The sequence below is a fragment of the Pelobates fuscus genome, chromosome 5, assembly GCF_036172605.1.
Source record: "Pelobates fuscus isolate aPelFus1 chromosome 5, aPelFus1.pri, whole genome shotgun sequence".
Taxonomy (NCBI): domain Eukaryota; kingdom Metazoa; phylum Chordata; class Amphibia; order Anura; family Pelobatidae; genus Pelobates; species Pelobates fuscus.
Genome location: NC_086321.1, coordinates 28,094,873 through 28,239,051, shown reverse-complemented (window position 1 = coordinate 28,239,051; position 144,179 = coordinate 28,094,873). Strand labels below are relative to the sequence as shown.

The following is a 144,179-nucleotide window of genomic DNA, read 5'->3' as shown; positions in this document are numbered from 1 at the left end:
GAGGGGAATACTACATCCTGTATTCTTGCACATGCTCCGTACACTACTGATCGTATCTTGCCTCGTGCAACCAACTGATCGATACGTCAGCATATGCACGTACACATGCCACGTGGTAATCTCGGCCTACTAAATTTATTTTTACAGAGATTCCACCACAGTTCCCTTATGGAGCCGCACGCTTCCCTGGGGTGCCACACTGACACTTGATTTTTGCGCCCCCCCCCCGCCTCAGCCTGCGCCCCTGGCAGGCGCCGGTTTTGCCAACCCCACGGTACGCCCCTGGTGCTGGAGCAAAAAAAATCTGATCCATGGAGGCCCCACCTCCCAAATTGTAGGACTTAAAAGATCTGCTGGTAATATATACCACAGGACACGTTCAGAGGTCTTGTGGAGTCCATGCCTTGACGCATCAGAGCTGTTTTGGCAGCACAAGGGTGACCTACATGTTATTAGGCAGGTAGTTTCAATGTTGTGGCTGATCATTATATAAACTGAAGTTCCACTTATGTAGGTTGATATGCAGGAGTAAAAGCAATGCATTATCCAATGGTAGTGGACCACAGTGAGTCGAAAAAAGCCTGAATATCTTTGGCCATTGCTCCTTCCAGGACTGGCTGGCTTGGAGGCTTGGAGGCTGAGCTGTAAAGCAAGTCCAAAGATCATGAATAAAAGCTGGAATGATAAAGAAAGTAAAAGATCTGGATTATACAGGTATAATTGCACCCATGATGAAAACACGATACCAAACAACCAATACAGAGTGGGCCCTGGCTCCAGATATTTATGGCTCCTTCTAGGGCAAGCATGGCCAAAACTTAGATCCTTAACTAGAGCTCCCACAATTCTTTTTTAACTAGGGATCTACCATTTGCACCATTCACCCAGGGTATCACAATCGATCAGCCAGTATTGAGGTATACAGGCTGTTTTGAGGTAATTACTACATGCTGCTTGCATTGGGTGAGGACTGGTGACTGATTTTTACAATCGGCTTTAAATTTCTTGTGCCTACCTCTGTTGTTTAATGGGCAAGCAGCAAGTGTTACAATGTTGCTGCTTACAAACACAGCACTGGGGATCCTCACAGGCAGTAGGGAAGTTCATGGCACAGTCGCCAGAGTTGATGTTCACAATGCCAGGGGTCAATTTTTATTTACCAATTGCAAATTGTGAACCCCTGGTTTTATCATGCATGTAGAGCAGGGGTTCCCAACCTAGTCCTCAAATACCCCCTACAGTCCAGGATTTAGGGATTACCCTGTTGAGTCTAATTTTTATTTTATTTTATTTTTTTAAACACCACTGATATAGAGTAATATTGAGTAAATCCTCTTTCTAAATCAGTGGCAAGGTCTCATTTTCAATATTCAGTGCAGTAGCACATCAGCCGCTGTCAGCTCCCTAGTGGTGCAGGATGCGCATGCGGACAAGAGCCGGGCGCGCATTTAAACAGTCCATAGGAAAGCATTTCTCAATGCTTTCCTATGGACGTTCTGCCCGCTGGATGCTAAATTCGCAGAAGCGCCTCTAGCAGCTGTCAGTGAGACAGCCACTAGAGGCTGGATTAACCCTGCAATGTAAACATAGCAGTTTCTCTGAAACTATGTTTACATCTGCAGGGTTAAAACTAGGGCGACCTGGCACCCAGACCACTTCATTGAGCTGAAGTGGTCTAGGTGACTATAGTGGTCCTTTAATGTCTAACCACATCCACTCGCCAGGCAAATTGTAGTGTGCCAGCCTCTGTATTGTGAATTGACAATGTGGAGAGGGAATGTGGAGAGGGTTAACAAAGGGAACTGGTAAGTAGCTTTACATAGGGATCCCTTAACAGAAAGAGGACTACGGTCATTGGCAGGGGGGTGGCGGAGGGCTGACCCACGCTAGAGTCCTGAGTAGATCCCTGAAAAGCCAAAATTTAACATTTTGAAATTTATTACGGTTAGCCCTGTGTCAGCTGTTCAGGCCCAGGGGAGATAGCGCAGCTAAGCGGACAAGGGCACATGTATGAGTGTGGGGATAGATGCATGGGATTGGTTGGGAAAGAATGTGTGGGTGGGATCATGTTCTGGGTTAGTTAGTGTGGGGGAGGTCTTACCTCGGTGCCACTTGGAATTCAGGCCAGCAAACAGCATCCTGTCCTCCTGCTCCTGTTTGCCTGGGCCTGCAGGTTTACCGGCTTGAGGGATGGCGGTTGAGGCTTTCTAAGTTCCCTCAGGACTGCTGCAGCGTGGATGGTGGCCGGCGTCTCCGTGACCAGGTGCTCACCTAACCCCAGGTGTGGTCGGCAGGCCTGTGTCCCTCTGTGGCCCCGGGCCCCCGGGCTGCCGGCCTGTGTCCCTCTGTGGCCTTCCCTGTGGCCCCTGCTCCTGGGGGCCGGCCTGGCTGGCATTCAGGGCCAGAGGACCATGTTGGGGGTACCCTGCCGCTAAAGGGGGGTACCTGGCCACTATTGGGGGGTACCCTGTCACTCCTCCTCAGGCCCGGTTGAAGTGTGGGAGCCCAGGCCCGAGGCAATGTCAGGACCGCGTTTCTGGGAGCCCCAAACATGCGGCCTGCATCTTTTCATTAGGATGCGTGGCCTTCATGTACCGCGCGGGAAGCGCAGCCTACTCGGCCTGCATCCATGACAGCGGGCGGTGGATGGCGGGCCGCACGTTCCCGATGGCGTGCAACCGCTCGCGGCTGACTGGACAGCAACTCTGTGGCAAGGGCCCCCAACTGTGAATAGGCCCGGCAGAGCCTCCGGTACCGCCGTCCAGGACCGGGGGAGGACCTCTGGTGGGCCGGGAGCCCGTGAGGTAGGCTCCCATGGGTCTCTCTACCCTGTTCCGCCCCCAACCCCAGTCGCTCCTTTTACCTGGCCCCCCCCCTCCTCCTTCCGTTTTCTTCCCCCACCCCCTTGTGCTCGGCTCTTTCCCAACCCCCAACCCCTTTTTATGTCCCTGTTCTGTCTGTGTGTATGTCCCTGTTCTGTCTGTGTGTCCCCCCTGCTGCCTCCTGGTGTGGAGTGTGGGTCACCTTCTCACCATTGCTCTTCTCACAGATCCTGGCTGCAGTTCATAGACATGCCCAGCAGGTGGCGCCTGGAATACCTTGGAAGCACACAGTTGGAGCTGAATTCAGTGTCTTCTGTCTGGACATTCTCCGCTTGTTATGCCGCGGGTGGTACCCCGGGCATTGGCTGGTGAGTATGTTGTTCCTTCTTTTATCCAGTCGGGTCCCTGGGCGCGAGTCTTATCACTATAGAAAAAAAAAATAATAATCATAATAATAATAATAATATAAAGAAATAAAGGAAAAATTAATAAATAAAATGACAAAAATAAAAAAAGAGAGAAACAGTACATAGACACCGCTTACCAGGGAGTCCACTCTGGCTATCCCCCCCCCATTCTCAATATTTATCGTATGCTTTAGTGCAGTTTCCTGCAGCGTCCTGCGCAGCTAATAGTGCTGGCAATGCCTCCCAGGAGGCGGGCGTTTCATGTGGCTCTGGGCGCTGCTGATGTGCGCTAACATGGCTCGCTTGGCTTGCGCTTCTCGTGAAATATTAGGGAGCAGATTATTAGAGATAGGTTCCCTCCTGCCACTGGGGGTCCCTTGATTGAGAGGGTTAAAAAAATAAAAATAAAGGGAAATACCGTACTCGGATACGCCCCATGACACGCGGGAATTGTGTCTGGAAATCGTAGGTTATGGATAGCATTGTCGGGGAGAGGGCTCCCCGAGAATGCTCGCGTTGTTTTGCTGTCAGGACACCCTCTGGGATGCGTGTCGTCCCTAGGGTGAGCTAGGTTGGTGAAGGTACGTCTTGCACTTTCGTCCACGGTTGGCATGCAACCCTTCTTGGCCAGAGACCGGATGGGCCTCTGGTTCTCCTTTATGGCTCACAGACGGTCACGGTAAGTGGGGTCCTTGTGCCGTCTCCCACGGTTTCATGAGGTCAATTTGTCGGGATAGGGGACATGGGTGCTCTCCGTGCAGGACCTTCGGTCCATATGAGACTTCCATCGGGAGGTCAGGGAGCGGCTTAACAAGAAGCTTGATAAGCTTACCTATCGACCGTTTTTAGTGTGCCCCCAAAGTCCCTTGGGATATGGTGCCCATAGAGGAGCGGGGGTCGATTTCACCTTATTCCTTATTTACTCATTTGTCGTTCCCTCCAAGGGGTTGGGTATGGGGTGGTGTGGCAAGACACAGCAGTCCAAGTGGTTAGGGCTGCGGGGCCCTGAGGCCTTGCTGACGACGGCAACCGTAGAATCGGCTTTCCGGTTGCTGCCGGTGCGCCCGGCGGGTTATTGTTTTCCAGGCTGTATTTCTGACGGTCAAGGTTAATGTTCCTCCACAAGGGTTGCTACCAATGTCGCTCCTGTGTGGGGCCTTCAGTGTCGCACATCTGCGCTCTTTATTGGGGTAGTGGTTCAGCGTTTTGGAGTTCCGTGGCCCAGGACATAACCGTGGGTCGGGATACGGGCTGTAGTTTCCTGGATAGTGGGATTGGATCCAGGGCGGGAGAACCTCGGTTGCCCCTGACTGCGGTTTACGACATCAGGCAGGAGGTGTCAGTGGTTTTGGGGGCGTTGTGGGTTTCAGCTGCGCTACCCGTGGGCTCTCCTGGGTAAGCTGGGCTTCGCCTGTCGGTGTTGCTCTTGGGGCGGTATGGGGTTCCTTCTTGGCCTTCCGTAACGGTAGCTTGTGCGGGCAGGCCCCTTCCACTGACTTCCGCCTGTTTACTGCAGGTTTGGGGCCATTTGTGGGCTCTCAATTGTGTGCTGACTCTTGCCCAGTGAGCTGTCGAGCATCGGTGCTCTTGCAGCCCCTGGCTGTCTTGGAGCTCTTCTCCATTCTGGTGGCATGGTAGGCGAGGGGTACCCAACTCACGAACAGGTGGGTAGTTCTTCCATTGCAGCAATCTTAGGGTGGTGCAAGCTGTTTATCATGTGACAGTGTCCTCCGCCCGGTGGTACTCTGGTCGCGGCGCCGTTGAGTCTGGAAGTGTCTGGTCGGGCGGGGTTTTCCCGGGTGTTCACAATGTAATGGCCGATGCTCTATCTTGTTCACTGTGGTACGTACTTCGGGCAGGGGCTCCGCGGGGCCAAATTATAGGGCAGTGGTGATGTGGTCGCTTGGTCGAGTGAACTGATGTAGCATGGGCGTCCGCAGGAATTTTTCCAGGGGCATAATTGTAATGACATCCATGCTTGGTCCCTTTTTGACTGTGTCATGAAGGGGAGGAGCATAGTCATTATCACATAAAGCCAGGGTGAATAGTGTTTTCACAACTATGGTGTCAGGAATACATGTTTGTATTCCTGACACTATAGTGTTCCTTTAAGCAAATTAAAGGAACTTTCTGGTCACTATAACAACCTCATCTAAATGAAAATGCTATGATGCCGGGAAGCCCTGGGTGCTCCCTTTCCTTTAAGGGGTTAAACCGCTCTCAAATGGTTTAACCCCAAAGGCTTCCTCCAGCTCCAGATTTCCAGGTCGCTCAGTGGTATTCGGCTTCTGAAACAGAGTGTCAGGAAGTGCAGATTGACATCAGGCATGGGTGCTACAGATTGGCTAGTGGTGTCACTAGTTCCCGGTTCATAAAAATGTTTTACTTTTTTATGAATGGGGAGCTACTGATTGGCTTAGAGTGCCAGCTGACCGCTCTAGCCAATCAGCGACACCCCTCCCCAGCGGCCCTTTGTGCTTCCTGACACTCAGTAAATAAAAGTGAACACATTAACACTGATGAGAAGGTCCAAAGTTTCCCTGCCAGGCCCAGGTACTAAAGCCTTATGATGTGGTGTCCAGAATAAAGTGGAGGGTTCACTTCACTTGTCCTTCCTGCTCCAATCTCCTTTTCTTCTCCTTCATTCGACAGTCTTCTTTTTCTTCTGACACTGTCGTCTCTCCTCCTTGGCTCCTTCTGCTCCTTTACCTTTCTGCTACTTTCTGCTTTTTGTACTCCCCCTTCTGTTCCTTTCTCTTTCTGATTCCTTTCTGCTCCTTGCAGACCATTTCTGCTCTTTCTCCAACTTTACCTTTGTGCTGTCCCTTTCTGCTCCTTGCTACCCTTTTCTGCTCCTTCTCCTACTTTACCTTTGTGCTCCTTCTGATTCTTTCTGCTCCTTTACCTTTGTGCTCCTTCTGTCCCTTTCTGCTCTTTGCAGACCCTTCCTGCTCCTTGCAGACCCTTCCTGCTCATTTCTGTTCCTTCTCCTACTTCACCTTTGTGCTCCTTCTGATTCTTTCTGCTCCTTTACCTTTGTGCTCCTTCTGTCCCTTTCTGCTCTTTGCAGACCCTTCCTTCTCCTTGCAGACCCTTCCTTCTCATTGCAGACCCTTCCTGCTCCTTGCAGACCCTTCCTGCTCCTTGCAGACCCTTCCTGCTCATTTCTGTTCCTTCTCCTACTTCATATTTGTGCTCCTTCTGTCCCTTCCTGCTCCTTGCTGCCATTTTCAGCTCCTTGTTGACCCTTCCTGCTTCTAGTCCATCTCCTTTCTGCTCCTTCCTTCTCCTTTCTGCTCCTTCTCTTACTTTACCTTCCTGGTCCTTGCTGACTCTTCCTGTAGGCTGTCTCCCTCATCCCTTACTTACCTGATCTATAGGCTGTCTCCCCCCCATCCCTCACTTACCTGATTTGTAGGCTCTCTCTGCCCCCCATATGCCTCACTTACCTGATCTGTAGACTATCTCTGCCCCCCATGCCTCACTTACCTGATCTGTAGACTATCTCTGCCCCCCATGCCTCACTTACCTGATCTGTAGACTATCTCTGCCCCCCATGCCTCACTTACCTGATCTGTAGTCTCTCTCTGCCCCCCGTGCCTCACTTACCTGATCTGTAGTCTCTCTCTGCCCCCCGTGCCTCACTTACCTGATCTGTAGTCTCTCTCTGCCCCCCGTGCCTCACTTACCTGATCTGTAGTCTCTCTCTGCCCCCCGTGCCTCACTTACCTGATCTGTAGTCTCTCTCTACCCCCCATATGCATCACTTACCTGATCTGTAGGCTCTCTCTGCCCCTCCCATCCCTCACTTACCTGATCTGTAGGCTCTCTCTGCCCCTCCCATCCCTCACTTACCTGATCTGTAGGCTCTCTCTGCCCCTCCCATCCCTCACTTACCTGATCTGTAGGCTCTCTCTGCCCCTCCCATCCCTCACTTACCTGATCTGTAGGCTCTCTCTGCCCCTCCCATCCCTCACTTACCTGATCTGTAGGCTCTCTCTGCCCCTCCCATCCCTCACTTACCTGATCTGTAGGCTCTCTCTGCCCCTCCCATCCCTCACTTACCTGATCTGTAGGCTCTCTCTGCCCCTCCCATCCCTCACTTACCTGATCTGTAGGCTCTCTCTGCCCCTCCCATCCCTCACTTACCTGATCTGTAGGCTCACTCTGCCCCTCCCATCCCTCACTTACCTGATCTGTAGGCTCACTCTGCCCCTCCCATCCCTCACTTACCTGATCTGTAGGCTCTCTCTGCCCCTCCCATCCCTCACTTCCCTGATCTGTAGGCTCACTCTGCCCCTCCCATCCGCCTCACTTCCCTGATCTGTAGGCTCACTCTGCCCCTCCCATCCGCCTCACTTCCCTGATCTGTAGGCTCACTCTGCCCCTCCCATCCGCCTCACTTCCCTGATCTGTAGGCTCACTCTGCCCCTCCCATCCGCCTCACTTCCCTGATCTGTAGGCTCACTCTGCCCCTCCCATCCGCCTCACTTCCCTGATCTGTAGGCTCACTCTGCCCCTCCCATCCGCCTCACTTCCCTGATCTGTAGGCTCACTCTGCCCCTCCCATCCGCCTCACTTCCCTGATCTGTAGGCTCACTCTGCCCCTCCCATCCGCCTCACTTCCCTGATCTGTAGGCTATCTCTGCCCCCCCCATATGCCTCACTTCCCTGATCTGTAGGCTATCTCTGCCCCCCATGCCTCACTTCCCTGATCTGTAGGCTATCTCTGCCCCCCATGCCTCACTTCCCTGATCTGTAGGCTATCTCTGCCCCCCATGCCTCACTTCCCTGATCTGTAGGCTATCTCTGTCCCCCCACCATATGCCTCACTTACCTGATCTGTAGGCTGTCTCTGCTGCCTGCATGTGTTGCTCCCCTGCGGATTCAGTCAGAGAGAAGCAGGGATAAGATGCAGCTTCCTATCCCTGTCTCACAGCGGCGCCGGTATTGCACTGTATTTTCAATCTCACACGAAAATTAGCAGAACAAGGTGAAAAATCCAGGAGGGAGCAAGTGCCCCCCCTTGCCCTCCCCCCGTGGACACCCATGTCCGTGGGTCGATATCTGAGGCGGCGTGGGGCCCGCTACGGTATGGTGTGAGTGATTGGCCGGATAGGAGCATTTCCTTGGGGGGGCTCCAGGATTAGACTGCTCATCTACATGTTTTGTTCCGTCCCTTAAAGGGACACTCCAGGCACCCAGACCACTTCTGCCCATTGGAGTGGTCTGGGTGCCAACTCCCACTACTCTTAACCCTGCAAGTGTAATTATTGCAGTTTTTTATAAACTGCAATAATTACCTTGCAGGGTTAACTCCACCTCTAGTGGCTGTCTACTAGACAGCCACTACAGGGCACTTCCTGGTTGTGTGAGGACCTCCAACGTCGCTCATTTCCCCATAGGAAAGCATTCAATGCTTTCCTATGGGGAGCGCTCGGCCGGTGGGCGGGATCAGTCTCGCCCACCGGCCGACAGAGTCAGAAGGAGGAGCGGCGCGGAGGAGGAAGCAGTGACGAGGGACATCGTCGCTGCCTCAGGTAAGTTACTGAAGGGGTTTTCACCCCTTCAGCGATTGGGGATTGGGGGGTGGGAGGGAGAGGGAACCTGCAGTGCCAGGAAAACGGATTGTTTTCCTGGCACTGGAGTTTCCCTTTAAGGGCGTTGGGGGCTGGGGGGTAGTCCTCCTTGGTGAGTTCTTCGATTTGCAGGGCTCGGCTTCCCGATCATGTTACGGTCGTCTGCAGGTGGGAGGGTGTTTTGGAGGGTTGAGTGAGCATCGGAATGGACTTCTGTCACATTTACATAGATTGATATGGAGCGCAACTGCAGATTTCTTAGGACTTAAATTGATGATTAGGAAAATTAGAGAATAATATAGGAATTGTATTTTTTAATAAAGGAAAATACAGGTACTGTATCTTTAATTACTTCGCTGTTGGTTTAATTGGAGTAAGCAGCTTCCTATATACATGCAATCTAGCACATTGGCAAGTTTTATGGAAATGTAGAAAGCTATAATTGAAGTTGTAACAAGAGAGATTCGTTTTGGGGTTAGAGATAGCAGGCCAGGAAGCAGCTGGTGCCTGAATGCTAACGGACTTGAGAGCAGACTATGGAAGGAATGCTCAGCAGGCTTGAGAGAGGGAAAGCTCTTATCACAGATGAAACAATTGACTTAGCTTCCAGAGGGTTGAAATCAGGTTCCCGGAGTTCTCCTCCGGGGAGGTTCTTTCTGAGACAGGATGAGAGAAGTCCAGATACTAGCCGTGGTCGAGGAGAGGAGAAGGAGGTTAGTTCGAGTTCCAGTCCGGTTCGGTACACAGGTATGTTTGCAGAGAAACTTTTAGCCGGTTTGATATCACGGTAACGCTGTTCAATAATCCAGCGTCTTTTATCTGGTGCGGTCGCATCATGTATGGTGGCAAGACCGCGTCAGAGAGGGGGTGTGGCTAAACTCTGTCAACCCGGAAGAGACAAGGAATTACCAGTAGTTGGGGCATGACAACTTCCTTCAGGTTTCGCCGCTCGACGGCTGTTGACTTTGGGAAGGGTAAGTTGATAGCGGTTGACTGATTCATCAATAGAATCTGTTCATTTCTTGGACGTTGAGGGGTTGACATAACCTGGCCCTTCCGCATTCTCCTTTGGTAGATGGAATGCACAGGGTAGTAGTTGGGCTCCTAACACGATGTACTGGGTTCCCAGGATTGTTTGGATTATACCGTTCCGATCGGGGGCGGTGCCGGGTTCCATCATTTGTCCTGTTTTCCTTAGGTGAAAACCCCTGGATTATTCGGCCTCCTCTCTCCTTGTTTGGTTCTCGAAGACGGGTTTTCTCTCCTGCGTCCATTTTGTTGGGGTGTTCCACTGGGGGCTCGAATTCCTGGGTAAGGATGGGGGGGAGTTCAGGGGGCATTCATTCCAGTTAGGGGCTGCTACAGAAGCCACCAGGCTTGGCGTGCCTGCGCCAATGGTTCAAAGAGCTCGAATGGTGGGAGTCAGGGTGGTAGGTTCCTTAGGTTCACCCTGCGGGTCTCCGGAGTTACGGTTTCCCCCCCGGAATAGGGATGGTGCGTTGCTCGTATGTCATTTGGGCCAGGAGGCGGGGGGCGAATGGTGGATCTTAAGCCTTCTTGAGCGGAGGTTCGGTGGTCTGGCACCAGATACATGAAGGGGGTATGGCTCCTCCTCATCCTGGGTCAGCTGTCCCGTCTCCTGGGGGTACCGGCGTTTTTTTGTCATCCATCTGGGTGGAATTACCTGGGTTCGGTGATTGTTTGGGATTTGGTTTGATCTGGACATGTTACTCATTCTGTTTTCTTCCCGGAGGTTCTCAGGGGCTGGGCTGAGGCTATCGCCCATTCCTGTTGGCAGTGCGCTCAGCAATGTGAGTGCCCTGAAGCGCTGCCGTCGGAAATCGGATGAGTTGGGTTTCTATGTTTGTCTTGGGGGCTTGGGGGATTCCAGTTCGCCTTAGGGTTTTGAGCGGGACGTGGCCTAGTTGTCTCGAGGGGATGGGTGCGCTTGCTGGAGGTCGGACTCTGCCTATGTTAATCTAACGCTGCAAGAAATGGTGGAACAGGCCATGGCTGGTTGTGGTGGGGTACCCCGCTGATTTTAGGCGTAAAACAGCAGGGTTGTGGCGGGGGTATGTCCTTGCCAATTGAGTTTGAGGGGTTACGTTTAAGGATATGAAATGAGATGAACAAGTTTTTAAGGTCTCAACCTCCCCTGCTTCAAAGGGTTAACCTTAGGTTACCTGGGGTGTCGTGCCCATCGAGCCTGGATAAGGTCAGCTGATGGCAGGCATTGGAAGGAAATGATTTTTATGATGAGGGGGGAGGTGAGAGGAAGTCGCACATAGGCGCATGGTCAGTTTATTGGCAAGGACGGTTGGGTTCACTGTATGACACTATGTGTTAAGTTATATGCATAGACGGTCGCATGGCCGCAGTCCTCCGGGCCAGACAGCTAATAAATCGTGGAATAAGGGCTCTCACACCCAGCTTACACTCGCCAAGAGAACGCCTAAGACCTGCAAGAACCAGATGGGTCGAAAAAATAAAAAGGCAAAACCCGACAGCCCTCGCCAGAACAGGGATATCGGGGAACTGTGGCGGCAAGCACACAAGGCGGCGGAGGCCAAGATGGCGTACTTACATGGCGGCTGCTCCGACTTCACGGAGGGCTCCTCAGACGACGAAGGGAGTACCCCCGCGGCGGCCAAGCTTGCCCCAGTGATCGCACAGGCGCATATCCACAAGAAAACCCCTACTCCAGTAACCATGGAGGCGATCAGGGACCTAATGGCGACCCATCACGAGAAACTCGCGGCCGAGGTGGCCCTCATAAGAGGTGACATTCAGGGCATAACGACGAGGCTGAAAGCGGTGGAAGCCTCCTCTACTGATCACACCACCCAGCTAGCGGATCTCCAAACGGCAGTCCGGGCACTACAACAAAAATCCTGGCAGCAGGAGCAACAAATCTCTGCACAGGAAGACAAGAACCGCAGAAAGAACTTAAAACTCCGGGGTGTCACCGACTCAATACCAGACGCAGAACTCCCGCACTTTGTCAGACGGCTCATCGCTGAGCTACTGACCCCTAAAACGGCGAAAGCAATCACCCTGGAGGGCTTCTTCCGCACACCAAAACCACTGAAGGCCCCGCCGACTGCCCCGAGGGACCTAATAGTCCAATTTCAGTCCGCCAACGATAAGAGAGCGGTGCAGGACGCCATTAGAAACCAAGCCACCTACCACTTCGAGGGGATGACCCTCTCCTTCTTTGCGGACCTCTCTGGCGGGACATTAGCGTGGAGAAGATCGATGAACGCATTCACGGCCCTACTTCGGCTCCATCAAATCAGGTATCGCTGGGGACCCAGCCGCACCATACACATTGACAAAGGTGATGCCAAACACAGTATCAGGGACATGCAAGAAGCGGTGGCGATATTGGGCCTGCTCAACTTACCCACAGACTCGCTCACAACCACACCGTGCCCACCGGGCCGCACAGCCACACTAGGAAGAGATGCCTTGAATGCCCCGGAGTTTATCCCCAGGGAGAGGCCTTCAGACCCGTACGCCAAGGCTACCACTTGAAGCTGGACTCCAACCCAAGTGCACACTTCTAAAAGCACGCCAGACTGTAATGTGGCAACAGGACCGGTTTGACTACTACTGGCAATATAGCCACACATATGACACTTCTTATCACCGCATTTTTTAATTTTCCTTTCGTTTTTATTTTTCTCTTGCAAGCTATGTTAATTCGTTATTTTATGTTTTTTCCTTCCCAAAGTAACCTCACGATTGTAGATGGTTAATCTGCTTTCACTGTAAGCCCTAGTATTTGCCTGAAAAATGGAAGGCCAACCGAGCTTAAACACCACCTATGTAGTGGCACGGGCCTCGGGCCCCAGTTATTTGTTTCAGATTTTATGATGTGTAATCCGTAGCCTTAAATGCATGGTAGTCTACATCCTGTGATGACTATGCCCCAACTCTGCACACCCCATGTATCCCTGGAGTATATAACTTATAGCCGTGATGCCCATAACGAGCTTGGCAGTAAATGCACACTCATTAGGTACAGCGACACTATACATCGCACAGCGACACATATGAGGCCGTGAGCCTCACCACCCATAACAATGCTACTACGAGCTCCTGATACTAACATAGCTCATGAATATTAGCTACACAACTAGCAGACTCACCGCCGAGCCGAACGAATACCTAAGCCAACTTGTACAACGCACAACCCTCACATTACGCAAGTAACTACACCGAATACCATACGAAATCGCACTACATATAGGAACGAAGGGCCACAAGCACTTAACCTAATTTACTAAGGGGGTCGGACAGATTAAGTATACTCATTTACAACGGTGCTGTATGTACTGTCACACCACACTGGCAGCATGTCATGAAAAATGCGTTTAGCAGCGTAGTCATGTCTGCCTGTTGCTCTCTCGAGCATAATAATAGGTTGCAATACTGTTCCCCAATTGTTAAACATTTATCTCTAGTTTATGTAAATGTCACCAGGCCTATAGGCATATACAGACCGACAGCCATGACGTACACTCACATATTCCAGCAACGCTTAGCATATATGTTTTATACTGAAAAAAAAAAAATGTGCTGAACCAGCGAAACGAAGCAAGTGTTTCATTATGATAGTTAAAATTGTATGTACTCTGCTTCATAGTGTTGTATGCATGTCCTTGCACTCATTATTGGGACGGTGCAGGACGACTTGTTCACTTTTGCACAATAAAAATAAAGAATTTAAAAAAGTTATATGCATATATATATTAATTTATGGTTATGTATGTTTAACGTTTTGGTTACAGAAATAAAGAGAAATGTATTAAATAAATTATGGATGTGTCATACAGTATTTGTCATATGTTATAATAAATGCTGTGGCCTGTTTAATCCATACTGCGTTGTCTGTCATTATTTTGGAAGGGGGATGATTTGGGTTGGTTTATGTATTATGCTGCATCACGATTCCCCACTACGTACATACATGTACCTGGGTAGTATAGACACAGAACAGCAGAAAAAAACACTCTGGTCAATTAAATTGCCTGAGCTGAAATCTTTAGAAATCAATAATTATACAAACCAAACAGGTAGGATATATTATATTTTGCACAATCCACTATTCTATTCTGATAAACTTTTTTTTTTTTCTTATCTCAATTGTCAAAAGTGATGTGAAACAACTTCCCCTGAAGTGTGTTATTTCCCCAACAACACTTAAAATGTTTTACACTTTTAAAAAGTTGCTGCTAGACAGAATCTGTCACAGAACCTAATGCATAGAAGGTTAGTAGAACAGAGTGCTTCATGTCGGCATTACTTGCTGTTATGGAAAAGGCTATAATGTTTAGGCACATCTGCAAATCAGACTAGTGATACTGAAGTTGCCTTACGGCTATTTGTGACGCTGGAGATATGTGGATGGGTCAGAGAATTAGAGGGACGTACATTAACTATTAGCATTCACAGCTGATCTCTCCAACCTTTACCCATTGTTTTCTCTTTGTCAGACCATGTAACTGTGTATTTAGGATGCAAATCCCACGTTCATATCTATTTAATATAAAATCTTTGAATCCAGGGGCTGTTGCGTGTGGGGACTGATATCAGCTGTACTGTTTGTGCAGGGGAATAGTAGCGGCTGTAGTGTGTGGGAAACAGGGGTTGTATTATTTTGGGGGGGTAACATGGGCTAAGGTGTTTATGGGGGGGGGAGTAGTATGGGCTGCAGTGTGCGGTGAATAATTATATAATAATAATGGTGAATAGTAAAACAAACACATACATTAAAGTGTATTCCTCCTTCTATCTTGCTTATTGTAAACAATATATTCGAGAGGTTCCATCACATATGTAACATTGCATCAGTTGTTTTTTGGCACGTCCAACATGTATTATTAGATCTATGTTTATTCATCTGTTTATTGCCTTCCACATTGTTTCTAGGTGGGTAGAAGAGTTCGTCAGGCCCTTCTGTGTAGTAAATGCAATTTCGCAATGTGTGCCAGTCCCATGCTGTCATGTAGCCAGACCACTGAACTCTCGCTTTTTATATGAGCAGACTGTAGTAGACAAACTTTTTTCCCAAAAAATTTAACGTAAGGCCTGATTGTTCATTATTAAGTCCATCATTATCAATAGCCGCTCCAACTGTAAAAATTAGTATATTAATTTTGGGTTAACTTTAAGAATAAATTGTAGCCTAGAGAATTTCAAAAGAACCCCTGATTCATAGAGCAATACGCGTAATGCCGGTTTTGAAGATTTATAAAAAAAACTAATATAGTCTAAATTGTATTTGGTATTTAGGGAATAAACTCCAATGTATACAAATGCCTGGTAAGTAAAATTAGTGAGCTGATGAATGCTTTTAACAAGTCCAGCCCTTCTTATCAGTAGGGAGTTCCAAATACTTGGAAGGCTGCTTAACACGTTGTTTTTTTGTCATTGCAAATTGTTGCCTACACTCCGGACATACTATTTACAGACACATCACACAACTACAGCAGGAACTACTTACAGACTTATCCAAGGTAAGTTCAATAGTGCATAAAGGAAAACTTGTAGGCTAGTCAAAACTAAAGTGTGAATTTTTGGGAAGTCAAAGTTAATTTCAAATTTTTTTGCCAAAATTTCGTACTCAGCGTACTTATCAGAACAAAACCACGTGTATTGTATTCTATGGAGTGATAACTGTATTGTATACATTTACATTGATTACAAGTTAATACAATGTACCGATAATTAGACTGTTAGCGACGTGCAATATTGCTAAAATTTCTGTATATATGAGATGTTGTTTACCTTAGCCCAGGGGTAGGCAACCTTCGGCTCTACAGATGTTGTGGACTACATCTCCCTTGATGCTTTGCCAGCAATATGGCTGTAAAAGCATTATGGGAGATGTAGTCCAAAACATCTGTAGAGCCGAAGGTTGCCTACCCCTGCCTTAGCCCATAGCTCCATCTTATTGTTTCTGTAATGACAGGTGTTACAGTCTCTAGAATAATATTATTCACTAATTCAAATGTCAATATCACATGTGCTTTCACAAAAAAAAAAAAAAAAATCGAAATTCTTCAAAAACTCACAATGGTGCTATAGGAAACAAATATCTGAATATATTTGTGTGGTTTATTTGTGAACATGCAGATTAGTGTTGTTAGGACAGGATCTGCCAAGAATGGGGTACATTGGCGTTGTGGCAGGCTTATGCAAAGTATGATCTTACACTGTAACTATTTTTCTTTTGTCAGGTGTTTTTAAAAACTATGAAAGTGTTCGAGCTTCTTAGAAGCTGGTGTCTGAGTGAATTGATTCTGGATGTTTATATATACATATTATAATTTTTATTCTGTACGTTTTTTCACAAGGGTTCTTCTCAAATCTTATCTGTCCAAGTAAATTACGCGCTGTTACAATTCACAAGCAGACTTTAAAAAAAACAAAAAAAAACATGTATCTAATTATATTTTCAATCTTCCTTATATATATCCGACACACAGGATATGGGTCAGGGGCACGCCAACTCCAAACCTGAAGAGGTGGATGAGTCCATGGTGTTAGTTGGAAGTGAGGAAGACTTCAAAAAATCAAAGAGAATCAGAGCTACAGTAAATGATAGAGAGGTTGTGATATTTTATCACGAAGGGAAATACCACGCATTGGACTTGCGCTGTTACCGTAAGCAGACTAATCAAAAATCTATATGACATGTGCACAACATAAAATTGTCATTTTTAAATGTATTATTATTTTTTTTTAAATAGATTCGGGGGGACCCTTACACCTTGGAGAAATTGAGGTTGGTGTTTTAATTATTACGATACTTGTGTCTATTTATCCTGCTCTGTGATTATGAGCCCCACTCTAAAAGGCTCTATAACGGCGACCAACATTTTTATGTCCATATTTCAAAGTAAACATATTTAAATTGAATTAATATTAATGCGCTTTGATCATTTGTGGACCAAATAAATGAATAACAGATTGCACAACATTTGCTAATCAAAACGTCAATAATTACAGATTTTGGTTAAAAGGGAAATAATTCTCTGTGATGTCCATAGGTTTTAGCATCAGTTAACAATATGTTTGTCAGTGGCAATGGGAGAAGACTGCATGATTTGTCGAGAAGGAAAAGCTACAAATTGTTATCTCCCGGCACAGTCTGAGCACAGGACGTGTTATCTAAAGTGACAAACAACTCATGGAGGCTAATAAGTTCTGCCAATTAAATGTCCTTACGTAATGTCACAATTTGGGCTGACGACATAACATTTTAAAAACCCACGTCATCAGTTTACCATTTGAGAGCCAGACAGGGATATTTACTTAAAGGTGAATTGTCAGGAATTCATATTTAATTGAAAGCGAATTTCAAAGTTTAGACCAAACCTATAAACATAGCTGACGTGGGGAATTTTGCCAATTTAGTTATTGTTGCCAAAAATCGTAACTACAAGCACCATAACTACTACAGAGCACTAACGCGTACCAACAACAATGGCCAGGTACTCTTGTGTATAAGATACATAGTGAATCTAGAGCAAACCCTAAACGATATTTAAAACTACTTGCAAATCGTGCTTAAAAGGTATCTGAGCCCCTATCATCCCCCCACCCCAAAATAATAAAATTGAATAAAATAGAATATTTATACATACATATTCTTAATTACGTTTGTCTGAACAGCAATCTATACCCCAAATTGCTGCTTTTATCATACGTGTATATGTTTGTTGAGCATAGCATGTTTCAAATAAATCCTAACAGTTTTTAAAGCAGGGACTTGTAGTTAAGCGATTTCAAGACAAAAGGAGGTGAATGTTTGCAGGATATTTGAGCAAATAAAACACTGTCCGGATTATTAATAAATGTGAAAGTTTTAAAGTTAATTTAAAATTTAAGGCCAAAATAGTCAAACTGGAATATTTTTCTAAGTCAGCCATGCTTTACTTTTGGCTTTTCTGAGAGGGTAGTGGATGCATGGAATAGCCTTCCAGCTGAAGTGGTAGAGGTTAACACAGTGAAGGAGTTTAAGCATGCGTGGGTTAGGCATAAGGCTATCCTAACTATAAGATAAGGCCAGGGACTAATGAAAGTACCGTATTTATCGGCGTATAACACACACTTTTTCTCCCTGAAAATAGGGGGAAAATGATGGGTGCGTGTTATACGCCGATATACCATATTTACTTACCTGTCTTGAAGCGTGGGCCGGTGTTCAGCGCGCACCGCGGTACTGGAACTTCAATTTCAGGTTCCGGTTTCCGGCGGGACTGAAAGGAAGTGTGCACACTTCCTTTCAGTCCCGCCAGAAACCAGAACCTGAAATTGAAGTTCCTGTACCGCGGTGCGCGCTGTGAAGCTGGCCCACGCTTCAAGACAGGTAAGTAATTATGGGACAAGGGAAAGTGCACTATGGGACAAGGGGAGGGGGGACACTATGGGAGGGGGTGGAGAATACTATGGGAGGGGGTGGAGAATACTATAGGAGGGGGTGGAGAATACTATGGGAGGGGGTGGAGAATACTATGGGGGGGGAGAATACTATGGGAGGGGAGGAGAATACTATGGGAGGGGAGGAGAATACTATGGGGGGAATACTATGGGAGGGGGGGAGAATACTATGGGAGGGGGGGAGAATACTATGGAAAGGGGGGGAGAAAACTATGGAAAGGGGGGGACACTATGGGATGAGGGGGGGAACACTATGGGAGGGGGGGAAATTTCCTGGAATTTCCTTCTTAAAATGAGGTGCGTGTTATACGCCGATAAATACGGTATTTAGAAAATTGGGCAGACTAGATGGGCCGAATGGCTCTTACCTGCCGTCACATTCTATGTTTCTGGCCTTGTCATGTTAATTATGTTGATCTAATTTACTATTAATTAGACCCAGATGTTCTCAGAAATTTAGGCTTGTGCCTCCCCCTCTATGGATACATGTCCATTTTCTTGATATACATTACTGTATATTTATTCCATGCATAGTGCCTGTTTCTCTTTTAGTATAATTACAATTAAAGTATTCTTTATTTTACCTTATTACCTTGTGGCACTTTCTGGAATGTATACAATACAATATATGATATATATCAATGGACTAGTCCCTTTATGAGAGTTCAGTGCTGTTTGTCTAGTCATTATTATTATATGTAAAATATTTCCTATATATTGTGTTTAAAACCAGGCTTGAGCCTCTTTTTTGAGACTCTATCATTTTTCTTCATTTTCAATATTTTATATTTGGGTACAAGCCCTTCATTGGTGGATCTGGAACCACCACTCTGACCTTTGTGTGTCCCACCCTCACAGTATATTCTACACATATATTTATGTAATATTTTAGGTATTAGGTCTCCTAATTAATTACAATTAGCGGGACCTGCCTGACAACCCATGCCGAAAGTATAGGGAATTTAATTTGCTAGCACTATAGTTAACCCTATAACTTTCCAAGACACCATAAAACCTGTACATAGGGGGTACTGTTTTACTTGGGAGACTTCGCTGAACACAAATATTAGTGTTTCAAAACAGTAAAATATATTACAACGATGAGATCGCCAGTAAAAGTGACGTTTTTTGCATTTTTCACGCACAAACAGCACTTACACGGACGATATTATTGCTTTTTACTATTTTGAAACACAAATATTTGTGTTCAACGAGGTCTCCCGAGTACAACAGTACCTCTCATGTACAGGTTTTATGGTGTTTTCAAAAGTTACAGCGTCAAATATAAGGCTTGTGTTTCATTTTTTTCACATTAAAATTCGCCAGATTGCTTACGTTGCCTTTGTGACCCTATGGTAGCCCAAGAATGAAAATTACCCCTATGATGGCATACCATTTGCAATAGTAGACAACCCAAGGTATTGCAAATGGGGTATGTCCAGTCTTTTTTAGTAGCCACTTTGTCACAAACACTGGCCAAAATTGGCGTTTTTTGCATTTTTCATACACAAACAAATACTAACGCTAACTTTGGCCAGTGTTTGTGACCAAATGGCTACTAAAAAAGACTGGACATACCCCATTTGCAATACCTTGGGTTGTCTACTATTGCAAATGGTATTCCATTATGGGTGTAAATTTATTTCCTGGGCTACTATACAGTCTCAAAGGCAACGTAACCAATCTGGCGAATTTCAATTTCAAATGTAACACGCTATATTTGACCCTGTAACTTCCCAAAACACCATAAAACCTGTACATAGGGGGTACTGTTTTACACGTGAGACTTTGCTGAATACAAATATGTGTATTTTATTGCAGTAAAAGCAAACAGTATTATGACATTGACAGTTAAAATGCCATGTAGAACTTAAAAAATAACAAAATGTCTTATTTTCTCCCATTCTTTTTCATATTAAATTATGTTTCATAGCTAAATATTTGATATTAAATGAAAGCCCTGTTTCCCCTGAATAAAATTATATATAATAAGGGGGGGTGCATTTAATATGAAAGAGGTGAATTACGGTTGGACAGACATATAGCGCAAATGCCAGGTTTTGTTTAAGTTTTGTTCTGTTCACAACGTGTACATTTGGCTCAGTCCTTAAGGGGTTAAAAAACTACCCTTTTGTAAGTTATTTTATACTCTAGTGGTATATAATAATAGTTCAATATCCCATTCCAAAATCCCTAATAGGGGGACTGCAAAATGCACATTAAGAAAACCATATGACAGTCTATAAATGTTTGACATTACTTAAAGCTCAGTCTGCTTTAACACGCGCTCTCAAATTCCTCTCTTTAATGTTGGTCTACCAACTTTGTTACCCCTGTAGTAGTGATGAAAAAATAAGAAATCAAGACTTTTTGGAAACCAGAAGTATTGGCATAGTTAAGTCTTCCATATTCACCCATTGTTCCATTTGAATTTTTTTTAAAAAAAAATTTCCCCTATGACGCGTAGTCTATTGCCGCTTTATTTAATCTAAAACATAAGACATTTAAGCCATCTTTGTGACAATGCGGGTGCAAAACTTTATTCATGATTGGTGGTTTATGCCTTCATGTGAATCTTTTAAGTAATGTTTGTACAGTAATTTGGATGTATACACATAGAAACATAGAATGTGATGGCAGATAAGAACCATTCGGCCCATCTAGTCTGGCCAATAAACCAGTGGAGATGCCGGGTTTTGAACCCGGGGCCCTCATGCGCTCTATCACTGAGCTACGCGCCCTACACAGCACGCAAAACCAGGATTCTAAAAAAAAAAAAAAAAAAAGACCAGAGCGAATTACTGGTTCATGGAGGTGGTCAGGTTTAACGCAGATTCCCAAGAATAACCAAAACACACTTGCAAGCAGGTGGAACAAAGTCTGGACAAGTCAATACCATAGGAGCAACAATATAGCCAAGAATGCAAAGTTTTTGTTTGTTTTTTTCATTCTTTATTTTTGCGTGCTGCAAACCCACAATAGGTTTTCCATATGCATAATAGCAGGTATGAACAGATTTCAACAATAATTATACAATGCATGTGTCAGAGCTTAGCACACATTTTTTCTTTTAGTTATAACAAGCAGATAATCCTAGGTGGTGAGTAAGGTCTAGAGTATGTGTAGCTAACGTATGAGATTGTGGTTTTGTTACCTAGGTCATGGGTCGGTTGCGGAGGTCTGGCCCAGTGTGAGTGTTATCAGCGGGCTGATCGTGGTTCTGGTTCCTCGCTTGGGTCAGTATGGGTTTGGTAGAGGTTGCAATGCTGGTTGTTGAGTCCTGTGAGTAAGTCTTTAGTATGCTCTACCTCTCAGTAGAGGTGTAGTTGGCTTGAGCTCAGTAGAGACTACTGATGAGGGGTGGTAGCCCTAACCTAGGGGCTGTCGGGGGGGTGTGTTCCGTCTTGCGCCATGATACGTGTTCTGTGGACGCGGTATTGTGTGTCAGCGCCTTCTCTAGCAGGCTCTTATAATAAGCATTAAACTAGTGTCGTAACTTGTGTAACATTAACAAGTATGCGTGTACAGTAAATGGTATATAGGCATTTTATAACATGAACATTTTGTATCGCCTTTGAACAGGCAGGGGTAGGAGACTTCTCCCCCCCCTACCTGTCAGGTGGCCTGTGTGTCCAGTCTCTGCCTTCTTGGAATGAATATTTCCGCGGTTGCTGGGTTCCAGGCTTGGGCGGTGTTTTGGTCGGGTTTGTTCGGTAGGCCCAGCTTCGTTAGAAGTGCGGGTGCTTCAGTCCCCGAGGAGAGTTTGTGTGTGGTCCCTTTGTGGGTGACTAGTAAGGAGCGTGGGTTACCCCAGTGGTTTGGTATCCCTGCTGAACGCAGCTGACTGGTGAGTTCACTGAGTGATTTTCTCCATTGGAGAGTGGTTTTGGTTAAGTCCTGATAGAAGGTTAGTTGGAACTCTTCGAAATCCAGTGGAGTCTTGCCTTTGATCGCATTCATGATGTGCACCTTGTCTTGGGGTAGGACACAGCGGACGATGACATCTCCAGCAAGCGTGGTGGCGGCTCTGGGAGGTGTTGGTAAGCGGTATATCCCCGCGAATGTGAGCTTCCTTGCCGTTGCGGGTGGTAGTAGTGATTGCATGAGTCTCCTAATATAGTGTGGTAGGTCCTCTTTTTTTACTGAGGCGGGTATGCCTCTGATTTTAATGTGATTGCGTCGGTTTTTATCCTCTTGTGCTGCCACTTGTACTGTGAGGAGTTGGTGGCTGTGTTGCAGCTGGAGGAAGGACTCCTTCAGCGTGGAGATTTCTCCCTGGATCATTCTAACTTCACTCTCTGTATTGACAACTTTCTCTGTGATCTGTTGCATGCTCGTTTTGAGGGCAGGTAAGTCTGCTGCCAGCAAGAGTTGTATGTCCTGCAGCATGGTTTGCAGTTGCTGCAGGTCCTGATTGGTAGCCAGATCTGTGGTTCCCTGCTGGGGTGTGGGTTTGGGCAGCGTGGTTTGTTTAGGTTGCATGGCCCCTTGTGTGACTCCCTGGGAGGTTTGATCTGTGGGGGTAGCCGCGTGTGGGAGGTCTGGGCCTTGTTCGGCCGTCATTTTGGCGGGTGCCTGTCGTTGGAATAGGGTGCCTATGTAAGGCTGTGCTGTGGCAGTACCTTGTTGGGATCTTTGTGATCTGCGTCCCATCTCCTTGCTTTCGTACTCTGAGTCCTGTTGCAGCTCTCCCCCGGCGTTCCAGGCATCCTCTCCGCTCAGCAGGTACTCCAGGCCATGGCTGCTCGGTGTGTAGTAGGCCCGGACTTTGCTTTTTGGCTTGGCCTGCCTTGGGGTATACCGGAAGGGTGATGCGGGATGGTCTCCCCTGTTCAGTGCTGTGGGTTTTGTGCCTGGATGGTATTTAGTTTTTGCGATATCGAGCGGATTGTGTTTATATTTTCAGGAGCTGCCAGATATAGCATCTGGCCTGTTTCCCTGCTAGGCTCCGCCCCCCCAAGAATGCAAAGTTATGGAATATGGATTTTGGGGTTTTTAGAACCATGCCATAGGTTAAAATCCAGAAAACCAGTAAAAGACCCCATGACAGGGCATGGTAGAGAATTTGAAGGACATTTATATAGTGTGAGCAAAAATCCTATAGGCCAGCATCATTCTGGTGTCATCAGAACGTGCGTGAAGAGTGGAGATGGTCTTCTTAGGATGTCAAATGATTCCAGAATCATAAGAGGATATAACATGGCAGTGTCTGCCAACATAAATAAAGAGCGGCCAGGCACCTCGAGGGTCAGGGATGTTTAATGTGTACAGGTACCATGACAAATATGAAATAAATGAATACGTAAAACCATATTACAGTATATTCAGGTTGGACGTTAAAGGTAATATTGCAAAAAACAAACCAGGAACTGCACTCTTCCAAATCTATAGCCTTAGATGCAACTGAACCAGAGGCCAGCACCAAACCTCTAAATGTAGTTAGTAGTCACAAAAGAAGGGTCCAGGCACTCTAAGGTGTAAATAGGCAAATGTATTGGACTCAAGTGTTCAGCAACATTTCGAACAGAAGAGGTCTTTAAGATGATATCGTTAAGACCTCTTCCGGATCGAAACGTTGCTGGACACTTGAGTTAAATAAATTTGCCTATGTATATCTTGGAGTGCCTGGACCTTTTTTTTTTTGTTTGTTTTTTTACTACTATTTAAAGTTAACTCTGTCTTATATTTCTTATATAAGTTACCATTTTTGTCATGTTTGCATTTGTAGCGTCATACTTATGGTGACAAGTCCAACAACAAATAAAAAAATTGGGGAAAAATGTAATTGGTATGTTTAAAATGCTCTCTAAACTTGCTTTTATTTGAGTCTCAAATTGCTTAAAGTGAGTAATTGTGTTTTTATTTGTTTTGTTTGTTTTTTAGCATGCATCATGTAAACTATCTTTGTTCTCATAATATTGCTTAATATGTTTCCTATTTGAGGTATTGTGTTGGAACGGCACCAACCCTATGTAACAGCCCTCCTCATCCTATTGACCTGTCCTTTAAGAAGTCCCTTAAAAACTTAAAAAAAAATTCTCAGACAATCCTTTCATCTTTGAGTAATTCCTTAAACTGGTCTGCCCCTGTGTCTCCTTACATCTCTTCCCTTTTCACTCTACAGTCTTCCTACATACGTCTGGTTTAATTCATTCAGCTAGAAACAGGTTTCGCAACTAATGATCTCATTCCCCCTTTTTGAAAGATTGTTCTACCTCTTGTGTTCCTAAGAATTACCTCCCACAGAATGTAAGCTTACACGGAAAGGACCCTCATTTGTCTGTTCATGTTAACATTTGTTTTTCTTATATATGATGCTTGTACTGTAAATGTAGGAAAAATAAAAAAGACCAATATAATGTGAAATGTTTACCTTTTTTCTTCCAAATTTCACATATATTGAAGAAAAATTTTAAAATTGAAAAAAAATTTGGCAATACGAGTCACCCAGTTTATCTTCATTATAATAATTATTTCTCATTTTATCGTGCTTCCGATGACAACAGATGAACTCAATCGAGAGTTCCAGTTACGGGAACAATTTGATATCAATTTTGGTTAATGTAGGGCAATGTTCTTGTACATTATGATCCACATTTTTCATTTTACTCACTAATTCAAAACTTTCTGAACATTTTATCTCTACTTTCTGAGTGGTAAAGCACTCGAAAACTGAGCAATAAAGTTCAGATAAAAAGTAGGTAATTTTAGGTAGTGAAGAAAGGCATATAATAAGACCAATTTCAGTGCTTAAATGGATTTGATGCCTTATAATGTGATATCTCATAATTTCACCTGCGCTTAAATTACTAAATCGGCTTATTTAATCTTATGAACACCAATTTTTCCCATTGTATCCAATGCTGTTTACTTTATTTAATTGCCAGTAATTATATAAAAGAGTGATCACAAAATCCCAGGCCACATTGGTATATGTGTTTCCTTTATGTGCATGTCAGATAAGGTAACCAGAATTTGCACTGAACCATTATAGAGTGTAAGTAACAGTTTAAACATTTTACTGCTGCTTTTTAAAAGCCTCCTTTTAGTTCATTTTATTTTTGTATTTTTTTTTTTTTTTCGCAGGACTGCAATGGACAGACTTGCATCATTTGCCCATGGCACAAATTTACAATTGCCTTAGGCACTGGAGAGGGACTGTATCAAGGTAAAGACCCTGAGAACCCTACAGCCAAAAAGTGGTACTCCAAGGGAGTGAAGCAAAGAGTTCATAAGGTCACCATCAGGAATGGCGCAGTTTACGTGGCGCTATCGGATACAAGCATCAGATATGATTCTGATTATTACGCATCTGAGAAATTTGATGAAAAAACGTGCATTAAAAAATAGAATTTCTTCAAAACATAATAGGATGGTGTTATCTTAACAATGGTCTGTATATATATATATATATATATGGAGCTCCTTTGTTCTGTTTGGATTTTGCGTGTATATGAAAAAAAAAAATCATGAGTTTATTTAATTGCATTACAGAAAAACTGCTATCTAAAGGTTAGGTGTAATTCTATAATACACAGGAAATTGTGGCATATGGATCACAGGTCATATGATACATATGTAAAACCAGCTGCGTCCGCTGTATCAAGAATACAAGTAAAAATATTTATCAAATAATCGAGTATTCTTTTAAACTTGAGATTTGTATCAAATTTACTACTATGTTATTTTAAACACTGTCATCTGGCTGATACTCAGATTCAAACGTTTCTTCGTGTTTTTTTGCTGGTTCAAAAGCACTTTCCTGTAAAAATGCTTAATAATATCAGTAGTACCTTTACTCCAGCTCTATAGCTTTGTACCCTCCGGTTCACTTCCAGCACTTTACCAATGCTTCTACCAAAAAGGGGATTCCAGTATCTATGCAACTTGATATTCCACAATATCGGCCACCGGCTGTTAATCCCAGGAAAGGTCTGTCTTAAACCTTTTGATCTCACATCAAACCAAACATGTAATAACTGCTAATATTTCACTATTTTTGTGTTTTTTTCCTCTTAAATATGCACCACTGAGACTGTACTGTATTGTTTTCGAAATCACAGAATATACTTGAATATGAGATAAGTCTTGATGTATTTCTCTTGATAACATTTTTCCTAATAATAAATATACATACCTGCATCTAACGCTGTGTGAATATGTGACTTTGTTAATTCTTTCGCAGCTTCTGTTGGGCTAACGCTGAAAACAATGAATGGGTTGTATTCACATGATTATTTGTTACAAATAATCTGTGTGTAGGTGGGTATGGTTGTCACCCAGCCTAATAATTGTGCATTGATTCCTCTTTTTAAAATGACATCACCTCATAATAAAAACAAATGTGCGTAATGGTTTTGTAACTGTTATGGAAACAAATGCCAATACTGTACTGTACCTTTACACGATACTTAGAGAAGGCAAAATATGCCAAGGATGCGCAGGAATGAACTGAGGTCTATAGATATGAATGATCGGTGCAACGTATGCAAAAAGTCAAAGCCAGGGGTACAAAAACTGTAGAACAAAACACAACAGTTGTGATTTCCTTTTGTTAGCGAATTCTTGGTCAGAGAGGGGAAGGATGTTTTTTAATAAATACATAGCTGTCTGCAATGGAGGGGAGTGGGATGGAGCACACAGAGGGTGGGAGGAAAGGCGAAGCAATCTTCCCCTTGCAGTCGCTCTGTCGCCAGTCGCTTTGTGACAGATAGAAAAAAATATACACAAGAACGGAACAGAGTTCTGGGCTGCCAAGGTCACTTGTTTTGAGGATGCCACTAGCCCCCAGCATGCAATTAAAAATATCTCAGTATGTGAAGTGTTTCAAGCTACAGTACAAGCTTCAAGCTCCTACCACCACCATGACCACTTTAAATCACTTTACGTTGGTGATAAAACATAGGAAATGGTTTTCCAATTCCCAACTAGCAGCTCACGGCGTGATTTACCAACTTCACCTCGCTTGCTGAAATGCTTTAAGAGTGAAGAATGTGTATTTTTTTTTTTTATTGCACAAGAAAGTGCAGATTTCCACAGGTATTGTTACTTTTGTAAATTAACCTTGTATGCACCCCCTGGCTGTCAGTCATAGAGCAGGTCCTGTTTTTTCCTGGTTAGGTTAGCGGTGGAGCTAAACACAAAAAGAGATTACCCCAAAAAACACCAACACCCCGGTTCACTCTAAAAAACAAACAAACCAAAAAAAACAGGAATTACACAGAAATATTAAAATTGTATACTATTATTATGTCTTTTATATTGTTTGTAAGCTCAAAAGGCAGCAGTTGACTAGAGCACCTGCTTTGTAAAGACTTCTCATTGAGCTGCATTGGGAAGTCTGTGATTGGACAGTTACAGAAGGTCTGGGCTGGGGAAGAAGGGGAGGGCTTGCAAAGGCTGCATACAAGATATCTGCATCTATTGCAAGCGGTTTTTAGATATATCTCAATTAAAACAAATAGTATTTAAAGTGCTGAAGTGCTTTATACCTATGGATTATTCTATTTTAAACCCAGTTTATAAAAAAAAACCAAGCCAATTTCTTTGAGAAATCTGCACTTTTATCACTGTGCACTGTGTGGGCGGCAGGGGTTAGGGGGGTGGAGGGGCAGTGACAGGGGTTAGGGGGTGGAGGGGCAGTGACAGGGGTTAGGGGGGTGGAGGGGCAGTGGCAGGGGGTGAGGGGAGTGGAGGGGCAGTGACAGGGGTTGTGCGGGTAGAGGGGCAGTGACAGGGGGTAGCGGGGTAGACGGTTAGTGACAGGGGTTAGGGGGGTAAAGGGGTAGTGGCAGGGGTTGGGGGTAGATGGGCAGTGGCAGGGGGTGAGGGGAGTGGAGGGGCAGTGACAGGGGTTGTGCGGGTAGAGGGGTAGTGACAGGGGTTGTGGGGGTAGAGGTGGTAGTGACAGGGGTTAGGGGGGTAGAGGGGTAGTGACAGGGGTTAGGGGGGTAGAGAGGCAGTAACAGGGGATGTGGGGGAGCGAAGGGGCAGTGACAGGAGGTAGGGGGGTAGTGACAGGGGTTAGAGAGGCAGTGGCAGAAGGTAGGGTGGGTAGAGGGGCAGTAACAGGGATGTAGGGGTAGTGACAGGGGTCGGGGGTAGAGGGGTAGTGACAGGGGATAGGGGTGTGGAGGGGCAGCGACAGGGAGTAGGGGGATGGAGGGGCAGCGACAGGGGTTAGGGGGCTGGAGGGGCAGTGACAGGGGGTAGACGGTTAGGGACAGGGGTTAGGAGGGTAGAGGAGCAGTGACAAGGGTTGGGGGGTAGAGGGGTTGTGACAGAGGTTAGGGGGGTAGATGGGCAGTGACAGGGGGTGAGGGGAGTGGAGGGGCAGTGACAGGGGTTGTGGGGGTAGAGGGGTAGTGACAGGGGTTGTGGGGGTAGAGGGTAGTGACAGGGGTTGGGGGTAGAGAGGCAGTAACAGGGGATGTGGGGGAGTGGAGGGGCAGTGACAGGGGGTAGAGGGGTAGTGACAGGGGGTGAGGGGAATGGAGGGTCAGTGACAGGGGTTAGGGGGTAGAGGGGCAGTAGCAGAGGGTAGGGGGGGTAGAGGGGCAGGGGGCAGTAGCAGGGGGTTGGGTGGGGGGCAGTGAGTGACAGGGGGTAGTGGGGGTTGGGGGCAGTGAGTGACAGGGAGTAGAAGGGGGTGGGGGCAGTAAGTGACATGGGGTAGAAAGGGGGTTTAAATACCTTCCCTGGTGGTCTCTTCAGTCTGCAGCTCCGCCGGGAGTGAGCTGCAGACCACATGGTGAGTCTCGCGATCTCCAGGCAGAGCGTTGCCGCGGCAACGCTCTGACAGTCAGGAGATCGCGAGACACCTCAGTCTGCAGCTCACTCCCGGCGGAGCTGCAGACTGAGGCTGGATCTCCGTCAGGGCAGACAGACAGGAGGGGCCTCTCACCCGGCGGCATTGTGGGCAAGCCGCCGGCCCCCTCCTGTGTCGGGTCCTCGGACCGACATGTTAGTCTGCCCTAAGGCAGTGCAGCACGGAGGTGTGATTAGGGTGTGCCCAGGCACACCCGGCACACCCCGTGCGCACGCCTATGAGTCTCATGCTATGAAACGGCTAGGTAAATGCTGAAGTGAAATGTACTCTGGTTTACCATAAGTGGTTTTCTGGCGCGGTGGTAGTGCATTATTGGCCGCCACTTATTAACGTAGAGCATCACCTTGTTATTATTCTCAGAGTAGTTTACCCCTGAGTACGTGAGTTAGTGGTGTACCTTGGTTTGTCTCAGTCTCGGTGGACCAAGTGGGCAAGTTGTTGGGTAGTCCCCCATATAGGGATTAACTTGGTATGGGATGGGGAAGGGGGGAGTTGAGTCATCAGTAGGGCAAGAGGGGGGGGGGGGAGGTAGAGTATGTAATTTTTACTTATGGGGTTTGCCAGTATCTAAACCTGGGTCTTTGGTACATTCGTAATGGGGGTGGTTTCTCATACCTGTCCTTTTGTCATCGGTACATTAGTTAGTCGGTCTGATCTGTTATCTCGTCCGCCTCTCCCTCCCAGTCCTCCCAGCTCATATAAAATTTGAGTTTCTTTTGTGGAGATAGGATCGTCATTCTTTCGTATATTTTGTACTGGATGAGTTTGGTTTGGAGTTGAGCTAGGGAAGGGCAGTTCTGAGATTTCCATTGCAGAGCTATCAAGTTTCTCGCAGCTAATATGGTAAGGGCTGCTATTTGCTTTTGCCCGCAAGTCAGGCAGTCTGGGAGTAGAACAAGAGGCATGAGGTTTTCGTTAGTGGGAACGTGGGTATTCCCAATTGCTCCAGCGTTTCGGTTACCGCTGTCCAAAGGGGTTGGATGTTGTCGCATGACCACCACAGGTGTTCCAACGTGCCCGTAGATGTGTTACACCTCCAGAAAGTTTGGGGCGTATTGGGATATATGCGGTGGGGGTCTCTGTGGGGTCATGTACCAGCGGTATAGGAGCTTTTTGTGGGCTTCGATGTGTGTGTAACATTTCGTCCATTTGGACAGGCCGTTGAGAGCCCGTAGCCAGTCGTCGTCCATTAGTGTCACTCCGCAGTCTGTCTCCCACTGAGCTTTATATGTGTGTGTCTTAGATGCTGAGAGTTCTTGCCATGCCTTATAGCATGATGTAAGTGATTTGGGTTTGTTGGGTGATGCCCAACATCTATCTAAAATTAAGTATGAGGTGGTTTTAGCTGGGTCTCTAGATTTTTGTGGTGGAGATACGTGTGCCTGTAGAGCACTTTTTATTTGTAAGTAGGAGAAAATTGCTCGGTTTGGGACTTGCCATTGCGATTGCAAGACTGGGAATGGGATTATACCTTTGGTGTCTAGTAATTGTGATATTGTTGTTATCCCTGCCTCAGTCCAATCTTTGAGGGGAATTTCTGGTACAATTGCTTTAAGGACTGTGATTGGCGATTTGGCATGTACTGTGTTTTTGTGGCCTATTGCATCCATGAAGGTGTCCCATAGAGATATTGTGAAGTGTGTGGTTGGTAATAGGTCAGCGCGTCTGGTTCTGAATTTCTTGGGTGTCCATAGGTAATCAATTAAGGACATGTCTTTGAATTGCGCTCTTTCCATGTCAACCCATTGGAGCGCACCGGGTTGGGCATGGAGGAGTATGCCAGTTGAGAGTATCGCTGCTCTGTGATATTGTTTAATGTTTGGAAGTCCCACACACCCCATTCTTGGTGCGGTTTGGAGGAGTGCCAGGACACCCTGGGTCTCTTACCGCCCCAGACAAAGGTAGCACATAGTTTTTGTAGCGCCTTGTAGTAGTGAGGTTTCATCCCATGGGGTATCATTCTAAAAATGTAATGGATACGGGGGAGAATCATCATTTTGTACGTATTGACCTTCCCCAACCAGGATATTTTTGTGTGTTTCCACTTGTTCATCTCGGACTTGCATAGTGTGATGAGGGGGTTATAGTTTAACTGTGAGGTGGCCGAGATCAAGGGTGCTATCTTCACCCCTAAGTATGTAATTGAGTTTGATTTCCAGTCAAACGGGTATGAGGTATGCAGCGTTTCTAGCAGGGGTTTTGTCAGGCTTACCTTGCTGGGAGTCCAATATGCAGAGATATGCTCACCCTTGCAATTAGACACAGGCCAAGGTGGTCAAGGTAGAACTCACCTGGCCTGTGAATCTGTGCACGGGGGCTGTGCAGGTGAATGCTTGAAGTCGCAGTACAGAAAAGGAAATCCAGGAGAATAGTCGTAGGTAAGCCAATGGTCAGAGGATGCCAGAAATCAGGAGATACGAGTAGCAAGCCGAGGTCAAGGGATGCCAGAGGTCAGGGTACAAACGAGTAGCAATCCAAGGTCAGGACAATACTGGAACGTGGAATAGCAATACTCTAACCAGAGTCATTGAACTGACACTGCCCTTAGGGAGGGGCAGTGTCTTATACCTTGTTGATTAGGTATTAGATTCAGCTGGAGAGTAACTGACAGGTCTGAGCCAGGTGAAGTCCAGCCCCCTAGTGCTGCAGGCAATTCAAGATTAAACAGTTATCCAAAGTCCTGAAATGGCTCAGAGGTAAGAAAGCAGGTTCAGAACTGCAGAGTACACAGGTTCAAATCCCTCTTCGGGCAATAAAGGGGCGACCCTGCCTTGCAGTCTGGAGGTCACGGTGTGAATCCTGACAGGTTTTGGCAGGTTTAGAGGTAGGGCTTGTGTTTTATCCTGGTTCAGGCGATAGTAGGAAATGTTACCAAATTGGTGTAGCAAATCAAGTAGGGGAGCCAGGGAGCGTCTAGGGTCTGATAGTGCTATAAAGATGTCGTCCGCAAATAAAGCTAGGCTATACATCTTGTCGTGGATATTGACACCTACTATCTCGGGATGCGATCTGATCTTTTGAGCTAGGGGTTCCAGGGCGAGTATGTATAGAAGGGGTGACAGGGGACATCCCTGGTGGGTTCCATTCGAGATGGAAAATGGTGTAGACAGGAACCCTCCGTGTGTGACTTTTGCGGCCAGGTGGTGGCATAATGCCATGATGCTCGTTATGGTAGAAGTGGGGAAGTTGAATTGCGATAAGACCCTGGTCATATAAGCCCAATTTAAGCGATCGAAGGCCTTCTCCGCATCCAAGGCGAGGAGAAGGCCCGCCGATCTTTTGGATTCTATTGTGGATATCATGTTTAGGATTTTCCTGGTGTTATCCGAGCCCTGGCGGCTTCGTATAAATCAGATTGGTCATGGCGGTTACTGATCAGTTTTGCGTATAGTTTAGCATCTCCATTTAATAGGGAGATGGGGCGAAAGTTTTTGCACAGTGTAGGAGTTTTGCCCGGCTTGGGGAGGGTGGAGATGTGAGCCAAGAGCATTTCTTTTGGCATTACACCTTTTACGGCACATTTGTTTACTAATTGTAGGAGTAGTGGCGCTATGGTGGAGGAGAAGGTTTTGTAATATTCGTTCGTTAGACCGTCGGGCCCGGGTGATTTGTGTGCTGGGAGTTGTGAAATTGCCGTCACGAGTTGGTCAAGGGAAAAGGGTTGTTTCAGGGGTATTAGGTCGTCCTCCCATAGTTTGGGTAGGTTTAAGTTGGTTAAAAATTTGTCTATCCTGTCCTGGGTCGGTATTATGACCTTAGGGTCGTTTTTAAGATTATATAATTCGCTGTAATATGATGCAAATTGGTCTACAATGTTTTAAGGATTTGTTATTTTCTTGCCCTTAGAATCGTTTAGGAAGGCAATCCTGGAGGCAACATTCCTTTGTCTAAGTTGCGATGCTAGAATAGCACCTGCTCTGTTACCACTTGTGAAGAAGTTATGTTTGATTTTCCTGAGTAAGTATGTTGTTTTGGCCAGTTCAATGTTTTTTAATTTGTTTTGGAGTGCCAGTAGTTTTGTTTTTGTAGTAGAATTTGGCTCTCTTTTATTAGAGTGTGTTAGGGTTTGGATATCTTCTAAAAGTTTAGTGTATTCTGCGGTTCTCTGTTTCTTAGCATAACTGGCATGCTTTATAAAGCTGCCCCGTATGACCGCTTTATGTGCTAGCCAAATTTGTTCGATGGAAGAGTCAGCGGTTGTGTTTTCAGCAATGTAATTCTGGAGATCTTTTGTTGTTTTGGGAAACATATTTGGGTCTGTTAGGAGAGATTCGTTAAGTCTCCATGTGCCCAACCCTTTATTAGTAAATGATTCCTTGAAGCTAAGTGTGATGGGAGCGTGATCGGACCACGTCATTACCCCAATTGTAGCGTCTTCTATCAGGGGCATTGATGTAGCAGGAATGAGGAATCTATCTACTCGCAAGTAGCTGTTATGAGCCATCGTATGGCATGTATGGTCTATTTCTGTTGGGTGGAGAATGCGCCATGGGTCTACCATGTGGTTGGCTGCGAGAGTAGAGCATATTTTGGTTGTAAGTGTTGTTCTGTGTTTGAGCGTGCAACTGGTAATCTGTGCAGTGGTAGAGGAGTCAATTCTGCTATCAAGTAAAACATTGGTGTCACCTCCAATGATTACCTCCCCATGTTTGTACATATCTGTTAATGCCAGGATCATTTGCAAGAATTCATTTTGATTTTCATTTGGACTGTATATGTTGACCAAGGTATATGGTGCATTGTTTAACATACATTGCAAAATTAAATATCGACCCTTTTTATCACTTATTTTCCGCAACAGTGAGAATGCGATATCTTTACTTATTAGGGTGGATACTCCCCTTTTGTTTGCTAAGTAACATGTGTGGAAATCGTGTGGATACCATTTCGAGGAGAATTTGGGTCTGGAGTTCCATGTGAAATGGGTCTCCTGAAAGAATGCAACCTGGGCCCCACATTTTTTAGCCTCCTGCATTGCCAGTCGCCGTTTGTTAGGGGAGTTAAGCCCTTTGGCATGCAATGACATAATTTTGATTACCATTGGGTTGGCTTGGGATTTGCTGTGTTAAATATTTGCATTTCGGTATATGTACTGTTACGTGTGGCTTGCCTGGAGCTAGCGGGCTTTGTGGTCCCGGGTAACCCAAGTTTTAGGTAAACTAGCAATGTAGGTGTTTTTTGTTAAGTCGACACACTCAGAGGGGGGGAGGGCAAGGGAATGGGGGAAGAACTATATACACTGTTCCATAAGTCACTTCTCAGTGACATATGATGCTCTAGGCAACGGAGAAATAGGGCTACTGGAGCCTTGGGGGTATACCTCTCAGTGTTAGAGTACTGAGATCCCAGCAAGTAAGGGATCAACAATAGTCTGAGTCTGAGCATAGTGCATCCGGGTGTAATCCACCCACCGTGGCTAAGGCTTTTGGCCTTCTAGTAAACCTTTTTAGTGTATCCTAAGGTAAATAACATTTGTACACATAAACCAAAAACATAAATTGGTGTAAACCTGTACGATAAGTCCAGGTGGGTATTGGTGGTGTGGCATCATTCCGTGGGCCTTTCAGGTTGGTGGTGTCTCTGGATCGCGAGATGTTCTGGGCACTTGTGAACAGTCTTTGGAGAGCGTCTTTGGAGCCTGGGCTGTTGCTTGTTTTTTGCGAGGGCTGCTGGATGGGAGCGGTATGTTCCATTCTTGCAGTATTCTTTTGCCATCTTCTGGATCCATAATGGGTTTGTCAATGTGATTTCTTTTGATCAGTAGTTTCGCGGGGAAACCTCACTTGTAGGGAATATTTGCGTTTCTCAGCGCTTCTGTTATCGGTGCAAAAGTACGGCGTTTGGTCATGGTTGCTGAGGATAGGTCTGTAAATAGCTTGATGCTGTTGTATGGTTCCGGCCATTTACTCATGGTTCTGGTAGTTTGCATAATTCTGTCTTTGAAAGTGAAATGATGGACTCTGGTTATGGTGTCCCTTGCGGTGTCAGGGGGAAGGTGTTTAGGCTTGGGGAGCCGGTGCATTCTGTCCAAAAATAAGTCAAATTCGGACAAGGAGGGGATTAAGGCCTTGAACAGGTCTTTGATATACCTGGGGAGATCTTGTGGTGTGATAGTTTCTGGTATGCCCCTCATGCGAATGTTGTTTCTCCTACTCCTGTCTTCTTGATCGGCCACCTTTTCTTCCAGAGCTTTAATTTTGTTTTCTAGAGATGAGTAAGCATCTGCCATGGAGTTGTGTGCTTCCACTAATTCCTCTGTCCTGTCTTCCAGACGGGCAGTACGTTCCCCCATGCTGTGTATGTCTGCTTTAATATCTGCAGTCATGCCTGAGTCTGCCTCAGAGCTATGGGCTGGTGAGTGCTGTCCGTCGGCGCCATTTTGATTTTTCGGCTCCGCGGTTTGTGGCCTCTCTAAGTGAGAGTTTAACGTATTTTGTTTTAATTTTTTGGTAGCCATGGGGTACAGGGGTATTTACCCTTCAGTGTGTCGGTTTTTCGCGGTGTTCTCAGGTTTTTCCATGCTGTTTAAGCCGTTTTAGTGCCGTAGTCCGGGAGAGCTCCGGTTTGCGCGTCCGCTAACATGTGCGGCTAGGACACGCCCCTCCGGTGCAAGTATTTTTGCCGCTCCCCCCCACCAAACATATGTCCTATGACATCACAATGCCCCGCCAATATGCTCTGCCATATGGGCCAACGCCAGTCTTCACAAAGTGTCTTTTATCTGAAAAGACAGTGTGTTTACATTAAAAAGCCTTCAGGCACAGGCTATAGACAAATACAAATTTAGACCAGCCAGGTGCAGTGTAAAACAAGAATAAAAAGAATAGTTACTTCCTTTTATGGTCAGATATAACAAAAGGATTCCTCTCAATCCTCACAGTACATGTAAGATAAAACAGAATATATCTAGACCTATAGAGAAATAAAAGAAAGCGCTCATAGGGGATTAACGTTAAACCATAGGTGTCCCCTTGAGTTTATATCGCACTTACAGAATATCTGTAGATTTCAAGCTCATCAAATTGATGGATATCCCCAGATTCCTCGAAATTAGGATGGTAGATTAAGCATGCAAAAGATAAAAAATATCATAGTGCAACACTGTTTGAAAAGTAAAATCACAGCTTTTAATGGTTACACTTACAATATAGTAGTGGTAAAAAGGCTCATCAAAATGATTCTGTTTTCTTCCATCAATGTGGGGCCAAAACGTCCTTATAAAGAGGTCAGGCAGGCAAAACAGATACACATTTATAAAATAATAAAATGCCAATCAAATAAAAGTCTCAAGTCTCTACGCGTTTCGTCTGGGTCACCAGACTTCCTCAGGAGTAGTGCTTCAATCCCTCTGGGGGCTTCAACTTCCTTTTATAGGTCTCCCCGCCGGTATTTCAATCCAATTTTCAAAAAACCGATCAGCTGTGTGTCGGTTTAATCATTCACTCCATATATGGAGTTCCGGATCCTGTTTATAGAACGCACGTGCGTTCCATAGACCCGGAAGCATCCACTTCCTCCCCATCTGAGCGGACGTACGTCACTGGAACGCACGTGCGTTCCACTTCGTCCGATTTTCATATCGACATCAGAAGGTCCCCATAGTGCAAACAGAAAAAAATAAAATAGAATTTCATCATATTAGTTTTAATGTACGGTCATTGTAAATTAAGTTTGTTTCTTTCTTTATGCATACAGTGTTGTTTCTAGCCCAAATGTCTAATTCGGTCTAAGGCATAATAGGATCAGGATTTTATATTCCCACAGTTAATGTTAATCTATCAGGACCTAGATGCTGTCCATTAGTATGTTAAAATCTCCTGCTCTATAACATTACTGAGCAATTCATGATGCTGTAGTGCTTCTGGTGACTATAGTATCCATTTAATGTGAGGTAAATTAGAGATTAGTGCCACTAATAATATATTAGATTGCCTACTTACCACCAGATGAGGACAAGAGGCTGATGATGGGCTCAGTCTGGCTCCACAGGTCTGATGTAGAAGAGGCTCTCTGGAGACTGTTTTTAACAGTGCTCACAACAATTAACGAACAGGAAGCAGCTGCATATTTTTGGGGCCCCTTACTCAGCTCAAGGTCTTGGCCCCCAGGGCTTGACCGTGAGTATGCCTACAATGCCCACCCATAAATCCACCTACATGGCCCACCCATGAGCAGTGGTGTATCCTGGTTGTGTGCTGCCCTAGGCAGGACAAAACTCAGGCGCCCCCTCCGCAACACCCCCACCCAACCTTCCCCCCGCCCCGCATTCTAAATACACACACACACATTCACTGACAAATACGCATACACTAGCTAACAGAAACACACACACACTAACAGACACACTCACACTCAGTAACAGACAAACACACTCACTAACAGCCACACACTAACAGACACACACTCACTCACTAGCAGACACAAACTAGCAGACACACACACTCACAGTCAGACACACACACTAACAGACACACACAGTCAGACACACACACTAACAGACACACACTAAAAGACACACAGTCACACACACACACACTCACAGACATACACACTCACAGGCAAACACACTAACAGACACACACACACTAACAGACACACACTAACAGACACAGACACACACTAACAGACAAACACACTAACAGACACACACACTAACAGACACACACTAACAGACACAGACACACACTAACAGACAAACACACTAACAGACACACACACTAACACACACACACACACACTAACAGACAAACACACTAACAGACACACACTAACAGACACACACTAACAGACACAGACACACACTAACACACACACACACACACTCACCCACATTAACACGTTTTTTAAAATGTATTTAAACACCCCCCCCCCCAGCCTCCTTACCTTTGGGAATGCTGGGGGGTAAGGGGGTGTCTCTTCCTCCCGGGTGGTCCAGTGGCTGCTGGGCGAGCGGCACTGGCTGGCGGCTGGCGAGGGAGCACTTCCTCTGAGCTGTCTGCTCAGTTCCCTCGCGCGCCTCAAAGTGAGGCTGGGAGCCGGAATATGACATCATATTCCGGCTCCCAGCCTCACTCTGCGACGCGCGAGGGAGCTGAGCAGACAGCTCAGAGGAAGTGCTCCCTCGCCAGCCGCCCACCAGCGCTGCCCGATCGCCCAGCAGCCCGCCGTCAGCCCAGCATGTCTGTTAGCCGCATGTCAGTGGTCCTTACTCCCCACTCCCCCTCCCCCTGTGTTCCTTCACCCCCATTCCCCAGTGGCCCTTACTTCCCAGTCACCCTCCCTCCCCCAGTGGTCCTTACTCCCCCCCTCCTCCCCAAGTGGTTCTAACTCTCCCCCCCAGTGGTCCTTACTCCCCTCAGTGAGCACTTCCTGTCAGTCCGCCGGCGGCCAGGTACAGGAAACAGAGGTTCCTGTTCTGCGCCGCCCGGCCACGCTACATTGAGAGACCGGCAGGAGGGAGCGCTCTGCGCTTCCCTCCTGCCGGTCACTCAAATTTTGCCGCTCTCCATACTACAGTGCTGCGCCGCCTGAGGCTTGCTAAAGCACTCAGGCGGCGCAGCATGAGGAGCCGCACCGGTGATTCCGGGCGCAGGGATCTGGCACCCCCTGCTAAGTTGCACCCTAGGCGGCTGCCTAGGTCGCCTTACAGGTAGCGCCGGCCCTGGTGTTGTGTAAACTTTAAATTGCAATAATTATTTCAGTGCATCCTGGATTTATTTTATTTAAAGGGACACTATAGTCACCAGAACAACTACAGCTTAATGTAGTTGTTATGGTCAGTATAATCACTGCCTTCTGGCATAATTGGGCAGACTAGATGGGCCGAATGGTTGGTTCTTATCTGCCATCACTTTCTGTGTTTACAAGCAGCATAAACGCTACCATGTCCTGTAGTGGTTATGGAGTCACTTAAGCTCATTGGTTGAGAGAGATCAGATTCTTTCAGCCAACAAGCTGGCACTGCACATGGCTACAGAGCACAGTAGTTGTTATGGTGCTTTGAGAGCTAACTTACGTCATTAAAGGATCACTATAGGGTCAGGAACACAAACATGTATTCCTGACCCTATTGTGTTAAAACCACCATCTAGCTCCCCTGGGCCCCTCATGCCTCCATAAATATAGCAAAATCTTACTGTATTCAAGCCCGAGAACTGGAGATATGCATGCTGTTTGCCTAAAAAAAAAAAAGCAATCTGCTGACATCATCAGAAGTGGTAGCCTGATCCAATCCCAATGCTTCCCATAGGATTGGCTAAGATTGACAAAGAGACAGATCAGGGGCAGAGCCAGCACAATTCAAACACAGCCCTGGCCAACCAGCATCTCCTCATAGAGATGAATTGAATCAATGAATCTCTATGAGGAAAGTTCAGTGTCTGCATGCAGAGGGAGGAGACACTGAATGTTTGGATGCATTTTAGGCAGCCATGACCCAGGAAGGATCTCTAACAGCCATCTGAGGAGTGGCCAGTGAAGTTATCACTAGGCTGTAATGTAAACACGGCATTTTCTCTGAAAAGACAGTGTTTACAGCAAAAAGCCTGAAGGTAATGATTCTCCTCACCAGAACAAATTCAAGAAGCTGTAGTTGTTCTGGTGACCATAGTGTCCCTTTAAGACGTTAATGGAAAAAGAATGCACGTGTACTCTGAATTAACCTGAAGGTGAATGTGAAATATATAGGTTAAAATCCCTGACTAAACTAAAAACAGTATTGGCATTTTGGCCTAAATTTAGCAATTTTATTTGGTTTGTAATTCATAGAAATTTATATTTGTGATAAATAATCATTTGGGAACTGAAAGATAACCATTTGCTTGTAAAACTTTCAGCTTCCAGTTATTGAATAAAAATTAAACGCCAGCTCAGCGGTAAGGAAAATCAAGCATCTCGATTACTATAGTGTTTTTTGCCGTTGCATTTAAATGTTTCCTCTTTCTATTGAAAGGAGCTCTCCAAGGTAGCTGAAATACTAAACTCAAAACAGAACTGCTTTGTTCTCGTTCAAGATAAGTGAATGACTCTTGACATAACAGTGGGTCAGCTTAACCTGAACAGCCTTAAGCCTCTGCTAATTTTCGGAAGAAAATACGATTTTCTCTTGGTTTTTAGACTGTTTGCAATACAAAGTATACTTCGGGAAATATACCAACTGAAGCTGAAATAACTTCTATACATGTTTAACAATGTATTGTAGGTCTACCGAGTGTTAATCTCTCTCTCTCTCTCTCTCTCTCCTCTCTCTCTCTCTCTCTCCTCTCACTCTCTCTCTACCTACCTATCTACATGCCTGTCTGTCTGTCTGTCTAATTATTTATATATGGATACAGTTAATGGAAAAAGGATGTTCCAAAGAGGAGTTTTATCTATTACTAGGTTATATCATCCATTGTACAGCACTACGGAATTCTGCTGGCGCTATATAAATAATAATAATAATATAAGAAATTCATTAACCAGGATTTGCAGCCTCCCACGGTGAGCACTGGATTGTATAGGAAGTAGCTGATACTTGTAAGACTACAATGTTTTTTTGTTTTTGTTAAAGGAGGTCCAGAGAATATTTATGGGATATGTAGTTCAGCACGTACAAGCTTCCAAATTGTATTCCTTACACTGCAGTTACCTCTGCCGCATGCCCCTTTCTCTTTGTTCCCCCACCCTGGGCAATGGTTTAAAAATTATACTTGTGAGGGTGGCAAAATGCCAACCTCATCTGAGTACCGCCCCGAGTCCTTTGCGCCCGCCAGGAACCATGTCGGATTGGCCCCTTAGATTTTTTTGCACAACTGGAAAACCCTTGCTTCTATGTAAACAAATGATTGGCACACATTTCTAGGGTTGAATAGATGTGCCCCCAATATCTTCCTTACAATTTGGAGTTATCATGATCCACATTGCTTTGATTCATTACATATCGCACCAGGTTTATAATAAGCTGCTTTTCTTGTATGGTGTGCAGGTGTCTTTTTTAGTAAATCTTTTAAAATTTTAACATTATATAGCGGTGTCCCAAATAGACATCATCCAAATCTCTAACTTCTCTTTCATGCATACCATTGCCGTCACATTGGTTGATGTTTAGTGGCAGTTGTTTTGATACAGGGCTTTCATGTTCAAATAAAGCAGCTTGTTAATACTATAATGATGGTCATTTTCACGAGTGACACATTATTTGCCACACTTAGCTTTCGGAATTCAGCAAGTCCGTAATATGTGTGGAATAACCTCACTTTCGGCCTTTCTTGAGATTGTACAATTACTGGAAAATGATTTCTGTAATGTCGCCATTTTCCACAAGACATCTTGAGGCATCATTTTGATCATCAAACAGGCAGGGTTCCGATCTCATTGTGCAGTTAATGTGCCGAAGTCAATTCTTGCTGGTCAATTGGCATGATCAAAGTATAAGCAATGTCATTACGATAGGGCACTGGATATGCCCAAAGCTTTTCTATGTGTAAATTTATCTGGCCACGGATATTCTGAGCAAATGCCTCCCTCAATTGCCTTATTTACCAAACCTACAGTATAAAAATGCTTGTAATGCTGAATAATGCCAAGTATCAGGGGGGAGGGGAGGGGGGGGGAGGGGGGCTTCTAATAAAAACTGAAGCCTCAGCATAAACCAAAACTCATTGATCCCTTCCCAAGGTGCCATTCTTTGGTTTCTTGCAACAGTATATTGCACATTTAATTAAATCCTTTAAATGATGGGATATAAATTGTGTATTATTTTGTAACAATAGAATACATTGCCTTAAAAGGGTTAATGGAGGGGTGCAAACATGGCTGGGTTTACCCTTTTTACTACCCCATAGCCAGTTTCCTCAGTGCACTCCACATCCCATATTTATATGTTTATATAAATATACACACACACACATATATATATATATATATATATACATATATACATTGAACAAAATGATAAACACAACACTTTTGTTTTTGCCCCCACTTTTCATGAGCTGAACTTGAGGATCTATGACTTTTTTTTATGAACACCAAAGGCCTGTTTCTCTCAAATTATGTTCACAAATCTGTCTAAATCTGTAGTGAGCACTTCTCCTTTCCGAGATAATCCATCCACCTCACAGGTGTGGCATATCAAGATGCTGATTAGACAGCATGATTATTGCACAGGTGTGCCTTAGGCTGGCCACAATAAAAGGCCACTCTAAAATGTGCAGTTTTATCACCCAGCACAATGTCACAGATGTTGCAAGTTTTGAGGGAGCGTACAATTGGCATGCAGACTGCAGGAATGTCCACCAGAGCTGTTGCCCGTGAATTCAATGTTCATTTATCTACCATAAGTCATCTCCAAAGGCCTTTCAGAGAATTTGGCAGTACATCCAACCGGCCTCACAACCGCAGACCATGTGAAACCAGGGCCATCTTTAACGCAGGGCAGCTGCAAACAGGGCAGCTGCCCCGGGCTCTTTTACTTCTAGGGGGCCCAAGGCAGCTGCCCTGTGGGTCCTGCTGCCCTCAACAACTTTCTCCACCCCCTCCCCTCCCCCATGGGCCCCCTGTGCATCCTGAGGATGCACACTAAGGAGGCCCACGGCCCATGCACCATGGGCCACCCGATGGGCAATTGTAAACAGGGGCCTGGTCGTGCGCTGTGGCCCTTTAACAGCAGTCCCTTTGCCTTTTGGCAGCATGGGAGGAAGTGATTGCGGTGAGTCACTTCCTCCCAGAGAGAGACGCACAGGATAGACCACACCAGGGAAGCAGAGAGGAGGGGGGCTGGTTCGGATTGTCAGTCGGCAACCCCCAACAGCCTCAGCCACCACTCTGGATACCAGGGAAGCAATCCTTTAAGGTAGGAAACGGGGAGTAGATTTAAAAGAGTGAATGTGTCAGTATGTCTGTCTGTCAGTATGTCTGTGTGTCTGTCAGTGCATGTCTGTGTGTCTCAGTATGTCTGACAGTGAATGTGTGTGTCAGTAGCTTCTCTGTCAGTATGTTTGTGTGTCTGTCAGTATGTATGTTTGTCAGTGAATGTCTGTGTGTCTCAGTATGTCTGACAGTGTATGTGTGTGTCAGTAGCTTGTCTGTCAGTATGTATGTGAGTCGGTCAGTGAATGTCTGTGTGTCTCAGTATGTCTGACAGTGTATGTGTATGTTAGTAGGTTGTCTGTCAGTATATGTGTGTGTCAGTGTATGTGTCAGTATGCCTGTCAGTCAGGGCCAGATTAAGAGCCCAGTGGGCCTGGTGCTGACAATTATGATGGGCCTATTTACAGAATCTTATCGACCAAAAACACTAAAACAATCATACCTCCCAAGCATCATTGATACCGGAGAAACTGACGGAAGCCAAGCACAGAGAGATGGACACAGGTTTCTTCAGGAAGGAAGAGATTCTTTATTCGGTTCACCGATCGGGACTCAGAGGGACTAATGTCACCAAAATACAGCAAGTTCTGAGCCCCGGACAATAGTGCAGGCTCCTTATATAGGCACATAACTCCTCCCATATTAAGCTCCACCCGCACATTCTCTTGACCAATCAATACGAACAAGAACTAACTTCCTGCTTGACCGCATGGCCTGTCCAGCACAATGGAGGAGGGGAATACTACATCCGGTATTCCTGCACATGCTCCGTACACTACTGATCGTATCTTGCCACGTGCAACCAACCGACCGATACGTCAGCATATGCACGTACACATGCCACGTGGTAATCTTGGCCTACTAAATTTATTTCTACCGAGATTCCACCACATTCCCCCCTTTGATGCCGCTTGATATTTCACAATTACTTGAGGCATCACTTAACCTTGGTTTGCATACACCTCAGGTTACCATGAACCAGACCAGACTTTTCTTATGATGTGAATCACTCAACACTCCTCTTCCTGCATTGGTTCTCCCTGATCTAGAGCCTCATATTTATATATAGCCATTATCTGTGCTGCAGCCTTCCTTTATGCTATATTTTCTATCAGGCTTTGCACAGACCTAACCACTAAGGGAATAAGACAAGGCAGGAGCAGACACAACATTAAAATCAGTATGACTCCGCCTACCAATGCCTTAAGCCCTCCAAACTGCTCATACCAGTTACCAAACCAACTACTTGGATTGTACCCTTTCCATACCTGAGTAGGCACATGTGCTAGTTTAACCATATGGCTAGTAAGCTCAGCTATTGCTTGCCCTTCGTCATCTATTTGAAGACAGCAATTGCTCAGGTTAAACTTCCCACATACACCTCCCTCTACTGCCAATAGGTAATCCAAGGCTAATCTATTTTGGTACACTGCTGTCCTCATCCTGGTATTATGCTTCGCTAGAAGATTGAGCGCTTGTGAGGTCTCATTAATAATTATCTCAACCACCGCCTGTAACCTTATAATGCGGTTGAGCATATAAATTGGGGTTCTATATCCGAAAGTACCATCCTCTGCCCATGTGGCTGGCCCATAATAATCTATCATACGCTGGGGAGGCCATTCATCATCTTCCCAGGCGCCTATCTCTATGGGTCCCCTTTTCTTCCTATGATTCACATCATACACTTTAACACCCAAAGTCTCACCTGTTTCAATAGGTAACAAGAAGAAGGATGGTTTGAGCATACCCAACACACATGCCCCTTCCCAGTCCTGTGGCAACTCCGAATAGGCTTTCTTACCACAGATCCAGTACAAATTTGCTGGGGCTTTCCAACTAGATATGATAGATAAATCAAACCATACGTCCTTTAAATTGGCATATCTTGCAAACGGGTTAGATGGTTCTGAGACATTTGAAGCCGACCACCAAGTTGTATTTTTTATATCATCATCATAAGCTTTTTGCCCTAGACAAGTTAACTCTCCTACAGAAGTATTAAACATCATTCCTTTCCTTGCTATGCAAACATAACCTATGATGGAGGTCTTTAATCTCCACTCGGATTTACCTCTAACACTCATCTGATAATCGGCTTGTGAGGATATTAATTGTTCAACTGCCTCAGAACCGGACATTACCTCCTTTGCTTCCCAAGGCCATTGGTCTCCCATGTTAGTACCTCCACACACATAGCAGTTGGTTACATTAAGACTACCGGCAATACTCTCAGCTAAATCTATGAACAGGTTTTTAGCGTTATGAGGGATCTTTTTATCTATACTCATCTCTTCATAAAACGAATGGAATACCTGATGAGTTTGGGAGGTTACCGTATCGGTCTCTATCCCTATAAACAATACTGTCCCAGGGTCTAAACCCGTCCCGTATATTTGAAACCCAAATAAATTACCATATCTATCTAAGAATTGGTCAGGATTATTTATAAGAATATGGACTGGATTGCATTCCGTAGACTTACAGTATGGATTGGTAGGCAACTTAGTCACAATCATGTCCTTGTCTGCTGTCTGTCCCCAAGTTGCCCACCCCACACAAGACCAATATGGGCAAAAAAATATTCTCTATTTGGGCATCTAGGATACTTACTTACTTATTTTTACTACTGGGACATATATATTTATCATTAGACCCATACGTTCTCTCCCATCTAAGATCCCCACATACATTCCACGGCTTTCTACCACCTGATATTGCTTTACATGCATCAAATAGCAGAACACCCGAAGAATGTACGGATTCTAACACCGTTTTGTTTATTAGGGTCCCCTGAGGATCTCCATTCCTGAGAGTCAACCAAATTGTACGGGGTTGATACTCCGGATTGAAGCACCTAGGTTCTCCTATCCCTAAATGGCATACACTATACTCTATATTTAAGTATCTACACCTAGACACATCTCCTTTACATTCATATTGCGAATGCCAAATTAGGGTCTGGGAAATATGGTTACCTGTTCTTGTAGTCTTAATGCATACCTCACAGCTAGGAGTGTCGGTACCTCTACCTTCCTGAATATAAAAATACATATAAATAAACATTATCACAAGCACATCTTTCGTCGGCTGCATCCTCAGTCTTCGTCCGTGCGATGGCACCTCAGCTTCCAGGATGTAAGGGCTGCAGGAATGGAGTTCTGCTCGTCTTCACAGGGGTCCCTTCGAGACTTTCCTGGCTTTTAAATTACACGTCGGTGAGTGGACAGGCTTTATTATGGCCGTCTAAACACTCACTTACCAATCTCTGAAACAATAAAATTTGTAATCCACAAGTTTCCTCGTCACTCCGACTGAGTTGTGCGCTTTAACCGGATCTTGCAGGGATTCTCTGGATCTGATGTAGCTTGCCAAGAATCTACCGCTGCTGGTTTAACCCTGGAGTGATGAATCCACGGAGTCACTTCGGCCACTTTTATCGCTGTAGGGGTAGACAAAAGAACAACATAAGGACCTCTCCACTTGGGCCCTAACAGTACATTATTCCACTCTTTAATCCACACTTGGTCTCCTGGGTGGTAACTATGAACAGGGGGATAAATATTCACAGGTAATCTATCTTGTACCCATTTCTGTACCTCCTCCATAGTTTTACCCAACTCTACAACCTGCTGCCGGGTAATTCCTTCTCCCAACTGACTCAAATCCCCCCTTAAGTTACCAAGTACGGGAGGTGGACGCCCATACATGATTTCAAAAGGAGAGAGACCCATCCTTCTGGTAGGTGTACTGCGAATTCGCAACAGAGCTATGGGCAAAAGAACGTTCCACTTAAGTTGGGTTTCCTGACACATCTTTGCCAACTGGTTCTTAATAGTTCTATTCATTCTCTCTACTTTACCAGAACTCTGAGGTCTATATGCCGTATGAAGTCTCCACTTTATACCAAGCATATGAGTCAGTTGTTGTAGGCACTGATGAACAAAAGCTGGACCATTGTCCGATCCTATAGAGCAGGGTAGTCCATATCGGGGTATTATTTCTCGTAGCAGGAATCTCACAACTTCTCCTGCTTTTTCTGTACGAGTAGGACATGCTTCTACCCAGCCTGAATAGGTGCACACAACTACTAGTAGGTAGCGATGTCCACCAGATTTACGCATTACTGTATAGTCAATTTGTAGATCGGACATAGGGAGTCCCCCCATATACTGAACTCCTGGTGGCTTTACTGGTCCTTGCCTTGCATTATTTTTAGCACACGTTACACATCTTCGTACAATGGCTTGAGTTAAGTTGGACAATCTTGGTATGTAGAAATGTTTTCTTAGAGATTCTTCTGTACTCTCTCTTCCAGAATGCGTCCCGTTATGATAGTTTTGGACGATTTCTACCGCTAGTGATGCTGGAATAACTATTCTCCCATCTTCTAACTGATACCATTTGTTCTCCAAATACTTTCCAGATTCAGTCTTTAACCACTCCTCTTCTTGAGCTGTATAAACTGGAGTCCATTGAGACAGTGGAGTTGGAATAAGAGCAGCTATATGTTCCACATATTCCTGTCTTCCTGATTCAGCGGCACGCTTAGCTGCACTATCTGCCATCCGATTTCCTTTGGTTACATCACCATCTCCTCTCAGATGCGCTCGACAATGTATAATACCGACTTCTTTCGGCTCCCACACTGCTTCCAATAGTTGTAGGATTTCAGCTGCGTACTTGATTTCTTTGCCCTCTGAATTCAATAGTCCTCTTTCTTTATACAAAGCTCCGTGGGCATGAGTGGTTAAAAACGCATACTTGGAGTCCGTGTAGATGTTCACTCTTAAACCTTCAGCCAATTGTAACGCTCGTGTCAGTGCTATCAATTCTGCCTTTTGTGCTGATGTTCCTTTTGACAGTGGCTGAGCTTCTATCACCTTATCTATCGTTGTTACTGCGTATCCTGCATAGCGAATCCCCTCTTTCACATAACTACTGCCGTCTGTATAATATTGGACATCGGGGTTCTGGATGGGAAAATCACGAAGATCTGGTCTACTTGAAAATACTTAATCCATCACTTCCAAACAATCGTGTTGACTTTCAGTAGGTTGCGGCAGAAGGGTAGCTGGATTTAAGGTATTTACAGTCTCTAAATGCACTCTTGGGTTTTCACACAACATTGCTTGATACTTGGTCATACGGCTGTTACTAAACCAATGATTTCCTTTGTAATCCAACAACGTCTGTACTGCATGTGGAACTCGTACATAAAGTTCTTGACCCAGAGTGAGTTTATCGGCTTCAGCTACCAGCAGGGCGGCTGCAGCTACGGCTCTTAGACAAGGTGGAAGACCGCTGGCCACTGCGTCCAGTTGCTTAGACATATAGGCAACAGGTCTTTGCCATGATCCCAAGTACTGTGTCAATACTCCCACAGCCATTCTTCTTTGCTCGTGTACATACAGGTAGAATGGTCATGTGAGATCAGGTAGACCTAATGCTGGGGCACTCATCAAAGCCCTCTTCACATCTTCAAATGCCGTTTGCTGTTCTTGAGTCCATAGGAAGGGGTCGTGTTCTGTACCCTTGATAGCTGCATACAGAGGTTTTGCCAATATTGCGTAACTGGGAATCCATATCCTACAGAAGCCTGCTGCCCCCAAGAACTCTCGCACTTGTCTTCTATTCTTGGGTGTTGGTATTTGGCACACAGCTTCTTTTCTCTCTGGACCCATTATTCTTTGACCTTCAGAGATATGGAATCCCAGATATTTGACAGTTGGCAGACACAACTGGGCCTTTTTCCTAGACACCTTGTATCCTGCCTTCCAGAGAATGTGTAGTAGATCGTGTGTTGCTTGCTGACATATTTCTCTTGTAACTGCTGCTATCAACAAGTCGTCTACATATTGTAATAATACACACTCTCCTGGGATGGACTTGAAATCCAGTAGATCTTGACTCAGAGCTGAACCAAATAGGGTCGGTGAGTTTTTAAACCCTTGGGGCAGTCTTGTCCAAGTCATCTGGCGTTTCGAGCCCGTTACAGCATTTTCCCATTGGAAAGCGAAGATACATTGGCTTTCTGCGGCAATTCGGAGGCAAAAGAAGGCATCTTTGAGGTCTAAGACTGTAAAATAGGTAGCCCCGCCTGGAATTAAAGCAAGCAGGTTATACGGATTGGGCACAACTGGATGTATACTGACAACCGCATCATTGACTGCTCTCAAGTCCTGCACAGGACGATACGCATCTGTACCGGGCTTTTGAACAGGCAGCAATGGGGTGTTCCAGGGGGAAGTACAGAATTTTAGGATACCATACCGTATGAACTTATCCAGATAAGATTGAATATTTTTCTTAGCCTTCTGCGGGATGTGATATTGCCGTAGGCTCACTGGATAAACCCCAAGCTTTAGTTCGATTCGAATGGGTGGAATATTGCGGGCCAGTCCTGGTGGGTTGTTCTCTGCCCAAACTCCTGGTATGTTGAATAAGGATTCATCACTCTTAGGGTTTTGGCTAGTCAACGCTGTATAAAGTCGCCACTCTTCTTCCTTTGGTACGGATAATGTCATAATACCTGAAGGTCCATTAAACTTTAAGGATGTTGTTCCGTTTGGTAGGAACGTAATCTGCGCTTGTAATTTGGATAGCAAATCATGTCCCAGCAATTGGACTGGACATTCAGGCATGTAAAGGAATTGATGTTTTACTACGTGGCCTCCCAATGTACAGAGTCGACTTTTAAGAACCGGTTTTGCAGCACTCCTTCCAGTCGCTCCTATTACGGTAATAGTTCTTCCGGATGGAGGAGCAACTAGGTCAGTCACCACCGAATGTTCAGCACCAGTGTCGATCATGAATGCACTCCTTTTTCCCCCTATTGATACATCGACCATAGGCTCCGCTCTACCAAGGGGGATGGAGCCCGGTCGGTATCAATAGTCCTCCATGACCGTGTCAGCCAATCCTACAAAGTCCCTATCTTCTCTATCGCGGGACCTTTGCGCTGCGGGATAATATCTGTCTTCTCTTACACTTCCTCTGTTATTACTATTACTCCCTCCGGGACCTCCTCTACCTCTCGCTCTGCCTCTAAAATTTCCATATCCTGCCCTGGGTTGGTCTCTCTCGTATTGCTCTCTTTTTGGACACTCGCTTCTCCAATGCCCTTCTTCTCTACAATACGCGCACTGATTCCTACTCAGGGGTTCCCTATTCCACCTACTATCGCCTCTATCTGGGCCCCGTCTATCTACGCCTGCGATCGCTACCGCTAGCATATCCGCCTTTTTACGCATCTTGCACTCTTCCTCTTTCTTACTTTCTGATTCCCTATTCATATACACCTTATTTGCTACCTCCATTAGTTGGGTGATGGACATTCCTGCAAACCCTTCTAACTTCTGTAGCTTGCGCTTAATATCTCCGTAAGCTTGGCTGACAAAGGCAGAGTTTACCATTCGGGAATTCTCAGTGTCTTCCGGATTAAAGGGGGTATACAGACGGTATGCCTCCAATAATCGGTCATAAAAGACACTAGGCGCTTCATCACTTTTCTGAATCACCTCAACCGTCTTCGACATATTTATGGCTTTCTTCCCTCCGGCTTTCATGCCAGCAATTATAGCGTCTCTATAGGCTTTTAGATGAAGCATATCTGCGCCATTAACATTCCAGTCGGGATCGGTATTAGGATAATGAGTTGCGGCCCATGCTGCTGGATTTGCTTGGTTTAAAGTACGGGCTTCTTCCTCCAGCGCTTTAAAAGCCGCTTGGTTTATCCTAGTCCTCTCCTCATTGTTAAACAATGTCATTAATAATTGCTGGCAATCAGCCCAAGTTGGATTATGCGTCTGGACTATCGAGGTGAACAGGTCGGTCATGGCTTGTGGCTTTTCAGTATACGAGGAATTGTGGGTCTTCCAATTCAAGAGATCGGTAGTCGTGAATGGGACATATACGAAGACTGGGTCAGCATCCACCATTTGACCTACATCATTAAGGTAAGCTGACCCAGGATTCAAACGAAGAGGCATCTGGTAATGTTTAGGTTTTTGGGTTCCGGTCAGTTGTCGGGTTAGTATAGGGCTTCGTGGAGGGGCGTCGGTTAGGGGTTCCGTTCGGGGGGTAATAAGACGTGCAGATGTAGAAGCTTTATCATAGGGAAGGCCGGTGAATAAAATATTCCGAGCCGGGCTAGAGGAAGCCTGACCGGAAGCTTGAAGTGGCGCCAAATCGGGATAGGTGAGCTTAACGGGGGCTGGTACCGGAAGGGGAGGTTTAGTATAGCGTGGGGTGGATTCTGAGCTGGAGGAGGAAGTAGATGGGGACAACGGGGGAGGGGGTGTGGAACTTCCTGTACTTGTATCACTTCCCCCTGCAGAGAAGTAAGGGGGCGGCATAGGGATCTCGGACTCAGGGGGCGTGTCCAAAATGGGCTTAACCATGGCCTTAGTGGACAAACGAGTCCTGGCCACCATGAGGCGACATTGCTCCTCGTGGCATATTCGGACCCATCTTGGCAAGTCGTTTACGGCCTGCCTCCAACAATCAATGTATGGAAACTGTCCGTAAAGTTCAGGCCTACCTGATACAGCCACGTGTACACGCTGTACCAGATTCAAACTGCCACGTGGCGGCCATGCGGCAACCAAAGTAGGCCATTCCCTAGTACACAAAGTGATCAAACGTGCAGGAGACATTTTAACCCCAAAATCACATACTGTAAATCCCTTTTTAAAATTCTTTACCATACATCCTAAGGGATCCAAAATCGTCGACTCCGACGCGCCCATACTTATCAATGGAGCGTCGTTGACAACGAATGCTATACACACACTCTATTCAACAGTCACACCCGTTCCTTCGGCAACAGCACCACGTGGTACAGTTACCAAGTGAAACGTACACAATAACACAATAAAAACACTCAGGGAATTCCCGTACACACACAGCTGTTACACCAGTCACTAAGTAATCGATATTATGCCCTTTGGCGAAACTATACCGTCACCCACGCTATAATTCTCTATATATGAATTACCCGTCTATAACACACCCCAGTAACATCGTCTTTACAAACAGCAGTTACAGTACGGTTAGCATAGGTCAAAGTACAATTTAAGGTCACAATACAATTATTAGTGGTTATGGTGTTAGACATGCAATGTAGCGGTACTTACCTTATCCGGGGGCCGGACGCGGTCCTCTCTTCAAGCCGCGCGCGGTCCTGCGGCTGCACGAGCCGCGCGCGGCTCGTCCGACTGTTCAGACAGGAAGGCGGGCAGTGACCGCGAGAAGCGGTCACGTGTCCCGCCTGCAGCTAAGAGCGCGCCGCGAACCTCGGGCGCGCTCTTAAAGAGACAGTGGGAGCCTAAATTGCAAAAAGGCTCCCATTGGCTCCTGTCATGCCAATCACCCCATACACTTACCTGTTGGGGGAGTGGAAGTGACAGGAGCCAATCACATTAGTTTGAAGGCTACTTATACTTACCCTTTTCCCTTAGTTCGTTGCCCTATCGTGGTTTCTGCTACAGTTCCCTTTAGTGCTTGTTGTGTTCAGTTGTGTTTCTCCGTATTTGACCTTGGCTTTGTATTCTGACTTCGTTTTCGCTTTATCCTATTCTGTACTGTTTGCCGGCTTGCTGATTCCTGTGTACCAGTCCCCGGCTAGTTTTCGTTTACGCTGTCTCTTTGTGCCCTTGACCTCGGATCGTTCCTGACTCTGTCTTATCCTATTACGTCGAGTCCGGCCACTCTAAGGTCCGGTAGACGTATCTCTCCTCTGTACTGTCTTCTGTTAGGCTGGATCCTGCGTGTAGGGGTATATACTCGTTACATTACGATAGGGCCATGGACCCCGCAGATTTAGCTCAACAGATGGCGACCCATGAGGCTAGATTTGTAGAGCAGGATCACCGTATGGATCAAATAGCTCAGGCTCTCCAGACGCTCTTAGCTAGAACCATTCCAGCAACCGCACCTAACCCTCCTGCACCCCTGCTTCCTGAAGTATCGACTATGCCTAACGCTACAGCACATTTAACGCCTCCTCCCAGGTATGGAGGGGATTCTAAGACATGCAGAGGGTTCATTAACCAAATAGAGTTTCATTTTGAAATGTATCCACGTTCATTTCCCACAGAGAGGTCTAAAGTTGGGTTCTTTATGCACCAACTTACCGACAAAGCACTTGAATGGGCAAACCCTATTTGGGAGGCTAATGGACCTATGGTGCATAACTTTCACAGTTTCCTAACAGCTTTTCGCAGAACTTTTGATACTATGAAAAGGTCTAAGAATGCCGCTAGAGCATTAATGAGGGTTAAACAGGGTTCTAGGTCTGTGGCTGATTACGCTATACAGTTTCGTACCCTTGCCTCACAGGTCGATTGGACCAATAATGGGTTAACTACGGCCTTCATGGAAGGTTTATCAGACTCTATATTGGATGAGGTAGCAGCTAAGGAGCTTCCTATTGCCTTAGAGGACCTTATTGACTACCTCATCGATATAGATAATAGGATTCGTGACAGGCTCTATACTAAGAACAGGAATAGACGTTTTGTTACACCTATTCAACCCAGAGTTAATATACCGGAGAGTGTTAAAGTATCTGAAGAGGAACCTATGCAATTAGGGGTTGCCAAACTCTCAGATACTGAGAAATTACATAGGAGAAGGGAGGGACTCTGCCTATATTGTGGTAAGAGAGACCATATGGTAAAGGAGTGTCCTCTGCTCCCGGAAAACTCTCGCACCTAAGACCTTATAGGGGACTGGCCTTGGGTGTGATTTCTAAGTCTCCTACATTGCCTCCTAACCGACTGCTTCTCCCTGTTTCTTTACATATGGGAGAGAGTTGTATGGTTGAAAACATAGACGCCCTGGTTGATTCTGGGGCAGCCGAGAACTTTATAGACTCTGGTTTTGTAAAGAGAAACAATATTCCCATCAGAGAGAAGGAGATACCCTTGGCCGTTGAGGCCATAGATGGTAGACCATTGATATCTCCTGTTGTTACTCACGAGACTGCACCGCTACACATGTACACAGGGGTTCTACACTATGAAACCATTCGGTTCCAGGTCATCACCTCTCCCTCTTCACAGTTGGTGTTAGGGTATCCATGGTTACGTGCCCACAATCCCATTTTTGACTGGGAGACAGGGCAGATAAAATCATGGAGTGAAGCCTGCCATGAGTCATGTACTATTGAAGTCACGCCTGTGAATTCTATTAACGTTCCTACTGTTCCTCCTTTATCTACGACAATACCCTCTCAGTATTTAACTTTAAAGACTGTCTTTGATAAAAGAGAGGCTGACAAATTACCGCCTCACAGACCCTACGATTGTGCTATTGATTTGTTGCCTGGTACTATACCTCCTAAGGGCAGGGTGTACCCCCTATCGGTTCAAGAAAACCGTGTCATGGAGGAGTACATTAAAGAGTCATTAGACAAGGGATTTATTAGAAGATCCTCTTCTCCGGCTGGAGCGGGGTTCTTCTTTGTATCAAAGAAAGAAGGTGATTTAAGACCTTGCATTGATTATAGAGGTCTTAACAAGATCACCATCAAAAATGCTTACCCTATACCTCTAATAACAGAATTGTTTGACAGGCTCAAACATGCTACGGTATTCACCAAATTAGATCTTAGAGGAGCATACAATTTGATACGTATTAAAAAGGACCACGAATGGAAGACAGCCTTTAACACTCGGTCAGGTCATTATGAGTATACCGTCATGCCATTTGGGCTTTGCAATGCCCCAGCAGTGTTCCAAGAATTTATTAATGATGTCTTAAGGGACTTTATTCACTCATTTGTTATTGTGTACTTGGATGACATTTTAATATATTCTACTGACATTCACGCTCATCACAGACATGTTACAACAGTTCTGAAGACCCTTCTTGCTAATGGTCTTTATTGCAAATTAGAAAAATGTCTATTTGACCAGTCCGAGGTCCAGTTTTTAGGGTATTTGATTTCCGCCGAGGGTTTTCGGATGGATCCCCAGAAGCTCAATGCAGTCATAGAATGGCCTCTGCCGCAAGGTCTGAAAGCCATCCAGCGTTTTCTGGGTTTCTCTAATTATTATAGACGTTTTATCAAAGGTTTTTCGTCTATAGTAGCGCCTATAACTCGTATGACTAAAAAGGATGGCAATACACGTGTCTGGTCTACTGAGGCACTTCAGGCTTTTGACTTTCTTAAAACTACGTTCGCCTCTGCCCCTATTTTACAGCATCCTGTCCCCTCATTGCCATATATACTTGAGGTTGATGCTTCCGATATAGGGGTAGGTGCTGTCTTATCCCAAAGAGAGTCTCCTGACAAGCCATTGCATCCTTGTGGCTTCTTTTCTAAACAAATGTCCAAGGCAGAGAGGAATTATGATGTGGGTAATCGCGAACTCCTTGCTATCATTTTAGCACTCAAAGAATGGAGACATTTGCTAGAAGGAACTAAGGATCCTATTCTCATATTTACAGATCATAAGAACCTATCCTACCTTAGCGAAGCTAAAAGATTGTCTTCAAGGCAGGCTAGGTGGTCACTGTTCTTGTCTCATTTTAATTATATAATCACCTATAGGCCAGGTGACCGGAACACCAAAGCGGACGCTCTGTCCAGACAATTCGAGACTATTGACAAACAGGAGATTGATGTCACTCCTGTCATTCCCCCAGACAGGATAATAGCAACTACTATATTGTCTATTTCCTCGTCCCTCTTGCAGGCCATACAAGCGAAACAAGGCATGGCACCCAGCGAGAGGCCTAATGATAAATTGTTCGTTGACATTCCCGAGAGACGGGATATTCTGTCACTTTATCACGATACTAAGACTGCTGGACATCCTGGTATTTCCAAAACAGTGTCAGCCGTTTCTCGGTATTTCTGGTGGGATACCTTACGTAAGGATGTTACTGACTATATAAGTGCTTGTACTACTTGTGCATGTATGAAAACCTCTCGTAGAGTTCCTTGTGGGCTGTTGCATCCGTTGCCCGTTCCCGAGAGACCTTGGTCTAATCTATCAATGGATTTTATTGTTGAATTACCCCCTTCGAATGGTAACACAGTCATCCTAATGATAGTAGATCGGTTTTCCAAAATGGCTCACTTTGTGTCTCTTCGCAAGTTGCCCACTTCCAAGGAATTGGCTCTTATCTTCGCTAGAGAAGTGTTTCGATTACATGGTATTCCCTTATCTATTGTATCCGATAGGGGTAGCCAATTTATTTCCAGGTTCTGGAAAGCCTTTTGTTCGGAGATGGGTATTTCCCTCTCATTTTCTTCCGCTTACCATCCCCAGTCTAATGGAGCTGCTGAACGTGCCAACCAGTCTCTTGAGCAGTACCTCCGTTGTTTTGTGTCTCACCATCAGGACAATTGGTCTGCCCTGCTTCCTTGGGCTGAATTTGCTCGGAATAATGCCACTCATGATTCTTCCGGCAAAAGCCCTTTTTACGTTGTCTATGGCCAGCATCCCGTTGTTCTTCCGGCTGCATTCTCCTCTCAGGGCATGCCAGTTCTGGATGAGCATTTGGCTGGTTTGCGTAATACTTGGGAGCAGGTTCAGCGTTCTTTGGTGGACTCTGCTGCCCGCCAGAAGGCTCAGGCTGACAAGCATCGCAGAGCGGCTCCTTCCTATGTTGTGGGGGACAGGGTTTTGCTTTCCACACGGAATATTCGCCTCCGGGTGCCTTCTATGAAATTGGCTCCCCGCTTCATTGGTCCTTATCGCATTATACATAAGGTTAATCCCGTTTCTTATGCCTTGGGTCTGCCTAAGAATCTGCGTATACCCAATGTATTTCACACCTCTTTGTTGAAGCCTTACGTACGCAACCGCTATACCCGGCATACTCCCCCTCCCCCTCCTGTCTCTGTGGAGGGTCATGAGGAGTTCGAAGTATCTGCTGTTATTGACTCTCGTTTTCTTAGGGGTCGGCTTCAGTACTTGGTACATTGGAAGGGTTATGGGCCTGAGGAGCGCAGTTGGATTTCTGCGGATGCTGTTCATGCTCCCCGCCTTGTACGTTCTTTCCATTCGCGTTTTCCTGCCAGGCCTGGTCCTGCCCGCCCGGAGGGCGTGTCCTCAGGGGGGGGTACTGTAGCGGTACTTACCTTATCCGGGGGCCGGACGCGGTCCTCTCTTCAAGCCACGCGCGGTCCTGCGGCTGCACGAGCCGCGCGCGGCTCGTCCGACTGTTCAGACAGGAAGGCGGGCAGTGACCGCGAGAAGCGGTCACGTGTCCCGCCTGCAGCTAAGAGCGCGCCGCGAATCTCGGGCGCGCTCTTAAAGAGACAGTGGGAGCCTAAATTGCAAAAAGGCTCCCATTGGCTCCTGTCATGCCAATCACCCCATACACTTACCTGTTGGGGGAGTGGAAGTGACAGGAGCCAATCACATTAGTTTGAAGGCTACTTATACTTACCCTTTTCCCTTAGTTCGTTGCCCTATCGTGGTTTCTGCTACAGTTCCCTTTAGTGCTTGTTGTGTTCAGTTGTGTTTCTCCGTATTTGACCTTGGCTTTGTATTCTGACTTCGTTTTCGCTTTATCCTATTCTGTACTGTTTGCCGGCTTGCTGATTCCTGTGTACCAGTCCCCGGCTAGTTTTCGTTTACGCTGTCTCTTTGTGCCCTTGACCTCGGATCGTTCCTGACTCTGTCTTATCCTATTACGTCGAGTCCGGCCACTCTAAGGTCCGGTAGACGTATCTCTCCTCTGTACTGTCTTCTGTTAGGCTGGATCCTGCGTGTAGGGGTATATACTCGTTACATGCAATAGACGACAATTATTAGTACTTATATACAATGTCAGTAAATATACAGGGTTATGGTACCGTGCACTATGATACAGCAACACACTATTAACACTCTCGCTAGACGGCAGAGCTCACGCTATCTAACAAGATATACACGTTACTAAACAATCTCTATCACATATACAATTCACAACTAATCTATTGGCCAGTACCTTGATGGACTACCTAAAACTATCTACATCCGTTTTGGTTAGCCACACTGCCCAAGCACCACATATAGCGAACTAGAGGGCGGAATTTACAACAGAACCCTTTTAGTCTATCTACTCTATCAAAAGTCTAGTGGGTTCTAAATTTACACGCCTTCCCACTTAGCCAAGATAGGTTGAGAGCTAGCGGACCGAATTTACACAGACGCCGCTTAGTCTCCCGGTCCCTCCGACCTAGCGAACAAATTGTACACCCTAGAACGCTAGTCTAGAAAAGACACCGGTGTCCGGCTAGGGCTATTTACACAGAACCCCGCCTGACTCCAAACCAAATCAAACGGTCTTACTAAAGAGCGTTCGATTGAGCGGTGCGCCTTCGCTCCTTCCCTCCGACAGAGGGGGCAGATTCCATACACAGATTAACCCCTTATGGGCCTACCGCACAATCGGTATACCCCTAGTGGGTCCGCCGTCTAAAACAGCGGTCGTCTTACCTCCTCGTTCCTGAACCTGAGTTCACACTCATCGACGGGGACACCCCAGCACTTACTACGTAGAGGCCGATGATCTCCTGGACAACAGACCAGTGGCGCCAAGACGAAGGGAGGTCCACGCAGAAGTTCAGGGGTGCAGTCGTAGTGAACGTGGGCAAAGATAGACCGTCTCACGCCTCTGCTTCTCAGCTACCGTTGAACGATGAGCTTCCCGGCCAATGCACCAAATGATACCGGAGAAACTGACGGAAGCCAAGCACAGAGAGATGGACACAGGTTTCTTCAGGAAGGAAGAGATTCTTTATTCGGTTCACCGATCGGGACTCAGAGGGACTAATGTCACCAAAATACAACAAGTTCTGAGCCCCGGACAATAGTGCAGGCTCCTTATATAGGCACATAACTCCTCCCATATTAAGCTCCACCCGCACATTCTCTTGACCAATCAATACGAACAAGAACTAACTTCCTGCTTGACCGCATGGCCTGTCCAGCACAATGGAGGAGGGGAATACTACATCCGGTATTCCTGCACATGCTCCGTACACTACTGATCGTATCTTGCCACGTGCAACCAACCGACCGATACGTCAGCATATGCACGTACACATGCCACGTGGTAATCTCGGCCTACTAAATTTATTTCTACCGAGATTCCACCACATCATGTATCTGATAGAGATGGTATTGGAGGGAAACTCAAAGGATGCAGCTATACGAAAACACATTCTATGCTAATCTCTCTCTAATTTATGGTTTCATCTTTCAAGTAAATCCATACCCCCTAACAGCAGTGTCCAGTGAAGCAGGAAGTCAATGGGCGGGGTAAAAGGGTGTGCCACTGGCATGCGAATCACATGGCCAGAACTGCCAAAAGGGGCGAAGATCCTCAAAAAGGGGACATGTCTGTCCAAAGAATTGGAAGGACAGCCTGGCATGAATGCATGTCCGGCTGCCCACCAATCATGCAGGCTGTCCAACTAAGGGCATACAATGCAGGCAGCACCCTGAGCTCTGAGCTTTACATAAATGCGTCTAATGATGTGTTCGCTCCACGCTTTCTATGGACTGTCCCCTAGCACTCACATGTCCACTTGTCTCCTTACCTTCTTACTATCAGGCAGAAACTCCTGGTATAAAGTCTGGGACAGAGAAAAGGTGTATTTAGTGAGTGTAGAAGAAAGGGGACATGCCACAATGTTAGAGAGACAAAAGTCTGCATTATCTAAACTAATTTTATTGTCAGCCTGTCCACACAAGTCTTGTTCCCATGCATCTATCTTAAGCTTCCAAACTTAAAGGGACACTATAAATCACCAGAACAACTACAGCGTTTTGTATTTGTTCTGGTATGTAGAATCCTTCCCTTCAGGCTTTTTGCAGTAAACACTGTATTTTCAGAGAACATAACTCCAATGGCCACTCCTTAGATGGCTGCTAGAGGTGCTTCCTGGGAAAGTACTGCCTAGTGTGCAGCACTGCCATTCAGTGTCTCCACCCTCTGCATGCAGACACTGAACTTTCCTCATAAAGATGCATTGAATCAATTTTTCTTTATGAGGAGATGTTGCCTAGTTGACAGTCTCAGTCAATACTATGGGGAAGCATTGTCATTTGCTCAGACCACCACTTCTGATGATGTCAGCAGACAGTGTCAGTTCAGAGGCAGAGCCTGCAGCTGCAGACTTGAATACAAGTAAGATTTTACTATATTTAGGGAGGCAAAAGAGGGCCAGGGGGGCTAGAGGTTGGTTTAAACATAATACATAATTGTGTTCCTGACCCTATAGTGTTCCTTTAAGCAAGAGTATGTGAAGAGTAGTTAGGGTTGCCACCTTTCTTGGAAAAAAATACCAGCCTTAATCATTTGTATAATTAATTAGTTATGTGTGACATCACATGATGTAAATCACAAGGAGTGACACAAGAGAAAATTCTGTAAAATCACCAACAAACTACTTACAGTTTGATTATGCTGTATAGATGGATTGCTCCCAGTGTCTCCCTGTCTCCCAGTGTCTTAGTCTCGCAAGTCACACAGTCTCTCAGTGTCCCTATGTATCACAGCGTCAGTGTCCTTATGTCGCCCAGTCCCCCAGTCTCCCAGTGTTCCCATGTCTCAGTGTGTCCCCATGTCACTAGGATACTAGGGGACACAGTAAGACATGGGTACACTGAGAGACCCAGGTTCACTGAGACACTTGGGGACACATGGGGCACTGAGACCCTTGGGGACACTGGGAGACATGGGGACACTGAGTCACTAGGGACACTGAGACATGGGGACACAGACACTGGGAGACCCAGTAAGACATGGGTACACTGAGAGACCCGGGGACACTGAGACACTTGGGGACACTGGGAGCCATGGGGACACTGAGACACTAGGGACACAGGCTGGGGGACATGAGGACACTGGGAACATGGGGACACAGCACTGTGTCCCTAGTTTCTCCATTTCCCAATGTCTCAGTGTCTCCCAATGTCCCCATGTCTCACAGTGTCCCCTAGTGTCTCAGTGTCCCCATTGTCAGGGTATTTATATCGGCAGACATTTTGTGCTATGATAGAAATACAAAGTGTATTCTCTGAAGTCATTGTTGAACAGACAAGACTCCATTTTGTTAGTTTCAAGCTAACAAAAGAGACACAGAATTTCTTTCCTTTCTCTAAAACTGACCGCTTAGCCAGAGCTAAGAATGTCTTGTATAAACAAACCAAGTGATAACAGACTGTCTAGGTACTAATGGAATAAGAATAAATTCTACTCCCAGACGTAGGTGACAGAGGAGATTAAATAATAAAATTTTACTTTCTATACCAACAGATTCTCATTGTATTTTTGAGTTCATCTATAGTGTTATAAGCTGTCATATTAGGAATTACTACAGAAAATGGAGACGCATAGTCTGAAGAAATCCTCTTGATCTGACAGAAAATATAAGTTATAGGCCACATATAGATAACGTAAATGACGTCAAAAATAGCCACCAGGAAAAGTTAACTCTTTCCTGGATAGGTATGTATAGTGGAACAATACTGCCATCTAGAGTCCAAATACTAGAATGGTTACCTAGAAGGCAACCACACCCCACATTTGTGATTGGCTATCACTTAGAGGAATTTCCCCTTTAAAAAGTTAAGACAAGGGAAGAGAGAGGGTCAGAGAAATTAAAAGAAAGAGAGGCATTACAACACTCTTGGGAGATTCAGACATTCAACATTCAGAGAGATCCAGGCAGAATCGGGCGATCAGAGTAACCAAGAAACTCTTACACTCCATGCAGAGAAAGAGACCCATGACACTTAGCTACCTGAGGATATCTGATGAGAAAATATCTACTTAACTGGTAAATATACAGGCATTTAATTAATTAATTTAAATTAATTAAAATTGATAGCATGATATATGACTGGATAAATCATGATTAGATTTCATATTTAGAAATCTTAATTATTAAAGAATATATATATATATATATATGGTTATAGCATCCCATCTGCAGCTGGGATTAATAGCCATTAATGTATTTGTGTGATTAATATCACGTTAACATATCATGACCATTTATCCAGCTGTATTGATTGGCTCTAAAATAAGATAAAATATCTATTTAGACAAATTAATTAAAATATCAGCTTATAGAACATAGTAGATTTTCTCATTGGATGCAAGGAAATGTTTAAAGATTATGACTGGGTAATATTATTTATTTAAAATTACATAAAAGTAGACCTTAATTACTTAGGAGGTCTAGCCAGCATTGCAAGGGTTATTTCTAAACTGCCAGCTGAAAGTTTTACTGCAGCTCTAAGGAATGCTCCGTCTCTCCGTAAAACTTTGTTTCCCTCTCTGTGAAGCTTATCATAAATTGTCCTGACAGCTAAGTGCTGTAGAGGCGTTTATATTAACCAGGAAACGTATTGCTACTTTGTATTGCATATACATTATTTTTATACTGCATATTAATTATTATTGCCATATTGTATTACATATTCATGTTATACTCAAATTCCATTGATTATTATCATGCATGTTACTCATCATTATTATTAAATTGTTAAGAAATAAAAATTATCTATTTTTATAACAATTGGTGATTTTAATTACCGGTATATGTGTAACGGACCGTTTCACTTCCAAGAGGATAAAACCCAGTTTAGGCGATAATCCCCTTTCCAGATGCACAGGCAGCTACTGCAAACACCATTCTCCCGACTGGAACCACACGAACACTGGAACAGCTGAACAAGAAAAGCAGACATCGGCTTACACTCTTGGCAGTCAGCATACAATCCCATTCCCCCAAAGACCGAGACGACACATCGCTTTGAGGGTTAAGCAAGACCTCTAGACTGGGACACCCAGTCTGGCTTTTATTACAAACAAGTACATACAGGACACTCCCAGGGGGAGGATGAATTTAACCAATCACATGGATGTACCTCCCCCACATTTCCTCCCCTTAGATTAGCACTTAACATAATTATACCGTACACCCTTTTCCCCAATTCCTGGATGTACCCCAAATACACATGCTACACCTCCAAAACAGGTATCCCCTGATAGCCCTTATTCAGGGGGACAACATATCCAAGAATCAGGTCATTCGGATGAATGGTTCGGGAGATATGAGGTTCCAAAGATTTGACCGACCGCATGGGTAAAGTATCCGAAAACAGTTCCATGCATTTTGGCCCTGCGGTCGGTCACAAACAAGGGAATGAAAACAGACGAATTGCCTGTGTTATAGAGCCTGGAGAGGGTTTGAATGAATTCCCTTGTTTGTGGGGTTCTTTCTACCGAACGGCTGGTAATTCGGTAGTTTTTATACGAATTTCTGGAAGTATGGAGGTCTCAGCGGTGTTTGCCTAGTCAAGTGTCCGATTTTAGTTCCAGACACTCGACGGCAAAACACCGCTGTTCGGTAGTTTAAGATGGCCGCCGACACGTGTTTGTTTCCCGAATGGCGGCCACCCAGAGGACAAAGAATACATTACACTGATTGCCAATTACCCGTTTGCAACATTGTTGCAAACGGTAATTGGAGGCACACTTAGTCCTGGGTGGTCTGGTTGTTCGGTAGTTTCCTCAATACAATGAATGGAGTGATTCTACCGAACAATCAGTTGAATGCTGCATACATATCCCAGGTTAAACTGCATACAAAAATACATACATGACATTAAAGTATTAAAGGCAGGATTACTGTACTACGCTCCACAGTCTTAAAGGTACAGTATCCCAAAAGTCCCCATAGATCCACGGATGGCCCTTAAAGGCCCAGTAGCAGTAATATACATTATTACATGCCCAAATATAGTTTTTCCAGTACAATATGTCCAGGGGCCATAGTCGCAGGGCAGGAGGCTAGCAACCAGGCCTCTCCAGTTCACAGTGGCGAAGCTGGTTTCGCCACAATATGGTTATACATTTCACTTTTAACGATAAACGTTCTTAGGGATCTGAGAATTGAAAATCGTGGGCAATTTCTCATCTGTTTACATTATTATCCCATAAATATCCCCACAAATTGGCACCGCTGCTGAGATCGTTTAAGTTGAAATTATATTCCATATACAATAATAATATTTGTGTAATTCATGCAATTAATCTTAATATAGAAAAGAGTTTTGTATTGAGATTAAATCACTGTATAAAATATGGCCAGCGGCAGCGATACATCTGTAACAGATAATTGTGAAATAATTGTGAAAGACCTAAGAAAAAATGCTCTAATCAATATTCATAAACATATGAAAACATATAAACATATGAAAAATGATTTAAGCTATGATGTTTGGTTAAAAAGCATTGAATGGTGCTGATATAGCTAATCTAGTAATGTTTAACGTTGACATTGTTATCTTTTATTTGGTTTTACTTTGATCTAATAATCTCACTGTCTAGCCAAGGTTATTCTCATTACATAAAATGTGCAATCTCCTACGCCACTGCCTAACCGTACACCACCGTTCAACAAGCTGTAGTAGCGTCTCTCAACAACTTGTGAACGGCTTACCATATTCCAATTGTAGCGTAGTCTCGACTTCTCTAAGCCCATTTCAACTGGAATACTTGTACTAGCTAAGCTATTTACTGGATAAAACCGCCTGTACACATGTCGGTTTCCCACAGGATCTTACTAACTACACACCCAGCTTACACCTAACCTATGTAATATAATGCTAGAATAACTGCCCACTTTAGTTGTGCTAGTGTTGTGGGCCTGAGTAACAATGATCTAGTCTGACCCGTGGAACTACTCTCCTGTTATTTCATAATTGAACATGTTTTATTTTATACGAGTTAAAACATAAAGAACTGTAAAATTTACCATTTTTATGCATATCAGATACCTGTTAGTTTATAAGCAATGTCCTGATACATGCATCTTTTGATAACCACGATACTTAACCTTGTTACTGTTTAGATATAATTGCATTCTATATTTCTAGCTAGCGACTAACAAACATAAGGAAACCCTACTGTCATTAATGTTGAAAAGTATTCATCATATTTTATAAAAATGTGCATTGACGTAATAGCCATGTTTCGAATGTGAAGAATGAAAAACGTGAACGTGAGCTGTTGTGGCTAAGTTTACAACGATGTTAACCATATGCACGCAAAAATAAAGAATTTAAAAAAAAAAAAAAAAAAGCATTGAATGGGATGCTAAATGCACGATGATAACTGATGAACACATACTAAGACACCTTAAAGTAATTGCTGAACAAAAGAACATAGAGAAAAAAATGGGGTACATAATACACTCCTGGCCTTTCTTTATGACAGCACTTCTTAAGGCGTTAGATGAAAACAAGGTATTGAATACCAAACTGGACATGTACAGTGAACAATTTGGCATTCAAGATGGGAAATAAGATTTACTTGCTGAGCATAACACTCGTCAGGCTGATCATGAAAACGAAATGACAGCTTTGATGGATAAATATGCACAGGAAATAAATCAGCCTAAAATGCAATTGGATGAGTATGAAAAGGAGAGCCAGGAATCAGGCAGTGAGGTTGATAGCCATCATTCTGTGCCAAAAAGTTGCACAAAAATGAAAGAAAAGACTATCTGTAAATCCCCTCCTTGTTATGATGTTCCCACACCAAACCAGGTTTTGATAAAACAGTCTCTAAGTAAAGATGTGAGTAATTCAGGAATATCACCTGTGAAACAGAATTCTCCATCTCCTGGCATTGCCAAACCTTGGCAATCTTGGGCAGAACAGTTTGAAAAAGCTGTCTTGGCCAAACTTGAGAGGGAGAGTCCAGTTCAAGGTGATAGGAATGAAAACAGACATGGTTCTGTACACTGGCAGGATTCTGATGCTAATCAGAATTATGACAGTGAACAAGAAGCTCAGAGTGATGGGAGTGAAAGTGATTGCACTGTCCACTCTGAAGGCCATGTGACTGATATGCCATCTGCACTGTTGTACGGGTCTAATTCCTCTTCAGCAGACAGATCGCATAGACGTTTACCACATCGCAGGGAAAAAAACAGAAACAGAAGTCGTAAATCAACGACACCTGTTTATGAATCGCCAAAGGTTAAGTTCCTTAGAGAGGTTCAGGAAACATATCTGAACATCTGGAAAATTATGATAGAGCAATGAATTCATTGGGCATGTATGATGACATTCAAAAGAAATGGTTCATTACATGGACCTTTGATTCAATGTGCCGTGTTTATCTAGAGAGTCTTCAAGCTATGCAATTAATGTCCTGGTGCAAGATGAAATATGAAATAATCATGGAATATGGTAAGTATAAAACCGTTGCTTCTGCAAAGAAGGCGCTTTATAACTTAAAGTGCCGTCCAGATCAAAGTCCCAGAGAATTTTTAGTAATTCTTAAGAATGCATACTCTGTGGCCCAAAGAAAACCCAGGTATGAAAGCACAGACTTCAAAGATCTGTATTTTCATGCCATGCCGGTAAGTATACAAATGAATCTCGCAAGAGATTATGATTGCAAGTTACCATTAGAATGGCTAGTTAGTCAGTGCATGAAATTGTATACTATACACCATGCACATGACGAAAATCAGCCAAAGGTTAAGAAACCTGGTGATAAAATGGTGTCAGAGACTAAAATTCAGTTAGGTTTAAAAACCCAACAGAAAAAGAGGACCTATTCTGAGGTTTTGAAAACACCAAAGCCTCAGAAACAGGAAAACGCCAGAAGCAATTCTGCAAACTCCTCTGACAATAACTCTGAAAAATCCAATTCCAATGGGAATAAACGCCCCTGGGTCAATAAGAATCAAGGCAATTCCCAATGGAGAAGGAATCCTCAGGGAAATAGGAGATATGAAAACAGAAACAACCAATCTGCTTCCAATAACTCCCAACAGTCTCAGCCATCCCAGCCAAATTCTAATAGGCAAAGACAAAACGGCAATGGGGGAAATAATTTGCGTCGTCAGGTTGGTCAATTGACAGACCAGATGGGCAAATTAATGGAGGAAATAACAAAGATTAACCAAAAATTTTCTATCAATCCTTTTTTAGGGACAGCCCCAATTGCAGAGACACCTGTGCAATTGCAACAGCATCAACAAGTGCCGCAGCAAATATAGCTACAGTGACTAAACAGGATAGGTTGTCAGTAGACATAATGCCTAACCCTGTTTCCTTTCCAGATACTAACAGTCAAATAAACGATAGTCGTGTTAGGAAACCTATTGCCTATACCGTCACTTCACTTCCGGGTGAAGGAGGCGCAACGTGTTCCTCTGTTTTTTCATTTCAGCCAAAGGCTAAAGTAGCCCCAGCAACCACTAGTTTCCAGGATCCAGCCCTGAAAGGGTTAACTGATGAGATGCCGACCACTAGTTCCCGCTTGAAAGTTCAAGATAATCCTAAAAAGGATGGGCCTGTGGGTAAGACTGAGCACTCCTCAGTACAGGTAGAAACTACTGCTGTGACCGGTAATGTATGGAAAACAAGTAATATGTTGACACATTCTAAATTCTTATGTGAATTAGAAGAACATGAAGGAAGGTACTACATGTCTGTAGAAATACAGGATTCGCTACCCCAGCCTTTCAAAGGGTTAATAGATACTGGTTCACAAGCCACGATCTTATCCAATACCTACTTCCAGCAGGTAATGGACTTAGCAACGGATAAGCCGAAGCTAAGAGATTTCCCCAATGCTTTGCTGAGTGTTGGAGGAAATGCACTTCATGTTATTGGCAATACCTGGTTAAAGTTTAAAATAGGTAACAAAACCTTTAGACACCCGGTGATAGTGGTAGATCTCCCCTATAACCGATTAATTCTGGGTATAGACATATTCAGAAGACTTAACACAATATTGACTGTGTGAATGGAATTGTATGGTCACAAGCTAAGGTTCCTATAACCTATGAGAAATCACATGTACAATCTGATCGTAACTGCCATGTAATAGAAGAAAGACCTGACTCGATTGAGGTACATTTTAGGAATAGTCAGTCACCTGACGTGACTATCCTGCAGGTGAATGACGCAATCGCACCTGTAGATGAGCATTCCATAAGAATTGCTCCAGAGAGGATCCAGAATGTCTCTCTGGAAGGTGATGTTTTAACCATTTCTCTCCACAGGGTCTATGTTGAATCTGTAGATCTGGCAGGTCATGCTCAATTCCTTGCCAGAATTGAAAGGGTTAATGACAACTTGTTCTTTCCTATTCAAATAAATGACTTAGGAAGAAATAGGAATGCAAAGCTGGACTTAAAGAGTAAGAACAGCTATATTAGCAGAAGTCTGTTAAAGCAGATCGCTAATCCTAAAATGATCAGGTACGCTTCCCCACATGACAGGTGGATCCAGAACCTGGATGGCGAATCAGAGAGTCACAATGTGATAGCAAAATGTTTACTATCTATTTCTATTGGAAATAAGACAGTTAAACATTTATTCCTAGTGATAGACGAACCTCGCTATCAGGTTTACATTGGCAATGATGTCATACATCGCTTTGCCATACACCTTGACCTGATTAATTCCAACTTGTGGACAAGGTTAAAAGGCAATCCTTGTGGATACCTTCACGAGGAACACGCCCTGAAATCAGGACAAATACGTCCATATGCGGTAAGTATCCAAGTTCCTGATGACATAACCATTCCACAAGGGACAAGTAACTTTCTTTTACCCCTACAGGTCAAGGAGGGTCAGAGATTAGAAAACTCTGATGCCCTAATCTGTTTATCCAACAGGATACAACAATTAGGGATGGTGGTAACACATACACCAATGGTAAGTATTGGTAAGAATCCCACCTATATAATGGTTAACAATGTTACACCCAATAGTGTTACTTTACAAAAAGGAACATTATTAGGTCTAGCATTGGATGCTGAGTACTATACATTTGGTTTCCAAAACCAAATTATAGGCCTCATCCCTGAAGAATACTTAACTGAGGACGAAATTGTCGATCAAATATTCCATTCCTCCCCAGAAGGATTATTCACTATCCTATCTGTGTATCCCTTCAATGTCGAAGACGGCTTGTGTAAAATCGAAGAAGCATCAATCACCTTCGATCATCCGCTCAATGAGCAGGAATCACAAGAGTATCACGACCAAAGAGAAAAGGTAAGTCAACACCGAACTGACCTAACTTCTAGGCTTGAAGAAGCTTATGAGATAGGCCAGCCTGAAGCCTTTCCAGGATTTCAGGAAAGGCTAGAAGAGCAAATATCTTTAGCTGACGGTTGCTCCAACGGTGCTGAGCGACAGCAGCTAAAGGAAATCCTTTTGGAATTCCAAGATATTTTTGCCAAAGATTCCTACGACTGTGGGTTAACTAACCTCCACGTAGCCAGAATACAAACTGATCCAAATTTACCACCTGTATTTATCAAACAATATAGACTCCCATTAGCGTCATACGATGGTCTACAAGACATCATTCAGAATTTAAAGGAAAGGGGCATTCAGGGGCGGATTGAGAACCCTCAGGGCCCCCGGGCAAAATAAATCAAGGGCCCCCTTACAGGCCCCACCCATAGTCCGCAGCAAGCGCCACCCATGTCCTGCCTTCATGCACCGCCTCCAGCCACACCCTACACAATCTTTAGACACAAGGAACAAAAGTGCAATAATCCCTTTGAGGCCCCAGTAGAGACTACAATTGAGGGCTAATGGGCCATGGAGGGGGTCTTTCTAGCAGAGGCTATCTCAGTGTCCTTTAAAGAGTGTGTTAGAAAGAATCCCCTCCAGGTCCTATTAGAGACTACAATGGAGTCTAATAGGCTTGGAAGGGGGTCTTTCTAACAGAGGCCATCTCAGTGTCCCTGCTGGAAACAGTCGCCTCCAGGCCCCAGTAGAGACTACAATTGAGGGCTAATGGGCCATGGAGGGGGGGAGCATTCTAGCAGAGGCTATCTCAGTGTCCTTTAGAGAGTGTGTTAGAAAGAATTTCCTCCAGGTCCCATTAGAGACTACAATGGAGTCTAATGAGGCCTGGAGGGGGGTCTCTCCAACACTCTGGTTCCTATTCACAATATAGCAACACAACATAGCTCGCTGATACCTAGGCCAAGTTGGCTCCTCTTACCTTAATTACTGTTGCTGGGTGGCAGTCTGTGGGCTTGCTGGAAGGCTGTGGGCTTACTGGCTGCAGCTGGCAGGCTGTGGGCTTGCTGGCATGCTGTGGGCTTGCTGGCTACTGCCGGCAGGCTGTGGGCTTGCTTGCTGTGGCTTGCTGGCAGGCTGTGGCTTGCTGGCTGTGGCTGGCAGGCTGTGGGCTTGCTGGCTGAAAGCCTAATTGGTGGCCTGTGGGCTGGCTGGCTGGCCGGCCTGTGGGCTGGCTGGCCGGCCTGTGGGCTGGCTGGCTTGCTGGCTACTGGGGCACTTGTAGATTATTTAAAGAAATAATCCATGCACAATAACCACTACTGCTCTGTGTAGTCGTTATGGTGCCAGGAGGGCCGGGCCCCCCTTTCAGAGTAAGTAGTCAAACCGTTTAGAACAGTTTGACAACTTACCTGGGGTCTGCTGGGATATGAGGCTGTAGTAGGGTATAGGAGCAGTGGTGCAATGTGTAAGGGGTGCAGTGTGTGTGAAAGGTTCAGTGTGTGTGAGGGGGTGTAGTGTGTGAATGTGTAGGGTGTGTGGGGCAATGTGTGTATGAGGGGGCTGTGTATGTGTGTGGCAATGTTAGTATGGGGGGCTGTGTGTGTATGGGTGTGCAGTGTATGTGTGTGTGTGTGTGAGGCAATGTGTGTAAATGTGTATGGTGTGTGTGGGTGTGTGGGTGTATGGGGGCAGTGTGTGAATGTGTATGGTGTGTGGGGGCAGTGTGTTTATGGGGCTAGAGTTCACTCGAGAGTGAACTCTAGCCCGCAGCTCCAGGCCTAGAGTTTACTCTCGCAAGAGCCGTAACGTTGCCGTGGTAACTGCGGCAACAATCTGTGCTCGCGCAAGAAGGACCCAGAGGAGCTGAAGGCTGAGCTCCCGGGTCCTCTCTTCCTCCCTCCCCTGCCCGCACGGTGCCTGCGGACAGGGGAGGGGACGATTACCCTCCTCTTACTCCCCCCTCTTCATACCCCCCTTCTTACTCCCCCTCTTCTTACTCCCCCTCACTCTCTTCTTACCCCCTTCTTAGTCTCCCCCTCACTCTCTTCTTACCCCCTTCTTACTCCCCCCTCCCCCTCTTCTTACTCCCACATCTTCTTACTCATCCCTCTTCTTACTCCCCTCCCCCCTCTTCTTACTCCCCCTCTTCTTACTCCCCTCCCCCTCTTCTTACTCCCCTCCCCCTCTTCTTACTCCTCCCTCCCCCCTCTTCTTACTCCCCCTTCCCCCCTCTTCTTACTCCCCCTTCCCCCCTCTTCTTACTCCCCCTTCCCCCTCTTCTTACTCCCCCCTCCCCCTCTTCTTACTCCCCCTTCTTACTCCCCCCTCCCCCTCTTCTTACTCCCACATCTTCTTACTCATCCCTCTTCTTACTCCCCTCCCCCCTCTTCTTACTCCCCCCTTCTTACCCCCCTTCCCCTCTTCTTACTCCCCTCCCCCCTCTTCTTACTCCCCTCCCCCTCTTCTTACTCCCCCCTCCCCCTCTTCTTACTCCCCCTTCCCCCCTCTTCTTACTCCCCCCTCCCCCTCTTCTTACTCCCCCTTCCTCTTTTTACTCCCCCCTCCCTTCTTACTCCTCCCTCCCCCTCTTCTTACCCCCCTCCCTCTCTCTTCTTACCCCCCTCCCTCTCTCTTCGTACCCCCTCCCTCTTCTTACCCTCCCTCCCTTTCTCTTCTTACCCCCCTCCCTCTTCTTACCCCCCTCCCTTTCTCTTCTTACCCCCCCTCCCTTTCTCTTCTTACCCCCCCTCCCTTTCTCTTCTTACCCCCTCCCTCTTCTTACCCCCTCCCTTTCTCTTCTTACCCCCCTCCCTTTCTCTTCTTACCCCCTCCCTCTTTCTTCTTACCCCCTCCCTCTTTCTTCTTACCCCCTCTTTCTTCTTACCCCCTCCCTTTCTCCTTACCCCCTCCCTTTCTCCTTACCCCCTCCCTTTCTCTTCTTACCCCCCCAGCCCTCTGTTCTTACCCCTTCCCTCTTTGTTCTTACCCCCCTCTCCTCTTTGTTCTTACCCCCATCCCTCTTTGTTCTTACCCCCCTCCCTCTTTGTTCTTACCCCCCTCCCTCTTTGTTCTTACCCCCCCTCCCTCCCTCTTTGTTCTTACCCTCCCTCCCTCCCTCCCTGTTCTTACCACCCACCCCCTCCCCTCCCTCTCTCCCTCTTTGTTCTTACCCCCCTACCTCCCTCTTTGTTCTTACCCCCCCTCCCTCTTTGTTCTTACCCTCCTCCCTCCCTCTTTGTTCTTACCCCCCACCCCCCCTCCCTCCCTCTTTGTTCTTACCCCCCTCCCTCCCTCTTTGTTCTTACCCCCCTCCCTCCCTCCCTCTTTGTTCTTACCCCCCCTCCCCTCCCTCCCTCCCTCCCTCCCTCTTTGTTCTTACCCCCTCCCCTGTAGCGTGGCCGAGCTGCTGTGCAGTCTGCGGTGCCCGGCCGGAGTGATAGGAAGGTGCACACTGAGTGTGCACCTTCCTGTCAGTCCGGCCGGGTACAGGAAACAGAAACTCCTGTTCCGCGCGGAACAGGAGTTTCTGTTTCCTGTACCCGGCCGGACTGACAGGAAGGTGCACACTGAGCACCTTCCTATCACTCCGGCCGGGCATCGCGGACCGCACAGCTACAGGGGAGGGGAGGTGAGAAGCTGCAGCCGCCTGAGGATCTTAAGAGAGCGCTCAGGCGGCTGCAGCATTTAAAGGGGCGGTCGGGCCCCCTGATGGCGGGCCCCCCTCCCGGCCGGGCCCTCGGACTGTGTCCGAAGTGCCCGACCGGTCAGTCCGCCCCTGGGGGCATTATACGTCCAGTGCACAGTTCGTATAATAATCCGATCTTGGGGATTCTGAAACCTAATGGACAATGGCGTTTATGCGCTGACTTACGACAGCTAAATAAACGCGTCTATATGTCTGGTTGGCCAGTGCCATACATAGACCAATGCTTGGTACAAATGCAGGGATCCAAAATATTCACTGCCATTGACTGTGCGCAGGGATATTGGACTGTACCAGTCCATAATAAAGACCAATACAAATTGGCCTTCACATTTGGAAAGCAGCAGTATACCTGGACCCGTATGCCCTTCGGTTACATAAACTCTGGTCATGAATTCGCTGTGTTCATGCATAAAGCTATGCCTGACGCACTCGAGAGAGGAACGTTATCATATGTCGACGATGTCTTGCTGAAAAGCACTTCCTTTGATAAACATATCATAGAGATTAGACATGTTCTCACTCAGTTAAGAGAGGCAGGGATTAAACTGTCTTTACATAAGGCGCAATGGTGTCGCACCCATGTCAACTTCCTCGGACATGAGGTAACCTCTGAAGGATTAAATCCCCAGAGGAAGAAGGTTAAAGCCGTACTAAAGGCTAAAACACCATCAAACATCAGGGAATTAAGATCGTTCCTTGGTATGACTAACTACTCCCGTAAGTTTATAGATAACTATGCAGAAATAACGAAACCACTCTTACACCTGCTTAAAAAGGAAACTACCTGGAACTGGGGGGAGCCTCAGGACCTAGCGGTAAGTGAACTGAGGAGGAAGCTCACTCAGGCACCCTGTTTAGCATACCCAGAGGGGGGTAAACCCTTCTATCTGGAGACAGGTTATACCAATTTAAGCATCAGTGCTGTTCTGTATCAGAAGCAGGACAGTTTAAACAAAGTTATTGCATATGCTAGCAAGACTTTGTCACCTGTTGAAGTTAAATTCAACACGTGTGAGAAGGCATTATTGTCGACTGTCTGGGCACTACAAAATTTTCGTAGCTATATCCAAGGTGAGAAAATAATTGTAGAAACAGCTCACCAACCTCTACAGTATCTGCAGAGTGAAAGAATTAGAGACGGTAATCTCTCTAACAGTCGGATTACTGCATGGACTCTATCCTTACAGGGATGGCCGTTAGAAGTCTGTTATAAACATAATAAGAGGAGCCCAGTTGCCCAAGGTTTAGCAGAATTACATGATTGTACTGCTCCATCTCTGGATGATAATGACACCGGAGATGACTTCCTAGAAGAGCAATTGTTATCCCCTTATAAAGTTTATGACAAGGAATACTGTCGACCACTACCGTGGGTATACATTGATGGTTGTTCATATCACCACGTCGCTGGTGCTGAACGGAAGTTAGTTGCAGGTATCGGAATCGCCTGGATAGGTGATTATCCCAATGTATCTATAGGATACAATATTGGTCCCAAAAGCAGCCAGATAGCCGAACTCTGTGCAGTATATAAGACCATTCAAATGGCAATAGAATATAGTATCACAGAATTTGTTATCATAACTGATTCCAACTATGTTCGCAACAGTTTCGTCGAATATCTGCCTAGCTGGAAACGTAACCAAATGCTGAAAAGCAATAACAAACCTGTTAAACATGGGAAATTGTTTTGTAAAATTGATGAGTTGGTTAAGGAACATGGTTTAACCATATATTGGAAGAAAACCAAAGGCCATTCTAAAATAGAAGGTATTGACAAGGATGGTAATGACTTAGCCGATTCACTGGCAAAACAAGCAGCCATCAATGGTGAAACCCTAAACATTGATGATCTCATGGGTTCAATTCACGTTGAAGCCATAACTAGACGACAGGCTAGAGATAATGCCGACTTAAGCGTCGTGCAATGGAGTCAAGAAGCTCCTAGTGAGGACCTGATTACCAGTCAGAAGAATGATCCTGTCATAGGTATATTCTATAAACATATAGAAGACCCTACTGCCAATCCCATCACAGATGAGGATTGCAAAAATAATGAAGATTTACGAATCTTGATAAGATATAAAGTCCAATTTAGTATCATGGATGGGTTGCTGGTCAGAACTTCTAAACATGGTACTCAACAATGGGTAGTCCCATCTGTATACCGAGGGTTAATGCTCCAACACGCTCATGATGCACCTACATCTGGGCATCGTGGTGATAAGATCACATATGAGATATTGCGTGATTATGCATATTGGCCACACATGTTAAGAGATGTTAAGACATACTGTCAGGGATGCTTGATTTGTCCGCAATATCAACCCCATGGTCCAACCCATCGTGCACCACTTCAGAAGAGGGGGGTGTCATTACCCTGGTCTGATATCCAAATTGACTTTATAGGTCCTGTAACAAGATCTTCAAGAGGTAACAAATACATGTTAACCGTTACATGTATGTACACAAAGTGGATAGAATGTTTGCCTTGTAAAGAGAACACGAGTACCGTGTGCGCCACTTTGTTGATTAACCATGTCTTTTCCAGGTTCGGTCTGCCTCAAAGAATTGAGTCAGACAGAGGTAGTCATTTTACCAGCGAAGTAATGGCTAAGATGTGGAATATTCTAGGTGTTAAACGAAAGCTACATATTGCATACCACGCTGCGTCTAGCGGGGGTGGTAGAGCGATATAACCAGTCTATCGTTAATATTCTGAAGAAGTATGTTAAGGAGTCTGGTAAAGACTGGGACATTAAATTGCCCCTAGTTTTAATGGCGATTAGAGCTACACCTAGCACTGCTACCAAATTGTCACCTTTTGAATTGATGACAGGAAGAAAGATGGTTTTACCACAGCATTTACTATATCGTACTTCGGATCATAATTTGATCAATGCTGCCACTACGCATCAGTATATTGAAGATTTGCGCAAGCATTTACAGCATGCGTTTGCTTTTGCCCAAAATAATCTAGAAAAAGCAGCGACAGGGGTTAAGACCTATTACGATTTAAAAACCACGAAAAAGGAATATGAAATAACAGATCAAGTCTATCTGTATAATTTCGCGCGAAATCAAGTCAAGGAAAATACATTTTTACCTTCTTGGAAAGGGCCATATGTCATCATTGACAAAATTTCCCCAGTAGCGTACAAAATAAAAATTCCTAAGGATGGTGATTTTATTGAAAAGTGGGTTCACATTAACCAGTTGCCTGCTTGTCATCCTAAATCTCAATTAAGGATTATAGGTGTGGATTCGGATGCAGAAGGGTGAACGACTAACCTGGATGAATGCTTGATTCACGTGGTATAGTATGATGTGAAATGTTGTGATGTGTCATGATCTCATGTACGTTCATGTCATTAAACATTTCCTTGCCATCCAATAACTACATTTTCTAAGCAGGTTACCAGCTTGTTTAGTTGCTATAGGCATATTGCTGAGGAGTCAGTAATAAATGTAGTGAGGGATGAAGTTATAAAAATAGAATTAGAGAGAATACATATGTTGATGAATCGTAATAATGTGTTGTCCTAGGCCAAGTGATGTCATACTGTTATAAGTTTGTATACTTAACAAACCTTGAATCATTAGTAGATAAGTCTGAAACGAGTTCCTGATCCGTGACTGTCAAAAGATGTCCAAGAAGGATGTGGCGTGTTTCTGGATCGTACTGCTCCTGTGCCAAGAGCTACGGACTGACCCGATCGCAGAGATGGGACCATCCTCCGGCATCCTGATTCAAGAGACACCAGGGTTCATCTTGACAGAGAAGAGGATCCTTACCCGACGTGTGTTCGTCAGCTTGGACCCCAAGATTTCCATCGAGAAGGCGTACAACATTTCATCGATGCAGCTTCCTGAGTTACAGACTTGGTACCAGATGCACCTCCAAAGAGCACAGGACCGTGTACGAAACATCTTGGAGCAAGCCCGGAAACCATTTGTATCCAGTTCTATTTCAATGAGCAACCGACCCAAAAGGTTCCTCACCGCTATAATTGTTGCATTAGTTTGTGCCACTGTCGGTGCAGTTGTCGCAACTGGAATGTCTGCAGCCAACTCTATTACTGTCCAAAAGCTGGATATGGAAATCTATGCGCTAAAGCAACACATTAACGATATTCATCAGGTGATAAAACAGCAAAGAACACTTCTCCAAGACGTGTTAACTATTGTGGAAGACACAGTTGTTACAACAAATTTGCATTCGGAGTTAATTGCCAAATCCACTGAGTTGCACCAAAGTCATGACTTATTTAAGCGTGAACTTTTATTTCTGCATGACCCAATATTGTTCCACACACTTGCTTTTCTTGACGAAGTGCAAACTGGAATGATCGAATTGGCAGGGGGACGCATACCTCTGTATTTTGTATCCAAGGATATTGTTCATGCGATGCTTGCCAATGTGGATGGAGAAACAATTGAGCCCATGCAATTAAACCTGGCCTTTGAGATGGGGAGCGCTATACCTCTCTTAATTGACCCGGAACGTATGGAGATTTGCTTTTTATTGGCCATACCATATGTAACTCCCAAAAACATTTTTCAAATGAAAACAATTTACAATGTTGGTACATGGAAGGAAAATATCCATGTAAAAGTCCAAACCCCAGATGTTTTGGCTTTTCAACCGTGGATACCAGATTGGTATTCAATACCCATTTTGAATGACTGTGAAAAATTCAAAGACAATAATTTCCAATGTGATGGAAAACCTTTTGTGTACGATTCTACCAATGCTTTGTGTGGAATCGAGTACCTTAAACATGTCAAGTGACTATGTCAAAAACCGACAGTAATACGTTAGTACATGCTATCTTAGTAAAAGATAAATGGTTGGTAAGCACGTGTCTTAAAAACATGTGTTTTTCGCAGGGACCAGGTGACTAATAAAGTAATTGCCTTACCAGCACCTGTATCACTGATCAAGGTACCCCACAACTCTCGTATCACCATCGGTGACGTTACGCTATACCTAGTGTACACTGACGTCCTCGAAAGTGCTATTGAGATGGTGGATCCCTTCCAGAATCTAGATATCCCTCTAGATCCTAATCTAAAGTTCTTGCTGGACCATAAGCCCAACCACACTATCCAAATGTCAATCAAGAAAGATAACATTTCTGTGGACACATTTAAATACTCTGAGTTAGATACTGACCTTATTGATCGTGTTGACTGGTTCATCCATGTTAAGATTGTTATTGGGTGTGTTATGATAATGATGTTATTATGGTTGATTGTACTAAGCATAAAGTTCAAAACACTTACAGGTACAAATATATACAAAAATGTTCATTCCACGCATGAGCCTATGTCAGAAATGATGTGATTGCACACTATGTCTTGTGACTTCCATAGTGCCTACTCATTAGCTAAATTATTTGGCTATGATACGCACTAAAGGGGGGTTATGTCAGGGTATTTATATCGGCAGACATTTTGTGCTATGATAGAAATACAAAGTGTATTCTCTGAAGTCATTGTGGAACAGACAATACTCCATTTTGTTAGTTTCAAGCTAACAAAAGAGACACAGAATTTCTTTCCTTTCTCTAAAACTGACCGCTTAGCCAGAGCTAAGAATGTCTTGTATAAACAAACCAAGTGATAACAGACTGTCTAGGACGGTACTAATGGAATAAGAATAAATTCTACTCCCAGACGTAGGTGACAGAGGAGATTAAATAATTAAATTTTACTTTCTATACCAACAGATTCTCATTGTATTTTTGAGTTCATCTATAGTGTTATAAGCTGTCATATTAGGAATTACTACAGAAAATGGAGACGCATAGTCTGAAGAAATGCTCTTGATCTGACAGAAAATATAAGTTATAGGCCACATATAGATAACGTAAATGACGTCAAAAATAGCCACCAGGAAAAGTTAACTCTTTCCTGGATAGGTATGTGTAGTGGAACAATACTGCCATCTAGAGTCCAAATACTAGAATGGTTACCTAGAAGGCAACCACACCCCACATTTGTGATTGGCTATCACTTAGAGGAATTTCCCCTTTAAAAAGTTAAGACAAGGGAAGAGAGAGGGTCAGAGAAATTAAAAGAAAGAGAGGCATTACAACACTCTCGGGAGATTCAGACATTCAACATTCAGAGAGATCCAGGCAGAATCGGGCGATCAGAGTAACCAAGAAACTCTTACACTCCATGCAGAGAAAGAGACCCATGACACTTAGCTACCTGAGGATATCTGATGAGAAAATATCTACTTAACTGGTAAATATACAGGCTTTTAATTAATTAATTTAAATTAATTAAAATTAATAGCATGATATATGACTGGATAAATCATGATTAGATTTCATATTTAGAAATCTTAATTATTAAAGAATATATATATATATGGTTATAGCATCCCATCTGCAGCTGGGATTAATATAGCCATTAATGTATTTGTGTGATTAATATCACGTTAACATATCATGACTATTTATCCAGCTGTATTGATTGGCTCTAAAATAAGATAAAATATCTATTTAGACAAATTAATTAAAATATCAGCTTATAGAACATAGTAGATTTTCTCATTGGATGCAAGGAAATGTTTAAAGATTATGACTGGGTAATGTTATTTATTTAAAATTACATAAAAGTAGACCTTAATTACTTAGGAGGTCTAGCCAGCATTGCAAGGGTTATTTCTAAACTGCCAGCTGAAAGTTTTACTGCAGCTCTAAGGAATGCTCCGTCTCTCCGTAAAACTTTGTTTCCCTCTCTGTGAAGCTTATCATAAATTGTCCTGACAGCTAAGTGCTGTAGAGGCGTTTATATTAACCAGGAAACGTATTGCTACTTTGTATTGCATATATATTATTTTTATACTGCATATTAATTATTATTGCCATATTGTATTACATATTCATGCTATACTCAAATTCCATTGATTATTATCATGCATGTTACTCATCATTATTATTAAATTGTTAAGAAATAAAAATTATCTATTTTTATAACAATTGGTGATTTTAATTACCGGTATATGGTTATACATTTCACTTTTAACGATAAACGTTCTTAGGGATCTGAGAATTGAAAATCGTGGGCAATTTCTCATCTGTTTACATTATTATCCCATAAATATCTTCACACCATGTTTTCCTGTGTCCCCAAGTGTCTATGTCCCCAGGTCTCGTGGTATCTGTGTCATCCAGTGTCCCCATGTGTCCCCTAGTGCCTCAGTGTCCCCATGTCTCCCTGCTGCCTTTCCCCCCATCCCTCACTTACCTGAGCTGTAGATCTGCTGTCTGGATTCTCTGTGCTGTGTAGCTGCTCCCCCACAGATTAGTGAGTAATAGAGAGAGGCAGGGAGCGATATGCTGTAACTTCCTATTACTGCCTCTCTCCACACACAGTGACCCCTACTGGCCGGTGCTGGTATTGCAGAATAATCTCTGTTTATATTGAGAAAAATACCTGCATTTGTATTGCCGGTATTACTGCAATACTGGCACGGCCAGGCAGCCTCAAATACCGGCTGTTCCAGTAAAATACCAGTCAGGTGGCAAACCTAAGAGTAGTGTGTAAAATAAAATAAAAAAAATAAAAAAATCTTAAATAAAATTAATCCGGCCCTGCTGTCAGTGTGTTTGTGTCTGGGTGTGTCAGTATGTCTGTCTGTGTCAGCATGTCTGTCAGTATATATGTGTGTGTGTCAGTGTATGTGTGTGTCAGTATGTCTGTCTGTGTATGTGTCATTGTATATGTCTGTGTAAGTATGTATGTGAAAGGTGTGATTGCATGCCAGGGAGTGAGGGGTGCCCAGGGGGCCCAAGAAAATGCATTGCCCATGCTCCTAGTGATATTAAAGACAGTCCTGCATGTAACCACACCAGCCCAGGACCTCCACATCCAGCATCTTGACCTCCAAGATCGTCTGAGACCAGCCACCTGGACAGCTGCTGCAACAATCGTTTTGCATAACCAAAGAATTTCTGCACAAACTGTCAGAAACCGTCTCAGGGAAGCTCATCTGCATGAGATACTGTGACGAGATCCTGAGGCCCATTGTTGTGCCATTTATCCACGACCATCACCTCATGTTGCAGCATGATAATGCACGGCCCTGTGTTGCAAGGATATGTACACAATTCCTGGAAGCTGAAAACATCCCAGTTCTTGCATGGCCAGCATACTCACGGACATGTCACCCACTGAGCATGTTTGGGATGTTCTGGATCGGCGTATACAACAGTGTTCCAGGTCCTGCCAATATCCAGCAACTTCGCACAGCCATTGAAGAGGAGTGGACCAACATTCCACAGGCCACAATCAACAACCTGATCAACTCTATGCGAAGGAGATGTGCTGCACTGCGTGAGGCAAATTGCAATCACACCAGATACTGACCCCCCCCAGACCCGCCCAATACAGTATAACAGCACATTTTAGAGTGGCCTTTTATTGTGGCCAGCCTAAGGCACACCTGTGCAATAATCATGCTGTCTAATCAGCATCTTGATATGCCACACCTGTGAGGTGAATGGATTATCTCAGCAAAGGAGAAGTGCTCACTAACACAGATTTAGACAGATTTGTGAACAATATTTGAGAGAAATAGGCCTTTTGTGTACATAGAAAAAGTCTTAGATCTTTGAGTTCAGCTCATGAAAAATGGGGGCAAAAACCAAAGTGTTGCATTCATAATTTTGTTCGGTGTACATATGCAAAAGTGTGGGGTATTCAACTAGTGGCTACAGTGGGTGAGATAATGACTAAAGTGGGATTATAATGGCCATAGCAGCAGGTATTCTCTAATTTACAGATCTCTGAGTACATTATTATTATTATTATTTATAAAGCGCCAATGAATTCTGCAGGGCTGTACATATATATGCTTCCCCATGGATAACCCCGGATGGCAGTATAATCTGTGTCTCTCCCATGGATACCCTAGGCTGGCAGTATAATCTGTGTCTCTCCCATGGATACCCTAGGCTGGCAGTATAATCTGTGTCTCTCCCATGGATACCCCGGGCTGGCAGTATAATCTGTGTCTCTCCCATGAATACCCCAGGTTGGCAGTATAATCTGTGTCTCTCCCATGGATACCCCAGGTTGGCAGTATAATCTGTGTCTCTCCCATGGACACCCCAGGTTGGCAGGGCAATCTGTGTCTCTCCCATTGACACCCCAGGCTGGCAGTATAATCTGTGTCTCTCCCATGAATACCACAGGTTGGCAGTATAATCTGTGTCTCTCCCATGGATACCCCAGGTTGGCAGTATAATCTGTGTCTCTCCCATTGACACCACAGGCTGGAAGTATAATATGTGTCTCTCCCATGGACACCCCAGGCTGGCAGTATAATCTGTGTCACTCCCATGGATACCCCAGGTTGGCAGTATAATCTGTGTCTCTCCCATGGATACCCCAGGTTGGCAGTATAATCTGTGTCTCTCCCATGGATACCCCAGGTTGGCAGTATAATCTGTGTCTCTCCCATGGATACCCCAGGCTGGCAGTATAATATGTGTCTCCCCCATGGATACCCCAGGTTGGCAGTATAATCTGTGTCTCTCCCATGGATACCCCAGGCTGGCAGTATAATCTGTGTCTCTTCAATGGATACCCCAGGTTGCCAGTATAATCTGTGTCTTTCCCATAGATACCCCAGGCTGGCAGTATAATTTGTGTCTCTCCCATGGATACCCCAGGTTGGCAGTATAATCTGTGCCTCTCCCATGGATACCCCAGGCTGGCAGTATAATCTGTGTCTCTCCCATTGATAACCCAGGCTGGCAGTATAATCTGTGTCTCTCCCATGGATACCCCGGGCTGGCAGTATAATCTGTGTCTCTCCCATGGATACCCCAGGTTGGCAGTATAATCTGTGTCTCTCCCATGGACGCCCCAGGTTGGCAGTATAATCTGTGTCTCTCCCATGGACACCCGGGCTGGCAATATAATCTGTGTCTCTCCCATGGATACCCCAGGTTGGCAGTATAATCTGTGTCTCTCCCATGGATACCTCAGGTTGGCAGTATAATCTGTGTCTCTCCCATGGATACCCCAGGCTGGCAGTATAATATGTGTCTCCCCCATGGATACCCCAGGTTGGCAGTATAATCTGTGTCTCTCCCATGGATACCCCAGGCTGGCAGTATAATCTGTGTCTCTTCAATGGATACCCCAGGTTGGCAGTATAATCTGTGTCTCTCCCATGGATACCCCAGGCTGGCAGTATAATTTGTGTCTCTCCCATGGATACCCCAGGTTGGCAGTATAATCTGTGCCTCTCCCATGGATACCCCAGGCTGGCAGTATAATCTGTGTCTCTCCCATTGATAACCCAGGCTGGCAGTATAATCTGTGTCTCTCCCATGGATACCCCGGGCTGGCAGTATAATCTGTGTCTCTCCCATGGATACCCCAGGTTGGCAGTATAATCTGTGTCCCTCCCATGGATACCCCAGGTTGGCAGTATAATCTGTGTCTCTCCCATTGACACCTCGGGCTGGCAGTATAATCTGTGTCTCTCCCATGGAAACTCCGGGCTGGCAGGATAATCTGTGCCTCTCCCATGGATACCCCAAGTTGGCAGTATAATCTGTGTCTCTCCCATGGATACCCCAGGTTGGCAGTATAATCTGTGTCTCTCCCATGGATACCCCAGGTTGGCAGTATAATCTGTGTCTCTCCCATGGACACCCGGGCTGGCAATATAATATGTGTCTCTCCCATGGACACCCAGGGCTGGGAGTATAATCTGTGCCTCTCCAATGGATACCCTAGACTGGCAGTATAATCTGTGTCTCTCCCATGGATACCCCAGGCTGGCAGTATAACCTGTGTCTGCCCCATAGATACCCTAGGCAGGCAGTATAATCTGTGCCTCTCCCATGGATAACCCAGGCTGACAGTATACCCCATGCTGGCAGAACACACCTAGCTGGCAGTACACCCCAGGCTGGCAGTACACCCCAGGCTGGCAGGATACCCCATGTTGGCAGTACACCCCAGGTTAGCAGCATACCCCAGGCTGGCAATATACCCCATGTTGGCAGTACACCCCAGGTTAGCAGCATACCCCAGGTTGGCAGTATAATCTGTGTCTCTCCCATGGATACCCCAGGCTGGCAGTATAATTTGTGTCTCTCCCATGGATACCCCAGGTTGGCAGTATAATCTGTGCCTCTCCCATGGATACCCCAGGCTGGCAGTATAATCTGTGTCTCTCCCATTGATAACCCAGGCTGGCAGTATAATCTGTGTCTCTCCCATTGATAACCCAGGCTGGCAGTATAATCTGTGTCTCTCCCATGGATACCCCGGGTTGGCAGTATAATCTGTGTCTCTCCCATGGATACCCCAGGTTGGCAGTATAATCTGTGTCTCTCCCATTGACACCTCGGGCTGGCAGTATAATCTGTGTCTCTCCCATGGATACTCCGGGCTGGCAGGATAATCTGTGCCTCTCCCATGGATACCCCAAGTTGGCAGTATAATCTGTGTCTCTCCCATGGATACCCCAGGTTGGCAGTATAATCTGTGTCTCTCCCATGGATACCCCAGGTTGGCAGTATAATCTGTGTCTCTCCCATGGACACCCGGGCTGGCAATATAATCTGTGTCTCTCCCATGGACACCCAGGGCTGGGAGTATAATCTGTGCCTCTCCAATGGATACCCTAGACTGGCAGTATAATCTGTGCCTCTCCCATGGATAACCCAGGCTGACAGTATACCCCATGCTGGCAGAACACACCTAGCTGGCAGTACACCCCAGGCTGGCAGTACACCCCAGGCTGGCAGGATACCCCATGTTGGCAGTACACCCCAGGTTAGCAGCATACCCCAGGCTGGCAATATACCCCATGTTGGCAGTACACCCCAGGTTAGCAGCATACCCCAGGCTGGCAATATACCCCAGGTTGGCAGTATACCCCAGCTAGGCAGTACACCCCGGTTTGGCAGTACACCCCATGTTGGCAGTATACCCCATGTTGGCAGTACATCCCAGGTTGGCAGGATACCCATTGTTGGCAGGATACCCCAGGTTGGCAGTATACCCCAGGTTGGCAGGATACCCATTGTTGGCAGTATACCCCAGGTTGGCAGGATACCCATTGTTGGCAGTATATCCCAGGCTGGCAGTATACCCCATGTTGGCAGTATACCCCAGGCTGGCAGGATACCTATTGTTGCCAGTATACCCCAGTTTGGCAGTATACCCCAGGCTGGCAGGATACCCCATGTTGGCAGTATACCCCAGGCTGGCAGTATACCCCAGGCTAGCAGTATACCCCATGTTGGCAGTACATCCCAGGTTGGCAGGATACCCATTGTTGGCAGTATACCCCAGGTTGGCAGTATACCCCATGTTGGCAGTACATCCCAGGTTGGCAGGATACCCATTATTGGCAGTATACCCCAGGCTGGCAGGATACCCCATGTTGGCAGTATATCCCATGTTGGTAGTATACCCCAGGCTGGCAGTATACCCCATGTTGGCAGTACATCCCAGGTTGGCAGGATACCCATTGTTGGCAGTATACCCCAGGTTGGCAGTATACCCCATGTTGGCAGTACATCCCAGGTTGGCAGGATACCCATTATTGGCAGTATACCCCAGGCTGGCAGGATACCCCATGTTGGCAGTATACCCCATGTTGGTAGTATACCCCAGGCTGGCAGTATACCCCATGTTGGCAGTACATCCCAGGCTGGCAGGATACCCCATGTTGGCAGTATACCCCAGGCTGGCAGGATACCCCAGGCTGGCAGGATACCCCATGTTGGCAGTACATCCCAGGTTGGCAGGATACCCATTGTTTGCAGGATACCCATTGTTAGCAGTATACCCCAGGCTGGCAGGATAGCCCATGTTGGCAGTATACCCCATGTTGGCAGTATACCCCATGTTGGCAGTATACCCCAGGCTGGCAGTAAACCCCATGTTGGCAGTACATCCCAGGTTGGCAGGATACCCATTGTTTGCAGGATACCCATTGTTGGCAGTATACCCCATGTTGGCAGTATACCCCATGCCAGTATAATAAGCTCGGTGCTCCAGACTTTGCCCGGAGCGGGGAGTGAGAGGATCCCGAGATGGAAGCGGTTTCTCCTGTCTGATCCCCGGCCGGGAGGGGGAGCGAGGGCCGAGAGTTGAAGGCGGGATGGAGGGAGGAATGGAGGTCGGGGCGGTAGGTGGTCATCCTGGTGGGAGGTAGGTGGGCAGTCCCGGGCGGTAGGTGGGCAGTGCCGGGGCGGTAGGTGGGCAGTCCCGGTGCGGTAGGTGGGCAGTCCCGGTGCGGTAGGTGGGCAGTCCCGGTGCGGTAGGTGGGCAGTGCCGTGGCGGTAGGTTGGCAGACCCGGGGAGGTAGGTGGGCAGTCCGGGGCGGTAGATGGGCAGTGACAGGCGGTAGGTCGGCAGTACTCGGATGGTTGGTGGGCCGGGGCGGTAGGTGGGCAGTACTAGGATGGTAGGTGGCCGGAGCGGTAGATGGGCAGTGCCGGGCGGTAGGTGGGCAGTACTAGGATGGTAGGTGGGCCGGGGCGGTAGGTGGGCAGTACTAGGATGGTAGGTGGGCCGGTCTGGCAGTATGTTAGGGCCGGGCTATGAGAAGGCAGGGCCGGGGCTGCAGCTATCTGAGTATCACCCGAGCTGCTCCCTCCTCCACCGCATCACACAGAGCTACTGGCACCGGGACCTACCGGGCAATGTAGGTGATCTCTGCGGGGGCATGGCTGCTATATAATAACTGGTATATAATAACTGGTATATAATGGCTGGTATATAAAGGCTGGCATGGAATGGCTGGTATATAATGGCTGGCATAGGACGGCTGGTATATAATGGCTGGCATAGGATGGCTGGTATATAATGGCTGGCATAGGACGGCTGGTGAATAATGGCTGGCATAGGACGGCTGGTATATAATGGCTGGCATGGGATGGCTGGTATATAATGGCTGGCATGGGATGGCTGGCATAGGACGGCTGGTATATAATGGCTGGCATAGGATGGCTGCTATAAAATTGGTATATAATGGCTGGCATGGGATGACTAGTATATAATGGCTGGCATGGGATGGCTGGTATATAATGGCTGGCATGGGATGGCTGGTATATAATGGCTGGCATGGGATGGCTGGTATATAATGGCTGGCATAGGATGGCTGCTATATAATAACTGGTATATAATGGCTGGCATGGGATGGCTGGCATATAATGGCTGGCATGGGATGGCTGGTATATAATGACTGACATGGGATGGCTGGTATATAATGACTGGCATAGGATGGCTCCTATATAATAACTGGTATATAATGGCTGGCATGGGATGGCTGGTATATAATGACTGGCATAGGATGGCTCCTATATAATAACTGGTATATAATGGCTGGCATGGGATGGCTGGTATATAATGGCTGGTATATAATGACTGGCATGGGATGGCTGGTATATAATGGCTGGTATATAATGACTGGCATTGGATGGCTGGTATATAATGGCAGGCATGGCATAGTATAGGATAACTGTCACGAAAAGACAGCTATAATATGGCTGGTATATTGTGGATTGTATGGGGTGGCATAGGATGGCTGGAATGGGATGGAATAGGACGGTTGGTATGTATGGCTGGTATGGCGTGGTTGTTGTGGGATAGCATAGGATGGTTGGTATATAATGGCTGGCATGGGATGGCATAGGAATGAATAGGATGGCTGGCATGGAAAGACTGCTGTAAGATGGCTGGTATATGGTGGCTTGTATAGGATGGCATGGCTAGTATAGCATAGTTGGTATAGGATGACTGGTATGGGAAGGCTGTATAGGATGGCTGGTATGTGATGCATGGCTGGTATGGGATGGCTGGTATGTGATGCATGGCTGGTATGGGATGGCTGGTATGTTATGCATGGCTGGTATAAGATGGCTGGTATGTGATGCATGGCTGGTATAGGATGGCTGGTATGTGATGCATGGCTGGTATAGGATGGCTAGTATGTGATGCATGACTGGTATAAGATGGCTGGTATGTGATGCATGGGTGGTATAGGATGGCTGGTATGTGATGCATGGGTGGTATAGGATGGCTGGTATGTGATGCATGGCTGGTATGGGATGGCTGGTATGTGATGCATGGCTGGTATGGCATGGCTGGTATGGGATGGTTGGTATAGGATTACTGGCAGGGACTTACTGGTATAATAATAATAATAACACATTATTACACAAGGGTTGCTGCTATGGACAGTAGGACATCTTATATAATAACATTCATTATTACACTTGTTATAGGGCTGCTCATATAATAACATGCATGATTATACCAGAGCTGTTACTACTGATAGTAGAACATCTATACACTAACAAGCATTAATAAATTGGAGCTGATAAGATGGGCAACAGGAAATTTCACATTATATAACTTACATCATTACACATGTGCTGATAGTATGGGCAATATGAAATGTTATACGATAGCACACAGTATTACCTCATAACACATTATTACACTGGGGGAGTTGATACTATGGACAAGCAGCAGGAGATATATCATATAATAACACATGTTCACACTGCAGGTGTTACCCTGGGCAGTAGGAGATCTTATATAATAACATGCATTATTAGTATGGTGATCTTACCATGGGCAATACGAGATATTTAATAATGCACATTATTACATTTGGCCTGTTAGGGATAAACAATAAGAGATCTTGTATAATGTGCATTAAAACACACAGGGGCTGTTATTATGGACAATAGGAGATCTTGTATAATGTGCATTATTACACACTGGGGCTGTTATTATGGACAATAGGAGATCTTGTATAATGTGCATTATTACACACTGGGGCTGTTATTATGTACAATATGAGATCTCATGCAATGCATTATTACATTAGGGCTGTTACTGTGAGCACACAGTAGGAGATCTCATACAATAACGTCCTTTATTACATCAAGGTTGTTGCTACAGGTGAGCAGATTAAAATATATATATGTATTTTGGTATCTGATTTTCCAATCACACTTTCATCATGAAAGCTAGATTTGATCATGGAGAGTATAAATACACGTATTAAAGAATTGTGTGAACATAACATGCTCTTATAAGGTCCAGATGGCTCACAAACGTGGCGTGATTCTAGACTCCATATCCCTTAAAAGCTGCAATGTGAATTCAGCCAAGGAAAAGGATTATGTCCACTTGAACAGATGAACACATAATAATAGTACTCGCAACAAATCTATAATTGCTGTATACTTTATTTGTATGTAAAGCAAAGTAGCAGATGTAGGCATTATAGCATGTGATGTGTAAGAATAGTCTAACCTTTTGGGGAGTTTATCTGTGTTATTTTGCCAGATATAACTGTAAAGCATATACAATGCCTAGATTTTAATTTTGCAGAGTGTCTACAATGGTATGATTACCTTAAAGGGACATGCATAGTTTTGAGATTGTTGTCTCGTTGAAAGCCTTAGCTATGAATGAGGTTGTTGCCTCACTCTGCATGCTGAAAAAAGATTATAATATGATTTGATTTTTTTTTTATGATTACCTTCTTCTTTTTGATACTTTACACATCATCTCCAAGGGTAACACTGATCTAACCAATCAGTTTCCTATCCCTAAGAATGCTGGAAAAGTGCATTGGGCGTGCCTGACAGATTCACACATGTGCCGTTGGAAGATTTCTTCACCTTGCAACAGGGGGAGAATATAGGGAGTCTGATGAGTGTGATCATATAGAGCGGGCTTCTCTCTCCCGCTGCTGCACAATCATACCCTGTTTCTGTCATAAGCAGACTGGTCTGAAACTGAGATGGGCAAGTAAGTTGGAGGGGGAGGCTGAGCAAACTCCCCTAGATGAGAGGCATGTCCAATAACACAATATGACCAAGTTCAAAGAAAGTTTGTAACTGTTACTTTTGTACTTTTGAAAGGTTTTGTATTTGTTTGTTTTTGGGTTATTGTCTGTTTTGCTTTATTTGGGGTTTCCCATTAGTTTAATAGTATTTGCTTGTTAGTTTCAAAAAATAATTTTCAGGTGTTGCATGTCCTTATAACACTATTTTCCCATACTCCTGATTTCCAAGTCTGTTGGGAGGTGGAGGAACAGTGCTCTCAGCTGTGTGTGGATTTTGTATACAGATGAAATCAGTTGATTGATTAATGCTCAGTCAATTCGCTGTGGTTCCTTTGGGATCCGTTTCAGGATTACACTTTTCATTCAGTGTAATGATTCCCTGGTAAACCTAACGCTCAGGCACATTCGCTGTGTGTTCAGTGAAGGTAAACGTGAAACATCTCTTGGCAGTTTTGATAATCGGCTTTATTCTATTTTTATCCATAGGTCAGTTCGTATCGTCTGGCTGGGGGATGACCGAGATAGGCCGTGTGAAGATCATGCAAGGGAAGACCTAGTCCCATTTTACCTTGGAAGAAGAGCTGCGGGTTTACAGACCGAGAACAGACATCCAGTCTTCACCATTTACCAAGCCAGGGTTTTGGGGGATATCCAGATCGTGTGTCATGAGTGTCTTGGATGGGTGAGATGTTTTTTATTCACTCAGATTGATTGAAGTAGTACTTTAACTGCAGTGTCTCAGATATTATTATTATTATTGCCATTTATATAGCGCCAACAGATTCCGTAGCGCTTTACAATATTATAAGAGGGGGGATTTAACTATAAATAGGACAATTAAAAGAACACTTACAGGAACGATAGGTTGAAGAGGACCCTGCTCAAACGAGCTTACAGTCTATAGGAGGTGGGGCACAAAACACGTTAGGACAGGGAATATCAATCAAATAAGGTGGGAGTGAAGCAGAGCTGGAGGATACAGTAGAGTGCTGCCTTTAGGAGAGAGCAGTTAGGTTGCAGTTGGTGTGTATGGCATCATTTACTGTTAAAGGAGTATTAATTTACTATTATAATGTTCTAGATCACCTACTGAGTACAGAATTATCAACCGCTTAGGAAATAACTAATATCTGTATCAAGTAATAGCCCAACACCTAAGGCCATTAATCATGGGAAGTGTAGATCAGGTTTATCTTTGGATGCCAGGGTTAGCCGTCACTGCATTTACACATCCCAACTTCCTCCTTACAATATCTTATTATTTCTCTCCCTTAGCTCCCTATCAAGTCTTTTCTCCTCCTCCCCTCCCCCCACACACTCCCTTTGCCCTATTTCGTGGTTACATGAAATGGGGAGGTTATCAGAGATGGGGGATTTAGTACCATAGCAGAGGGGTATATCTTGCTGTTTGGACCCCCCCAGATCTCTAAAGATCATCGTTCATGTTCTGCTGTCCAAACGCATCCGTAAATGTAGAGTACAGGGATATGACTCATATCCCAAACATTCCTTTAGTAGAATTACCATTCTTCACAATTCTTTGTAACATTCCTTTATATACCCAGATAATCTGTGGGTAAAGAGAGCTGTCCACGTGTTGTTAAATAAGGCTGTCATAATGAGGGCATGTCAAGGCATGGAAAGGATAAATAGGAGTGGTACTGGAACTTAGAATGGCCAGAGTTAACTCCAGTACGAACCGGAAATATCAGTGCTAGTATTAAAGGAACACTAACATGTAGTACAAATACAAACATGTATTCCTAACGCTATAGTGCTCCCCTACCCTTGTAGATGCCCCCTCCCCCGTAAGGGTTTGATAGGTAAGAATTACTTACCTTTCTTCCTTTGTAGCACTGGTTTCCCCACAGCCTCTCCTCCTCTCTGGCTGAGATCTTCAGAATCAATGATCTCCCCATAGAGAAGCATTGGGAGGCTAGTCCACTTGCACAACAAATCAGCCCTCTGTGCCAATCAAATGCTGCTTTAGGAGCAAACTTTTACATTCCACGTTAAAATCAAAGGTCTGCTGCATCATTAAAATAAAGTTGTCTAGGAGCCTTTTGGGTCCACTTACCAAAATCTCATGTCAAGGTGTAGACAGAACTATAATACAATAGACTGACTATATGCTAAGAGCTGGAACACTATACAATAGAACAATGGGGCAAGGTCAATGGCCGTTTCTGGAATCCAGGAATACTTAAAGGACCACTATAGTGCCAGGAAAATATACTCGTTTTCCTGGCACTATAGTGCCCTGAGGGTGCCCCCACCCTCAGGGTCCCCCTCCCGCCGGGCTCTGGGGGAGGAAGGGGTTAAACTTACCTCTTTCTCCAGCGCCGGGCGGGGAGCTCTCCTCCTCCTCTCCTCCTCCTCTCCGCCTCCTCTTCGGCTGAATGCGCATGCGCGGCAGGAGCCGCGCGCGCATTCAGTCAGTCCATAGGAAAGCATTCACAATGCTTTCCTATGGACGCTGGTGTCTTCTCACTGTGATTTTCACAGTGAGAAGCACGTAAGCGCCTCTAGCGGCTGTCAATGCGACAGCCACTAGAGGCTGGATTAACCCATTTATAAACATAGCAGTTTCTATGAAACTGCCATGTTTATAGAAAAAAGGGTTAACCCTAGCTGGATCAGGCACCCAGACCACTTCATTAAGCTGAAGTGGTCTGGGTGCCTATAGTGGTCCTTTAAGAACTGGTACAATGAGCAAGGGAAAATCAGAGTCACAAACAAATTGGGTCTGGTGTACTGGAATAGGAATTGGGATCAGAGCAACATGCTAAAGACCCTGAAACCACCAGAAGGCACTGTCCAGAAGTCAAAAGGGGTTTATACCAGAGGCTTGTATCTAATTGCATCAGCTGCGCCATGTAGGACGCCATGGAATTAAAACAAAGGTTCGAAGATCATGGCGCTCGTCACTTTAGGATGGGCGATGTTCCGAATGATGAGAGTATGCGACCTAATAAGAATGTTCACAGCAGGGGAGCTCAGTGCCACAGAACGTAGTTTAATGCATGATTGGTAACACAAGACCACAGCAGAGATTTCAAATCTAGGACAGGTAGCTCAGTGCAACAGCAGGCACTCAATTCAACTGACCTTCCACTGTTACCATGGGCTGCTGTCAAAAGAAGCAGCTATAATTTAGCACAAAAAAAAAACACATTTAGGGAACTGTTACTGAAGCAGAACTGTTACGTCTAGGCTTATATAGCCTAGCTGCGAGGTAGATTTATTTTCCAAATGCAGTTTTTAGCTAACATTGTAATTCATTGTTTAATTCAGTGTTTAGTGAAGAAACCTGTTTCTGATGACCATAGGTTGAGAGCTTTCTCTCAGTAATATGAAAATTAAACATAAACAGCTGTACAACACTGAGATGTAGACCTACTACTGGCTGAGCTATTTAAGCATGATATGATAATGCCGTGTTTTGATGATTGATGCTATTCACACACAATGCCTGGAATGAATCGTTTGTCTGAGCCCACTGTTTACAGAAGCAGGGTGGAATGAGTCCAACAATTACTTTCTGACGTGATCAATTATTTGATTTCTCTTTGCAAATGATTTCAGCTGTCATCCCATACCGATTGCAGTCCATGAGCTCAGCAATTTTACCAATATCCATACAGAGATATAATGCATTCATTTGTGAGAATGTATTTTTTTTTCATCTGTTTTTTGTTAAACTGTAGTTTTGACAAGTATTCCTACAATGATATGGCTACAAAAACAGGTTAAATATTCACTTTGTGTTTCTAGAACACAGTTTGAATCTGAAAATCTGTTCGATTTGCACCAACTATCAGTTTTATTTAAAGGAGCATTCATGTTTTTGAAGTAGAGTGTTTTCTAATACGGTCACTGATAAAATAGACAAAAAAGAGTTCAGAGAAGGGCTACTAAACTGGTTCATGGATTGCAGGATAAAACTTACCAGGAAAGGTTAAAGGAGATTAACATGTATAGCTTGGAGGAAAGACGAGATGGGGGGATATGATAGAAACATTTAACCCCTTAAGGACCAAACTTCTGGAATAAAAGGGAATCATGACATGTCACACATGTCATGTGTCCTTAAGGGGTTAAATTCATAAAGGGAATCAACACAGTAAAGGAGGAGACTATATTTAAAAGAAGAAAAACTACCACAACAAGAGGACATGGTCTTAAATTAGAGGGGGAAAGGTTTAAAAATAATATCAGGAAGTATTACTTTACTGAGAGGGTAGTGGATGCATGGAATAGCCTTCCAGCTGAAGTGGTAGAGGTTAACACAGTGAGGGAGTTTAAGCATGCATGGGATAGGCATAAGGCTATCCTAATTATAAGATAAGGCCAGGGACTAATGAAAGTATTTAGAACATTGGGCAGACTAGATGGGCCGAATGGTTCTTATCTGCCGTCACATTCTATGTTTCAAAACAGTTTATTTAAGAGAGTGCTCTGTATTTACTCTTAATGACCAAATTTAAGCAGGTACCAGAAGCAATTTCCAAAAGCAATTTCAAAGCAGGGCCAATTAGATAGGTTTGGGAATATCATGTTAGTGTAACACTAGTGACTATAACGGAGAGGAGGTAAGCATTTTAATTAACTCCTTAATTATCTCCTTAATTAATAAAAATTGGAATTTATCAAAGTCATATATTAATGGACAAAAAGTAAATTTTAGACCCTACCCTACTAATGTCATTAGGGTCATATTAACAGACTGCAATAACCATTATTAAGTAGTTAAAGTGTATGTCATGGTACAATGTTAAGTAGAATTTAAGTTCAGGAAATTCCATCTATACATTGTGCTAGCAGAATTGTGTATCGTTAGATGTGCCTGCACTTTGCTAAGGGCTCCGTCACGGAGCGCTGCACGTGCTGTATTTAATGCCATTACATTGTTCAAGGGGCTCGAGCATTGTACAATAAGATTATCATGTAAAATAGTGATGTGAGACAGGATTCAAGCATTGCAAAATTAGATTATGGTGTCAGTCTGACTCTGAACTGACAAATATTAATGTGAGAGAGGAGAGTTAGAATTTCTGATGGAGCCCCAGCTCATTTCTAGTAATGTGATCCCAGGAATAGACTATTGATTTTAGTCCTGCATAGTGATTTACTGCCCGATTAAACAAACCGCGTAATCACAGATATTATACAGCCTGTTAACATCATTTTAAATCCTAGTAATGCTAATGCTGCAACTTTCTTCTAGCCTAATTTTGTTTTATTTTTTTATTTTTTTATTTTTTAAATAAGTGGGCATTGATAATATTTGGACATTGAGAAAGTCTACCTTGTGCAATTATCCCAGAATTCCCAGTTTAACTCAATGCCAGTCTATGATCATTTACATGTTGAGCTGGGAATTCTAGGATCATTGTGGAAACAATGTTTCTTGGAATTACATGCCCATTGAAGTGGGACTTTTCCAAGGTCCAACCTGAGAAATGTGTGTGTATGCCTTGAATTTATTTTCTGTCATCTGTTAATGTTTCCCTATTTTTCTGTTTTTTGCTCAGAACATTTTTAATGGGGACCAGTGTTCTCAGTATGTAGTTGGGGAAGCAGACATCATCATATTAAAATACTCTGTCAGCGAAAAGATTTCATTCCTTGACATAAAGGACAATTTCGCTCCATTGGTGAAACGGAAATCACTTCATCGCTTTATTCCTGTGATTGTTGCCGCAGTTGGAGCAGCACACAATAGTAAGCATTGGATCACAATTGACTAATTTGTATTTGCGTGTTATTTGTATCAATATCATTTATTAATTTGTTATGTAATCTAATCTAGAGCGTTACTCATAATCCATGTTACTCAATTTGAAACCCAGCAGTAGGTTTAGTAGACCATGAGCTGTTGACCAAGTTAGAAACATAGAAACATAGAATGTGACGGCAGATAAGAACCATTCGGCCCATCTAGTCTGCCCAATATTTTGAAATACTTTCATTAGTCCCTGGCCTTATCTTATATCTGCGATAGCTGTATACCTATACCACGCATACTCAAACTTTCTCACTGTGTTAACCTCTACCACTTCAGCTGGAAGGCTATTCCATGCATCCACTACTCTCTCAGTAAAGTAATACTTCCTGATATTGTTTTTAAACCTTTGCCCCTCTAATTTAAGACTATGTCCTCTTGTTGTGGTAGTTTTTCTTCTTTTAAATATAGTCTCCTCCTTGACTGTGTTGATTCCCTTTATCTATTTAAATATTTCTATCATATCCCCCCGTTTGCAAAATATAGGTCATATTTTTGCCTTACCAACTATTATGTAAAATACTTTATATGTACATGTAGATGTTGATTAATGGATCGCTCTAATCCCCATAGCAAATCATTGCAAAGGTTATACCCTGCTCCCAGTCTCTCTACTGAGAGTGGCATGTAACGGCAGCAATTTGCAAAAGTCTCTACCACCATAAAACGTTAATTTTTACTCCTATGTGAGATTCATCCAACTTGCGTACATGCACAGCTGAGTGAACACCTCTCTGCTGCAATGGAGAGATAACTGCACACAACTTGGTTCACAAAACTAATCAGAACCATAGGGATGCAGCCAGCTCGCTGACTGATTCTAATCATCCTGAGTGATGAGTTGAACTGTGACTGGTGGATAAATGACAAATTCTGGACAGAGGTTTATGGGAAAAGATCCGATAAGCCTACTTCTAAACAAAATGAACTTACAAAGTTGAATTAATTGTACAGTGGGAACCCCAATTTTAATGCTGGAAAAAACAACAAAAAATTATAATTTTAGGATTGATTTTAACCTTTTAAATGTGGCTTAAGTTAACGTGGCACACTGATCGAAAACTAGTGATCTATTTAAAGGGTCACTCCAGACCCCTAAAGAACTTTAGCTGTCACAATAGCTCTATGTTTGTCCTAATTTATTCATTTTGCATAAAGTGCAGATTTCAATAGATCAATAATCAGTCAATTCAGCGTGGTTCCTTTGGGATCCATTTCATGATTAATTACCTTGAGCCATTAATTTAATGTTAATTGGACACAATGCTGGGTAGCACTTTTTATGTAAATTCAACAGCTCGTTAAACCCATTACTGTCACTAAAATCATGACTAAGAACTCAACAAACTGGTGGATGTGGATAAAACAATTATAGAGGAGAAAAAAGTCTCATATTGAACCTGTCTTTCTGGGAACCAATAGAATGTTAAGCCAACTTTGAGTGGTTTAATAAAATTAAGAAGATGCAGTCTTTAATTAGGACCCATAGTCAATACAATATCAGGGCATACACCAGGGTTCAACTCTCAGGATGGGGTCTCTAGCTCCCCAGTAGACTTGGGCATTCGTATTCGTACAAAAGGATTTTCGGATGAAAATCTGCATTTTCATCCATTTCGTACGAATAACGAATGGCTAGACAAACGAATAACGAACTAACGAATGGGCGTCCAAAGAAATTCTTCTATGAGCCTTTAGTTTGTTCGTTATTTTGGCTTTTTGTATTACACTCCCCAGTAGTAAACTTTAAATAAGATGTTGACAGAAATCATTCTAGCTCAAACAATAGCCAATCCAGAACTCACAGACATTTAAACAGTGATATTTATTTTAGATTTGTGTAACGGAGTGTCCCTTTAATGCATTAAAAATTCATACCACTTGTGTCCTTTTAATGCTTAGAAGGACAGACAAAGAGCAAAATAACAGATTCTAGCAGTTGGATAATTTAACAGGGGAGATAATATCTGTATTACAGCATACAATAGCTAATGTCAGTACAAAACATTAGTAAATAGAGTTTTACTTAGTTTTATCTATGGTTCAGATCTACTATAAACAATACAATACTAAACAATGCATGGATGACTGCTCTATCCCTGAGTCCACTCAATATACAAACTTTCTCATTTTATCCCTTTGTGCTACTAACTTAAAAGCAAAGCCAGCTCTTTGTGTAATGATTTGTGAAGGCCTTTTTTTTGCTGGGCCAAGCACACAGGCCTTTATTTCCTACATCTACACTACTAATTTCTAACAGATGGGATGTGCCGACATTCTCCTCGAGAGGGAATTTTCAGGTTAATAAAAAACTAGTGCTTATAACTTACATTGGCTATGATGCTTGGCAGTCCAGATAGATCTATTTTTATGTTAAATTATTGTTATTATTATTTATAAAGCACCAACAAGTTCAGTAGCGCTGTACAATGGATGGACTAACAGACACGTAGTTGTAACCAGACGAGTTGGACACACAGGAACAGAGGGATTGAGGGCCCTGCTCAATGAGCTTACATGCTAGAGGGAGTGGGGTATAGTGACACAGAAGGTAAGGGTAGGATAGAAAAGTAGGTTGTTAGGATAGTATTTACTGAGGGCTTAGTGTCTTGTTTTGATGACCATTGCAGGTGTTCAGATGTTTTGGACTACACCTCCCATGATGCTTTGCCAGCAATATGGGTGTAAGTGCATTATGAGGGATGTAGTCCACAACATCTGGAGTGCCGAAGGTTGCCTATCCCTGCTCTATAACTTTATATAACAATGCTTTAGTGATACAAATAATGGTCTGCTACATAACCAGACAAAGAACAAGCCGTAATGAATTTCTGAATTCTGAATATAGCTCGGAAAATTCCTAAAGAAACCGTGTGTTTTTGTTTTGTTTATTATTTTTAGATGGTCCGTCCTGCACATGTCCTCAGTGCACGTCGGACAGGGGGATTTGCGTTACTACTTCTGAAGGAATTCAGCTTGCCAAGGACCTAGCAGCCACTTTCCTGGAGCTGCATGCGGTCAATGACTTCTATGTTGGAATGTACTTCGGAGGAATGGTACGTGCATCTAATTATATGTATTGTTTGCAGTGTCGTTTGTGCAGGTGCTTGTGCACACACGGTACTTGGAGCGGAAAGCATTTTAGATTTGATTGTCTAACCATTATCACGGTATTGCCATTAGTTTAAATAATATAGGAAAAGGACTCCACCTGACTCGCTCTCTGAACACACATCAAACTCATTTGTTAACGTTATCACCCAACAATGTCATTTATTGACAGTCAGAGAAAACAACTAAACTGATGCTCTGATAATTACCATTAGAATCTGTTTTCTAAAACACGAGCATTGATTTGGGAGAAAAGGTATCTTTAAGGCAATTCAATTTTAACTTGAATTTTACATTGTGTAACTATATACTGTGATAACTGTTTACATTCTGTTTTTTTATTAGTATTATTTTTGTTGCACAATCTACAATATGAAAAGGGTGAAATTAAGCATCAGGTAATTAAAATATTACCTACATCCTATATTCTGGAATATTTTTTTTTTACAAAAGAGAGCCTGATGTGAAAGTATATCTAGGCAGTGAAGGGGTTAACCCTACATAGAATTTGGTTGAGAGAAAAAAGGAGAGCAAGGAACACTGCCTATAAAATATATACGTGTGTCCAGAAAGATAAAAATAAAAATAAAAAATATATTTATTAGTGAACAGGATACAGAGTGAGTATTTCGTATATCCACTCCTAAACCGTCTGTATAAGTACATACAGGGGCATACGGAAGTGCTATGCAGAAATAAAAAAAGGTTTAAAAACGAAAATCAACAGCATTTGAGACACAGTTATTCTTAGGTAAATCTTTGCAATGTCTGTATTGTCACGACTGATAGTGCTTTTAACAGCTCGTATACTTATAGAAAAATTGCTTGTCTATAGCTGTGGTCAGCTTAAGTTAATCTTAGCAATGTCTATATTGATACGACTGGTAGTACCTACAGTGGTTCGTACAACTATAGAAAATTGCTGGCTATAACTGTGGTCAAACGGCAGAAAACAGTATTATCAGAGTGATGTTTCTACCGTTGTGATTAGTCTCAGTGCTGTCCTGGAGTTATAGAGTACTGTCTATAACTGTGGTCACAAAGCAAGAGACCGTACTGTCTAAGTAGTGTCTCTATTGTAGTGACTAGCAATGTCTCAATGTAGTCTTTTAGGTCACACAAGATATATTATCTGTAACAGTAGTTAGGACAGGAGACAGGTGCTGTCTAAATGCTGTTTTAGATTTATACTGCACCGCAAGCTATGGTCAAAGTATCTCTTATTTCTGAGCTGCTAACTCCTCAAGGTAGTAAATGTTGTAGGTCACCCTAAAATCAGTAAGGAGAAAAAGCGGATAATAAGATATATATATCTCTGTGCCTTCAAGGGCACCTACCAGATAGGAGAGCTAACTACAGAGAATAGAAAGGTACAGGAGGAGAGAGTTATAACTGAATCAGAGGTTAGTCGGATGGTAAATGCTAACTGTGCCTTCAAGGGCACCTCCCTTCAAAAAAACTCACTAGCTTGCGTCTAGATAGTTAAAGTATAACCGGTGTAACAGTGTAAAGTCTTGTCAGACTGACCCTCCCGATTCACCCACAGCCTATATATGGTTGTCTTTTCGAAATCCGAGTATTTGGAAAAATATTAACTGCTGGTGCAGAGAGGATTATTAGGAGGGAACAGAAAAACCCCGACGCGCGTTTCGCCGGTGAGAAGCCGCCTTACCGGCGAAACGCGCGTCGGGGTTTTTCTGTTCCCTCCTAATAATCCTCTCTGCACCAGCAGTTAATATTTTTCCAAATACTCGGATTTCGAAAAGACAACCATATATAGGCTGTGGGTGAATCGGGAGGGTCAGTCTGACAAGACTTTACACTGTTACACCGGTTATACTTTAACTATCTAGACGCAAGCTAGTGAGTTTTTTTGAAGGGAGGTGCCCTTGAAGGCACAGTTAGCATTTACCATCCGACTAACCTCTGATTCAGTTATAACTCTCTCCTCCTGTACCTTTCTATTCTCTGTAGTTAGCTCTCCTATCTGGTAGGTGCCCTTGAAGGCACAGAGATATATATATCTTATTATCCGCTTTTTCTCCTTACTGATTTTAGGGTGACCTACAACATTTACTACCTTGAGGAGTTAGCAGCTCAGAAATAAGAGATACTTTGACCATAGCTTGCGGTGCAGTATAAATCTAAAACAGCATTTAGACAGCACCTGTCTCCTGTCCTAACTACTGTTACAGATAATATATCTTGTGTGACCTAAAAGACTACATTGAGACATTGCTAGTCACTACAATAGAGACACTACTTAGACAGTACGGTCTCTTGCTTTGTGACCACAGTTATAGACAGTACTCTATAACTCCAGGACAGCACTGAGACTAATCACAACGGTAGAAACATCACTCTGATAATACTGTTTTCTGCCGTTTGACCACAGTTATAGCCAGCAATTTTCTATAGTTGTACGAACCACTGTAGGTACTACCAGTCGTATCAATATAGACATTGCTAAGATTAACTTAAGCTGACCACAGCTATAGACAAGCAATTTTTCTATAAGTATACGAGCTGTTAAAAGCACTATCAGTCGTGACAATACAGACATTGCAAAGATTTACCTAAGAATAACTGTGTCTCAAATGCTGTTGATTTTCGTTTTTAAACCTTTTTTTTTTTTTATTTCTGCATAGCACTTCCGTATGCCCCTGTATGTACTTATACAGACGGTTTAGGAGTGGATATACGAAATACTCACTCTGTATCCTGTTCACTAATAAATATATTTTTTATTTTTATTTTTATCTTTCTGGACACACGTATATATTTTATAGGCAGTGTTCCTTGCTCTCCTTTTTTCTCTCAACTATATTCTGGAATAGACTTGTATCGTTGAAGAATACACAATACAAGGAGTGTGTTGGTGCCACTTCACCAAATGTCCAGTGTTTTTATAGTGTGCCGGGCCACCAGTGGACAAATAATGCTTAAGTAACTATTCAGCACTATCCAAAAAGCTGCAGAGGGGCCAGAATTTGGATATCAGTTATCTGTAGTTATTATGGTGCTTAGAGTGCCACTTGCATTCAGCCACACGTACAATTGGGGGTTATTATCTATTTATATGTATATACCGGTACTTCCATGAATACACCTCCAACTGCCCTTTTATGACCACTAGAGAATAATGATTTACAGAATACGTTTCTACAGCAACTGCACTCGTGATAACTATTGGCCCTGTGATAAACTTTGACTTGGACTTAGCCCTTTGCTTTCCTTAAGACATGAAGAAATGTCTTGTATTTAATATCTGTAGTCGTAAACATTATGACACTGCTTAAGGTTGATCTACAGGATAGTCTTAACAGGCATAACTATTGTTCTATATTCCGAGACACTGTGAATCACCTAGTTCTACAGTCACCTCCATACAACATTTTGGTTAAAAATGGGTATAAAGATACTAGTTATTGGTGTGAAGGTATAGCTGCTTGTCTGACAGTCTACTTGGTCTGACCATTCTTCACCATGATATGTTACATCACCATTATGTTATAAATGGTAGGATATTACATAGGGGGCTTGGCATAGTGCCATGGTACATGTATCTGACATTTCTGAAAAATAAAATGTCTCTGACATTGTGTACCTGTGTGTCTGAGAATGTGTGTCTATGTGTGGCAGCAGTGAATATCTGTGTGTGTTTGTTTTTTTGTGGCAGTTGTATCAGTGAGTGTGTTGTGTCTGGAATATCTTTGTATATGTGTGTGTGTGCATGAACGTGTGTATTTGTGTGCATGTATCAGTGTATATGTGTGTGTGCATGTTTTATTGTGTGTGTTCAAAGAAGCAATATGGCTGCAATGAGGGTGGTATGGGCAACATCATGGCATTGTGTCAACTATAATACATATAGATTGATTACAACACTGTTTTCTTGCTTTTAACTTCATTATTTGGTAAATTTATTATTATTTTAAAGTTTTCCTGTCCAATCACATTTTTTTTATTATTATTTCCATTCAATAATGTGCTATCTACACATAGTGAAATGAAAAATACATTTAAACATTACTTCCCAGGACGCCCAAATGACTTGGATTCTGAAGTGGTTAACATGAAAAGTACATTAATAGCTAACTTCAATAATCTATATGTAGTTTACCAGGCACCAGTTTCTTTCTAGAGAAGAGTTCAGTTCTGTTAGCACAGGGCTTATTAAAATCTCCTGTAGGACAAAGAGCGCTGATGACTTACGGTATATAACGAGAGTGTCGATGCGTGCTGCAGTCATTTGTTTGGTAAATGAGTGAAGGACATGTGATTGTTTTATTTTAAAAAAAAAAAAAGTCCAAAGGTGTTTTATTATTTCTTCCTTCTGCTTTTATAAGAACTCATTTGAGCATGATTATCATCACCTCTTTCTGATATTTGCCCAAACCTCTTTTTCCTGCAGAATATGCTGTCAGAATGATGGATATATATCATACAATGATATTGTTGTATTGTTAGCATGTTAATCAATATTATATCAATAAATGATTGGTGCTAAAATGGCCACGGGCGGCGAGGGAGCAGTGAGCAGTGATCTCCCTGCTCAGCTCCCTCGCGCGCACAGCAGTGATGCTGGAGCCGGAATATGACGTCACTCCGGTATCACTAAGAGGCGCGCAAGGGAGCTGAGCAGGGAGATCACTTCTCCCTCGCCAGCCGCTCAGCAGCCCCACTGGACCACAGGGCCTCCATGCTAGCACTCCTAAAGGTAGGGGGGCTGGGTGGAGTAAAATGTTAAAAAAAAAATCGTATGTGTGTCTGTTAGGGAGTTTGTACGTGTTTGTGTTTTTGTCAGTGAGAGTGAATGTGTGCCAATCAGTGAGTGTATGTGTTTGTCAGTGAGAGTGTATGTCAAAGAGTGTGTGTATCTGGGTCAAGGTTTGTGTATGTATCACTGTGTGTATCTAAGTGTGTGTGTGTATGTGCCAGTATGTATCAGTGTGTTTGTATGTGCCTGTGTGTATCTGAGTGTCAGTGTGTATCTGTAGGTGTATGTCACTGTATCTATATTAGTGTGGGTGTATTTGTGAGTCAAGATGTGTGTGTCAATGTGTGTGTCAGTGTGTATCTGTGTGCTAGTGTATGTATATCTGTGTGTCAGATACATATACACACTGACACAGAGATACACACACTGGCGCATACAAACACAGATATACACACCTTGACACATGCCGGCACATACAAACACAAATATACACTGTGTGTCAAGGTGTGTGTATCTGTGTGCTACTACCAGCCAGTGTGTGTATCTGTGTGTCAGATTCATACACACTGGCACATACAAACACAGATGCACACACCTTGATACACATACACATACAAACACAGATACACACACTTTGAAACATAGATACATACACCTTGACACACAGATACATACATGTATATACACACACAGATACACACTGTGTGTCAAAGTGTGTGTATCTGTGTGCCACTATCTGCCAGTGTGTGTATCTGTGTGTCAGATTCATACACACTGGCACATACAAACACAAATACACCCATCTTGACACACAGACACATACACACATAGATACACACACTTTGACACACAGACACACTTTGACACACAGATACACACACACACACAGTATCTGTGTGTGTGTATGTATCGGTGTGTCTGTGTGTCAAAGTGTGTGTATACAAATGCACATACAAGCACAGATATACACACCTTGAAACACACCGGCACATAAAAAAAATAAAAATTGCGCAATTTTTTTCAGGGGGGTTCCATATGCTATGTCAAAGGGTTCCACGGGAAAAATTAATTGGGAACCCCTGCTTTAGACAATATCCCGGAACAGTTAAAATTCCCATGAATTCTGAAAATTGAGCCATAACGTTCTAACTGCATTCATTTATCTTCATGATAACTTGACTCTTACTTTAACCCCTTAAGGACCAAACTTCTGGAATAAAAGGGAATCATGACGTGTCACACACGTCATGTGTCCTTAAGGGGTTAATGCACTAACAGTAAGCAATGTTGTTTACTAAAGTGTGCATTCAAAGGGAATTTCAAATTTAAAGGGTTACACTAACCCCATGGATTTTCAGTAAAAGCTGGAAAAGATTTACTTACCTTGAATCCAGCGGCTGGTGAAGCTAATAGCGCTGACTTCTACGCCCCCACCGATGTCACAGAAGCCTGTGATTGGACTGTTTTGCTGGCACAGAGCGCATGCACACGCTCTGGGCCAGCGAGGGGAGGGCAGTAAGAGTAGGGGGACGGGAGTGAGGTTTTTTAAAATAAATAAAATAGAAAATAAAAATACTGTCTGCAATGGAAGCAGGCGGAAAGTAGCACATAGGGATAGTAGTCTCCTTACGGGCAATATGTAGTATATAATGTATTTTTATTTCATTGAGTAACTTTATTTACTTAGTAACTTTGTTTACAGCAGTTACTAGGAGGACCAGCTCAACCTTAGATTGGAAGGAATTCTATTCTCTCTTTCATACTGTGTTGATATTTTCCTTTCTCTTGTTCAATAGCTGTGTAATAAGACTGACACCTAATGGTCAAATTTTAACATTACAGTTAATAAAAGTTATGCTTTAATTTTGTATATAGTTACATTGAGAATACAAGCTTTCAAGTTCTTTATTTTGATTTTAAATTAAAGGCACCCAGAGCACTTCATCTCAATGAATTCATCTGACTGCCATGTGCTCCTCTTTAACCCTGCAGTTAAAAACATGGAACTGTGGGGGCAGAGCCTAACTGCCAAGCAGGACAGACATGCTGTGAATCAGCTCCTGCACAAAGCGACAAAACTGGGGATAAGCAGCACAAGCCTGACCCTGAACTGAGTGCAACTAAAATGGCGGCCGGCGAAGCGACTCACATGGCGAGCACACACTCGGCACAAATGCCAAGGAAAGCACCCCTACAGAAACTAGAGGTGATACTGAACCGCTTCTGGGACACACTCATGAAGCGGCAACAAGCAGCCCGAACTATGACACCTGCACCACCGACGCTGGGTAAGCGGACCCGCGGACGGCGGGGAGTGGAGGGAATGCCCTCGGGCACAACGTCGCCTCAACTACTTATCCACACGCAATCTAGCCCACCCGGGCTGCAGGCTGAAGGGCAGAAAGCCCCAAAGCACCAGCCACACTGGCGGAGGAACAAGATACGCAAGCGACAGGAAAAGACCAGCTCCCCCGTCACTCCCGCACGTGGAGGAAACCCGGACCCTGGCGGTAACCGAGTTAGTGGCAAGAAAGTGCAGGCCTCCAAGCCAGCCTGGGGCGGGAGGGACACCTCCACAGACACCCGCACAGCGGCGAGAAGCAGAACCCCAGCGCCGGACGTACACTACTTTTGCAAGGAAGGTATCTGGTGTAAGAGACTCTGAAAGGGGCCAGGGAACTCACTACAAAGGGACACTGAAGAAACGCCATCCCCCCCAATATAGCACCGACCAGCATAAGCTATGCTCTTATAATATTTTTGGTTTATAATATTTTTGTTTTTTTCTCAGCATTAGACTTACCTACTGTTCTCTCTACATATTGTGGGGCTCAAGGTACATTAAGCATAGTGGCCCAATATATCAGTAAAAGGTACTATATCCCTCCAGTTAATTATTTTATTAGGTGCTAAACCATAAGGACATGGGGAGGACCTGTGCCAGGTCCCCCTTTATTGGATTAGCGACTGGGCAGCAATAGCTGCCGAGTCGCTAGTCTGGATTTTATAACAGTGAGCAGCCACTGGATACGTCCTGTTTAGCTGACATGCCCCTATTCACAGCACGACAGGTAGGGGTAGGAGGGAGAGTTCAACCTCCTTTATTAACTAATACTAAGTATTTTTTTAATTATTATTAGTAATGTTGTCTGAAAGGTCAAAATTACGAAATGGAAAAGCTGTTCATAATTCTGGTCTTTCAGCTTTTTAGTAGATAGCTCCCTAATCGTTATGTGGGATTGCCATAAGGATGTCAAAAAGGAACTATCTACTAAACAGCCTCGTAATTTGGAACCCTTAAATATGGCAATCCCACAAGGGAACCAATTTAGAGAGTTATGTACTAAATGGCTGCAAGATGCAGCCATGGCCCACCGCACAGATTGGAATTTCATACATCCAAATAAAATTCCAAAAACAATTACCTAATTTCTTCCAAAAAACTAATGAAAAAACTAATGAAATTCAGTTTGGACAAAACAAAATTTGTTTGGACCAAACGTAAATTTTGTTGGCGCCCAAGTCTACTAGTTAGTGCATCACCAGCCATTGACCTCCCCGCATGTCCCCTGTTCAGTCTAGGCCAATGAAGAGGATAAATACAATCATTAGGGGTTATGTATGACGTGTTGTGTTCTAGCAGGGCACATTACATTGGTGACCTATTTTCCATGTTTGCTCGACGTTTCAGAACAGATATTTTTTTTTTGTTTGTTTGGTTTTAATTATTTATAAAGGCCATTGTTATAATTCTCCTCTTCTCTGTATGCTTACTTTATACGGACTGCCAAGTGCAAAGAACAATGCTTTAAACATTGACTGACAGGGAGATACATATGTGTTAAATATATCTTTAAATAAACACGATCTATCACAGTAAGTGGTAAAGGGATTCTACAGTGCCATGAAAAATAAACAGTTTTCCTGGCAATATAGGCTCCTGCAGTGCCCCACTTCCCTCGCGCCCCCTCACGGTGCTGAAGGTGTTAAAATCCCTTCAGTAACTTTTCTGAGTCCGACGTCAGCCAGTGAAGCAGACCTAATGTGCACATGCGGCAATGGCCACGCTCGCATTATGATTTCCTTATAGGAAAGCATTATTCAATGCTTCCCTATGGGAAAAAATCTGACTCTGGAGGTTCTCTTGCAGAGCGTGAGGACATCCAGCATCAGATAACGGACCAAAAGTCAGTTTTGATTCCGGAGGTCCCTCTGGTAGACAGCCACTAGAGGAGGAGTTAACCCGTAGAGGGAATTATTGCAGTTTCTCAGAATAATAATAATAACCACTGTAGGGTTAAAGGAAATGGGACATTGCACCCAGACCACCTCAATGAGCTGGGTGAAAAGGCAGTGTTTACATTGCTCCCTAGGGATACCTCCAGTGCCCACTCCTTAGATGGCTACTAGAGGAGCTTTCTGGGGCAGTGCTGCACAGTGTGCAGCACTGCCATTCAGTATCTCCACCCTCTGCATGGAGAAACTGAACTTTCCTTATAGAGATACTGATTGGCTGGGGCTGTGCTGTCTCTGCCCCTGAGCTGCCTCCTTGACAATCTCAGCCAATCCAATGCTTTCCTATGAAATAAAGGTAAGATTTTACTGTTTTTAGGGGGTAAGGAGCGACCGGGGGGGATAGACAGTGTTTTTAACATTATAGGGTCAGGAATACATGTTTGTGTTCCTTTAAATGAAAGCCCTTTCTGTCCTTGTACAAACCAGAAAAAACATTAAATGATGGCGGAATAAACCCATAGCTCAAACTCAAGGTTTTGTTTTGGTTCAGAACTTACATGCCTTAAAAGGTTATGCTATATTTATGGCTTCATTGCCGCAAGTGCATTTGAAATCAGTGCTATCTCTACAGGGTGAGAAACACACAAAAAAATTAAAGGGACATGTAAAGTTCCATATCTACTAGATAGATATGAGATAGAGTCCTTTTAAAGCTTTGTATCTCTGGAAAGTACTTGTGAAACTGTTTAAATGTATTGTACGGTATCAATGTCATATTTCCTTATCTGTGAAGTTCTTGATACATTACTTGCACTTATATATGGAAATTCAGTACTAGATCCTCCTGCAGTTATATATATGTTAAAGGGACACTGTAGTCACCAAAACAACTTTAGCTTAATGAAGCAGTTTTGGTGTATAGAACATGCCTCTGCAGCCTCACTGCTCAATCCTCTGCCATCTAGGAGTTAAATCCCTTTGTTTATGAACCCTAGTCACACCTCTCTGCATGTGACTTGCGCAGCCTTCCATAAACACTTCCTGTAAAGAGTCATCTAAAGTTTATCCATCCTTTATTGCAAGTTCTGTTTAATTTAGATTTTCTTATCCCCCGCTTTATTAATAGCTTGCTAGACCCTGCAAGAGCCTCCTGTATGTGATTAAAGTTCAATTTACAGAGCAAGAGATAAAATTGTTTAAGGTAAATTACATCTTATTGAAAGTGAAACCATTTTTTTTTCCATGCAGGCTGTGTCAATCATAGCAAGGGGAGGTGTGGCTAGGGCTGCATAAACGGAAACAAAATGATTTACCGTATATACTCGAGTATAAGACGAGTTTTTCAGCACATTTTTTGTGCTGAAAAACACTCACTCGTCTTATACTCGAGACAGTTGTCTGTATTATGGCAATTTCCATTGCCATAATACAGACAAGGACCGGGGGCTGTCAGGAAGCTGTAACTTACCTTCACCGCAGCTCCTGTCAGCTCCCTTCTCTCTCCTCCGTCCGTGCAGCTCCCAGGTCAGCTTCCTCTGCAACTCTTGCGAGAGCCACGGGGTCAGAGCATTGCCACGGGTTACCGTGGCAACGCTCCGCGCGGCCGTGAGAGTTGCAGAGGAAGCTGACCTGGGAGCTGCACGGACGGAGGAGAGAGAAGGGAGCTGACAGGAGCTGCGGTGAAGGTTAGTTACAGCTTCCTGACAGCCCCCCTCCTACAGCCCATCCACTGGACCACCAGGGAGTGAGAGCCCCCCTCCCTGGCCAGCTAACAAGCAGGGAGGGGGGACGAAAAAATAATAATAAAATAAAAAAATAATAACAACATTAAAAAAAATAATAACAACATTAAAAAAATATATATTACAATAATAATAATTAAATAATAATAATTAATAAAATGCCCACCCCCACCAATGCTCTGCACTCACACACACACTGCACTCTCACACACACACACTGCACTCACACACACTGCATTCATACACACACTCATACACACACTGCACTGCATTCATTATATACACACACTGCATACATACATACACACTGCACTCATACACACACTGCATTCACACTGCACTGCATTCATTATATACACACTGCACTCACACACTGCACTCATATACACACACTGCACTGCATTCATTATATACACACTGCACTGCATTCATTATATACACACTGCACTCATACACACACACTGCACTCCATTCATTATATACACACTGCATTCATACACACACTGCATACACACACTGCATTCATACACACACACTGCATTCATACACACACACTGCATTCATACACACACACTGCACTCATACATACACACTGCACTCATACACACACTGCATTCACACTGCACTGCATTCATTATATACACACTGCACTCACACACTGCATTCATTATATACACACTGCACTCATACACACACTGCACTGCATTCATTATATACACACTGCATTCATACACACTGCATACACACACACACACACACACACACACTGCATTCATTATATACACACACTGTAAATAAATATTCAGTTAATATAACTTTTTTAGGATCTAATTTTATTTAGAAATTTACCAGTAGCTGCTGCATTTTCCACCCTAGTCTTATACTCGAGTCAATAAGTTTTCCCAGTTTTTTGGGGTAAAATTAGGGGCCTCGGCTTATATTTGGGTCGGCTTATACTCGAGTATATACGGTAACTCCTAAATGGCAGAGGATTAAGCAGTGAAACCTGAGAGGCATGATCTATACACTAACACTGCTTCATTAAGCTAAAGTTGTTTAGGTGACTATAGTGTTTCTTTAAATGGAACAGTATCTTCTATAATAATGACCGATGTAGCCATAGTTGCTTGTACCCTCACACCAGTAAATCCTGTTTCCTTTGAAGGTCTCCTGTTTTAATAGGTGCAGCAGAGGTAAGTATACACGTGATTGCTTATTAACCTGCATGAGAACATACAGATTTTCTCCATTTGCTTTTTCTATCTCTGTATAAATCTCTGTTACGGTCTGTCTCTCTACATTTTGAACTTTCTATAATTTGTACAGATGGGTTCCATCACGTTTTAAGCTTGTTACGTCGTATTCCCAGCTGGGGAATCGGACACTCACACCAAACTTAAATAGTTACATTAAATGATGGGGAACTTCTAGTTTTGACGGATGTCGTATATTTCACTTCCAGTTGGAATACTTTATACGTCAGGCTTTCAAAGACAAGTCCGCAGTGAAGGGAGAGAGGAAAAACCGAAATAAATGTTGCCTTCCAGTTAAACCCCCAGAATTAGAACAGCCAGGTAAGTACGATTTTCCCTGTTTTATTGTGAAATTGTGTTGTTTTCCCAATCAAACATACTTACATTTAAATGAGGTCCTCCCCAAATTGTATTGTACTCCAAATGATCTGGCATGTGATCACAAAAACTCTGAATTGCAGTGATCTGACCAAATACTAAACATTAGGCCATATAGTCACATCTTGGCAATTTTCATTACAGTTCAATGTTTAGTGAATGTACCCATGCTGTACAGGAACAGATTATTATTTTAGTTTATATAGCGTCAACATATTCAGCAGCGCATTACAGTTCTATTGTTGAGATATAACAGCAAATACGAAACACACTATTATAAATGTTGTCAATAAGAAAAAAAGGTTATTGGGGACTCTGCTCATACAAGCTTACACTCTAGAGGAGATAAGGCATAAACCCACCAGTGGAGGGCAGTGTGGTGAATACGATCAATAGGTGACTATAGGCAAGCAGTAGAGTAGGAAGGCTGGTGAAATGGACTCTGGAGACAATAATAACGGCCTCAATTTAATATATTTGAATAAACTTTTCAAACTATGTAATATTTTTGGCTAAACGTTTAAACAGATTAAATGTTTTGAAAAATGTTTTAATATTTTTTTTTCATTTATTGATATATTTTTATATATAGGATATATGTTTTGATATTTTAATATTGAAACATTTAAAAAAAAAAAAAAAGTTTATCTAACCATATTAAATAATTTAAACAGCCTTTCCAAAAATATTCAATTCAGGCTCTGTTTAGAAGAGAGGTGGCAGAATGAAAAAAATAATAATAGCAATAATGAGGTAATGGAATTTCCTCATTATGATGTAAAATAGTGGTATTTGTGTTTCAGGGATTCTTTCAATTACTTTGTGTTAATGAAAACAGTTTGACAAAAATAAAACAAAATTGAGAGACCGCACGTGTAGCTTCTTAGCACCATAACCACTACATTGATCTATGATAGTGCATGAAATGTCCCTTTAAATGGATATTCTAAGCAGAATGTCTACTTCTCATAACAGTATATCAGCTTATCACAGGTGTTAGGAGAAATGTACATTGATAATGCAGAAGTTGTAAATTCAACATTATAACTGTGGCTGAGGAGTGCCCTGTTTTTTTTTTTTTTTAAACCTTTCTCAAATTGAGACTCCAGGCAATATAACCACAATACCCATTGCTTAGTGTGCCCCTTTAAGTTGTGCCATCTGCAGCTTTTATTTACATTAAGTGAGCGTCAATCCACATTAAACTCCAGGGACTTGAATGATTTTGTGCATGATGATTAAATTACTAACAGTTAAAAGGATTCTATAGTGCCAGGAAAACAAAGCCGTTTTCCTGGCACTATAGAATCCTACAGTGCCCGCGTCCCTTGCCTCCCCACTCCGGCGGGGCTGAAATGGTTAAAACCCATTTCAGTCACTTACCTGAATCCAGTGCCGATGTCCCTCGGTGCTGGGTCAGGCTCCGCCAACGCTCCTCCCCTGCCGACGTCAGCCGGTGGGGGAGACCTAATGTGCATGCTATGGAGAAAAATGGGGGAAAATCTGACGCTGGAGGTCCTAATGCAGAGTGTGAGAACGTCCAGCGTCAGATAATGGACCAAAGGTCTGTTTCAAACCAGGAAGCCCTCTATTGGCTGTCTGGTATACATCCAGTTAACCGTGGATAGTAATAAGCTGAAGTGGTCTGGGTGCTTACAGTGTCCCTTTAAGCTGTTCTATGATTCTCCTAAATAAATGCAGATATTTTTAAATGTATGTTGTTAACTGGGGGTACAGTTTATCTGTGGTTGGCACAGCTACCAACTCAAAATGCTAATAGTTATTAAGTTGAAATGTACCCTACTCACTAATATCTCTAAAACATGGATCAATTACAGGTAGATTCCCCTCTGCTGAAATACATCTGTCACAAAACGATGCCAGTCTAAACAATTGGGACATAACTTTGTAATGCTCCTTCTCTAGAATTATAATATGTGATAGTTCATCAATAAAGTGTCTTCAAACAAACATCAATATTTTATCCTGCTACAAACATTAATATATACATTGATGCATATATACATTGATATATATAATATAGTAACCTGCTGCCTATGTTGTTTTGATAGAAAAGTTACCAGTATTGAAGGACGAGCCCTCACAATATGAGTCGGACTTTCAAGGCCTATTGGTGCGCTGTCAATGTGTTGATGTGATATTTTGCGGATCAGACATGGACGAGGTGTCGGCAGCTCACCGGATTGTCCTGTGCAGTATAAGCCCTGTGTTTAGATTCCTATTTAATAAAAAGGATACCGGTGACTTTGGAGACCCCGATCTACCAGTGGCTATATATGATCTCTTCTCTCTGTGTACAGAGGATGATAACACAGCTCCCAGCTCCCCTGTAAGGGTTATTGTTAAGGACCATCTTTTCAGTTCATGTTTATCAGACATTCTGCACTTCATTTATTCAGGTACCATGTGTGATCACCATCATTCGTTCGCTTTTGATTCACTCGTCTCATGTTAAATCCTCAATTAAGTCCATCATGCACATTCATTTGTTCAATGCAGACCAACTGCATTTCTAGAAAAAAGCACCCTAACAATATATTAGTGAAAATGCTTTTCTTTTATTTTGGTACTTAAAGGGACACTATAGTCACCAAAAACAACTTTAGCTTAATTAAGTAGTTTTGGTGTATTGATCATGCCTCTGGAGTTTCACATTTCAAATATCTGCCATTTAGGAGTTAAATCACCTTTGTTTCTGCTTATACAGAACTAACTACACCTACACTGGCTGTGATTGACACGGTCTGCACGGAAAAAAAATGGTTTCATTTTTAATCAGATGTTAACTTACTTTAAAAGTTTGTATCTCTTGTTCTGTAAATTGAACTTTAATCACACACAGAAGGCTCATGCTGGATTTAGCGAGCTATTGCAGGGTCTAGCAAGCTATTAACATAGCAGGGGATAAGAAAATCTAAATTAAGCAGAACTTGCAATAAAAGAAGGATACACATTAGATGACTCTTTACAAGAAGTGTTTAGGAAGGCTGTGTAAGTCACATGCAGGGAGGTGTGACTAGGGTTCATAAACAAAGTGATTTAACTCCTAAATGGCAGAGGATTGAGCAGTGAGGCTACAGGGGCATGTTCTATACACCAAAACTGCTTCATTAAGCTAAAGTTGTTTTGGTGACTATAGTGTCCTTTTAATACAAATAAGAGATTGGCTTCTCAGAGGAATTCTCATGTCTGATACACAGAATTCTACATACAAAGTATAATGAGATACAGTCAACCTATAAAGGACAATTGTGCTATACCTTACCAACCTGTTTGTTCTTTATAGGTTGACTGTATCTCATTATATTTTGCATATTGTGTATTGTGATGTTTCCAACTACCAGACTATAATCCATTTTTTTTTTTCTATCCCCGAAGATGCTGCTGGACCTTTCCTTTCCGCTTGTCTCCATATTACATTATGCATATATTGCATGTTAAAGCATGTTGATTTCATACAATTCCCTTGTAATTTTTTGCATTTTTCAAGTTTATAAAAAAAAACCTCTACCTGACTCCTTCCTGTCCCGTTTTATGTCCTTTAAACTCTTCCCCCCTTTTTGCCCATTTTTTTTGTCTTTCCTTCTCTATTGTATAACTATCCCATTCATATATCGGACACTCTCTCTCCTCCTGTTTATGGGTCTCTTCCTAACTAAAAATATTATCTATTTAAAGTTGATTAAATATTCAAAACCATGGACATCACGATTAATTTATTGTATTTTCTTTACTTTCTAGTAAACTCTAAAATCTACATTTGTTTAACCATCTCGGACACACATATATATATATATATTGTACATTGTCTGTCTATATTTTGTAAGTTGGTTGTCAGAGGTTGTCAGAGGACATTATTTGTATAACCAGATCTCATTTGCATAATGCTATATATATATATATATATTCAAAAAGAGACGTGTCTGACTCATGTATGATTTTCGTGTAACTAAATCTCACAGAAAAGCAGGACAGGAAAAACAAGTTATAATAAATATAGCTATTAATAAGAAATGATATTCCAGTAAAGAAATAGAACACTGAAAAATGCATTCCTCTGTCCGTACCCCTATTTACAAACATCCAACTTCAGACTACACACCTTGTTTGTTCATTTACTCCTTGTTAGTTGCTAAGCTATTTTCATTGTGAACTCTTCTGAATATACATCTCATCTAATCCTCTTAATATTTCAGGACTGGATGTTAAATCTAGATGCATCATCTTTAATAAAATTAAATTTAAGATGCTCCAGTCAAGGGTAATCTAAATGATAAACGAAGGGGCATCCTATTATTAGGATAGGATGGTTATTATATTATTATTTATTATTATTATTATAATTATTATACAGACGCCACTTACTGGAGCATCTCTTGCCATTTAACTGCTGGTAGAGTGGCTAGACAGTGCATCTGCAACTTTTTGTAATTTTTAAAAATATATTTATATTTATGTTGTTTTTTTTCCAATGCATTATCCTTGAAATGTATTAAAACATGGGGCGCATTACTACTGTAATCTCCTCTTGATTACGTGATCTTATGTTTTGTGTGGCTGTTGTTAACACTAAAGAAAGTTTCATCTAATTATGAAATATCAGGAGATACTAGGCTTGTACTATCCAGTTATTTGGAATACGTAAATTAATGATCTGACACCTGGATCAAACATCATTAGATTTAAAAAAATGATAGCGATGAATTCAGCCTGGGAATCCCAATGTATCTAACTGATGTATCTAACTTTCCCATCTCAGGTGCATGTCAGTGGGGGCTGCTTGAACAGTGCCTTAGAAAAACGATGAAAGATCCCGCAGGTGTTGTACATGTCCTACAGAGAGTCCGATGGATAGTAAGAGTAAGGAATCCTTTTATTCAGTATGGTATCAGCATGATCCATGCAATATAAAGAGTTCTATTAACTGCACCTACTTACAATGTCTTCCAACTAGTGATGTCCCGAACGGTTCGCTGGCGAATAGTTCCTGGCGAACATAGCTTGTTCGCGTTCGCCACGGACGGCGAACATATGCGATGTTCGGTCCGCCCCCTATTCGTTATCATTGAGTAAACTTTGACCCTGTACCTCACAGTCAGCAGACACATTCCAGCCAATCAGCAGCAGACCCTCCCTCCCAGATCCTCCCACCTCCTGGACAGCATCTATTTTAGATTCATTCTGAAGCTGCATTCTTAGTGAGAGGAGGGACAGTGTGCTGCTGCTGATTTAATAGGGAAATCGATAGCTAGGCTAGTGTATTCAGTGTCCACTACAGTCCTGAAGGACTCATCTGATCTCTGCTGTAAGGACAGCACCCCAAAAAGCCCTTTTTAGGGCTAAAACATCAGTCTGCTTTTTTTTTTCTGTGTAATCTAATTGCAGTTGCCTGCCTGCCAGCGTGTGTGTCAGGCTCACAGCGTATACTGTGCCCACTTGCCCAGTGCCACCACTCATATCTGGTGTCACAATAGCTTGCATTTAAAAAAACAACCCTTTTTTGACTGTAATATAATAGCAGTCAGTTTCACACGTGTGCGTTTCAGGGCCTGCCAGGGCACAGTGTCACACCAGTGCAACTCATATCTGGTGTAACAGTAGTGTACATTTAAAAAAAAAAAAACTTTTTTGACTGTGAAATAATAGCAGTCAGTTTCCTTCACGTGTGTGCGTTTCAGGGCCTGCCAGGGCACAGTGTCACACCAGTGCAACTCATATCTGGTGTAACAGTAGTGTACATTTAAAAAAACAAAACACTTTTTTGACTGTGAAATAATAGCAGTCAGTTTCCTTCACGCGTGTGCATTTCAGGGCCTGCCAGGGCACAGTGTCACACCAGTGCAACTCATATCTGGTGTAACAGTAGTGTACATGTAAAAAAAAAATACAGGGGGCTTGTTGTCACCTTTCGGGGACCCTTGGTGTTGTACGTGGCTGGGTGGAGGAAGAGACCTTCAATGACATCAGTGAGGACAAGGAACGGGACATGGCTACTTGGTATCCAACCTTGTGCAAATGGGGAGTTTGCAGTTGTGCAAATGGACTGTTTGCGGTTGTTTGCGGTGCGTTAAACGGGGAGTTTGGTCTGTCACTGTGAAGCGGGCGTAACCCTTACACTACCTGATCGATACAACATCATACCTGATGTTTTAAAGCACGTTATTCCAAACAATTTAGGAATGTTAGGTGATTTATGCCCTTTATGGATTAAAACCAGACTCTGCATCAACTATGTAATTTTCCATGGGAGTTTTGCCATGGATCCCCCTCCGGCATGCCACAGTCCAGGTGTTAGTCCCCTTGAAAAAACTTTTCCATCACTATTGTGGCCAGAAAGAGTCCCTGTGTGTTTTAAAATTTGCCTGCCTACTGAAGTCTATGGCGGTTCGCCCGTTCGCGAACATTTGCGGAAGTTCGCCGTTCGCGAACGTAAAATTTTATGTTCGCGACATCACTACTTCCAACATGTCAAATGGCCGGAGAGGGACAGTTGTGACACAAAAGGACATAAGAGAAGGAGGTACAAGCTAATTTAGGGGACATAAAGGAACACTGTGAGGTGTGACCTACTGACATTTATCAAACAACCACTGAAAGGTCTTGAGCTTATTAGAAAAAGACGTTTTATTCAAGAAACTTCCTTTTACTATTCCTGTCTTCCTGCACCATATTGTTTTATTTTTCTTAAAGACATTTAATCAGATGTTTGCATTTCAGTGGATGCGCTATTTATTATACACCAGGATATCATCCAATATCTAAATCCCTAGAAACAATAGAGGCATTTCTTTTTAAATGTCATGGTGCCCGCCTGGAGGACCTGCTCTGCCTATTTGGGATTGTGCCACAGGTTGGATCACAATAGCATTTACATTATAATTATTTTCTCCTGCAAATTACACTCTGGGAAATACAAGATACAATCACTTGATTTTTTTGTTTATAGACAGAAATACAATACAAAATAGATACAGAATAATGAAGGCTACAAAACAATAAATTGACATGAATTCATATGTAGTAGTTTGCTTATAATGTATATTGCAGTCCTCTCAATTTCCATCACATATTAGTCATTTTACCATGCTACAATCTGCTCAAGCTGTTATTCCCCCATACTGCAACATATTCAGTACTGCCACTTTGCCCTATATATTGTTATATTGTCACACATTGCCAATTATGTTTTCGTTTTGTATCATATATTTTGTACTACATGCATTAGCTATACATGGTGGCGGGCACCTGGTCACAGGGCTGCGACCCCTGCGACCGCGGTGTGCATGCCAGTGCATGCAGATACACATACACTTAAAGGACCACTATAGGCACCAAGATCACTTCAGCTCAATGAAGTGGTCTGGGTGCCAGGTCCCTCTAGTTTTAATAAAACAGAAATAAGTGGAGCTTAGGTTAGCTTATTTCTGTTTTATTTGCATGTTCTATGTTGTGAAGGTAAAGGGATTCCTTCACTTAAGTGTTAGAGCTGGTTCTCACCTTACTGGTATTGTGTGCACCTTTCTTTTCTTGTACGAACATACCCTCTAGTTTTAACCCTGCAAAAACCTGCTATGCTTCACTGAGGGTTAATCCAGCCTCTAGTAGCTGTCTCACTGACAGGCGCTTGAGGCGCTTCCGCCACACTGGCGTGCATACCAGGTCGCAGGGCGGCCGGGCCGCGCGGTCGCAGCCGCGACACCTGCGACCGCGGTATGTACGCCAGTGCACACGCTGCTATAAACAATAAACAACTTGCCAAACACTGCTAGACAGACACATTGCCAAACACAGCTAGACACAGACCCACACACTCACACACACACACACATACACAGCTAGACACACACACTGTCGTACACTGCTAGACACACACACTACCATACACTGCTAGACACACAAACACACACTGCCATACACAGCTAGACACACACACACACAGCCATACATTGCTAGACACACACACTGCTAGACACACAAACACACACTGCCATACACTGCTAGACATACACACACACACTGCTAAACACACACACACACACACTGTCATACACAGCTAGACACACACACACACACACTCATGTATACATGTTATTGACAGTAAATGGGTTACTAGCTGCAATACTGGCAATTACGCCACCTTAATAAATAATGTAATAATTTGCACATTGAATTAAAGTGCAGTAAAATGTATATCTAGTTAATTAATTGTCATTTTCTGCCTGTAGGAAGAAAATCCATCAGATCTGTCTGCAGGTTCACCGACCCTCTCTCATTCTCTGGGACACTTTTTTAACACTCCTGTTTTAGCAGATATAATCTTCTATGTCCAAGGTAATTTGCCATTATTCTCACAAATTCATAGTACCAAGAACAGCTATCGTAACATTTCACATTTTCATAATACACAATCAGGGCTATTTACCAAAGGCGCTTGGCTCTTTTACTTTAAAGGGAAACTCCAGTGCCAGAAAAACGATCCGTTTTTCTGGCACTGGAGGGTTCCTCTCCCTCCCACCCCCCAATCCCCAGTTACTGAAGGGGTGAAAACCCCTTCAGTGACTTACCTGGGACAGCGGCGATGTCCCTCGCCGCTGTCTCCGCCTCCGCAACGCTCCTCCTTGTGATTACGGCCGAGGAGATCTAATGCTTTCCTATGGGGTTTTGAGCGACGCTCAAAGAAAAAACGAGACGAGAAAATCAGGAAACCTGTGCTAGAAACTAGGAAGTGACCTCTAGTGGCTGTCTAGTAGACAGCCACTAGAGGTGGAGTTAACCCTGCAATGTAATTATTGCAGTTTATGAAAAACTGCAATAATTACACTTGCAGGGTTAAGGGTAGTGAGAGTTGGCACCCAGACTCCAATGGGCAGAAGTGGTCTGGGTGCCTGGAGTGTCCCTTTAACTTTAAAAATGCAAATGGCATATAATTTGCAAAACAAAGCAAATTTTAAGAATGGTAAAATCTTTGATTTGTCAAAGAAGCAATAACTTTACCTTATTAAAGGAACACTATAGTCACCTAAATGACTTTAGCTAAATAAAGCAGTTTTAGTGTATTGATCATTCCCCTGCAATTTCACTGCTCAATTCACTGTCATTTAGGAGTTAAATCACTTTGTTTCTGTTTATGCAGCCCTAGCCACACCTCCCCTGGCTATGATTGACAGAGCCTGCATGAAAAAAAACAAAAACTGGTTTCACTTTCAAACAGATGTAATTTACCTTAAATAATTGTATCTCAATCTCTAAATTGAACTTTAATCACATACAGGAGGCTCTTGTAGGGTCTAGCAAGCTATTAGCATAGCAGGGGATAAGAAAATCTTAATTAAACAGAACTTGCAATAAAGAAAGCCTAAATAGGGCTCTCTTTACAGGAAGTGTTTATGGAAGGCTGTGCAAGTCACATGCAGGGAGGTGTGACTAGGGTTCATAAACAAAGGGATTTAACTCCTAAATGGCAGAGGATTGAGCAGTGAGGCTGCAGGGGCATGTTCTATACACCAAAACTGCTTCATTAAGCTAAAGTTGTTCCGGTGACTATAGTGTCCCTTTAACAGTCTCCAACCATCAGCAATCACCTGACATGCGGCCCCAGTTATAACCTGCAACTTGTCTGCATTCATTTCCTGGTATTCCTGGTGAGCATTTATATGTAGTTGGATATGATAAAAACAGCTACAAACATTAATGCATGCAAAATGTCATGTCTTAAATAATGTATTTATTGTTTAACAATTTAGTAGATATACCCCAAATGAGGAGATCTGTTGGCTGAAAGCTATGAAGTCCACGGACAGGGCTGAAGTGGGCTCTGTGGGTTTGTGCTTAGGTAAAAAGTTAACAGAATCAGAACGAACTCCTCCTTGGCTCTCTCACAACCAGGAACATGTTTCTTACATTGTTCCAAAGGTGCCAATTTCAAAGAGAAATCAGCACCTTAATACACTGCAATTAAGAAGAGATACTCCACACACATAGAGCACTTCAACAAGTAGTGTCCCTTTAAGAGCAAAACAAACTCATCCAATAGCCTATAAAATGGCTAGCTGTACATTAGAACACAACAATTCTAACACATAGCAAATCAGAAATTTACTGAGAATTAAATGCCTTTCTACGTAATGGAGCCTGGGTCTGGGTTTATTGTGAGGTATTGTGAATGAAAACAACTATCAAAACAGATATTTATCTCTGCATGGATGCTGGGTAGAGGGAAATATATAAGCAAAACAATATTAAAGGGACATTATAGTCACCCACACCACTTCAGCTCAATGAAGTGGTCTGAGTGCCAGGTCCCCCAGGTATTAACCCTTCAGACGTACACTCTGAAACTGCTATGTTTACATTGCAGGATTAATCCAGCCTCTAGTGGCTGTCTTCCTGACAGCCGCTAGAGGCACTTCTGCGACGCTGGATGCGAAAATCGCATTCAGCGTGCAGAATGTCCATAGGAAAGCATTGAGAAATGCTTTCCTATGGACTGTTTGAATGCATGCGCAGCACTTGCTGCGCATGTGAATTCCGCTCCACTCGGGATCTGGCGGGGGAGGAGAGGTCACCAGCGCTGAGGGAGCCCGGCGCTGGATTAAGATAAGTTGCCCATCAGCGCCAAGGGAGGGGGGCCCTGAGGGTTTGTTTTCCTGACACTATAGTGATCCTTTAAGACATGGACGTATACCAATAATAGAATAGATATTCAGACAGCTCGTAATGTGACAGGACCGAGCTGCGTGACTCAGATAATGTGCATTTATATAAGTACTTAATCATGGTACACTGACCTGTAGGGTGTAATCTGATTACATTTCTAACATACTTTACCTTAACCAAACATGATGCACACCTCGCTTTGCTGAATTCAAGTGAAAATCCACGTGAGAATGGGTGGGATTAAGAGGACAAAAGGAAGTGATCTATAATAAACTGGTGTTATACACAGGTGATACTCGAAAAATTAGAATATCGTGCAAAAGTTTATTTATTTCAGTAATGCAACGTAAAAGGGGAAACTAATATATGAGATAGACGCATTACATGCAAAGCAAGATAGTTCAAGCCGTGATTTGTCATAAGTGCGATGATTATGGCTTACAGCTCATGAAAACCCCAAATCCACAATATCAGTAAATTAGAATATTACATGCAATCAATAAAACAAGGAGTGTACCTAGAACAATATCGGACCTCTGAAAAGTATAAGCATGCATATGGGCTCAGTACTTGGTTTGGGCCCCTTTTGCAGCAATTACTGCCTCAATGCGGCGTGGCATGGAAGCTATCAGCCTGTGGCACTGCTGAGGTGTTATGGAAGACCAGGATGCTTCAATAGCGGCCTCCAGCTCTTCTGTATTGTCCGGTCTCATGTCTCTCATCTTTCTCTTGGCAATGCCCCATAGATTCTCTATGGGGTTCAGGTCAGGTGAGTTTGCTGGCCAATCAAGCACAGTAATCCCATGGTCATTGAACCAGGCTTTGGTGCTTTTGGCAGTGTGGGCAGGTGCCAAGTCCTGCTGGAAAATGAAGTCAGCATCCCCATAAAGCTCGTCTGCGGAAGGAAGCATGAAGTGCTCCAAAATCTCCTGGTAGATGGCTGCGTTGACCCTGGACTTAATGAAGCACAGTGGACCAACACCAGCAGATGACATGGCTCCCCAAATCAACACAGACTGTGGAAACTTTACTCTGGACTTCAAGCATCTTGCAGTGTGTGCCTCTCCATTCTTTCTCCAGACTCTTGGTTTCCAAATGAGATGCAAAAGTTGCTCTCATCAGAAAAGAGGACTTTGGACCACTGAGCAACAGACCAGGTCTGTTTTTCTTTAGCCCAGGTAAGACGCTTCTGACATTGTTTATTGTTCAGGAGTGGCTTGACAAGAGGAATATGACATCTGAAGCCCATGTCCAGGATCCGTCTGTGTGTGGTGGCTCTTGATGCACTGACTCCAGCCTCAGTCCACTCCTTGTGAAAGTCCCCAACACTTTTGAATGGCCTTTTCCTGACAATCCTCTCCAGGCTGCGGTCATCCCTGCTGCTTGTGCACCTTTTTCTTCCACACTTTTCCCTTCCACATAACTTTCTATTAATGTGCTTTGATACAGCACTTTGGGAACATCCAACTTCCTTCGCAATTACCTTTTGAGGCTTTCCCTCCTTATGGAGGGTGTCCATGATGGTTTTCTGCACAACTGTCAGGTCAGCAGTCTTCTCCATGATTGTGATTCCTACTGAACTAGTCTGAGAGACCATTTAAAGGCTCAGAAACCCTTTGCAGGTGTTATGGCTTACTTAGCTGATTAGAGTGGGACACTGTGAGCCTAGAATAGTGCACCTTTTCACAATATTCTAATTTACTGAGATTGTGGATTTGGGGTTTTCATGAGCTGTAAGCCATAATCATCGCACTTATGACAAATCACGGCTTGAACTATCTTGCTTTGCATGTAATGCGTCTATCTCATATATTAATGTCCCCTTTTACGTTGCATTACTGAAATAAATGAACTTTTGCACGATATTCGAATTTTTTGAGTACCACCTGTATATTTATTATATATGCATGTATATTAATGTGTGTATTAGTAATATATATAATTATACCTAGAATATTTAGACATATATTAATACACATTTATATATGCATAATACACACAGAAATGTAATTAATATATAACTAAACTAGATAACACAATTTTTTTTACAGCTGTGTAACAGCATACATTCACCATTTCAGTCCCATTACCAAACTTTCCTTAATATGTCAAAGTAGTTGGACTGAAACATTAATTATATGCAAATGTACGTCTGCTTAAAATAAAGCCGCTATGTTGTTTATTTTGAAGCCCTATGAGTGCTTTCTTTCGTTGGAGTAATAGCTTTCAATTCTCAGTGATCTTTTCCACCTCTATGCACACTATGCTGGCGCAACGCATTATTGGGCTGGTATAGAATTTTTTCCAGAGCTGCTTTTATTTCCCAGTCCGGCCCTGGTAACAGCTGTATGATTTTTATAAACCTTATTTAATACGTGGCTTTTTCTTAGAATGGTCTATACCAGCTATACAGCTGTAGTGTCATTCATGGCAGACCATGTCATTAATTGGTTCATTCATTAAAACACAACTCAAGTCACTTGGAGCTTTCTGTTAATGCATATGTATATATAGCTTTATCCATGTGGTTTACTTATAGTTGGATAGCTTCAGTACATATTCCACAATCCCTTGGTTCAATTAACTTTATCAGATATCTAGAATGAAAACAGAGGTCTTTTGTTGATCTTTGCAGAAATCACAGTAAATTAGAAAATCGCTCATTTATAGTTTAGTATAACAGCTTTCATAGTCACATTAACTATACAGCTATTATAGTTTTGGTAAATTAACAGTATGTATACTTGTGGGGATGGCACGGTATAAGAGTAAATGCCTATTAATGTGAGCGTGCCTGTGTATTGTAGGATGTTTGTTGTAATATTTCTGTGTTTGTATTCCAGGCTTTACGGTCCCTGCTCACCGCGCTGTGCTCATAGCTCGATGTGAGGTCATGGCCGCTATGTTCAGTGGGAATTACATGGAAGCGAAGAGTTTTCAGATACCGGTTTATGGTGTTTCGAAGGACACCTTCCTAATATTTCTAGAATACCTTTATACTGATTCCTGTTGTCCTGGTAAGCTGTAACACCCACACTGTTAACATCAGCTGCAGAACTTCCATTTTACCCTTAGTACTTCCACGGGAGCAAAGCAGAACCTCTATTTTGAGGGACATTAAAGAGACTCTATAATCTCTGACAATTTGCATACTCTAATAACTAACTATTTTATTGTGTTACATTTGTGCTGTGCATTTTATTAATTCCTATTATATGCAAGACCATCAAAGTTTAATCCTAGCATACAGTTTGCTATTCACTGAACTGGTAAGTATAGAGCATTGAGAAGGGGATGGCTAATTTGAAGCCAATATTGCTGGATTGTGAACTGGTTTACAGCTGGGCTATTATGGCCTACATTTTGCCATTTCTTTATCAATTTTTCAAACTTTCTGGATTGGTGCATAACCCTGAGAATAAATCTGATCACTGTGATTGTCTGATGGGAGGACGCTAATCGTGTTTGAACACGCAAAGACGATAATTGTGTTTGAACATGGGAAGACGATAATCGTGTTGGAGTCCAAAAGAAATGGGATTATTTAAAAGTTGCACTACTGAAGGCAACAGAAAATTGCATTAGGCTTGTCAGTAAAAGCAAAAAATTCAAGAAACCACTGTGGTACTCCACAGATGTAGCCAAAATGGTAAAAAACAAAAAGTTAGCATTTAGTAATTATAAAAAAACCCAGAGTGAGGAAGACAGAATGACCTATAAGATTAGGCAGAAAGAGGCTAAGCAAGTTATAAGAGCTTCCAAATCACACACAGAAGAGAAAATAGCACAGTCAGTAAAAAAGGGGGACAAAACCTTTTTTAGATACATAAATGAGAAAAGAAAAGTAAAACAAGGATTAGTTAGATTAAAAACAAAAGAAGGAAGGTATGTAGATGAGGATAAAGGTCTAGCTGACTGCCTCAATGAATATTTTTGTTCGGTATTTACAGATGAAAATGAAGGAAAGGGACCTCAGTTAAGAAAAAGGATAAATGAGTCATTTATTACACGTGAGTTTACAGAGGAAGAGGTTCTATTTCAACTGTCAAAAGTAAAGACAAATAAGTCAATGGGACCTGATGGAATACACCCAAAGCTATTAAAAGAGCTTAGTGGTGTACTAGCAAAACCATTAACAGATTTATTTAACCAATCATTGATAACAGGAGTAGTCCCAGAAGATTGGAAGTTAGCGAATGTTGTGCCCATTCACAAGAAAGGTAATAGGGAGGAGTCGGGCAACTATAGGCCAGTAAGCCTAACTTCAGTAGTGGGGAAAGTGATGGAAACCATGTTAAAGGATAGGATTGTTGAACATCTAAAAACACATGGATTTCAAGATCAGAGACAACATGGGTTTACTTCAGGGAGATCATGCCAAACTAATCTTATTGATTTTTTTGATTGGGTAACTAAAATTATAGATCAGGGTGGTGCAGTGGACATTGCTTACCTCGATTTCAGTAAGGCTTTTGACACTGTTGCACATAGAAGGCTTATCAACAAACTACAATCTTTGAGTTTGGATTCCAATATTGTTGAATGGGTAAGGCAGTGGCTGAGTGACAGGCAACAGAGGGTTGTAGTCAATGGAGTATATTCGAAGCTTGGGCTTGTCACCAGTGGGGTACCTCAGGGATCTGTACTTGGACCCATTCTCTTTAATATTTTTATTAGTGATATTGCAGAAGGTCTTGATGGTAAGGTGTGTCTTTTTGCGGATGATACTAAGATATGTAACAGGGTTGATGTTCCAGGAGGGATAAGCCAAATGGAAAATGATTTAGGTAAACTAGAAAAATGGTCAGAGTTGTGGCAACTGACATTTAATGTGGATAAGTGCAAGATAATGCATCTTGGACGTAAAAACCCAAGGGCAGAGTACAGAATATTTGATAGAGTCCTAACCTCAACATCTGAGGAAAGGGATTTAGGGGTGATTATTTCTGATGACTTAAAGGTAGGCAGACAATGTAATAGAGCAGCAGGAAATGCTAGCAGAATGCTTGGTTGCATAGGGAGAGGTATTAGCAGTAGAAAGAGGGAAGTGCTCATGCCATTGTACAGAACACTGGTGAGACCTCACTTGGAGTACTGTACACAGTACTGGAGACCCTATCTTCAGAAGGATATTGATACCTTAGAGAGAGTTCAAAGAAGGGCTACTAAACTGGTTCATGGATTGCAGGATAAAACTTACCAGGAAAGGTTAAAGGATCTTAACATGTATAGCATGGAGGAAAGACGAGACAGGGGGGATATGATAGAAACATTTAAATACATAAAGGGAATCAACACAGTAAAGGAGGAGACTATATTTAAAAGAAGAAAAACTACCACAACCAGAGGACATAGTCTTAAATTAGAGGGACAAAGGTTTAAAAATAATATCAGGAAGTATTACTTTACTGAGAGGGTAGTGGATGCATGGAATAGCCTTCCAGCTGAAGTGGTAGAGGTTAACACAGTAAAGGAGTTTAAGCATGCGTGGGATAGGCATAAGGCTATCCTAACTATAAGATAAGGCCAGGGACTAATGAAAGTATTTAGAAAACTGGGCAGACTAGATGGGCCGAATGGTTCTTATCTGCCGTCACATTCTATGTTTCTATGTTTCTATGTGTTTGAGCATGGGAAGACGATAATGGTGTTTGAGCATGGGAAGACGATAATGGTGTTTGAGCATGGGAAGACGATAATGGTGTTTGAGCATGGGAAGACGATAATGGTGTTTGAGCATGGGAAGACGATAATGGTGTTTGAGCATGGGAAGACGATAATCGTGTTTGAGCATGGGAAGACGATAATCGTGTTTGAGCATGGGAAGACGATAATCGTGTTTGAGCATGGGAAGACGATAATCGTGTTTGAGCATGGGAAGACGATAATCGTGTTTGAGCATGGGAAGACGATAATGGTGTTTGAGCATGGGAAGACGATAATCGTGTTTGAGCATGGGAAGACGATAATGGTGTTTGAGCATGGGAAGACGCTAATCGTGTTTGAACACGCAAAGACGATAATTGTGTTTGAACATGGGAAGACGATAATCGTGTTTGAGCATGGGAAGACGATAATCGTGTTTGAGCATGGGAAGACGATAATCGTGTTTGAACATGAGTAGACTATAATCGTGTTTAAGCGTGGGAAGATGATAATCGAGTTTGAACATGGGAAGACGATAATCGTGTCTGTACATGCTTTCTCTGCTCAGGATGGGAAGATATCCGAGTCAGTACCAGGTGCTACAGAGGTGCACACCACACAGAAGCTTCATTCACTCGTAGCAGATTTAGTTAAATGCAACTGTCAGTCCAAACTGTAACTGGAAGATATTGTAGAATTAAAAGTGACAGCAGCTCTCCAGTGTACACAGAGTAGCTGTATGTAAAAGTTGCCATAAATGCATCATGTTGATTGCACCCTGTAGTATGTGGAACGTATATGCTGCAGTATTCCTGATTAATTTATCACTGGATTTACTACCTGACACATTTCAGATCCAAATCCTACAGGACAGCACTTTTCATATGTTGTCCATCAATTTCTAAAAGTCGTATGTCTCATAGTCTCATGGAGACTATGGCACCCCTTTCCCATATTAATGGGATTACACATTGACTAGTAGATTGGTGTGGAAGCAGTGTGTTTCTTTTGGAGTGTTCTTTTGAAGTGAGTTGTTTAATGTAGATAATGGATAACCAAACTTCTTAATCTGTACTTTTTGTCACTTTTTATCCCTCACCATAATTTTGAGTACATGTCTAAAACAGTGCAAATATGGTAACACCATTTAAAAATTAGTATTTGCAGATTTACACAATAGTGTGCATGCAAGTACCTCAATATGCTCAGTACCAATAATGGTCCATCAGACATGACTAGCAGCTATTTTCATGCTTATAAAAGCTCCTATAATGTAATGCAGCACCTTTAAAGAACTACAAAGAATGAAACATAATAGTGTAACCTACTAAGCCGTAACGAAGCCGTTATATGTCCAATTATACAGTTAAACTCACACTATTGGGTGACTCTGATCCTTAATGGCATTTCAGGCACTGTAATGGCGAGCGTTCCCCTTATTTCCTCCAAAGCAACCTTGATGGACTTAAAAAATTGGAACAGGCTACCTCAACATGTAACGAACCCTCACCAGCAAATGGCACAGAGCAGTCTCAGTAAATACTACTCACGTCCGTGAGAGCCCAATGAATAAAGCTGCCGAGGACATTCAAAAACTAAATGAAAGTATAGGGTACAAAGTATTTCTGAAAAATGAATTTCTTCCTCCAAAACTCAGTTGGTTCTGACTTGCCATAACTATTTTCAAATGACTTGTGCTTGTATACACATCTCCCCACCGCCTTGCCCCTATTCATCGTTACCCACTCATCTTTCAATATATCCTGCCCATCCCCTCTCCTCCATAGTCTGCATACCCTACCCAAGCTGCAATCCACTCCTTCACTGTCTAACAGATTGGATAAATCCACGTGTCCTTTGGTAAATGTATATTATTCTCTTGTTCTACATATTGTTAATGATTACAGGTGCTCGTTGATGGCTGTGCCACTATATTAATGCAGTCTGACTGTACCTGAGTTCAAGGTTTAGTTTAATTTGACAGTTTGTGTTTTTTTGTTATAGTTACAGAGTACACTACCTGCCCACCGTGTTATAGCTTACCTGCTAATCTATGTAAAAGGCTCTGGGTAAGAATGCTGTATAAAAAAAACACAAAAAATACTCATAGAGTGATAATGTACAAACACTATATATAATAAATCCTATATGTTGCACTCACAAACATAAATTGATTGTAGGAATATCCAATAATCTACAGATCACAAAATGATGGACATATGGGGACAAAATGAAATGATAATAGTGCAGGATGTTATTTCAAAAAGGCTGTGCTTTATTATAGGTAACTCTTAAAGGATCACTGTAGAAAAAGGCACATGGAATAATGTAGATGTAATTGCCAATAGATGATGGTCCTTGGTTTCCTCTTTAGCCTTCTATGAATCACTCCTCCTCATTCCATTTAAAGCAAATTAACATTAATTGTGAAAAACATTAAATAACACAAAATAAAATGTGAAAATATAAAATAAAATTCCCTTATTAAATGTCCAACCCTACGCGTTTCGTCCGGTATATGTCCGGACTTTCTCAGGGGTAAAAGGATAAATAGCTAGATGTAATAAAAATTATCAAAAAATTCAAAATAAAATAAAATAGAAATAAATATTATAAATATTATTATAAATATGTACGTAGAAGTCTTATAAAAAAATTCATATATACAGTAATAAAAACTATAAAAAACATACTAAATCGAAAATCCACATTTAAACCTTTTGGATTCTCTGTCTTTTATAAGGATGCTATCGAACAGATGCTAACAAAGTGTAAATGCATAATACTTCATAGCTCAATCCCCAATGATACTGTTAACGTTTGATTTTATTTCCCAGCCAGTATTCTACAAGCCATATCATTGTTGGTGTGTTCTGAGATGTACCAAGTGCCAAGACTTCAACACATGTGTGAATCGTATATCATCACCCAGCTCCAAAACATGTCCAGCCGGGAGCTTTCAACAACCAGTTTCAGTGTTGTTCCGTTGTTGAGGAAGGCTCAGGTAGAGTGTGTGTGTGTGTGTTTGCCTGTATAGGCACACTTATAGCTACAGCTCTGTGTCATGTTTTAGTGTCAATCCTATTGTTGGGCTCCGTTCATAACATTGGACTCATTTTACAACCAGAACCATTCAGTCAGATATGAGTCATTCATTATCGGGGGACCTAAAGCTGTTTAAAGAGGCACTGTAGGCACCCAGACCACTTTAGCTTATTGAAGTGGTCTGGGTGCACTGTGCCTATTACACTTAGTGCTACAAAGGGTAAGGGGGAGGGACGGGGAGACAGAGAGAGCTTTAGTGCCAGGAATACAGCTTTGTATTCCTGGTACATATAGTATCCCTTTAACTCAACCTCATTGCAATGATGTAATCAGGTGACAGCATGTTGCTATTCATTCCTATTTTAGACTACAGGCCTAATGCTTGACTGATCAGTGCTTCAAAATTCTCCTGTTGTGTTATGTAATGTGTGAATGGATACTATAACATTTAAAACACTCTCAATGAGTAAATGAAATGTGGGATTTTTTTTTAACAAGACTTGGTAATCAGTATCGTGTATTTACAATTTGTCTTTTTTAAACTTCCTTTCCATTTGTATTTCAGTTCCATCATTCAGAATGCCTTTCAACATGGCTACTTTATTTCATTGCCACAAACTACCTAATCTTCAGTCAGAAAAAAGAATTCCAAGATCTGACACGTATGTCATTATATACCTGTATTTAAAGTGTCAAAACTTTATAAGGATTTACATTTTTCCGACATACCACGTGACATGACTGTCTGCAATCCGAACGTATGTCTACTTAGCGTTATGATACAAAGTTTACTTAGAAATAATAATCAGCTGATTAAATTTAAAACCTTATAGTAATGGAATAGAATGGACTTTAGTCCATTTTAAAATGAAGTTACATTAGAGATCTCAGAATGTGTGTACAGCACCGTGTGCACACCTCTCCAGTAAGGTTTCAAGGAAATGTTACAAGCTGCTGAAGGTATAAACAATATAATAGTGTGCTAAATTTGTTTCATCGATAAACAAATATTTTCGTCTGAATCATTATTATAAATGTAGCGCAAACATATTCTGCAGCACTTTACAATTATAGAAAGGAGATCACAGTGAGCTTACAATCCATGAGGATTTGAGGTAGGTAGATATATATATGGTTAGGTGCCGAAGAACACTTACTGGCGAGGTGATCAGTTCTGCTTAGGGGGGAGCAAGGAGGGTGGTAAGACTGCCCCATTTTTATTATTGCATCGGGGTCCTGTGATTCCTAGTGACACCCCTGATTTATTGCCTCGACCTTAGTTACCAGAACTCTGTGTGTCATTTATTGAATAACATTTACCCTATCACACTCTCTCCTTCTAGCTGAAGAGCGTGCTTTCATTGAAGCGCACAGATGGCCATCGAGTGTCTATTTAAAGAAGCTAGCAGAATATAGACTGCATGTACACTCACAAAAGCACAGGTGTGCTATGATGTAGCTTGGAAACACCACGTGGACTTGATATATGAAGCATTTACCTGCCTGCGCTACAGTTAACACAGCAACGGCTGACCTGGACAACTGCAGATGTTTGAGAAATATATGTGCATGATGCTTAGACATGGTTGCACGAACCCAGCTATTGTAAATCTGTGAATGGGCAGAGGTTTGAATTGCTGAACGCATCTTGGAGCACAGATTAGCCATACACTGCCAAATTTTCTGGTATATCCATTTTTATAATAGAATTGTATTTTTGCTGCGCTCTCTGTTATTTGAGGGTCATGGAGATACTATAAAGATGAACATTTGGCGAGAGAAAACACATTGTTAATATAGTTCATCTAGATTTAGCGTTCAACCTTTTACGTTTTGTTAAATCTATTCCTATATATTCACGGTAAATTTGTTAAATTCCAATGCTTTGCTCTGTCTGTGGCATTTTAAGCATAACATAATTCTTTGGTTATGAATACGTATTTCAAAATTATTTTTAACAAATAATAAATTGGTGCTGAATGAACCATTCCTTAACGCATGACTCCGGGCCGGATACATTAACATCTCCCTGTCCTGAGTGCATGCAAGCCCAAACAATTATTCGGTTATATTTGTTTTGTTTAGTCATGGTGATTGAAGCATAGAATGTTATATAAGACCTTGAATGCATTGGCTTACCGAGATCCCCCTTTTCACATTCATTTTGGTGATAGGACATAATGGCGAGAGATTTATAAAAAGGATTTTTAGCTTAACTTTCTTGCAGATTTAATTTGTTTCCATGGTAATTGCAAATGAAATGCAATGGTTTTTGGAACTGATGCACAAACAATGCACGCAAGGTCATGCAACCTCGCAAATAGCATGGCTTGTCTTGGACTCAGATTAATGATCTTCAAAGTCAGATCAAAGTGTAATAGAATAGGTAGAATGCATAATGATCTCATAAATAACTCCGATTTGTAATAGTGGGGGTCTGGCTATGAACTAGCATTGTACGACCGCTACCAACAGAGTTAATATATGATCTTTAAACTAATTGTGCACTGTTGTTTGCCTCATTTCTTTTTCCATCATATTTTAAGGAAAACTTTCTTTTTATCCATATTTGTACCATTAAAACAAGAACATTAAAATCTGGGACAGTATACACCAAGACTATCCTCCACCTTTTTAGCATGAAGGGCGACATACCATTCAATAGCATGGGACATTATAACTTCAGGACTGCTGTACAACCGATATTCAACTGCTGAAAAGTACAACATATAAGATGCTTTGCAAGGTTAAGTATAGCAACGTATCCACGAGACTGTAAGCCGTGTGTGTTGATGCAAGGTTGACACACTTATTCTGTGGGCACCAATTTTGGGCATTGCCTGCAATGCAGAGTTAGACAGTGCCGTGCCTCTCTTCCCGGCAGCGGTCCTCATTCCATACCCCCAAATTAAAGTATGCAAAGTGCTAGCAATCAATATCAGATGTAAGAACATTCAGCAATTATCTTTTTTTAATACAAACTAACAATATTAATAGCTCCTAAGAAAACGAATTCTGAGATTGGACCAAGTTATACACAGGAGCCACCAGACCAAAATAGATGTAAATTGGGTGCCCTGGTAGCCTTCATACTAGGACTAACCACTTTTATTTTACCAGTTTACGTTTTTGTTTAATATGATTGATGACAAACACCTCTTCCATAGCATATATTAGTTTCACCCAGGACAGAATTGTTTCCGTGCTTCATTTCCAGCTTTTTAACGATTTCTCAAAAGGTGTGGGTGAACTGGCACGATTTAATCAAGTTTCTCACAAACTGTGTTCCAAATGTGTTTATAGCACTGGGCTGAATGGCTGGTCTCCTACCAAACGCCCGCAATAGGTTGTCAACTCGTCCCACCCTCCATGACAGCAGCAGTGTAGGGAAAAGCTAGATAGAATTGGACCTTGTTTGAAGCCAATACTGCTTGTAATTCAAGTACTTTTGTGGCATGGCTGAGATAAGACTATTATAACAAATTCAAATAGTTGTTTATGATTAAAGCAGAATTTAGTTTCGTATGGCTTGCAATCACACCATCTGTAACCTTAACCACCATATTTTAGAATTCCCCCCTGGTTTTAGTTTTGCATGATTTCTCAAAGCACATGGGGGAGTTTTTTTTTTTTTTTTTTTAAACACGTTTTGCATGTTTCACTTTCAGCTGATAAATGTGACATTTTCCTTTGTGTTATATGTTGCAGATTTCCTTAGAAATACTACAAGTTATGAAATAATCAAACTAAAATACAAAGAGTTGTTTTTATTGTTTATAAAATGCATGCAAAGTATCAGAAGAGTATTCTGTAGATAATGATATCATTTATAATTCATATGATGATAATTAACAGGAAATGACGATCAGCTCATCTGATTACCTGAAATGACAGCAGAAAGGGGTTTTCCATTAATATAATTAACATTTTGTCTGCTTACAATAGAATTCATCGACTACAATTACAGAGCAGCAGCTGCACACATTACAAAAGTAGAAACGTTGTGGTTTCCATCACCTGGGCACTCGGGGTCATAATGCAGAAATGGCTCCTTTTTACATGACAAGTACACAATGTGACTTAGATATGATGAAAATGTACCAGTGTCCTTTCTGACGTGTGTGGAACAGAGCCAAACATCAAACTTAAAGAGAATGTGTCAAACACCAAATGTGTAAGATTTTTTTTTTTTAATTAATTTTTTTTTTTTAAGGCAAAATTTCTAGAGTAGTTTTTTACTATAAATTACTTACTTGGGTTCACTAATTGATGGGATATTCGTAAAGCATGGAAAAACCAAAATATATTAAAAATAACCCTGTACTGTTTTGCCTTCCCTCGCCCGATGTGCAGGGGGTGATGAGAAAAAGTGGGCCCATTCCCCTTCTTAAGCAGGAGCGTGCCATATCTGCATTCAACATAATGGGGAATGATTTACGTTTATACACTGTACACGAAGTATATGTACTCTTAAGTAGCTTCCATGATGAAAGGGACATTATGGCGTTCATAGTTATAGTTAATGGTTTAGTGCAGAGGTAGGCAACCTTCGGCACTCCAGATGTGGACTACATTATTATTATGGTATTTATATAGCGCCATCAAATTCCGCAGCGCTTTAAAATGGGTGGACGAACAGACATGTAGTTATAACCAGACAAGAGGAGTTGAGGGCCCTGCTCAATGAGCTTACATGCTAGAGCAGGCTTGTCCAACCTGCGGCCCCCCCTGATGTTGCTGAACTACAACTCCCATGATTCTTTCAATGAAACAGATAGCCAGGTAATCATGGGAGTTGTAGTTCAGCAACATCTGGGGGGCCGCAGGTTGGACAGCCCTGTGCTAGAGGGAGTGGGGAAAAATGACACAAAAAGGTGAGGATAGTATTAGACTAGTGACAGTTGCAGAAGAGGAATCAGTCAGGAGCTATTAACAGTTTAATTGATACGCTTTTATGAAGAAGTGGGTTTTCAATGATTTTTTGAAGGAGTGGAGACTGGGTGAGCATCTAACGGAGGAGGGAAGCGAGTTCCACAGGAACGTTGCAGCTCTCGTGAAATCTTGAAGGCGAGCATCAGAGGTGGGAAGACGGACAGAAGTTAGACATCTCCCATAATAATCTTCTAGCCATAATACTGGCAAAGAATCATGGAGACGTAGTCCTTAACAGTTGGAGTGACGAAGGTTGACTGGATCGGGTTCCTATGTGAGATTTTCTATGGGTGGTATTGGCACCTAAGGAAGACAAAACTACACAGACTCCATGGTGCCCAGAAAACAGGCCACTTCTTGACTACTAGTAGTAAACTTTGAATGTCACAGTACACGGAGCGTGCCTGAGGCTCTCCCAGGTACAGCATTTTGCAATGATAAAGCTCTAAAGCTCTCAGGTGTTTCAACTTACCGTGCTCTTACTGCAAGGCTCCAATAGACTGCAATCTGGTTTCTAGTTTCCCACTGCTATCCAGAGGCACCAAGTCAGAGCATCCACCAATACACTCCTCTTCAATAAATATACGTGGTACCTGCAGTACACACTTTATTAAATTTCCTTCAAAATGGCTGAATGAACACAATTTTATTAAATTTTAACCAAGTCATTAATTAAAATAGCAAAAACGTACATGCAGGTTGTTATTTTATTTTTTACTGAGACTTAATGTGTTACAATACAATACAGATGGGCAGAATTTGCATTCATATAAGGATTTACTGTAACTTGATGTTTACACCATTTACAATAACTTGATATTTACACATTTCCCTGTACTTTTTCAGCAGTTGCATGATTATATTTGAGTAATACAACTACAATCTGGTGCTGAACTACATACATTATGAACCACAGTTACTGTAAGCCTGTTCATTTAACAGGTGCATGAGCGATCTAAAAAGGGCATTAAACCTGGGGTAACTTCCTCCTACCCTCTTGAACCCATCCATATTCCCCCCTAATCCCCATACCCCTCCCACAACATTTCCACATCGCCATACCCCCACCACCCTACATATACCCTGCAAACCCCCTCACCCCACCCCCAACATCGGCCTGGCACCGGACCAACTCCACTACACTGACAGAAACTAGCATACTCCTAGACGAAGAAAAGCGATCCACAAGCCAGAACTCCACACACACCAACTACAAACTACCTAACTCCACACCCATAGAGACGCTCAACACCACACTAACCCACCGCAATCTCATACAACACAGCAAATAAGGAAGGCAACACCGCAGCACACCCATATATCCCCTAACCTATATAAACTCCCCCCTCCCCCCTTCAAGACAAACATTTTAGATCTCAAAAAACCCAAGACACAAACACACGGTAACAACAGATGTACATGCTACCCCTAAGGGTACTGTAGATACTCCCATCTCCCCGACTCATCAGCAACACCATACTCAAAAGCCAAAGGTGCGGTCGAGGACGCAGAGAATCTCAGCACACTCGGTACCCACCGGGCACCTGCACATATGAAACTCCAAGACAGACAATCTTGGAACCCTCAACATCTAAACCTACGACAGACGCTGTATATTTAAAGGACGCAATGGTTCTCCTTGAGGTTAAATGAGATTGTACTCTCTTTTGAAAAATATTCATCCCCCTCCCCTTTTTTTTTCCTCTTCCCTTTTCTGCATTCTGTAACCCCAGACCGCACTCAACAAAACTTGCAAACATCTTCACTGAGAACTGTAGAAGGTCATGAAAGAAACTGTTAAAAATGCAATGTAAACAATACAATGTAACACCGTGATAAGCACATGTACCTCAATCCCCCCCATCCCTCCCTTTCTTCTATTCTGTACCCCACAAACCATTCACTACGAATTTAAAATGAAAATGACAAAGAATTTATAAAAAATAAAACTGGGGTAACTTCCAGTCTGAAACTATTTTGGTAGCCGTCTAATGAGGACATTTCACTTCTCAGGAATTTTACATTATGTTTACTTGTCCCCTATATGTAACTTGTGTGTTCCTGAGGTCTGAAAAGTAAAATTGTAGAAATCTACACGGCTCTATCCTGGAACGGATTCACTGGCTGCTACCAATCTTGGTTGTATTAAATTTGCTATTTTCTGTTAATTGAACATTGAGTGTTATGGTGAAGAAACATTCTTTAATATAATTTTTTTTAAAGAAAGAAAACAAAAAACAAATGGTGACTGGTTGTTTCTTTCTGGTTTAAGGAAAGGGTTCAATTGTCCACACCTGATTTCTCCCCCCGCCCCCACATATTTACAATTTGCAGCACCATCTGTTTATTTTTGCCTACGCATTGCTCTGTTCCATTGATTGGAAGGACATTTGTGAAAATTCCAAAGTAGTTTCTATTTGGATAGGTTTGCAATCCCGACGTAACAAAATACTGTTCTATTGGTACCTCTGTACAAAATGTGTTTTTCTCCACTTGATTTAGGTTGAAGAAAAATGTATGGTACCTTTTATGACATGTGGAGGCAATACCCTAGGGTGAGCACCTTCTGGACTAAGGTATTAAAGAACTCATAGGTCAACTTTTCCATAAACCTGTTCACCTGTACTCCTGACGTTTCTCAAGCCCAGTGTTCAAAATTTCTCTAGTGGCTAGGAGAGCCTCATAGCAGTAGTTATATTAAAGATGCATGCCAACATGGTGATGGGCAAATTTTTTGCCGTGGTCCACAATACCATATCTAATTTTCACAAAACATGGATCCCCAGATTCATTTTCGAGATCCGCTTCCATAAAAGGCTCTGTGTAAAGTTCTTAGAGAGGTACATAATTCCTCTTTTTCTCCCTCTTCCTTACTCATACCTTTCTAGCATCTTCTTCCTTGCTTCACTCCTACTACTTTCCTCTTTGTTTTCCTTTTTTTTTTTTCTTCTACTTGCTTTTGGGTTTTATTGTTCTTATAAAAACGGGCTGAGTGAGTGTAAATTCTTGTTTTATGAGTTGACCGTGTTATTTTATAGCTGTTGTATAGTGCTTTTCAGTGTTTTTATTTGAGAGTATACTTTCTAGAAGTGTGATGCTTTCTCTTTGTGTCTATTGCTCGCAGTCGCAGTGTGATTTTTTTAACGTCATAAATAGTTAAAGATTTAAATTTTGCCTTCTATTATTGTAGTGTAGTGTATTGTAGTGGTGTTGTGGAGACAGGCTCAGGCACCAAGTGTAGTGGTGTTGTGAGGACAGGCTTGGAGACCATGGTGAGGCCTAATAGAAAGCAGTTATTGTTGGGGGATTCTATCATAAGAAGTGTGGAGCTGGACAATGGTGGTCTTGTGAGATGTCTTCCAGGAGCTACTGCTCACAGAGACAGGAGACATATTTGAAATATTGTTAAGCGAACAAAGCAGGAAGGGGAATTAGATGTACTTGTCCATCTAGGGACAAATGACTTGTCTTGCAATGAGGTTTTAGAGGTAAAGGAAGTTTTTTGTGTTTTTGCCAATAATATACGGCAGGTTGCTTCCACACTGTCATTCTCTGAAGTTCAGGCGGATGCGTATTAGGGACTTTAACTTTTGGCTTGGTGAATGGTGTCAGGAGCAAGGATTTGGCTTAATTTCCCATGGTAGCTCTGTTTGGAATGGAAATAAACTGTACAAAAAAAAGATGGTTTGCATCTTTCTCAAAAGGGAACAAATGTTCTCAGTGAGCAATTCAGAGGTTTTGCTAGGATGTATTTAGGAGGGGGGGAGAAAAAGGGTGATAAAATCCAATTGCCCCCTAAAACAAGGACAGAAGGCGCCTGTAGCAAGTGTGTTAAAAAATGATAAGCTTAGAGTCATGTCTACAAATGCTTGCAGTTTAGGGAATAAGATCCATGAACTTGTGGCAATAATGGCAACTGATAATGTAGATTAAGTCGCTGTAACTGAGACATGGTATAATGAAAAAAATGACTGGGACATAGCAATACCAGGGTACTCTTTATATAGAAAAGACAGGGAAGGCAGGGAAGGGGAGGGGTGTCCCTGTATGTAAAGGATAGCATAAAATCTAGCCTAATAAAAGTTAGTGAGTCAAACATAGAGTCCGTTTGGGTTACGTTAGTATTTAGTAATCACACAGTAACTTGTGTAGGTGCGATTTATAGGCCCCCAAGACAAATTGAAGAGTTAGATAATCTACTAGTTGAGAAAATAGCTAAAATGACCATGAAGGGGGAAGTTATCATCATGGGTGACTTTAATCTTCCTGATGTGAACTGGAAATCCAAAATAGCTGCTTGTGCCAGGAGCACACCTATTCTAAACTCCCTACTGGGATTGTCTCTAAAACAAGTTGTTGAGGAGCCAACTCGTAAAGAAGCCATACTAGATTTAGTGTTAACAAATGGAGATTTGGTATCCGATATTACTGTAGGTGAAAGTTTAGGATCCAGTGATCATCAGTCAGTGTGGTTTAATATAAGAACAGTGACCGAGTCACACCACACAAAAACAAAAAAAGTTTTAGACTTTAGGAAAACAGACTTTTCTACAATTAGAATATGTGTAAAGGAGTCATTATCAGACTGGAGTAATTTAAACGGTGTCCAAGAGAAATGGGATTATTTAAAAGTTGCACTGCTGAAGGCAACAGAAAATTGCATTAGGCATGTCAGTAAAAGCAAAAAAATTAAGAAAATATTGTAGTACTCTTCAGATGTGGCCAAAATAGTAAAAAAAAAAAAAAACTAAACGTTAGTAATTATAAAAAATCCCAGAGTGAGGAAGATAGACAAAACGAGGTTAGAAAAGTTATAAGAGCTTCCAAATCACACACAGAAGAGAAAATAGAAGAGAAAAAGGGGGAGAAACATTTTTTATTACACAAATGAGAAAAGGAGAGTAAAACACGGATTAGATTAAAAATAAAAGTAGGGGCCAGGAGACACCTGCACTATATACACACACACACACACACAACACTGACCCAACACCATATAACATAACCAAAGACAAGGGACCAAATGGTGAGACAAACAACCATCATTGCAAAACAGCTCAACAACCATCATTGCAAAACAGAGGTAATACCAGAGGCGCCAAACAGGCATAACAACAGAACCTCAGAAACTCACATTACCCACCATCCATGAGTATTCACCCATAACACTACCTCAGGGCTAGCATTGCCCTTGTGTAAACCCCCACCCAAACAAAAGAGCACAAAACCAATCAGAAAAACGTTGAAGACGACTATAACCCCTATCCCCTACCCCAACGACAAACTCTCCAACACACACACACACCCCCACCTACCTAGAGGATATACACAAAGTAAAGTCGATGGACGGACAACAATCACGAAGAGAGACTACACACCACTCATTTGAAACATTAGCATACTAAGGACACAGAGGTAGATACATCTCTTATGGGTCACACAACGGAAAAGACCAGAGACGATAGTCGGTTTTCCCTCCCCCGCTACCCCGCAGAGAACTCTAAGACAACAGAATCTCTCCACCATACCTATTGTTTTTATATTGGTTAAGGTTACACTTAAACCGGTTTTGTTTTGTATATAAATGTTAAAAACCTGACAGAACAAGACCGCAAAGCAGAACTCTGAACAGTAACAATATCATCTAACGAACCAACTTCTTTTTTCTGTACCAATGTGAAATCGCTGTAAAACATGAACTTTGGCTTTTGCATAAGTCCATGTACTGTTCACTTACTTGAATATTCTGTCATTGAAAATAAAGAATTACAAAAAACAAAAGAAGGAATTTATGTAGAAGAGGATAAGGGTCTAGCTGACTGCCTTAATTAATATTTTTATTCAGTATTTACAGATGAAAATGAAGGAAAGGCCCCTCGGTTAGGAAAAAGGACAAAGAAGTCATTTGTTACATGTGAGTTTACAGAGGACGAGGTTCTATTTCAACTGTCAAAAGTAAAGACAAATAAGTCAATGGGACCTGATGGAATACACCCAATGTTATTAAAAGAGCTTAGTGGTGTACTAGCAAAGCCATTAACAGATTTATTTAACCAATCATTGTTAACAGGAGTAGTCCCAGAAGATTGGAAGTTAGCGAATGTTGTGCCCATTCACAAGAAAGTTAATAGGGAGGAGTCGGGCAACTATAGGCCAGTAAGCCTTACTTCAGTAGTGGGGAAAGTGATGGAAACCATGTTAAAGGATAGGATTGTTGAACATCTAAAAACACATGGATTTCAAGACCAGAGACAACATAGGTTTACTTTAGGGAGATCATGCCAAACTAATCTTACTGATTTTTTTAATGGGTAACTAAAATAATAGATCAGGGTGGTGCAGTAGTCAGTCTCAGTAAGGCTTTTGACACTGTTGCACATAGAAGGCTTATCAATAAACTGCAATATTTAAGTTTGGATTCCAATATTGTTAAATGGATAAGTCAGTGGCTGAGTGCTAGGCAACAGAGGGGTGTAGTTAATGGAGTATATTCAAAGCATGGTCTTGCCATCAGTGGGGTGCCTCAGGGATCTGTACTTGGACCCATTCTTAATATTGATATTGCAGAAGGTCTTGGTGGTAAGGTATGTCTTTTTGCTGATGATACTAAGAAGTTGATGTTCCAGGAGGAATAAGCTAAGTGGCAAATTATTTAGGTAAACTAGAAAAATGGTCAGAGTTGTGGCAACTGACATTTAATGTGGATAAGTGCAAGATAATGCATCTTGGACGTAAAAACCCAAGGGCAGAGTACAGAATATCTGATAGAGTCCTAACCTCAACATCTGGGGAAAGGGATTTAGGGGTGATTATTTCTGATGACTTAAAGGTAGGCAGACAATGTAACAGAGCAGCAGGAAATGCTAGCAGAATGCTTGGTTGTATAGGGAGAGGTATTAGCAGTAGAAAGAGGGAAGTGCTCATGCCATTGTACAGAACACTGGTGAGACCTCACTTGGAGTATTGTACGCAGTACTGGAGACCATATCTCCTGAAGGATATTGATACCTTGGTAGAGAGTTCAGAGAAGGGCTACTAAACTGGTTCATAGATTGCAGGATAAAACTTACCAGGAAAGGTTAAAGGATCTTAACATGTATAGCTTGGAGGAAAGACGAGACAGGGGGGATATGATAGAAACATTTAAATACATAAAGGGAATCAACACAGTAAAGGAGGAGACTATATTTAAAAGAAGAAAAACTACCACAACCAGAGGACATAGTCTTAAATTAGAGGGACAAAGGTTTAAAAATAATATCAGGAAGTATTACTTTACTGAGAGGGTAGTTGATGCATGGAATATTCCTCCAGCTGAAGTGGTAGAGGTTAACACAGTAAAGGAGTTTAAGCATGCGTGAGATAGGCATAAGGCTATCCTAACTATAAGATAAGGCTATCCTAACTATAAGAAAACAAACCTTTCCACTACAACATTGTATGGAAAAAAAGCTCACTGGGAGTACATGATTGCGTGCCACTAAAATAATCAAACTGCTGGAGAATCAGGCCTTTTGGATTGTAACAAAATAAATAATGTAGCCAAAAAGTATTTTATATTGAGCCACTTAGGGAGTGGATCTAAAGGGTATATAAAGAACATTCGGGTTGGGAGGCGTGTCATGTCATTTAACCCCCGAGGAAGTCTGGAAGCACCGGACATAACACATAAGGTTGTTTTAGTTTATTTATTTTCATGCGGTTTCAGTTATTTTAATATTTGCTGAACATATCCCACTTGGAGTGACTATTAGTTTGCTATTTCACCTACTGGTTGTCTGAACATCACAGGAGCCTGGATCCCGATGTCCCACTCACGAGGTTGTGATATGCACAGTTTTATTGAGATTTTGTAAGTGCAATTCTTTATTAAATATTGGTATTTAAATGATCTGCACAGTGTGGTTTTATTTTTAATTTATTTTTATCTATGTATGCTTTGTATTTTTTTTATTTATTTTTTATAGATTCTATATTTGTTTATGTTTGAAGATCAGAGGAGTCTTTTATTCTACAGAAATATTGTTTAGAGGTCGGAGGGCCCGATCCTCCCAGAGTTTGGTTGTTTGAGTGGCACACAACCTCCCACTGTCACGACACTCCTTAGTTGATTTGCCCTCGTGCAGTACCCACACTCACCACTATCACTGTTTGGCACTGTTCCCAATTTCTTTTCATTAGCACTTCACCTGGTCCTTGTTTAGCACTTATATAGTCTGGTTTCTCCCCTCACTCCTTGTCAGATCATGGTCTCTTGTCTCCTGTTTCTTGTTTCTAGGTTCCTGGTTCCTGGTTCCTGAGATTCTGACTCTCCGCTCCTTGATCCTGTGTCCTGCGTGTCTTTTTGGTCTTGTGTTTCCGTGTCCTCCTAGTCCGGTGTTCCTGTGTCCTCCTGGTCCTGCGGTCCCATGTCCTCCTGGTCCTGCGGTCCCATGTCCTCCTGGTCCTGCGGTCCCATGTCCTCCCGATCCTGTGTTCTGATTCAGTGTTTCTGCCTTATTACCAGTGATCCTGACCCTACAGCCTTGTTAGTTTGTCCTGCTTCGGGCTTTGCTTCCTGGTGCCATATATTTGTTTTGTGGCTCTGGATCTATGTCCCACCTGTTTCTGTGGTGGCTGCACAATCCTGCCCAAATACATTCTTTATACCAAAGGACTGTTTAACCCCTTAAGGACCAAGCTTCTGGAATAAAAGGGAATCATGACGTGTCACACATGTCATGTGTCCTTAAGGGGTTAAGTATACTCTGCCTGCCCAATTTGTGGTAATCCTGATTAATTGTAAACTATTATTCTGTGGCATTGTATATATTTATTACATGTTGTTTTGTTATCTTTTGTCCCCTTTAATATATATTTCTTGATTTACTCTATTCATTGTGTCCTTGCATTTATTCTTTGCTAAATTGGTTCCCACATTTAAAGGGATAGTGCTGTCTCAGGGCAGCACCCCTTCCTGTCCTTACACTCACTCCTTGTGTTTCCATACGGCATATATTGGAAAGGATTTGTAAATTTTTTGTTTTATTCTTTACAGGTTACCAGAATATGCTGTTGAATGTATAATTATACACATTTATTTTGTTGGCTCACCATTCGTAGACATGTTTGTTG

General features: G+C 43.1%; 3 protein-coding genes across 4 annotated transcripts in view; 2 read left to right on the top strand and 1 right to left on the bottom strand.

Annotated features, from left to right (window-relative positions):
• The first annotated feature begins 15,239 nt into the window (after window positions 1-15,239).
• RFESD (Rieske Fe-S domain containing) lies at window positions 15,240-25,608 on the top strand. Its single transcript, XM_063456747.1, has 4 exons — window positions 15,240-15,329; window positions 16,302-16,479; window positions 16,566-16,600; window positions 25,345-25,608. Exons 2-4 carry the CDS (start codon window positions 16,305-16,307, stop codon window positions 25,606-25,608), a joined length of 474 nt encoding a protein of 157 aa, XP_063312817.1. The 5' UTR covers window positions 15,240-15,329; window positions 16,302-16,304.
• Window positions 25,609-39,987: 14,379 nt separating this feature from the next.
• RHOBTB3 (Rho related BTB domain containing 3) lies at window positions 39,988-132,037 on the top strand. Of its 2 annotated transcripts, none has more exons than XM_063453682.1 (12): window positions 39,988-40,049; window positions 90,027-90,222; window positions 95,075-95,264; window positions 98,227-98,381; window positions 110,597-110,708; window positions 112,838-113,185; window positions 115,546-115,646; window positions 119,012-119,117; window positions 124,286-124,459; window positions 129,926-130,092; window positions 130,699-130,795; window positions 131,477-132,037. In XM_063453682.1, the coding sequence occupies exons 1-12, from the start codon at window positions 40,015-40,017 to the stop codon at window positions 131,590-131,592; spliced, it is 1,797 nt and encodes a 598-aa protein (XP_063309752.1). In that variant the 5' UTR covers window positions 39,988-40,014; the 3' UTR covers window positions 131,593-132,037. The 2 variants fall into 2 exon arrangements, with proteins under 2 accessions (XP_063309752.1, XP_063309753.1); XM_063453683.1 differs by lacking the exon at window positions 39,988-40,049 and adding an exon at window positions 86,281-86,378.
• A 1,857-nt stretch (window positions 132,038-133,894) lies between these two features.
• LOC134612395 (glutaredoxin-1-like) overlaps window positions 133,895-144,179 on the bottom strand; it is a 15,847-nt gene continuing 5,562 nt past the window's right edge. The window contains exons 2-3 of the mRNA XM_063456746.1: window positions 135,538-135,658; window positions 133,895-134,015 (exon numbers count right to left, since the gene is read on the bottom strand). Of these exons, the coding sequence (XP_063312816.1) occupies window positions 135,545-135,658 (114 nt within the window). The 3' untranslated portion in view covers window positions 133,895-134,015; window positions 135,538-135,544. The remainder of the gene's footprint in view (window positions 134,016-135,537; window positions 135,659-144,179) is intronic.

What these genes read in the sequence shown, in the direction of transcription:
- RFESD (XM_063456747.1), top strand. Translation starts at nt 16,305, where the DNA reads ATGGGTCAGGGGCACGCCAACTCCAAACCTGAAGAGGTGGATGAGTCC. An exon ending in ATTGGACTTGCGCTGTTACC is followed by an intron (nt 16,480 to 16,565) that starts GTAAGCAGACTA and finishes TTTTTTAAATAG; the next exon opens with ATTCGGGGGGACCCTTACAC. An exon ending in TACACCTTGGAGAAATTGAG is followed by an intron (nt 16,601 to 25,344) that starts GTTGGTGTTTTA and finishes TTTTTTTCGCAG; the next exon opens with GACTGCAATGGACAGACTTG.
- RHOBTB3 (XM_063453682.1), top strand. Translation starts at nt 40,015, where the DNA reads ATGTTTCCTCTTTCTATTGAAAGGAGCTCTCCAAG. An exon ending in GTCATGAGTGTCTTGGATGG is followed by an intron (nt 90,223 to 95,074) that starts GTGAGATGTTTT and finishes TTTTTTGCTCAG; the next exon opens with AACATTTTTAATGGGGACCA. An exon ending in AGAATTCCAAGATCTGACAC is followed by an intron (nt 130,796 to 131,476) that starts GTATGTCATTAT and finishes CTCTCCTTCTAG; the next exon opens with CTGAAGAGCGTGCTTTCATT.